We start from the raw sequence: 144179 nt of genomic DNA on the forward strand, positions 1-144179 counted from the left end.
ATTCTCCTTTTGCAGTACACTGTCTCCATCTAAATCCAATCTTATTTAAATGTCCATGCAGACTTTCCCAGAAGCAGGTCAATCTTTCTCCCTTCTTATTCTAACAGCGTAAGTGCATTATTCCAGTGAATCTTCTTAAGCATGCAACATTTTTCCCTCAAAATCTCTGCATTTGTCTTAAAGGGGCTTTTCCTCTGATGCTTCAAGGCTATTCATTGCTTAAAACTGTGGAAGATCTCATGTCCTCTGTCATGAAAACTTTCTGCTGTACCAGCTCTTAATTTCCCCTGAAGACCCTTTTCTGGTTCACCTACACCTTCTAAAGCAAAAGCTTATAACTCTGTATGATTCTCATCTACCTATTTCCTGGAAATTGCATGATTGCCCTCCCAAGTATTTAAACTCATTTCATCTACACATTGTGCTACTAAATGTATTCAAAATGTCTGACACATAGAGGAACAGGTTCTTTTTGGAGTTATCAAATTGTTCCTATTTTTATCTTCAATCAGTCAGATCCAGAATATACTAGAAGGACCAGAATTAAATGTCTTTTGTCACAGGTTACCCAGAAGATGACAGATGATGGATCTCAATTTTATATTTCAGAAACAACCACTGTACATGTATTCAATAAACATACTAGCAATCACAAATTAGGAAAGAAGGAAACCCTTCGGGGACAGGAGAACTGCAGAGACAGGAGCAAGCACCCAGACAGTCCCAGAACACCTGCCATCATGGAGTTTTTAGGATGACTTTAAAGGGAAGCCTTTATCACTGAGGTGCATTTTTCCCAATAATGAGCTTGTTAAAATCTTTCCCTCCTAAATCCATGAGGAAGAGGGAGAGAAAGAGAGAGAGAGAGAGAGAGAGAGGAAAAGGAGGAAAGGAGAAAGTAAGAAGAAGGTGTTTTTCAGAGCGGGTGCAGAAGCAGAGCCTTATCCTGGAGAGTGCTACAGTCGTGTGGATCCCAATAGCAGCCTGTGTTTATGTTAAATTAACACTGGGGTGTAATAATCATCACAAATGCTGCTAAGTTAGCCCCATCAATGGCCAAGACCTGTTTATAAAAAGTCTATAAGAATTTGTGTTCTTTGTCAATCCTTGAAAATCTCATCCATCATCACTACTCTTCTCCATATTCTCTCTGTGCTTTATTTTCTATGCTAGTTTACCCTGTGTCTTGGGCTCTCCTTCTTCTCCTTTTTCTCTCCCTCCTGATTGTTATTATCAACATTATCACCTGATCTTCTTTTTCTGGTCGTCTTCTTCTTACCTCATACTTTTTGTTTTTTTTCTTTAATGCTTTTAAATTTTTTAAATGCTGTTTCCTAATCTTTTTCCTGATACATTGGAATGTATCAAGACTATCATTTTGCTGATTCCTGCTGCTGATGACTTGTCTCTTCCTATATCTTATAATTTGGGATTGTAAAATAATGAACGGTAGGACTTTATCTAGGGGATGACTCTCAAGAGGGATAATTTTGCCCCCTCCTCCTAACTGGGGCATTTGGCATTGTCTAGACACTTCTTGCTTATTGAAACTAGGTGCTAATAGCATCTAGTAGGGGTAAAGGCCAAGAATGCTGCTAAATATACTATTTACCAAGTGATGGAAGAGGTGGGAAGACAAACAGTGGAAACAATCCAGAGATTTTCAACAGCAGGAAGTTGCTGGCACACAAAGGCCTGGACAGCCCCTGGAGGAGGTGGTGGTACCACAACCCAGAAGCTAGAGTCATTAGGTAAAAGCCAGAACCATGGCCGGGACTACTCTGGGGAACAGAGACAATGGAGAGAGGGCTTTGCAGCCAGAAGATGGAATCATGGAAAATATGAAAACGATGGTCTGAACACACCTCCATGAGCAGGAGACGAAGAGAATCACATTGGCTTCTTTCTACCCTCCAGTTTTCTACAGATGCCTCTCATTGGTCAGACCAGCCAGAAACCAGCCTGAACAGAGGATATCTACATAGTCACCAAAGCAACAGAGCCAGTGAACATCTCTGTCCTGAACACATCTCTAGTTTTCAGATCCCTCTTTAGGGATTTCCTTTTTTTTTTTTTTTCTAGTTCAGTCCAACATTAATACATTAATAAGATGTTTGTTGCAGTATATTTATCTACTCTTTCAAGTTGACTCATAATGGGAAATTCTTTTAAAATATTTTTCTGCATTATTGTTAGAAACTGAAATAATTTTTTTTACCTTTTGTGGTGAAAAGGCTTGTTAACATCTTAGGAAAAGACAGTTAGTTGATAGTTTATGACAAATCATATTTATTATATATATATGTGTATATATATATCCACAGATACATATTTTTGATACATGTATTTTAATTGAATCAGTGTGCATTATCTCCTTACTAAGGTACGATGAGGCATACAATATTCGTTAACATATACCCTAGTTGTTAGAGGTTGAAATGAATGTGTGAATTTGTATGTATCTACGTATGTGTATGTGCAATTATATGAGCAGCTTGGTAGTAAATGAAATAGAGCACACTGCTTACAACAACACATCCTTTATTTCTTCTCAAAACATTTCTTATCCTTTTATAAAATCCAAAGATGAACAAAAATTAGACATTATTAAGGAGAAATAGCTAAATATCAGAACCTAGAATTAATTTCTCAAACATCAGTTCTTACAAGACAAAAGCAAGGTTACATTTGCACAAAAGTTAAAAAGCAGCAAAAGCCACATCAACAAACAGCAAGACTAGGTTCTCTAGAGTTTGCCATGCTTTCTGCCTGTTGGCTGCCTTCCTGCCTTTCTTTTTTTTTTTTTTTTTTTTTTTTTCTTCCTGCCTTTCTAGAATGTGTAAACTTTCAGGTTTCAAGCCACAAAACACCAAAGTGATTGCTCAGGCCCTACAGAGTTTTACATGAAAAAAAGAGAAAAGTCTAGGTAATTCACATTTGTATCTGTTGTTTTGGTTTTGGTCTATTTTTAATCTCTTAACCAATCTCTAGAGAAAGGGGAAATGTTCAGAGATGAGGCTTCAAGGAGCAGGAAAAGCAAAGTGAAAAACACCACAGTAATTATCAATGGTGATTATCCAAATCCAAGCTCAGATTCTTATTTCAAGTCATTTTTATCTTTAGGCATTACAGTAAGTGTATTGTTGACATCCAAATAGCCTTGGAACCTCCAGCTATGAGGTCCTAGAAGTAAGAACTCATCTCAAAGGAAATTCGTTGGTTCTCTCTTCACTGAAAGAGGAGGGGCACTTCAGGGTTCAGGCTTTAATCAAGACCCATTTTATATATATATAATATATATATATATAATATATATATTATATATATATATATATATCAAAGTCAATTTATTTCCTAACTAAGATCTGTATGTACAAATAAGCTCCCACCATTCTCATTGTTAGGAACTTGGATTGTGTGAAAATTCTGCCAATGGGAGTATGACCCACTTTGAAATTCAATTATACACTTTTTATTCTCTCCTAAGGTTGGTAGTTTTTTTGGCCCAACTCATGTGAAATGCATTTTCAACTGTAAAACCCAGGTAAAAACACACACAAAGCATTTTTAGATATCATTATAGATATTATACAAAGTAACACAAGTAGAATTATTTTATGGTGGTATTTGGATGAAGCCTTGACAAGTATTCAAGAGTCCAGATGTAAATCATATCTTCTGAAGATCTTCTTTACACACTAAACAAATATGAAATCTTTGGTTGTTTAATAGCTCACCATGGGATATTTTTTTTTCTTCTGTTATTTACCAGGACTGGCGGAGAGAGACAATACTGGCTGAGATTTTGTTTTCATCTTAAACATTATCCATAAAACAACTGACTGACAAGTTCTCTGAATAAAATATGGAATTTCACACTGGCCCTGTATTTTAATAGGAAATGAACTGACATTTGCTCCTGTCAGCTAATGAAACAATTGGGGACTTTTGGAGAATGAAAAATGAGTGTCCCCAGATTTGCTCATTCTCTTAATGACGAGTTGGCAATTCCTTATTCGGGAAATTTGTTTTGAATGCTCTGAGAGGAATGTGGAGAACTGTTAAGTTTTTGTGTCAGGGTATTATTATTGCTATTATTAATTTTATTTCTACAGATGGAAAGACGAATGCCAGAGGCATGGAGAGAAATCTCTTTCATAAGAGTATTTCTATCAAATTCTTGGTGAAAAAGAAAATTTAGAAAGTTTCCAGTGTGGCCACTGTGAGATGAAGCAGAGGCACTGGACTCAAAGGAGTAGACCAGTCATCTTTCCGGATGGTTTCCTGTCTCCAGTCAGGTTATTGAGTGCGATAAAGATTTTACCAGCCATGCTAAATAAATCATGAGACATAACACAATGAATTGGAAATCAGTCATTAAAAATCATCATGTAAATAGTAAAATATAGTGTTTAAGGTCACAGACAATGGTATCAGATAAACCAGGGTTCGAGTCCCTATCCTATCATTTATTAGCTATACTATCTGGAACAATTTATTTCACCTCTCCCAAAGCAATCATCTCAGAAAGTTGTTAGAGAAATTAAATGAGATAATGGACTTAAAAAGCTTATAATAAGCCTGATAGTTGCTCAAGAATATTTATTATATGAATGAATGAATACTTAACCGATGTTTGTTCTTTTTATAGTATTTTTGAGTTAGAAATATATTAATGATATTGCTGGATTTTGTTTAAAAATTCAGTTTGCAGAACCATATATAAAACTATCATCTCATTTACATAAGTCCCCTGCCTGTTTCTCTACAATGTCTCTGCACACATGAACTATATGGAAGGATGTTCTAAAAATTAAAACAATTGTTATTCCCATGCAATGATATTTCCAGTGCTCATCACTCATTGTTCTGTATTTTTCTCTATATGGCCTCTTACAGAAACTATTAAGTTGCATGTATAAAAAATCAATATTCACCAGACAGGTTTCAACATTTATCTAAATATTCAGTAGATGAGGATAAAGTCTTACTGGAGAAAGAGATTAGGGAGAAAAGAACATCAGGAGCAATTTATCTTTAGAGACCTCTTCCAAAGATAAAAGATACACAGGAATGATCTTCCCACTCATTGGGGCACAAAGGAAATTGTCTCGCTATTACTGTGCTGCCATACAACTGTCCTTTGAAAGTGTCTCTGAGACTCCCATGTAATAAAGAGACATTTATTACCCATTTCAAGTGACCTCTTAGAAAAAATCCCCGCTACTAGATAGCTGGAAACATTTAAACAAGAAAAACAAAGAGAAATCAGCTTCTCTTTGGATTCTTACCAAACTGCACTCTCTCACTCACCAGCTTCTTCACAAAGGGTAACCTGCAGTACAATTTTGTGACATGGAAAAATCCATCGTCTGGATTGATAGCAGAGTGAAACAGCCTGATGTCATACTCATGCACATGAAGTAATGGTGGTGATCAACCATCCCTGGAGAGTCTCTTTCTGCTTTGAATTTTGCTAAATAAATTTCTTAGGCTAGATCCAGGAAGGCTTCAGGGAGAAGACTGTTCAGAAAGCTGGCATTTCCGGGTTTGGGACAGTGAGGGAGTGGGCCACCATCCAGGACTTCATGTCCCTTTACTCTATGTCAAAGATTTTCCACAGGCAAAGCCTCACTTTATGGGCTCAGAGAGGCAGGATCATTCCTGGTTGACCCATATTGACTTAGCTTCCAAGCATCAAGATCACTCATGGGGGAAAAAAGAAAAACAAGCAAATTTCATAAAAATAAGCATACATGTATATAAATGCGTAGAGTACTCATGGAAAAATATATAAAACCTGAAAACAGAAGTAGCTTGGCAAAAGACAGTGTTAACAGGAAGAACTATGTTGTCCAATATTACAGCTACATGAAGTATTAAAATTAAAACAAATTAAAAATAAAAATTCAGTTCTTTAGTTGTACTAGCCACATTCCAAGTGTTCAGTCATCCCACTGAGGTGAGTGGTTATTGTATTAAACAGCACAAAAATAGAACATTTCCATCATCCTAGAAAGTCCTACTGAACAGCACTGGGCAAGAGGCTGCCCTATGCTCTTTGATCTTTTAAATTGTGTACTTTGTGCATGTATTACTTATTCAAAAATTAGAAACATTATGTATTTTATAAAGTTTAAGTAATAATGTTTTAATTGTTTCACATAATTCGTATGAAAAAGTCAGAAGGACTTCTCCATTTTTCATTAGGAGCTCCTAGGATTGCAAACTCATAACACCCTTAAATGGCCACATTGAAAAATCCCATTATAGGCTGTTCTCCCTAGAGCAAATATAACAATTAAAAAATAATTTAAGGCAAGCATTAATTAAAATCATGAAGTACAAAGCCCTAGTTTTGTTTCAAAGGCTAATAATAAGTTGCTCTTTTAAAATTGATTTTCACTCCCAGGTACAGGAATCATATCACAGATGGAAGGTATAATGAGACAAGTGTCAGATGGCCTATGTTGAAGCTCCAGGTCCAACTGTGCACAGCAGGGCTGCAGCAGTGACACTCACAGATATGTGATGCCCAGCTCTCTTCCTCCCTGTTGTCTATATTAAGCAGAAAAGCAAGCATTAGGTGAGTAATGGCATTTGAAGTTTGGGTCTTGGTCAGCATTTACAGAAGCCCAAAATAGAAATCTTGTGAAATTGTCATTGATGCTGTTTATATTTGGGAGGAATGACAGACTAATGAATAAAATTATTCAAAAAATATATTCAAATAAATATATTGAATGATCACTGTGTGTGAAATTCTGTTCCAGGCCCTGGGGATCCAGCAGATAAGATCCCAGGCCTCAAGTTGCTTATCTTCTAAGCAACTTGACAATCAACAAACAAATAAGTAAAATAATAATAATAAACAAATAAGTAAAAGCATGACAGATGGAGGGGATTGAGTGTGTTCTCAGAAGCAAGCTAATTTACATACGGAAGCTGTAGTGGGCAGAATAATGGTCTCCCAGAAATGCTCACATCCTTATCCCAGATCTGTGAATATGTTACCTGATAACAGGGAAAGAAACTTTGTAGGTGTGATTAAATTAAGGATCTTGTGATGTGGAGATTATCTTCAAAATAGAAGACTATTTTGATCATCCAGATGAGAGATGATGATGCCTAGGACAGGGGCAGTGCAGAGTGGTGGGTCTCTAGGTGTGTTTTACAAAGATCATTCTGTTTATAAGGTTGAGAAGAGATTACAGAAGGGGCAAGTGAAGGGATCACGAGCCCATTGGGAAATTATTGCAATAATTTAGGCGAAACATTAAGGTCACTTGGACTTCCATCCTAGAGTTGACAGTTGATACTGGACTCTGTTTTCAAAGTAGGGTGGACAGAGTTTTCTGACCTGGTAAGAATGAAAATTATCCAGAGAGAACTCCCACTCATAGCTCTGCCTTTTCCTTTATCACTTTCTGTAATCCTCCACCTCAGGCAGCCTAAATATCCTCCCTGGGAGACTCACTTTCAGGATCCATTTGAACAATCTACGAGATTATTGATAACAAGGAAAGAAAAGGTTTGGATTATTAAAATCAAGTCAGGTCCTCAAATGATTTCTACAACCTCCTTTGCCTGTCAACTTTCATCAGAACAGTGAAATAACAGAGTTAAAAGAGGCTGATGAGTCAGCGGCTATAACAGAAAGTCTCCAAAGTCTCCAAATTATCTAGACCAGGAAAGTCAAGTGTGGGTTCTGGGCACCAAAGAGATCATTGGGCTATGTAAACTGCCTTCAATATTTCAAAAATCCTCTCAGGAACTTTACATGGAAGTGGCATCTTGCATTGGCTGTCTTGTTTTGGTTATCTTATAGCCACTCTGTGTGATCCAAATTATATTCAGTCAGTAAGCAATTAATAAAAATAGGAAAATCAACTATTACTTAAGAAATTCAATGTTTTAAAAATTATCTTTAAAATCATTAGGATTATAGGGAAAATAATATAGAGAGCGCCCAGAGGGAATCTTTGGGACATACGGAGCTAGTTCTTTTACCTAGGTGCTTATCCTGACCTCCTTCATAGCTTTTCTCAGATGGTAAATTCATACACCTCATCTCCCACACACTCACCCAGCATAGTGGGCAATTGTGATTTGCCTTACCAGCACTCACACTCTCTCATTTTTTGAGGGGCCTTGATATTGTTTTCCACAGTGGCTTACACATATACAATGGAATATTATGCAGCCATAAAAAGATGAGATCTTGTCATTTGCAACAATGTGGATGAACCAAGAGGGTATTATGCTAAGTGAGATAGTAGACTGAGAAAGACAAATACCATATGATTTCACTCATGAAAGTCTAAAAATCAAAACAAATGAATTAATAAACAATAAAAGGCAGGATCAGATCAATAAATACAGAGAACAAATTGATGGTTGCCCAAGGAAAGGGGGTCAGGGATGGGCAAAATAGATGAAGGGGAGTGGGAGATATAGGCTTCCAGGTATGAGATGAATAAATCACAGGAATAAAAGGCACAGCATAGGGAACACAGTCAATGATATTGTAATAGAATTATTGTATGGTGACAGATGGTAGGGACCCTTGCAGTGAGCATAGGATTAAGTATAGTGCAGTTGAATCACTCAAACTAATATAACATTGTGTCGTATCAACTATACTCAAATAAAAAAAATTTTTTAAAGAAAGAGAACTGACTAGTACTAAGAATTAAATGACCAGTTTGGGATCCTATTTCTTTAACTTACTTGCTATGGAGTAAGCCACTTAGTCTTGGCAATTACATAAGAACTAATTTATTATCAAGGCTGTTAAGATAAATAATTACAAAAAGCCTCTGAGAATAATTTGAAATGTATAATCACACTACACAAAAACAAAAGAGCAACTTGAAATTATTATTGTCGGCTATTTTCCCTGTCCACTCTCTAATGAAAGCAAGTAGTGAAATTATTGAGTGGAAGAGTCAGCAAGGCAAGGTCCGTAAATACTTGAGAATCATCGACTGTAAATAATTATTTTGTTATTAAACCTTAGTCTATGTTTGGTGCATGTACTCTAAGAGATGTATGTCATCCACCAACACCTTTTACCTCTGTGTATTGTAATTAGCCCCAAAGAAACTCTGTGTGTGTGTGTGTGTGTGTGTGTGTGTGTGTGTGTGTTTCTCTTCCATTAAAGTTGAATAGGACACAAGTCATTATGGACTTTCCTCATCCATTATAGGAGTATGCGAGCCTTTTGACATTTGCATATGAATAACTAAAAGAGATTTATGACTTTATCTTTGAACATAAAAAAGGTTTGTTGCATAAATTACACTATTTCTAAGGCCATTTGGCTTTCTCTACTGCCTATCCATCCAGTATGCATGTGTTCCACTGGGAAAGTATTAAGTGAGATACATACATTTTCAGTGTTTGAATTATACTGTTTTCCTCGAGTGGAGTTTGCTGACACAATGTAAATAGGTAGAGCTCCCAAAGACAGCAAAAGGAAACTTACCAAGTTCAATGTCACTTGGTTCCTTAAATGCTGTAACCCAGGCCAATGATCTCCAACTGTGCAGTTAGGGTTCAAACTAAACACAAACCACAAATATGCTTCCTGAACAACATGAGAGATAATGTAACTCAAGAGGGCTACAGCAAGGTAATATACAAATATAAGGAGTTATGATTATTACCTCCGTTGTAAAAGCCACACCAAGTCCAAAATTCCAGCCTCGTTGCTTGTGCCTCCAAAGCCTACATATTGTACTTTGCAAACTGCCCAAACTCTGAGACCTAACATCTGAAATAATTCTATCCGCAAGTACCCATCTTTATCCATATCTCATTCACTCATGTCTATTGGCATCATTCTTTAAACGTATTTTGATATCTAGAGCCTTGGAATTTGCCAAGTGTTCTGGTCCCTTACCTGGATCTGACTTATCTGCTTTCCCCGCCAAGCCTGGATCCAATGGTCCTGGTGAACTGCTTCCAATGCTAACACCATCACTCTACAGCTCTTTCAGAACTTGAACTCTTGCCAATAGTCCTGAGCCCAGCCCCTGCCATAGGTAACCCTGTCATCTACTTGCTTGCATTCCATCTCTAAGCTAGCAAATACAGCCAAAGAATTTGATAAAATTGAGCTGAATTAGGTCCCCTAAAAATTTTTGTTCTTGACAAGAGCCACAGAGGACCACAGAGTGGTAAAGTGGCTTTAACCTTATTATAAACAATCCAGATAACAACTAGAGTGACCAATCATTGTCCAAACAAAATGATTTTATCTGAGACAAATGATAAATGTCATTGGATTATCCTAGGCAAACAAGGTATATGTTTACTGTAGTTCTAACACATTTAGCCATAATTATCAAAGGTTGAACATAACGATTCTAGTCCCTGATTCCAGATTAGATCCCAGCAATAGCCATAGAATAAGTATGTGACCTTGACCATCTTGCTTAACCATAGACTCAATTTCCTTAACCCTAAACTATGAATAAAACAATACCTAGTCCTAGTATTGCAGTAAGGATTTTAAAAATTAAAGAACATTTTATGATCCTATCTTATTTAACTGCTCTCCCTAACACTGTTCGGGATAGTAACAAGTAAATCTGTGAGCTGCTTCTTACCCTCGACCTTCACAGAGTACAACATGGTCTTAGGTAAAGTTGCTCTGTTATAAACCAATCCTTGGATTGCTCTGAAGAAAAACTGCCCTTGTCCTGGTCTTATCTCCCAGAGTCCTGTGAAAGTGATCCCACACCCCATGACACATAGCCTATAAAGAAGTACAACCATCCCTAAGACACTTCCAAATTTCTCTTTTTTGTTGAAGTATAATTAATATACACTATTATATTAGTTTCAGGTTTACAATATAATTATAAATTGCTTATGCCAATTTGTAAATTGCTTTCAACAATCCTATATATTACTCAGGGCTCATTAGAGTAAGTATACTCTCAATGCCCTTTATCTATTTCACTCATCCCCCCACCAACCTCCCCTCTGGCAACTACCAGTTTGCCCTCTGCATTTAAGAGTGAGGTTTTTTTGTCTCTTTTTTCCTTTGCTTGTTTGAATTCTTAAATTCCACATGAGTGAAATCATATGGTATTTGTCTTCTTCTGACTGACTTATCTCACTTAGCATTATACCCTCTAGATCCATCCATGTTGTTCCAAATGGCAAGATCTCATTCTTTCTTAAGGCTGAGTAATGTTCTAATATGTGTGTGTGTGTGTGTGTGTGTGTGTGTGTGTACACTACATAATCTTTATCCATTCATCTATCAATGAACACTTGGATTGCTTTCATATCTTGGCTATTGTAAATAATTCTACAATAAACATAGGGATCCATATTATATATCTTTTTGAACTAGTGTTAGTTTTCTTTTGCTAAATACCCAGTAGTAGTATTACTGGGTCATATAATAATTGTAGTTTTAATTTTTTTGAGGAACCCCCATTCTATTTTCCACAGTTATGGCACCAATTCACACTCTCACCAACAGTGTACAGGATTCCTTCTTTTTCTCCACATCCTTGCCAACACTTGTCATTTCTTGTCTTTTTTTTTTTTTCATTTCTTGTCTTTTTGATACTAGTCATTCTGACTTCCACATTTTATGTGAATTAATCCAGTCATTGTTACATAACAGAGTAACAGATACAGAGACAAGAAACTTTATATTAATGGAATAACATAGAGAGAAGCTGATGTGACTCTCAGTATACTATAAATGCTTAATAAATGGTCATTTATCCAAGTATCACTCTGGTCAGCTAACTTACAGAATGCACAAAGTATGGAATGTCCCAACCTAAGAGCTCCCGCTAAATATATCTCTAGGATTTGGAAATATTGGTCCAACTAAAAAGACAAAGTTTATTAGAAATAAAAGTAAATTTCTTGAATAGTTCAAAAATCTTCTACAGCAGCTTAAGATCCAGAGATCCAGTTTAGCAATGATTCATGGGAAGAAAACTTAGGCATCCCTGTAGACCAATGCAGGAAGCAGGGGACATGGCTGCATTCCTGTACATCTATAGATTTTAACAGAACAAAAATAGTGGGCCATGAGCCATCAAAGTATACAGAATTTTATTCACTATGTACAATATTTCTTTACTATAATCGAAGTTTCATTCATGCAACTACAAAGAACTCTATGATATAGAAACAAATTTGGTGGAGGGTAGGGTATAGTTTGTAGAAAATAGAGAAGTAAGAGAGACACTATCTTAATGTCATGTGCAGATAAAAAATAAAAGATCACATGTAAATACAAAAAGCTCCCTCCTTCTTAATTATGTAAGAGTATGTTCAGGGCAGCAACAATTTCTCTTCAATTTGAGAAAGAAAAGAGAATAGGTCCCCTACAAATCACTCCATGTGCAAGGCTCACTTAGGGTCACAGAAATGGACTTACCCCATTCAGTTGTATCAGAAACAACTCGAGTGTAGGTAACTGGAGTGACCATATAATTTATCATCCAAACAGGATGCTTTTGTCTGAGACAAATGATAAATGTCAATGGACACCAGGAGTGCAATCAAGTCATGTAATCATAGTAGATATATTTGATTCCCTTTGGATGTGTCACAATCACTTTGAGTTTTCAAAAATGTATGGCTTAGAAATGCCCCCTTTGGCAAATACCAGAGTAAAAATTGGTAGGTAATAATTACCAGTGGATGCCAATGGTAATAGGTAATAGGATGGACAAACCCATAGAGACAGAAAGGAAATAAATAGTTTCCAGAGCCTGTGAGGAGGGAACAATAGGGCACCTAGGTGGCTCAGTAGTTGAGCATCTACCTTTGGCTCAGGTTGTGATCCTGGGGTCCTGGGATCGAGACCCGCATCAGGCTCCCTGCAGGGAGCCTGCTTTTCCCTCTGCCTAGGTCTTTGCCTCTTTCTGTGTCTTTAATGAATAAATAAAATCTTAAAAAAGAAGAAGAAGAAAACATTAGAGAGTGAGTGTTAATGGGCAATAGGCTTCTTTTTGGGATGATCAAAATGTTCTGGGATCAGATAATGATGATGACTGCACAACCTTATAAATATCATAAAAACCACTGAGCCATTCATGTTAAAGAGTGAATTTCATGGCATGTGGATTATATATCAATAAAAAACAATAATAAAAATTAGTGGAGAAAAGAATGATGAGGAGCAGGATATTTACATAGTCTCAAAGGATCTCACCACAAGATTATTATTTGCAAAAGAAAATTAGTAACTAGAGTGGAGATACCTGCAGGAAACCATCTTAACTAAGTAATCAAAGTGAATATCACCAGTAATGGAACAAATTGATGCCATGTGTCACCTGATTCAAAGCACTGGAGCCACAAGAGGACTTATATGTTATTTTTGCAAAAATGTGTAACCTGAGTCTCATCATGAGGAAATGTCAGAATGTCCCACGTTGAGGAATATTCTACAAATAGCTGATTAGTACATTTTAAAAGTATCAAGGTCATTGTAGTGAATTGAATTGTGGTCCCAAAAGATATGTCCACCTAAAACCTCAGACTGTGACGATGTGGGGACAAAAGTCTTTGCAGATATGATTAAGGGAAAGATCTCAAGATGAGATCATTCTGGATTATGGTGGGCTAAATACAGTGATAACTGTCTTTATAAGAGACAAAAAGAAGACATAGGAACACAGAGAGAAGAGGCCTATCCCAAACAGAGGCAGATATTAAAATTAGGGAGCCCTAACTCGAAGATTGCTGGCAGCCCCCAGAAGCTAAAGGAAAGACATGGAACAGATTCTCCCCAAGAGCCTCCCCAGGGGACAGATCATGACAACACATGGATTTTGGACCTTAGCTCTTCAGATCAGTGAGAGAAAAAAATTCTGCTGTTTCATGTTACCAAATGTGTGGCAATTTGTTATAGCAGCCCGAGGAAACTGATACAGCCATGAAAAAGAAAGAAATGTTGAGGATTAGTTCTAGGTGGAAAGGGACTAAGGAGGCGATGCAGCACTCAGATGTAACATGTTATCCTGAATTGGATCTTGGACCAAGAGAAAGGACTTTAGTGAGACAATGTGTAATGCCGAATAAGATTTGTAGATTAAATAATAGTGTTGTTTAAATGTTAATTACATGTCTTCTTCATCATTCCTCTGAGGCCATACAAGAGGTAAACATTTGGGGAACTGGGTGGAAGGGGTATGGTCATTCTTCCGCTATTTTTGCGACTCTTTTTGAAATCTGAAATTATCTCAAAGTAAATAATTTTTTAAAATAATTTAAATTGTACAGTCAACCCCAAATATAAGAATTACTGGGAGAGTCCTAGACATGCTACATTTTTTTTAAAAGCAAATTCTGGACAATTAAATTTTGTTGTAAAGACTTAAAATGTGAGGATTTGGGATCGTAGAAGTGAGCCCCCTAATTGCTTACATATGGGGTCTGGAACACACCTCTTAATCTCTGTCGGCCTCAGCGTCCTCTTGTGTGAATTGGGAAGGAGCAGAATACCTACATCATAGAGTTGTTTTGAGGATGATTTAGGTAAAATATATAAAATATATAAATGTTTTGAGGATGATTTAGGTAAAATATCAGCACAGCCCCTGGCAGGTAGTAAGTAATAGCTTGTAACCATTAACAGCTTTCACTATATTGATCAGTGAATACACCCAGCCTTATGCTAGTCACACAGAATTAAGAAAAAAAATGTAACTTTCTCTTTTAAAAGAGCATTCATGTATTGAGGCAATCATGAAACCAAGTAGAGGTGATACATAGTGCCAGATACTATAAGGGAAGATCTCATCAGCCTGCAGTTTCTTCTCCAGATTACAGTCCTAACTGTAAGTCGGGGAAATGCCTACATGGGCAAAGAATATTTGCAAAGAGGAGAAGCTTCATGAAAGCTGCTGAACACAACAGTTGACTAGTTCACAACTGGACATGACGTGGCAAAGACTAAGCCGGCCGTAACCAGAAGTACTCAAGCAAGGGGTAATGTGCTCTCAGGATTATAAAACAGGAATTCCTTTGGTAAGCAGGAGGTTATAAAAAGGGACTGTTGAAGATCTGTGTCTTGGTCCAATCAGGCTGCTCTAACAGAATATCACAGACTGGGTAGGCTTATAAACAGCAGAAATGTATCTCTTACTATTCTGAAGGCTGGAGTCCCAGACCAGGGTACCAGCCAGGGTCCCTCAAGGGTCCTTTTCTTGGTTCACAGCTGGTGGAAGGGGCCAGGGAGCCCTAATCCTACGCATGAGGGCTCCAGCTCCAAATGCCCTCGCACTGGCGGTTAGGATCTCAACATCAGAACTGGTGGGCACAGACATTCAGCCCATAGCAGCCTGGAAGGGTTCATCTGCTGCAATTCTTGCCCTCCCCAGATCTTTTCACATCTTCCTCCATGTGGATTGGAAAGACATTCTCATCTCTGAGATTGAAAGCTGATTAAGTGTTTACTGGAATATCAGCTAAAACCCAACAATATGGCCAAGACCAAGGCCCTATGTCCTCTTGCCATTCTCGCCAACTTCATCTAGAGCCCGTCATTGTCTCTTTCAAGTGACTTTGGGCCCTGCAGGGGCTGAGTACATTACCCTATTCCCTGCCAGCTCTGCAGAGGGCCGGCGCTGTGCCTCCCTTCCGCCAACCACGCAGGTTGCCAGCAAATCTCTGAGCTGGGAAAATGCACACACATCAAAAGATCCGTGAGGAGGTTTAGGAGCCAGACACAGAACAGAGGCACAATTGTAATTCAAGTCAAGACCACCAGCTCGATGAGAAGCCTTTGTGAGTGGCAACTGGCACACTCCTCGGGAGCATTTTGCGGTCTCTCCAAATAACACAGCCGCCAAGAGGCACCAAAGGCACTTTTGTGACTTTCCCCTCATAGCAACCAGGAGGAGGGAACATAATTCACTTACCCCAAACCCAGACAGGTTTTCCCCTCATTCTACACTTCCCTTAGGGTTTCCTCTACACAGAGAAGTAGCAGGAGAATCCTGTCTGCTGGCTTCTCCCGGAGGAGGGCACACACAATTAACAATCTTGAAAAAACATGCACATCAAAGGCCTCATCCTCAAAAGGATCAGAGATGGAATTGCTTATTAGCAGATGCTGGAATTGGGTGCCAGGGGCATTTGTTCCCACAAATGGTTCCTTCTCCTGCAAGCATGCCACCTGACTCAAAGAAGCCCACTGAGAGGACAGGCTGAAAAGAAAATTAACTCCCCAATCCCTGCTCCCCACCTCATTCCCCCAACAAACAGAGAGGATTCAGGAGACAAAGAGGAAACCAATTTAATCCCATTTAGCTGCTTTAACGGTTTTGTTTGCTTCCTTGTTTTTTAATCAAGGCACTGGTTGGCCTACAATTCGTGGAGATTTTTCATTTGCCATTTTGGCATGCAATCTCTCAATCAATACTCCTCTTTCGCACATCCAAAAGGCAGGAACTGGCTTGACCATTCTGGGTTATTCAACTACAAGAAGAAATTGCTTCACTGAGACATGGATGACCTGCCAGCAATGACACTGGGGCACTCATAGTTTATTTTAGGACAGGGTCAATTTAGTATGTATTCATGTAAGCCAGGTAGCCTCCCTTAATGTGTAAGAGAGAAATCCTGGATGAAGTATAAAGCTATCTCTAAGCAGTTGGGAGGACAGGAAAATCCACATGTCATAAATCAACATTACCTCATTAAATGAGTCATCATCTCATTTAAACTGTAGAAACTCTGTGAGGTGTCTATCATTATTCCCAAATGGCAGGTAAAGAAACGGGTTCAGAGACGATAAGTGACCTGCCCAAGATGACACCAAGAAGATACAGAGAAACAGGTCACTTAACGCCAAAGAGAAAATGCTTCCCAGATTAACTCAGGTGACCCTTGAACAACATGCATTTGAACTCCCCAGATCCACACATATATGTGTTTTTTTTTTAATAAATACAGTACAGGACTATAATGTATTTTCTCCTCCCTATGATTTTCTTCATAACATTTTCTTTTCTCTAGCTTACCTTATTGTAAGAAAGCAGCATATGACACATATAGCATACAAAATGAGTATGAACCATCATACTCATTGAGAGTATGAATGAGTGAGAACCATCAAGAATAGAACCCAAAAGACTTGAGTTTTCTACAGCTAGAAAAGACCATTCTAGCCACAGGAACGTGAGAGATGTTCAATGTCATCTCCATCCTCTCCATGCTCATTCTGAGTGTCCTAAACTTCACAGAACCTGGTGTCAATTCACATTTTCTTTTCAAACACCCAAACTCTTATTTTCCCCCTTTAGACTGTGAACTTCAGCCAAAAAAGTTATTCCTCCCTGTAGGGGATCCTCAAAGTCCACATCAAGGAATGTGACAATGATTGTGCCAGTTCTGTTATCTCTTTCAATGTACTTCCTAGCTCTCCTAAAAATAAGTAGTTGTGCAAATGCTTAGGAAATATATGTATATATACACACACACACACACACACACACATATATATACATTTATATAAGAAATACATACGTATATATTTGGAAAAATGTACATGTATATATTTGGAAATATATATATGCGTATATATTTGGAAAATACATATCTGTATATATTTGGCCACAGTGCTTCTTTCTAAAACAGTGCAATTTGGGGAAAAGAGGGGCACAGGATGGTGAAGAGCAGGGAGGTAAAGAGAAATGTTGACATTTTACTCTTTTTTTGGCCCTTCTTTTTAATAAAAAAAATCCCTATGTTTTAAAGTCATTTTTAATATAGTCGAATAATGAGTGATAATCAGTTGTATAGAGAATAACAATCTCTTGGGAGGGATTTGATTGAATATGCTCCAAATTTTGTTGCAGGGGAAACTGTCTTCAGGAGGATGGTAAATCTAAGTAGTTCAGTTGTTAGAGAGTTTCTTTCTTTCTTTCTTTCTTTCTTTCTTTCTTTCTTTCTTTCTTTCTTCTTCTTCTTTCTTTCTTTCTTTCTTTTACCAATTGACTGAGATTTATTAATTTGTTTTACATGGCAAATAAAGGAATAACCTTAAGGATTTTTGGGATTTAGATTTAAATGAATATATCTACCTCTTTTACTTTGAGGTATACGGTGACAGAACAATGGAAACCGAGGTAGACATCAATGACTTCCTAGCTCCTGAACTGGTTAAACCTAACAATGGGGTGGTGGTTGGCAAAAAGGAAGAGGGAGACACAAAGGCAAGAAATCTAACACAAGCTTTGAAGAAAAAGCCACAGGACCACCAATGGAACGAAAGAGCAGATTCCTGGGAATCTGCCTCAGGGTCAGCAGTCTCTCAACAGGAGCAATGAGTCTAGACAAACCAAGGGCTGCAAGTATGAACACATTTGTTAGGTCTCAACTGGATGCCTCCTTCTTGCTCTCCAGTCTCATTTCCTCCTGGCAGCCTTCTGAGTACCTAAATTGGAAACCTGACCACATCACTCCCTGTTAAATAACACCCTTCAGTGCCTCTGTACTGCCTAACATGTAAGACCCCAGCTCCTTCATCTAGCTTATCAGGATCCCACAATCAGATTCACCTCTCTGGGTCTCCCTCCTCCAGAGACAATGCTCCAGCCACACCGTTCCAGGCTGTTTCTTCCTTCCTTCTCTTTGCTCATGTCAGTCCTCTGCCGGGAAAGTCCTCCTCTGATCTTTACACAGCTAACCTAGTTCTCAAGATCTGGTTTGTGGGTTTTCCCTGAACCTTCCTTCAGATGACCAGGGGCATCTCTCTTTTACTGGAAACATTCCATTACAATGACTGGTTTGTGTGACTGGTTCCCTTTCAACACTGTGAGTTATTGAGGGCAGTTGCTATGTTTTACTCATTTTTAGAATCCCTGGCACCTACCATAGTCACCCAGTGAAAGTTTGTTGAGGGAAATAAAATTCCTTAAAGCGGGAAGGGGGGACCTCTGGGTGGCTTGGTGGTTAAGTGTCTGCCTTCAGCTCAGGGCCTGATCCTGGAGTCCTGGGATCGAGTCCCACATCGGGCTCCCTGCATGGAGCCTGCTTCTCCCTCTGCCTGTGTCTCTGCCTTTCTCTCTCTCTCATGAATAAATAAATAAAATCTTTTTTAAAAAATAGGGAGGCTTCTATGTACTATTTTGCAGTGGTTCAGTACATGAGCAGAGTTTAAAGGCTGGTTCGCTTTTTAATATTTAGGTGACTTCAAACAAGATTTTCCAACGTATTAATGAAAACCAACCCGGTAAAGTAAACTAACCCCATCTGATAGGGTTATTGGGAAGAGTAAATGAAATCAGGAATATGAAGTATTTAGCTCAATTCACCCAAGGTCAGATCTTTCCTCGTGCCTATGCCATGTGCCCCCGAATCCCAAATATCATTCCCAACACAGTTTGGGACAGTAAACAAAGTCTGTTTACCTAAGATATGTTTAATTGTAAGAATAAAGGTCAACTCTTCATAAAAAGGAAACTATGGTCCCATCTTAGAAGTGCTGCATGCAACCTTCTCTTACTTCTTTGAGTAGCAATATTTCTGGATTTCTTCTGCGAGCCATAGGCAGTGCAGGATGCGCTTCTTTTCGGCAGCCAGCTCCTTTTCAGAAAACTGACCCAAAAGTTTCTGAACAAATATATTTTGATCTTTCAGGAAAATATTCTTATTGACTCCTACATTTGGCATGTTCTCCAGGGAACCAGATTTAAAATGGAAGCTTAAATGTCGGTTTCGTTTTAGACCAGGCCTTTTCTCTTCAATTCATGTGAGTGGACGTTTGTTCTCTGTCTCCAAGCACACAGTCATTTTCATATATTGATCTTGCTTTCTTTCTTCCAATGTGGCGGATAGAAGAGAAAGCTTCCCAAAGAGGGAGACCAGCCAGGTCAGGTGAGAAATGCCACTAAACGCAGGGAAACCAAACCACTCTTCTTCCAATGGACCAGCTGTGAAGAGAAGAGACCCTTTCAGCAGATCTTTCCCCACCACATTTTCAGGAATGCAAACTCTTCCATCAAGAGTTCAACATGCTCCTCATGCAAGACCTTCCCTTTCTGCTCAGCCAGCTTCCACAAGTCCTGAGCTTCTGCCCAAGAGAGTGTCATGAGATATTCCACAAGGATATGCTTGCCAGCATTAAGGAACTGCCTGATATTGTCCGCACGGCTGGAACTTTCACTGCAGATATAAGCAACCTCAACCTCCTGGCTGGAAAGAGCATCTTCCAAAGAAATCTGCTGGACTTCATCAATGTTCCCAAGCTCTCGTCTCTGCATTCATATTGATCTCTTCCTTCAGTGGCTGTCGCGGGGCACAAATCTCCGGCCTCCGTGCACCCGCCCTGCCACCGCTACCTGCCTGGCCACGGAGGCGGGCCTGTTAGAGAGTTTCTTACCCCTGCAGTGGGGGTGCCACTGGCACTCCAGCAGAGCCTTTGCCCTGGGCGAGGACACCCATCCTTCAGAGGCTGAGAGTGTTGGCTGCTAATAGCTCACTGTTACTTCTTTCTCCAGAGAATTGTTCTCTGCCTTGTGGGAGCCTCCTACCTTTCCAGGGAGGTTATTTTTCTACCCATGTCCCATTCCCTGGAGGAGTAGGAGCTGCTGAAAGAAGTTGTGAGCAGCCAATGTCTGAGTGACATGGTGGTTTGAATGCTCGGCCTCCTAGGCTCAAGAAGAGCTGGGATCAGGCTGAGGCTCAAACTCCAGCTGTGACCGCACCTTTGCTGAAATCCTCCCCTTTGCCCCATCCTGCTTCCTTGTTTCCTTTCTTCTGCGAGCACTCCCTCAAAAAGTCTTTCACAAGAATCCTTGTCTCAGGCCCTGCTGCTAAGGAGTACAACCCAAGATGTCCCCATTGCTCCCCACCAAAAGGGGCCACATAGTGCCTGAGCCTCTCACAAATGTATTCAGTAAACCTTCAATGAGCAGACAACTACAAACCTATTTAAATTATTCCAGGGCACACAGAAAGAAAAAAAAAAAACACACATCCAAATTCATTTTGTGAGGCCTTGACATCATGGATACCTAACTTCTGTGCTTGTGCTTCTGACAAAGCACAAGAAAACAATCAATTGATCTGACATATAGGTATTAATGCAAATATTTTTAAGTAAAATATAAACATCAACAACAAAATTAGCTATTGAAAGAATGACTTACCATGCCCAGATGAGTTTCATAACCTATTGACATAATTTGCCCCATAAGGTGGTCAGGGACCATAAAACCTATGATCTTCTAAACATTAGAAAAAGATACTTGATTAAGTTCCATATTTATTTATTATTTTTAGGAATAGTGGATACTTTAATAGAGATATATAATATATAAAATAGATATAATAAAGACATCTGGAAAGTATTTTTTTTTTAATTTTTTTATTTATTTATGATAGTCACAGAGAGAGAGAGAGAGAGGCAGAGACACAGGCAGAGGGAGAAGCAGGCTCCATGCACCGGGAGCCTGACGTGGGATTCGATCCCGGGTCTCCAGGATCGCGCCCTGGGCCGAAGGCAGGCGCCAAACCGCTGTGCCACCCAGGGATCCTGACATCTGGAAAGTATAAAGGAAGAATAGATTTTATTTCAAAAGCAGAAAAAAAAGGTTTTTAAATTCAATCAAATAAATGTAATAAGAAACATAGGATCTTTAAAAACATGTAAAATATAACTATTAGAATATAGACGGTATTAATAAAAGGAAAAATATTTGCTACTCTTTTCTAAAATAGCTCAATCTTATTAAAAAAAAATTAAATCTCCCTAAATTAAAGTATGAAGGTAATTCATGTGATCTCTATTAGAATCCCAAGAAGTCGATTTCATTGACTGGTTGAGTTTTTTTAGGAAAGAAACAAGATCTCAGGGGAAAATAATGATACAAAAATAACCAGAAAGACCCTGAAAAGCAGAGTAAGTAGGTGGCAGGAATAGGCTCAAAAGACAAAACATTATAAAGTTAGAGTAATTTAATGAGATAATGAATGTAAATTGCTTAACACATGCCTGACACAAGAATGGAGAGAAAGATTAATGGAACAAAATTGAATAAAAAAAACAGAAACAAATACAGATGGAGATTTAATTTATGATAAAGTTTGCATTTTAAATCACTGGGGAAAGATGGATTATTCAATGAGTGGATTCTGGACTCCTGCAAAGTTTTCTAAATATAAAATAAAGTAAAACTGAATCTCTACATCATTTCTTTTATCAAAAGTCATCTCCGTGATATGAACAGTAAGAAATGAAATCTTACAAGAGCTAGAAGAAAACATAGGAATTTAAGAAATTAATCTCAATTTCTAAGCAAGATCTTTCTAGTCTTGAAATAGGGAGTCTCTCTACTCAGTGGGTTATAGACATAACTATTTAATTTTTGCCTTTACTATCAAAAAACAAATAACCAACAGAGTAAAAGTATTTAAAATCCATATGACAAAATATTAATTCTCCTACTGTCAAAAGAACATTTAATTTAAAAGATTATCATCCCAATTTATAAAAGTGAGACAAAGCTTTATAATATTGTTTATATAGGGGCGTATATTGTTAAATTGTATTTAACAATTTATATGTTTCACACAGTGTTTTATAAAGTCAATATGACTTTTGAACATATATAAAGATACCCACACTTGTCATTTAAAAATAGTAGCAAAGATCAATACATAGTGCTTGGGGAGCATGTGAATAAACATCTTTTTTCAAATCCTATTGTGCGAGTGAAGATGAATGCAAACCCTGGGGGGAGGGTGAGGAGCATTTGGCAAGATTTATACAAATGTAAAATGCACTGAATGAGGGTTCCTTCAATCCTTCTGCTCAGTACTTATTCTATGGACAAAGCTCCCTTTTCGCCAAAAAAAACTTTAGTACAAAGAGGTTCATTGCAGCACTAATTGAAAGACTGTAAACAATCCAAATGCCCCCCAGTAAGAAAACAGTTAAAGCAAAAACAATCCATATCAGGTTTACTTATTTAATACATGTGGACAAAGTTTAAATAATTAAATCAATAAACTATACACCACACAGGGGTTGTCAAATTTTTGCTGGAAAAGGTCAAGTAGTAAATATTTTAGGCTTTTCACACAACACAGTCTCTGTCACAACTACTCAACTCTGCCATTACATAAATAAATGTGTCTGTGTTTGAATAAAACTTTATTCATAATAGCAGGTAGGAGACTGAATTTAGCCCTGGGGCCATAATTTTCCTATCCCTAAGTGGATTTATTTATAGATTAATAAGTTATCTGGATTTATTTATAGATAAAGAAGTTACCTATATTTATTGATGGATGTATGGATACAGATATGTAGATAATGTGTGCATTTGTTTATGAAAAGAGACTCTGGAATGGTTTAAGTATATAATATATATTAAGTTGTATAAATATATTATAAATATGTGTCACATCATATTTTCATATTTGTTAAATATTCATATTTGTTAAATAAGTAAACATTCCCTGAGCAATAACACTGCATAGCTGTGAAAAAATGAGGAAATCTATGTATTATACTATAGAAAACCTCAGACAAAATGAGCAGAAAATGCAAGTGGCAGGCCCATGGGAATAGTAGACTCCCATTTGTATTTAACAATTTATATGTTTTACAGAGTGTTTTGTAAATGATACAGAAGAAGCTGTTATTGTCTCTAGGGAGGGGACTGAGGAACTGGCTTTCTGGGGAAATAGAGAAAAATTCACTTCCCTGTTATCTTCTTTTTCACTGTTGTTTTTTTCACCATATGTATATGTAATTTTTTGAATGCAGAAAAGTATTTTAAAAAAATTAATACAATTTACGGAATGGAGCAGCAGAGTTTAGTAACCTAACAGAGCTTGAAAGTGAGGCATTTGGGCAGCTGGTATCCCAGCTAGGATGGCCATGGCAGTTATTAAAGTATTGAAATGTACCTAGACCAGTTGATAAATAACCATTGCCCTAACACCTGAAGTGTCCTCTGTCAGCCAGGCCACCCTGGCCTTTCCTCAGGAGCTGCCACTCCTTCCTCAACTCCCATGATTCAGCAACTGTGAGTTCTAAGCAAAACTCACAATTTCCCTGAGTTTCTTTTTATGCATCAGTGAAACATTGCCAGTAATAGTTGGCCTACCCGGCCCTGGAGTATGAAAGGAGGTAACATATCTAAAAGCACTCTCTGCAAAATATAAAATTCCAGGCTAACATAAGATAATTAACATCATTTTTTTGCACTTAGAGCCTGTCGGCAAAGATAATGTAAAGTATTTGTTCTAGGAACACAATCATTTTCTACCATCCTGGCTCAAAACATCACCTTTCATTCATACCTCCTTTATAGCGAGAATAATAGTATTGTCTAGTTTTTTGAATATGTGTCAATTTCCTTTGCTATCTAGAATTCCTTGAGGACAGAAAATGTGGCTTATTTATTTGCACATACTCAGGACCTGGTATAATGGCTGATGTAGACTCAATATGTCTGATGAATAAATACATAGCAAGGGAGCAAAGGAGCAAAAGGAGAGAGACCTACAAAAAGAAATTTGGTTTATGTGTTAAGACTCTACTTCCCAATAGCTTCCTGAGTAACTCAGTGACTTAGTTCATAGCAGTAGTCTTGGGGTAAGAACACGATCGATGAAGTATTGCTTGAATACACAGATAGGATTCTAACTCCTTATGATTTATTTGACAAATATTTGAGCGCCTACAGGAATCATGGTAGGTACTTGGAATTCAATATGAGCAAAGCAGACACATCTCCATCTGTCTTGGAACTTGTGGTCTAATGGGTGAGTCAGACATTAATGAAAACTATCACATAGATGTGGGGAGAGGCAGAGGTTTTGCGGGGAGGGACAGAGAATCTCAAGCAGACTCCACACAGAGCTCAGAGCCCAGTGCTAGGCTCAATCTCACAGCCCTGAGATCATGACCTGAGCCAAAATCAAGAGTCAGACACTTAACTGACTGAACCACCCAGGTGCCCCGAAGGCATTTTTTTTTTTAATGGAGTTAAGTGGTATGAAGGAAATGAACACAGTTCTGTGAATGCATATAACAAAGGAGAGTCTTGCCGATGGCAGGGGTGGGGGGTATTTATCAGGGAGGTCTTCCCTGGGGAAATCACACACAGGCTGAGGGCTGAAGAAGCAGTAACTAGATCAGGTCTCTCTGTCCAGAGGAAGTATATGCAAAGGCCCTGTGGAAAGCAGTAAGTGTCTTTAAAGACCAGGTGAGACGGCATGGTTATAGCACATGGAGAAAAGAGAAAGTAATGATAGGCTGATTTAGAAAGACACCCTCTGGGCAGCCGGGATGGCTCAGCGGTTTAGCGCCACCTTTGGCCCAGGGTGTGATCCTGGGGACCCGGGATTGAGTCCCCTGTCAGGCTCCCTGCATGGAGCCTGCTTCTTCCTCTGCCTGTGTCTCTGTCTCTGTCTCTCTCTCTCTCTCTGTCTCTCATGAATCAATAAATAAAATCTTTAAAAAAAAAAATAGAAAGACACCCCCAAACTCTTATCTTCCTGTTCTGGAGGTACACAGCCAGACTGCATGCTCCAGCTTCCCTTGCAGTTGGGCATGACCAGTGGAATGTGAAGAAAAGGAGGTGCCCCCAACCTTAAAAGAGCAGCTGTCCTTCCTCCACATTTCTTTCTCAATTGACCTGTGGGATAAAGATGATAATGAGGCCCCACAGAAAGGAGGAGCTCAAGGATGGAAGGACCCTGGGTGTCCCAGGAAAGCTATGAGCTACCCTATGCCTGTTTGGGATTTTGTGTGAGTGAGAAAAGTGAGAAAACACTTTTGTGTTTGAATCATTATATATTTTTTAATCTATTTATTTCTGCAGCCCAGCCTACTCTGTGAGAGTGAAAGGTGTGGACAAGGTCATGCAGGGCTTTGTGGGTCACATTCAAGATATTGGATCCCTTAAGAAATGGGGAGTCATGAAGAGATGGTGAGCCATGATCAGATGTATATCTGAAAAACATCGTTCTGGTTGCTTCTTGAAAAGTGATACATTTCTCCAGTTTCCCGTTTTACTTTGCCTGTCAGCCCCGTGGTGTATTAATTAAGGAGGTGGCAAAATGATCAGATACTTCAGAGATTTGCAGCAGGTTAGAAATAATGGAATAAAAATCATGAATATGAGCAGATAGGCAAGTCAAGAAAGGTCAGAGCTGGCAAAACAGGGCATTTTCCATGACAAAAAAAAACACTGACACACGTATGGTCACAGTGGGCAAAGAAGAAGGCATGAAGCACTGTTAGCTGGATCTGGGGTTTGGAGTTAGGATGCATCTTGAATGTTCACTGGCTTTATGATCTTAGGCATATTACCTCTACTGGGCCTTTGAGTTCCCCTATAAATGAAATGGAATGACAGAGTTTGTATTGCAAAATTGCCACAAGGACACAATGAGACAATGACATTGGCCATTCTGTCCAGCTCCTGGCGTGGGGCTAGTGTACATCTATGCCGGCTGTCCTGAGCATCCAGAGCCAGGTAGGGAGGGAAAGGGTTAAAGGCCCCAATAAACACTCAGGAGCCAAACATTCAGATGGATTCTAAAGATTGAGATTTCAGGCAGATGATTAAATATTTTAGAAAAACATCAAGAAGTTGGCATCTGTGGAAACCAGAAGAGTCATGATGAGGAAGTAGAAGCAAAGTCCATCCCAATTAGAAATAAAGATCTGCTAATTTAGGAGCTCTCAACCTCAGTGCAATTTGCACTGTGTGTTGGGGGAAGGAGGGTGTCCTGCGCCCTGTAGGCTGTTTAGCAGCATCCCTAGCCTCTACCTACTAGACTCCAGGAGTACCTCCCTCAGTCGTGACAACCAAAAGTATCTCCAGACATTGACGCATGTCTCCCGCTCTTCTGTTCATTCATCCGGTGAATGCTTTTCACAAGGGAACATATGAAGAATTACATGGACACATCCCCCCCGTATGGAACTTGTATTCAAGAATTCACATTTTCTTTTCCCCACTACTCAGCTCTTGATCTCATGGATATAGTGACACTAAAATATTTAGAGATTTTAATGAGACAGATAGGCTACTTGAACAGAGTACTATTAAGTTTTGATTTTTCTTTCATCTCCTCATTGAAAAAAATACATTTTAAAAACAGTTGCTGAACAGGTACTGAGACCTATGTGATCTCAGTTGCATTCTGGTTTCCTGTACTTTTTAAGACTCATTTTGGGATGCCTGGGTGACTCAGCAGTTGAGCATCTGCCTTCGACTCCAAGTGTGATCCCGGGGTCTGGGATCTAGTCCCTAATCAGACTCCTTGCAGGGAGACTGCTTCTCCCTCTGCCTGTGTCTCTGCCTCTGTGTGTCTCTCATGAATAAATAAATAAATTCTTTAAAAAAAATAATAAAAAGACTGATCTTGATGTCAAAGATCTGTATCAGCGTCTTAGGGTCCAATGACTTCTATGTGACCTAACATGTCTCTTTTAAATTCCTGAATTAGTTTTCTACCCTGTATAACAAATCACCACAAGTTTAGCTGATTAAAACAATATCCAATTATTATTATAGAGTAATAATACTTATTATCTTGCAGTTTTGTAGGTGTGGAAGCAAGAAATCTGGGCAGGTTCTACTGGGTTCTCTGCTTAGGGTCTCACCAGGCTGAAGTCCAAGTGTTGGCCAGGTCCTGCTGTCATCTGGAGGCTCTGGGGGAAATGCACTTTCAGGTTCATTCAGGTGGTTGGCAGCACTCAGGTCCTTGTGGTTTAAGGACCTACGACGCTCCCATTAAACAGTTAGTAAGGGCTCACTGTTGGCCAGGAGCTATTCTCAGCTTCCAGCTGGTGTTTCTGGTCCTGACATGTGGCCCCTCCATCTCCAAAACAGGATTGTCGTGGTGCCTTGACTCCCCTTGAGGTGTCTTGAATATCTCTGACTTCTCCTGTCATCAGCCAGTGAAAACTCTAATTTCAGAGTTAGCCAGTTAATTAGCCAGATCCACCCAAATTATCTCACTATCTGCAGGGCTGCTGACTCAGGACCTTAATTCCATCTGCAAAATCTCTTCCCAGCAGCACCTAGATTCATGTTCGACTGGATAACCGGACACGGGACTCTGGAGGCATCTTCAGATTCTATCTACCACAGCCCTCCAGAAAGTGGACAGTGGAACTCACCAGGGGACCCAGGATCTCAAAGTTTTCTTTCATGCCCATCTTTGCCTGAGGCTGGGGACCTGCCCCTTTCATGTCCATAGGGACTTGTAAGCCACAAGAAGGTAGTAAGTGTGGTGCTTGGTAAAGATAATTTAATCCTGACGCCCATTTGTCCTGGAACCCTGAAAAGACTAAAGGTGTTGAATGGTTAGAGGAATTCACATACAATCAAATTTCCTCTTTTTTGTTACATGATTTTAATATTTACTTTGTTTCCTCTTACTGGGGTTTTAATTTGGTTGCAACAGAGAGTGAAGCCTCTATGCTCTGCATTCTATTGTGACATCCCAGTTGTCACCAGGAGCTGGATTATAGGCTTCACAAAAGTGAGGGGGCAGAAATATTCTAATTGCATTTTTAATTATACAATAACAAAAGCTATTACGAACCAGAAAGAATACCTTAAAATTAATTATCAGCCAAAATAAGATCCTCAAAAAGGCCTTTCAAAGCTTAATCAAGATAAAATGAAATGAACATAAAATTAAATTTTAAAAAATCCACTAAAAGACGAAGGAATTCAGAGAAGAACATGAAAAAAATAATTTATGGGAGAATAAGGGCTCTAAATTAGATACATCTCTTGAATCATTGTCAAGGACATATCTTACTTGAATTATGATCAAAAACCCATATCAATCTCCCTTCACTAGAAAAATAGGAAAGAATGACTCAAATTGTCGTCTGCCTTCCAGGTATGACTCAATTCCCAATTCTATGACAATTTTCATGCTGTTTTTATAAAACACCAGCACAAATGAATGTCAGTTTAGGAACAGAGAGCATACCTCTCTTGACCCCAGTCTTCAGAAGAGTCAAACATTTGAAGATTTTCTAGCTTCCGGGAAACACCACCAATCTCAAAGATAAAATACAGATGTGCTTGTTCCATACAGAAGAGAGTCCCCTTGTGTCTTTAAAATGACACTAGCATATGTCCCATAGTGTTATCCCAACTCATTCCTTTTTGAGTCAAGAGGGAATCTCTTAAAAGTGAAGGCACTCCTCCCAAGCCCACCACATTACTCATTTTAGCCTGCTGTGATATAGTAGACATCTGTATGATTTGTTTGTTTGCTAATTCACCTTCCAGGTGTACATTACATCTTCTTCTCATAATAGCATTCTACTTTCCAATGGAGAAACTTTCCTCCCTTCTCTTAATCCATTTGGCTTGGGGGAAGGGACAATGGCCCATCCCCAGTCCCATCTATATATTGGATCATATACACATATGATCCAAGATCAGAACATTAGATGTCCTGGCCTCAGTGATTGGTTCCAGGATGGGTATGTGACATCAGTTAGGCCAATAAGACAAGTATCTCCTCCAATCTTTGCTAAAACTGTTGATTTTACCACTTTGGGTGGTCTTAACTGGTAGGTAAGTCTTAGGTCAGCTGGCATCATCTTTCCTCCAAAAGAAGCATTCCCGGGAATGGAACTAATCCAAAAAAGGAAAACCAGACTTAAGAGAGGGAGAGAGAAAAAGTCTTGGCACTATTATTTGAGTACCTGGATCCAGCTTTACCTGAAGCCATATACAGCTGTAATTTTCATTTACATCAGCAAATAGATTTACTTCTCACATTGAACCAGTTTGAGCTGATTTTCTGCCATGAAATTAAGAGTCATGACTAATCACTTTGTCTGGAAAGACTGTCACAGCTGCTGTGTACTCTCAGCAATTTTTTTTCTTTTGCCTCCTCTGCTTCCTCTATACTATGCAAATTTCCTTCTCTACGGCTTTGTTTACTTGCTCCCGCCAATCTGAAATGCCCTCTGTGTGTCTCCTTCACAGCCCATATTAAATCCCAACCTCAAGAAGCCACTGCGATCTGCATCTTACTCCCGTTTCAAAAGTCTACTACACTGCTGTCATTACATCCTCTATGGTTTATGTCCCAGTTCGTCTGCTTACAAGTTCTGTCCCCAGCTATCTTATAGGATTCTAGAATAAGACAGTTCTCTGTCAATCTTCAGAGTTTTGACCCAATGTTCACCTCAAGCCTGCAGCATCTCTCATTTGAGCTGCTGCTAAAGCCTCCGGTCTGAACTCTCCATGCCCACATTTCCCCGCAGCTGATGGGTACCCCTGCTGATAACCCTTTGGTGCATTTGGAATGCTCTAAGAATCATAAGAATCATATCCAAAGTCCTTAAAGCGACCTACAGAGCTCCACAGGGTCTGGTCTCTGACTTGTTCTCCACCTGCCTTTCCCACCCTCCTCCTGCCTACTCTCTGCTCCAGTTGTACTCAAAGTGTTTGGTCCCTCCTCCCCACCATGGCTCCCCCATCAGAGAGGAGTACCTGCTGTCCCATTTTCCCTTAACACGCACCCCCCCCTTCTTTCCTAATTAGCTCTTATTCATTCTTTAGGCTTCAGTGCAAGCTCCACTCCCTTGGGAAGAATGTGTATGACCCCACTGATTCAATTACCTTTCACCACCCCTATTATAAGCTTTTGTGACTCCATGGCCTCTCTTTCACTGCATTTATTAAATTTGCCATTATTATGTTAATGTGTATATTCACATATTTGACCATTTTGTTAGCATCTCTCTCCTGTCTGAACATGAGCCCTATGAGATGCAGAACAATGACTGTCTTTCCTCACTATCATATCTCCAGCACTTAGCAAATACAACATCCCAGTAGGCACTTAGCACACATTGGCTGAATCAATGGAAGAATCACCTGGCTGGGGCCCAACAAATATTGCTGGCTGGCTGGAAGGTCAGATAGAAGGAAGGACGGCTAGCGAAGGATGGATGCATGAAATTAGCAGTGAATGCACTTCTTTCCTCCAGCTGTGACTGCTGCCTGTATTTGGAAAGCTTAGTAAAAATAAATAAGGCTCTTAAGAAATGATTGCAGACTTGTCTGGAAAGATGAGTTCTCAGATGAGACACAGCAGTCACAGAGACCTAAACTGAGAGCAGGACAACCTCTAAGACAATAGAAACCATAAGAACCATGGAGAAGCTTTGAACAGTTGATAATTTTGCCCTGTGAGTGGCAGGCACCAAACATGTAATTTTGATGCCTAGTACCCCAATTCTGTAATTGAGCGCCATGTTTGCTTTGGGCCAAAAGAACAGCTAGGCGGAGACTATTTATATAATCACAGAGCCTTTTTTTGATGTAGATTTCTAAGGCACTAGAGTCATATTTTATTAATACAGGTTTTCTTTGTGTGAAAACTAGCAGAGTTTCGCAGACCCAAGGTATTTAAAAACTTTTTTTTATCATGCCTGTCTCTATCCAGGTAAGTCAAGCTATTGAAAAAAATAAAAGAAAGAAAGGAAAAATAAAACAAATTTCATTCTTACAAGTCCTATCACCTGCTGATGGTTTTATGTGTATTAAAACGTGCATGGATGATAAAGATTTTGATGTTTTCAAATGAGTTTTTAGTTTCCCAGACAAAATGGAATGTAAGAAGGAATGATAAGGAAAATAATTTAGTGGTTAAGAACTGTAGCAGGCACTTTCTGAGAGCTTTCTATGTATGCTTATAGCATGGAATCTGCAAAATAGCCCCAGAAGCCAAGCATTATTTTCTCCCCTTAAGAGATAAAAAAAGGAAGAGTCAGAGAGGTTTAGACACCTGTTCAAGGGCATTCAGTAAGCAAGACACAGAACCAGGATTTGAACCCATATCTGCTTGGTTGAATAAACCTCAGAGCATTTGCCCAACTACATTGCCTCTTTGTCAGGAGAACTCCACCTGCCCAATCTAGGAGTCAAGAGTTTTATGGCTTCTATAGAAATACTCACCAAACTAAAGGCAACTATGAATTGCTCTTTGATGATGATCATCATCCCTATGCTAACCACTGGGGATAAATGAATAGGATATATCTTTGCCTTTGAGAAGCTCATAATCTAGGTGGTTCTGCTCCAGTGCAAGAGGAAGAATAACTTTGGGTTCACTGGATTGGGGAGGGTGGAGATGAAGAGTAATCCAGAAAGTCATACAGGGTAGGCAGTATTGGGAAGTCTTGGGAACCCTTCAGGGAAAGGTGGTTCCTACACAAAACACTCTGAAAGCCACAGGGCAAAAAGTGTGCCCTCCAAGTGAAAATTCAAAGTCTAAATGTGCAGCCACTTATCAAATGAGGTTACCGTACCCAATGACAGATATAAAAACCAAATTCTAGGTCACTGCAAGCTTCCCCTACCCACAAACATAACCACCAAGGCTCCCACCTGTGGAGCACATCATCATCAACTGGACACAGTGTAAAAAATACAGATTCCTCAGGATGGCTGGGTGGCTCAGTGGTTGAGTGTATGCCTTGGGCTCAGGTCATGATCCCGGGGTCCTGGGATTGAGTCCTGCATTGGACTCCCTACAGAGAGCCTACTTCTCCCACTGCCTATGTCTCTGTCTCTCTGTCTCTCATGAATAAATAAAATCTTAAAAAGAAATACAGGTTCCTGAGACTCCTCTCCCATGGGATTTTATTCATTAGGTCTGAAGTAAAACGCTTGAACCTGTACTTTTAATAAGTGTTCCCAAAAGATAGCCATACTAATGGAGTGAATTTGGAATAAATGCTATATTGGTAGAAGCTGACCATTATAAAACATTCTAATATTCTGATTTATTTTTAAAATCTTTCATTCTGGCTTTCCTAGCTTTCATCTTTTATTTACATGTTTATTTGTCCATTGATTTGCTCCATCGATGTAGTATTGTTGTGAGTGTTATATGGCTTCATGGAAGATTCTGGTCTCAAACGAGCTGGACTGTCCCACTATCATACAACTTAGGGCAAGATATTTATCTTCTGGGTCTTTGTTTCACAGAAAGTGAAGGTGATAATGCCAGTCACAAAGTGTTACTTTTGAGTATGTAGTAAGTTTATAAAATGCCTAGCACCCAGAAAATGTTCAATGAATTTTAGTTCCCTGAAAGCTGGCCAGGTTTCAGACACTGTGCTTGGCATTGGGAAGACAGAAACAAATAAGATTGACCTTTGTCTTAAAATATGCTCACAAGTCTATGGTGTGGAATTCTTGGGGTGTTATCCACATAAATCCACACTGGGTGACAAGCAAGAGAAAGATTCTATTAGGAGGATAAAGCATGAGCTAAACTAATATAAAAGCCAAACAACCAGGCCTCAGACAGGAGGGAAACCAAAGAAGCCCCGGAAATCTGGGAGCAGGAACCAATGGCCAGTCATTTGGGAGATGCCATGGTCGCGAGCTGTGATGATAATGATCAAACTCAACTACTGCCCCAGGCCCTGCCTTCACTTGCTTAAGATTCAAATTCAAGAGAGAGATTGATTGGCTGAGTTTGGGTAACGTGCATGTCACACCTTAATGACAGTGCCACGATGGCTGCATAGATGCCCGGCAGACAGAACCATTGGTCCACCACAAACAGAGAGGGGAAGCATGCTCCAGCTATTTTGGAATGATTATTTTTTTTTTCCAAGCCCAGGAACATTTTTTCTTTTAGATGTTTGCATGCAAAACCTGTACTATTCACCTCATCAAAGAAGATATACAGATGGCAAATAAACATGAAAAGACGCTCAACATCAGTCATTAGGGAAGTGCAAATTAAAGCAACAATGAGATACCACCACACACCTAGTGGAATGGCCAAAATCCAAAGCCCTGACAGCACTACAGGCCGGTGCGATGTGGAGCTACAAGAACTCTCATTCGGGCTAATGGGATTGCACATCGGTGCAGCCACTATGGAAGACAGTTTGGCAGTTTATTACAGAGCTAAACGTAGTCTTATCGCACGATCCAGCAGTTGTGTTCCTTGGTGTTCACCCAGATGAGCCAAACACCTATCTCCATACAGAATTCTGCACATGAATGTTTATTGCAGCTTTATTCGTAATTGTCAAAACTTGGAAGCAACCAAGATGTCCTTCAGTAGGTGAATGGATAAACAAACTGTAATATATTCACACAACGCAGTATTATCCAGAGGAATAAAAGAAACAAGGTAAAGCCATGGAAAGACATGGAGGATACCTCAATGCATATTCTTAAGAAGTCAGTCTGAGAAGGCTGTGTGCTGTAGGATTCCAACTATATGACATTTTGGAAAAGCAAAACTGTAGAGAGTAAAAAGATCAGTGGTTGTCAGTGGTTAGGGGAGAAGGGGAGGTAGAAAGGGATAATAGGCAGAGTTCAGAGGACGGTAAGGGCAGTGCAACTATTCTATGATACAGTAATGGTGGATATATGTCAAGACACATTTGTCAAAAAAGAATGGGCAACAATAAAAGTGAAATCTAGCAAAAGCTATGGACTTAAGTTAATAGTGATGTATTGAAATTGGTTCGTCGATTTTAACAAATGCACCACATCAATGCAAGCGGTTAACCATAAGAGGGAAACTGAGGAAGGAAGGGGAATTATATGGAACTCACTTTCTGCTCATTATTTTTGTAATCTGAAAACTGCCTTTAAAAATCTACTAATGGATGGGCAGCCCTGGTGGCTCAGCAGTTTAGTGCCACTTTTAGCCCAGGGCGTGATCCTGGAGATCTGGGATCGAGTCCCATGTCGGGCTCCCTGTGTGGAGCCTGCTTCTGCCTCTGCCTGTGTCTCTGCCTCTCTCTGCCTCTCATGAATAAATAAATAAAATCTTTTTTTAAATAATAAATAAATAAATATCTACTAATGGGGACGTTGGGTGGGTGGCTCAGTGTTTGAGCATCTATCTACCTTTGGCTCAAGAGCATGATCCTGGGGTCATTGAATCAAGTCCCACATCAGGCTTCCCAAAGGGAGCCTGATTCTCCCTCTGCCTATATCTGTGTGTGTGTGTGTGTGTGTGTGTGTGTGACTTATGAATAAATAAATAAAATATTTTTTAAAAATCTACTAATTTTTTTAAAAGAGTAATACTTAAAACTCTGGTCCATCAGACTACATGCTACATAAAATATGCACCACTATTGTAGCGCTATGGCCTAGAATACTACCTGGCTCACAGTAGGTGTTCAATAATGAAACAAATGGCATATAATTAAATAAATGAGTCGAGGAACCCACCCATTCATTTGGCATTTCTGATAAGATCATTCTCAAAACTGTAGATTCTCAACCCATTAATATCCAGCAACAGGTTATAAAACTGCATGAGAGAAATATGGAAATTCAGCAAAACATGAAAAAGTGAGCTTAAAACAAAACATGTCAAGCAAATATAGTGATGAGTTTTAACTACATTTGAGAATGCATGCACAAATAAATATCTATGACCTAATTCTATTAAATTGTAATTCTAGAGGTTGTATAGGAAATTGGAAATATGTGCAAATTACTTTCTGAAATTCCTTTCCTCATTGGCATACTTCATAGCAACACATTTAATATAAGATTATTAGATTATTAAATAAGACACTACAAAAAGACTTTTGTCTCTATAGCAGGTTAATATTATGTTAGGAACAGTTAATATAATATTAACTTGAAGAGGTAAACATCTTTATTTTTGATGAGCACTTAGTATGCACCATCATGGAGATACAAAACTGGCAAAGACCAAGTCCTTTGTAGTGGGCAAGACTGGCCAGTGACAGGGATGGCTCAGACCCTGGGAGAAGAGAGACCCCGGGATAGGGTCTAGAAAATTCTGGAAGTGATAACCATGGGCCATGCTGATGGTCTGGCTGACAGCAGTAAGGGAAAGTGTTTTAGTTCCCTACTTGGACAGAACTCTTTTTGAATAGAGTTCACCCAGGAACCTATGTACCAAGGATCACAGAAAATTATCATTACACAACTTTCACCTATTATATTTTCAGATCTTGAAGACTAGTGTCCCCTAAATATGGGATGTGAGAAAGGGATCCACATCTATGGAGCACCTACTATGTGCCCAGCATTCAGCTGGACATATTAGATGTGAAACCAAATAAAGGGCCTCTGAAATGGCTCCCAACTTGACAATGTTCAGAAAACTAGAACATTTTTAAAGTCAAATCAGTCCAGTTCAAGTGTGAACTGTCCATGCAATGGTACACCACAGAGTCACTTTGAAAATAATGTGAAAGCTGAGTGTACGTTGATGTGGACAGAAGCAGCAACAGTGGCTAAATGAAAATATAATACATCATGATTTCATTCTTGTTAGATGTTTTACACAATATAAATATATATGCACATACACACTGCTTATGTGTGTGGAAAAGCACTAGGAAGGGAGCTGTGGTAAAGGTATTAACAGTGGCTACCTCTAGAGAGGCTTTTTACTTTTAATTTTTTGCTTGACAGTTGGTTTCTGACTTTTAGATAATGAATGTGATTGGGTTATAATAAGAGGGTAAGTAAATGTGAAAACTCCCTTAGGGGAAAAATCCGTCCATCCAATCAAACTGTTGGCCAACTCATCGCAGAGGAAAATTAGAGCAGCCAAATCAATGGGCCTCACTTAGAGATAATAGCCTGTTTGCAGATTTGACCAAATATTTGAAAGGTATTCCTCTGACATTTCATTCCAATTGTGATGGATTGTTTTCATCACATTTTAACAAGCACATATTTATTGATTCACCCTTTGTGCCAAGCACCATGCTAGGCCCAGGCGGTACAGCAGAAAACAGCAGGTATTGTCCCCAAAATTCATTTTCCTTGTGGGGACATGTGTGTGTACACATCTCCTCCTATTCACATAGATACACAAATAAACCCTTATCTCATAGATAACAATTGAATCACATAAAATAAACGAATGACCTATTTAATTTGCCTACATTTTTGTTAATGTGTCAACAGGTTCTTTTTTAATGCAAATATTATTTAATAAAATGCAAATAATATCTTTAAAAATCCTAATGAAATCCATAACAAAGAAAGTTAAGTTGACTTGAAATCTTCCATCCCCAAGACAACTCATGTTGACTTTTTGGTGACATCCTGTTAGCTGGCTTTCTATAGATTTGTCAACAAGCAACCAACTGTACTCACTTGGGACTGAGGTGTTTCCCTGGACACTGGACTTTCAGTACAGAAACTGGGACTATCTCAGGCAAAGTGGGACAGTCACACATCCTAGACAAGTGCGTGGATTTATAACACCATCTCCATGTTGGCATAGCGAAAGTGTTATCATATGGATTTGCCATAATTCATCTAAACAGTTCATCGCTAATGGAGATTTAGGTTGTTTCTAATTACAAGCCATTGTTTCTATTATAAGCCACCTGTGATGAACATCCTTGCATATATATATATATATATATATATATATATATATATATATATCTTCGCACACTTGACAATGATCTGTTTGGGATAAATTCCTGGAAATTAAGTTGGTGAGTCAAAGAGTATGTACCTTTATGTATTGATCCATACTGCTAAATTGTCCTATTTAAGCATTTTATTAATTCATGCTTTTGACCAGTTGAACATGAGACTATTACCCTGTATCAAATCTGAGTTTTGCCCATCTTAAATCTTTTCCAATTTGATGGGCAATTCAGATCAAATTCTTAATGCATGCATTCATTTTGTGGACAAAGTATTATTTTTCTATCAAAGAATCAAATGCTTTATTATAAAATATAATTTCACAATCAGTTTTAAATAGGTTTATGGAGATATAATTTGCATATCACAAAATTCAAGAGTAAGGAGAGTTACTTAAGAGTAGGAGTTGGTGAATTTTAGTACACCTAGCATTGTCAGCCATCACCACCATCTACTTTTAGAGCATTCCCATCACCCTAAAAAGAAACCTCGTGCTCAATTACAGTCACTCCCTGTTCTCCATGTAACCACACATCAGTTTCCAACTGCTACTATCAGAATTAAAATTGCTTAGTACAGCATAGGGTGACAACCACCCTGGTTTACCACCCAGGACTGATGGATTTCCAGGGTCATAGGAAATGGAGCTAAAACCAGGATAGTACCAGGGAAACCAGAAGTTGGGTCACTCAACCGTTGTGTTTTTCATAAACCAAACTCTCTGGTCTCCCTCGCCCTTCTCACATTTGACCTGAAGTTCTGCCTACTAGTGTCACGTGATTTGGGGAGTCAGGGTAAAGGTATCTGACAAAGGGCGAACCCCCGGAAATCAAGGTTGGTAGAAAGTTCTGATTTGAAGAGAACACAGCACTGATGTACCCTGCAAAGAGCTCCTTCTGACTCAGAAACAGCTGGCCATCCCAGTCAGATCATAGGACACAATGGTGACACTCATTATTTGATGCCCCTCACACACAACCCATACCATCCAGCCTTAACATTGAGAAAGTATCAGTATCTCAACCATACCAAGAACCGTGAAAAGGCGAGGTGGATATTGCAGTACTCTGGGAGAAGTAACTGGTGCATGAGCTGTGCCACAGGACTGGCCTGTATCCTCTTCTCTGCTCCTTACCATCCCCAAGGGGTGGGTACCATTAATCTCATATTACAAACGAGGAAACGCAGAGCCAGACAGATGGAGTCACCTGCCCGTGGCATGTGGCTAGATGTCAGAGGCAGGACTCCACCTGAGTCTCAACCCAGCACCAAAGCCTGGCTTCCCAGTTACCCCCATGGCCTCCTGGAAGCAGGGAGAATGAAAAAACCTAATTTAGGGCAGCCCAGGTGGCTCAGCAGTTTAGCAACACCTTCAGTCCAGGGCGTGATCCTAGAGACCAGGGATCAAGTCCCACGTCGGGCTCCCTGAGTGGAGCCTGCTTCTTGCTCTGCCTGTGTCTGTGCCTCTCTCTTTCTCTCTATGTGTCTCTCATGAATAAATAAACTCTTAAAAAAAAAAAAAGAAAAAACCTAATTCAGAATGTAGGTAGAAATACAATCTCTAAATTTACATCCCTTTCCCAACAAACACAGAAACATAAAACCAGTGTGATTTTTTTTTTCCCCAAAATGTCTTCTCTCCATGAAGGGGAACGAAGTTGAAGTGGAGGATGAATGGGAAGGAAGCTGAGGGATTTGCAAGTAATAGGGAAGCCAGTATATTTCAAAGTGAAACTGATTTAAAAGTTTGCTAAAGTTTTTATGTTTGCGTATTTCACACTTACAGCATACCTTTAGTCTTATTTACAGTTTTGATTAAATCTATACTTCGGTACTTTGCATGGTATATAAAAATATAGTTTTATGTAAATATTTCTCAAGGAGATCTGTAAAAGTGTCTCCTATAATTGATATGACATTTCAAAATACAGTCAGTGTTTCAGAATCAGATACATTTCCTGGGCTTAATGGTAGAAGGCACCTCACATTTATATTTACTAGTTTTTAATTACCTCATTATCTATAGTTGTGAGTATCTCTGATTTACCCAGACAGGAGATCTGGGGAGTAATATATTTGAAGTTGCTGGATAATTTCCATTTATCTTTGCCTAAAACTTTTCTGCTTCTTAGAATAATGGGAGTGGAAAGAGAAAAATCTCAGCCTTGTTCTTGTACCCCCAATGGATATTGATTCCTGTATATACCAGTCTGCTGCAAAACTCTGCTTGGTCATAAAGCTGGAAAATGTAGCTAATATCAGGACTTGTACATTTAAACCCACAGCATTGAAAATAAATACAAAGACATCTGATATGTCATTTCATATCTAGATGAGTAGATTTCACCGGTACCTGTCACCATCAATACAGTGGTGTGGGGAGAGCCACTTGAACGTGGCTTATGCCTACTTTATCCATATCTGAGAATGAGCCATAAACAATTTGCATTTCCTGACATGTATGTTGTTGTCTTTCTCATGCTCTGTAATGTGGGTGGATAACTAGCAAATCATACATTTCCATTCTTTAAAGCCACCAAGTTTCTAGTAAGTGGTTACAGCAACAATAGCAAGTGATCAGTCCTTGTGAAAACAGAGAGACTGCTGGGGGACCACAGAAATGGCTTACCTGGAGATGATAGTAGTTTGGACCAAGAGGTTGGTAGAGGGTTTAAAGCAGGATTCCTCCACTTCAGTGGATTGACATTTTGAACCAGAATGCTGTTGATGTGAGGAACCATCCTGTACATGGCAGGGTGGGTTACCAGCTTTCCTGGTCTCCACCTTCTAGATGCCAGCGGTACCTCCCTGCAAGGGTGAAAACCTAATACATTTCCAGATATTGCCAAATATTCTCTGGTGGGCAAAACTGCCTGGGTCGGGGTCTTCTGAGCTAAACAAAATTGGACAGAATGCAGAGAGGTGGAAGGAACAGGACTCATTTAGCTTAACACTATGTTTTCAAAAATAAACAAATATCAACTTTGTGATCAAGTTCTATTTTTTTTAAGTGCTAGAATCATTATCCAAGAGGTAATTAAGAGCTGTCTCCCTGTAATCCACCCCCTTCTTGACCTGCCCTTTCCCTTGGCGATTGCAAGTCCTCTTGCTGTCTTTCCTTCAGCTGCAGGGCAGTGCATGTCACAGGGCATGCGTGCTTTTGCAGACAGCCATGTGGGTCTCTCTAAGACCTAGAATGTAGAGGCCTAGAACGTGGCTCCCAGGAAAAAGAATTTCACAGGCTCAGATCAAGCATGATCTTCCCTTAAGTTCTTCTTCTATTTTTTTTCTAAATAATAGCTTTATTGAGATGTAATTCACATATCATAAAATTCATCCTTTTAAAAATATACAGCTCAGCAGTTTTTAGTATATCCACAAGGCTGTGCATCCATCACCCTTCTCTAACTCCAGAACATTTTTATCACCCCACAAAGAAACCTCATACCCATTAGCAGTCACTCCCCATACTCCTCTCCCTCTAGTCCTTGGCAACCACTAATCTATGCTCTATCTCTATAGATTTGACAATTCTGGACATTTCATACAAACGGAAACATACAATAAGCCTCTTTCATTTAGAGTCAGGTGTTAGAGATCCACCCACGTGGTAGCAGGTGTCAGAACCTCATTCCCTTTTATAGCTGAATACTACTCTGTCCTATGGACAGACCACATTTGCTCATCCACTTATCAACTGATAGACATTTGGGTTGTATCCACTTCCCTTTGGTTCTTATTGGTGAATTTGTCCCTGATGCAATTGTGTGGACTGAACACCTTCATGGTATAAACGAATTAAAACTTTCTAGCCTGATGCATGTCTGAAGTAAAGGAATAAGTGAATCTTTTGTTGTTGGTGTTATGATCCCCTCTTCCTTTTCTGAGGGTCTTGGGACCTTTTTTTATTATTTAAGATTTTATTTATTTGAGAGAGAGAGAGAGAGAGAGAGAATGTGCGCATGAGCAGAGGGGAGGAGCAGAGGGAGAGGGAGAAACAGATTCCCCACTGAGCAGTGAGCCAGATATGGGGCTCAGTCCCAAGACCTCGGGATCATGACCTGAGCAGAAGGCAAGTGCTTAACTGACTGAGCCACTCAGGCACCAAGATAAATGATTCTTTTATTCAATGTGTATTATTAAGCACCTAATGCATGTCAGTTCTAAGGCTCTGTGTTAGGTCTTAGAAATACAATGATTAAAAAAAAAAAAAAAACAACCCACAAGCCCCAACTCTCTATATTTCATCTAGCAGGAGAAACAAGAACTGAACAAAGAAGGTGGGATGAGAATTAGCTGATTTGACCCTCTGTTGAACATCTACCACACACAGGCACCAGGGCTGCATAGACATGAATGGAGAAGAAGCAGAACTTATCTTTCTTTCACTCAAGTCTCCCCAGAGAAGGCTCAGACACGTGATTATTTTAGTGAAGGGGCTCAGGGGAGGCCACCCCAAAATATGTCAGAGGAGCATATTGATTATTTTAAATTACGGTTACTTGAGAAACAGCTGGTGGAGGAAAGACACTCTGATCCTCCTCTGTGCCCTTAAAAGCAGGAAATGAACCCCCCCTACAAGCAGTATCCCCCCCTGCACCAGGGGGTAGAGAGGCACCCTCACTGCCAGAGCTAGAGGACCCAGGGCCAAGAAGACTCTCTAACCAACTCTTCCCACTTTCTCCACTAATTAGTACCCAGGCCCAAATTTCTTTGTTTAGTCAGCTCTTCACAAATGTATTGTTTCTTTGTCTAAAAGACATAGAAAGAGCTTGTTATGGTCATTTCTTAGGCTCCATATCTATGAGACCTCCATATGTGCAAAATTAGATTTGTGGGTTTTTTCCTCCTGTGAATCTGTCTTTGTGTGAATTTAATGATGAGACCAGCCCAAAGAACCAAGAGAGCAGGGAAAACTTTCCCCTCCCAGACAGCAGGTTGTGCTGAGAGCTGTAACAAGTGTCTGAGCAGCAATCTTTGGGAAAAGGCAGTGGGAGAATAAAGAAAGGCAGGAAAACCTTCAGAGAGGAGGGACACTTTTAACTGGTCCCTGAAGAACACCCACATCTGTGGGCAACCTAGTGGTAGGGAAGGTGGGCAGGGCACCCTCAGGTTGCAGAGCATATTCATCACCCCATTTTCACCCCTTCACCCCATCCTACTCTTAGTCTAGATCTGGGACTCCTTCCACCTGGCTCTTAGTCCTGCTTTCATCCCGTCTCCCCTTTGGTGTCCGTCCCCTCCTACCCATCACCCCAAGGTCTTATTTCCTTTTTGATCTATCTGGACTTGGAAGGCTATCACCACTCCCCAGACAGGAGCACTTCTCTTAGTAAGTCTCCCAGAAATGAACAGCCTGAGGGTCCCTTTGTTCAGTCTCAGCCTTACCTGGGTCTTCTGTGGACAAGAAGGGGAGCAGAGAGGAGGGGACCCTCACACCCTAATCCAGCCCTTGCATCCGAAGAGATACCCACCCCATCCTTCTCCAGTCCCAATTAGGAAGCATGCTTGGGAGGCAGACTTCCTGGCCTGAATCCCAGCCCCAGCAAGGAGATACACAAGTTAGTTCAGGCTCAGTGTTCTCACCTGAAAAATGGAAATAAAATTTGATTCTCAGATGTCTGCTCTAAATGAGATCATATTAGGTAAACACCCCCCAGGTGGCCAGCATGCTGCAGGCGCTTGATAAAGATTAGTGCTTATTTCCTACTTCTGTTTCCATGGCCTTTAAACCTAGCACCCAGGAGCCACAGAAACCACATGGGCCTGAACATAATTGATAATGGTATCCCTGCCTTTTAGAACTCAAGACACAATCACTATTTCCAGGATAATGTTTAGATGTTATGGCAGCATTTAATTTTAATGATCTACAGACATGAATAAATGAAGCTTAACAACAAAAGCAGGTTGAACTCAAATGGATGTTCTAGACCTGGGCATACTCTCAATTCAGACAAGTGGCACATACAAACACAGGCAGAGGCGACACCACTGACCCCATGTTTTCTCCGGCAGCACTTAACGGTTTGCAAAACACATCCCAACTCCTGCCTGGTTTCCCAGGGGAGCAGATGATCTGGGACCATGTCTGCGCAGTCTCTCACAGTCTGCTCCTCTATCTGACCACAATCCCTTTTGGAATATAGGTTCTAAAAAGCCTTTCACAGGCCAAGGTGGAGTTCTTCTCCTTCTCCTCTCTGGGGTACTGAGTGACTTCCATGTCCCCTACAGTGGCCCCTGTGGTGACCCCCTCAGCCTGATGCACTACAGCTGGCAGGTGTGCAGTCTCTGAAGTCACATCACTTAGGTTTAGATCCTGGTTTGGCATCCCCCAGCCATGCAACCTCGTGCAAGCTACCAACCTATCGGTGCTTCGATTTTTCTTACCTGCAAAATGGGGCAGGATCAGATTATGCTTTGGTATTACATTTCTTCAGTGTTGACAGGTGGTTTGAATTAGAGAAAATATGTAAGGACAGCGCTCAAAGGCTAGCAATTTCTCTTTGCCTGCCCAAATTCCATCAGAGAGCCCCGAACAAGCCGTGCAGGGCCATAGTCAAGTCTCAGTCAAATATTCACTGGCTCTCCTCCACGACAATGAGGGACCCAGGGAGGTGTCTGATGCAGGATTTCCATGCATTCTCTAGAATGTCTCAAGAGGAGCAATGAAGAAAGAACTAAATTCTTAGGAAGTAAAAAAAAAAAAAAAAAAAAAAAAGAGGGAGGGAGGGTAATCTTCCGGGTTTCTGGAAATGATCTTCACCAATAAGAGCAAAACAAGTTCACCCACACTCTATTCTTTAAGATGGTCAGGTGCCAAGCAGCTAAGCAGTATTGGAGGGCCATGAAACACCATGCCAATGATTTGTCTTATTTTATTTCAAGTCAACCCAAAGTGAAAAATATTTTTACACAAAGCACAGTAATTTATGCAGCAACCACCATATAATGATCAGGTTCAAAAACAGATAATTATATGGAAAGTACTTAAATGCTAACTATGTACTTTTAAAATGTTGCAAAAGTAGGTTCATAATTAAATTATAATTACAAGTAAAAATCAAGACAATGATTATTCCCTGGGAAATTTGCACATTTTTATTTCCAGGATTGTGTGCGGCTTCTCTCACACTCTGATTCATTTCTTTTGTTGGTGGCTCCTCTCTGATCCAACTCGTTTTGCATGATGGATTTTAAATTTAAAATTAACTAAAATTATCTTGCAGATTACTAATTACCATATACAGTGATTTCAATAGAATAGCTGGGTTGCCATTAAAAAGCAGTTTGTGAACATATAAGTTTGAAATTGTGTGAGATTTATAGTGAGAAGGAGAACACTGGCTGAGCATCTAACAGAAATTTAGCTATTGGCAGAAACTGAGAAAGCTGTAACAAGTTATGAACGACTTATGAGGGAGGGGACATGTAGCTGTGAAAGTGGCAAAGCTGCAAAACTTTCTAGGAGTTTGTATTAATGAGAACTCATCCATCTGTAAGTGAAAGAAACCTACCCAGTTGGCCAAAGGAGAGAGTGAGAGAGACAGAAAAATAGAGAGACAGAGAAGCAGCAGCAGAAGCAGAAGGAGGAAGAGGAGGAGAAGGAAGAGGAGGAGGAAGGAGGAGGAGGAAGGGGAGGAGGGGAGAGATGGGATTTGTTGATTCATGAATTCAGAAAGTTTAAGTGCGAAAAAAAAAAAATTAAAAAAAAAAAAAAGAAAGTTTAAGTGTAACTGCACTTCAGGCCTGCCTATATCCAGAGTTTGAAATAATATCATTAGAGTTTGCCCTCTTGCTCTGACAGCCCCCAGCCCTGCTTTCCTCTGTGGTCACGTCTCTCTCAGCCAGGCACTCTCCACATGGTGGGAAATGGCTGTGGCTGCAGACTCACAGCTGCAGAAGCCCAGGGGAAGATGAGGGCTCCTCTCCCAAGAGCTTCAGCAAAAGTCCTGGGTCTTAATCTCATTGGTTCCAAGCAAGTAGGTCACCTTCCCTGAGCCAATCTCCGCAGGCATCAGGCAATGCTGTACTCTGACTGGCCACGCTTGGAGCTAAGGTGCAGTCATTCACTATATACAGGGGGTGAGATTCCTGATGGAAAACTGAGAGCTGTTGCTTCTAGATGCAACAGGAAGAGATGACCAGATGCTTAAGCTCTCTGGATGAACAACCTACCACCCTGACTTGGTCCCCATTCTCTCCCATCGTCCTAATTAAATAAAGGAGTTTCCGTCTCTGCTCAGTTATCCCCTACCCTAGAATGAGCCCTCTTGTCATTCAGCCAAGTCTAGGCATTTCAACCAACCTATGCTTTACAAACTGGGCCAGAGAAATTGTTTACAGGCAGATCTGGTCATGGTAGCATCTCTCCCCCTCTAACCCTAACTTTTGACTATGCAAGCATATGAAAAGTAGCAGAAATAATATAATGAATTTCCATAAATCATTCAACTTCAGAAATTATAGCCATTTGCCAACTTTGTCTATAACCTCCATCCTCTGTATTTTTTTTTTAACCAAGAATTATTTTTTTATTTTTTTATTTTTTTTTTTTACCAAGAATTTTAAAGCAAAATCCCACTGTTTCCCTTCTAGGTTCTCTGGCTGGCCTAATAGTTAAATTGTCGTAAGATAGGTTAATAGGGGAAAAAAAATTAATTTCGTATTGAGGGAAGCCCCACAAAGACATGAGAGGCTCCCCTGGAGGTCAGGTAATTGAGGCTTATCTACTCTCCTGAGCTGAGAAGGGGGCAGGGGACTCCAGACCCAGAGTCTCAATGGGAAGGAAGATAGTTCACAAGAAGATAAGAAGATCCAATGTTTGGTAAACATGCCGTGCCATGCAGATAAGTCTTTCTGAAATAAAAAGTTGTTTTTAGTGGTAGGTCTGTTCCCAGACAGGTCCCCTGTGCAAATTCTTTTAGGCCATGACGGGGGAGGTAGAAAGCTTTTCCTGAGTCTGCCTGACTTTGATTGTCTTGAGTCCCAAGTAATCCATACACCAAAGTGGGACATTCTGGGATCTCCTGGATTGAACTCCCCCTAAAACTTGAGCTATTGACCACCCCGATTAGGCATTGAATCTTTCGTTCTAGAGAAGAACTACAATGAGAGAATTTTCCGAAGTTTTCACCTTGGAATTAAAAAGATTTTGATATTTCTCTTCAACAGAGGATTATATCTTTTCATGTGATTCTAAGACCCCCTTCTTCGGAGCCAAGGGTATGACATTCATTCTGCTGTGATTAGTCACAATAAATTATCATACTCGAACATAATTAGACATATGCGGGGTACCCAGGCACCCTCACCTGCTTCCCCACGTCTTGATGTGGTAGAAAATGACTCTAGAGCAAGTTTTCTTGTAACAATTAACTAATCTGTTCATTTGTTTCTAGTTTATCCTAATTACAAAGCAACATTACATGCCTTAGCCCAAACAGCAAACAACAGTATTAATGAGAGGATAATTCTTACAATTTGGGGAAGATTGTGCAAACAAGTCAGAATGCCTGCTAAATCTCCACTCATGTTCAAACACACTTCATCAGACTTATCAAAACAGCAAATCAAGCGACTACTTAAAAAGAGTTCAGTTCAAGCAGCCATACTCATCAGAATATTCATTCGCTTTAAAGAATAACACTCAGTGAAATAGCTTTTAATCAGTTCTAGGACACTCTAACCTCGGGGGTTCTGGACAAGCAATGTCTTTATTATGCTTCCATGAGATCACTGAGCTTCCCAATTGAATTTGAAATCCATTTGCCTTACGAGGATATGTAAAGATCAAATGCCAGGTAATGTCCTCAGCCAAGAACAATTAGCAAACTCAGTTCTTTCCCACTCTTTTATCAAGGAGAATCATTGGGTTCTGCTTTAAGGGATATGTTCGGGTTCTATTACAATCACTTGAGCACTTCTGGGGAGAAATTCTAAGTGCTCCAAATTCCATAAGAATGAGCAACCTACACAGAGTTCATGACAAGGAACCAGACTCAACCAGCATTTCCAAGAACAGATATATTAAATAGGTTCTCACATGAGCACAGATACACACATACACACAAGTGGGCTCATAAAGAATAATTTCAATGATCATAATAAAATTGATTTACGTATTATTAACATCGAAATTAAGAAAATAGAAGAAAACAAAGCCATATGCCACGCCCGTGGTCTGAATCTGGCCTACCACCTTTTTTTTTTATTTTAAATAAAGCTTTATTGCAATACAGCCATGCTCATTCACTTACATATTGCCCAAGACTGCTTTCCCTGTCTGATGGCAGTGCTGAATAGTTGAGATGGAGCCTGTCTGGCTCACAAAGCCTAAAGTATTTATTATCTGGCTCTTTACAGAAAATCCTGCCAGACCCTACACTAGACATATAAGGCTCAGAAGATAAGATATAAATTATAAATTGGCTTCAGGTCTAGAGGAGATAAAAAGATACAGGATGAGAAATTAAGAGAGCAGTAATATGGTTTGCTAAATGCAGAGATCTGTGTTTTTAAGGCCAGCGAGGGCATCCCCTAGTAGGGGGACTTTAGATTTTCAAAAGATATTTCGAAATCTGTCCTCACTGCCCTCCTCTCCTCACTGCATCAGGAGCCTCAAGCACAGGAATTTGTCCGAAGCCCCTGGCACCTTTCCTAACTTCTTGCCAGGTTTTCTCCTCAAACTCTGGGGCTGGCGCTTTGGTATTTGCTCTCCGACTCTTCTTTCCTCACTTGGCTTCTCCAATCTGGCATCTTTTCTGCTATTGCTTCAGTCTCCCCTCCCAGCAGGGCCCTGACTCCTTTCAGTCTATGTACCAGGTTTCCATCACCAGCCTAAGAACGCTCCCATTCCTGACCTTGGCCTGCCCTTGGCCTGCCCTTGGCATCTTTGCACTGATAGCTCGGGTGGTCACCACCACACCATGAGAGTCCACATTGAACACCAATTACAAAGACATGTTTTCTGGTGGTTTTTTTTTTTTTTTAAAGAAGCTTAAATTTCCTAAGTGGCTTCTTTAGCTAACCATGTCCTGATGGCAATCACAGCAATTTTATCACATCTAGATGCTTGCACACCATGCCCTTCTATGTGTTATGCAACAACCACATAATATTCAAAAGAAAATGGGAGTTGGGGGCGCCTGGATGGTTCAGTCCATGAAGTGTCGGCCTTCAGCTCAGCTCATAATCTCAGGGTCCTGGTATTGAGCCCCACATTGGACTCCCTGCTCAATAGGAAGTCAGCTTCTCCCTCCCCTTCTGCTCCCCTAACTCCCGCTCATGTGGCTTGCTCTCTCTCTTTCTCTAATAAAATCTTAAAAAAAAAAAAAAAAAAAAGAGAGAGAGTTGGCTAAGGGACAGAGTCTATCCATGTGTAGTAACCTTGAAACTCAGTGCCCAAACGTGATTCAGTGACAAATCATTCTGTTTGAGATGTGCTATAGCTTTACAGACATTCTGCTATTGTTCAAACTTCTTCCTTCAGTCTTCCACTGACAACGCTCAAAACCTCGTGTTCAGGGATTATACACTCCTCTCTTGTCCTAACATTTCCCTATTTTGGTTTTCTCTTGAAGTGTAAAATATTGACCCCATAAATCACTCACTTACAGAAGCCCTAACTTCTTCACTATACATCTTGAGAGAGCAAGTCTTTTCAGCCACTGATACATTAGGGAGGGAGGAAATCCTAGGCTCAAATCCTTCTGCAACTCCTCTCTTTCTCCTTTATTATAGAGGACTGCATATGAAAACTGGGAACACTTCACCTTACAAACAATTCAAGAAATTTTCAAGGGTGATTCTGATACTACATGATTTCTTGCCATTTATGATTACTGGCTTCACAACCTACCCAACATAAGGGGAGACACTATTTCTGTCCTGTGAACACACTTGCTCCCTGAATCAGTTGCCTATGAGACTGTAGGGTTGGTGATAGCAGGGTGCTAACAGCCCGCAACAGCTATCATAGTGCCTGGCACAGAATAGGTGTGCAAAAATGCATATGCAACCAATGAATAAACGTAGTAGGAACCAAAGTGGATGATTTGGCTTCAGAGCTAAGATACAGAAAGAACACGGATCAACCCTAATGCCCATTTGTAAAGCAATGGCTGAAGAAACTGGACATTGCTTACAGTACAGAATGTGTAGCTATTTAGAGAAATGGGAGATATATAATAGGTTTGCATAATAATAGACTATAGAAAAGAAATAATTCACATATATACCTATAATATTATTTCTCCTAGGTCTATTATTGAGTGGGGGGAGAAAGTAAGTTCCAGGACAACATGAATGGCAGATCATGTGTACAAACAAACAAAAATTAATTCTGTATAATTTCTATGGATATGGATATGTATGCAGATAATGTCTAGAAGTGTATTCTTAGTAATAGTTATCTCTAAGGAGGGGGAGAGTGGGTCAAAGGAGACTTTAGCCTTATATGTAATGTTTTATTTGTTATGTAGAGAAGTTATGTCTCTCTTAGGCAATTAAAAATCACTTTTTTTTAAAATAGACTCCATGCCCAGCATGGAGCTCAACATGGGGCTTGAACGCACAACCCTGAGATCAAGACCTGAGCTGAGATCAAGAGTTGGATGCTTAACTGACTAAGCTATCCAGATGCCCTGAAAATCACTTTTTATAAAACAGTGAATGGGAGATGATCACACAGGCTTACCTGGTTCAGCTCCATTATAAGCAGCCTTGCTATCAATAGGCAGAGACAGAGCTGCCCCATAGAAAGCCCATCTCTGTGCTCAGCCTTCAATCTTTTCCTCCTGCTCACTCATTTTTCCCAAGCTTCTTGCTCTATCAGGTGTCCCTCATTCCCCTCCCACTGACTCATGCCAGCTCTGACTCCCTTCCTCTCTGCCTACCCCTATCGCTCTGCACCCACTCCCAGGATCCCAGCACCCAACCCTGCAAAGTTCCTGGAAGCCACTAACCTGGTGTGTGGGGGGGTACAGGGCAGAGGGTGGGGAATGGTAGATCTGGTAACAACATGATACACATGGTGAGACCAAACTGTGAGCAACAGTGATTTGCTAAAATATAAAAAGCACTGAGTGATTTCCTAGGTATTTATTTTCATGCATTATCCCACTTAATCTTCATGGCCGCCTCCTGAGGTCATTTCTGTTAGCATTCCCATTTCATAGGTGAGGAAACTGATCACAAGGTGACCAAATCAGTAATTGGGAAAGCAGGCTTTCAAATCTATGCAGGCTCACCCCAGAGTCTCCGCCCTTGCCCATCACCATTTCACATTGTCCCTGCCCCAAGAAGAAGCACAAACTAAGGCCGGGAAGAAGTCAGATGATCAAACGTTGAGCTATCATAGAAGAGATGATTTGAAAGCTAGATTGAGGAAGAATAAAAAATTTACGCTAGGTGTTTGGATGCTGTTTATTAGCAAGGTGGAGCCACGAAAGGCTTATGAATCAGGTGGTGTTATAAACCCTGTGCTTCAGGAAGATTAACCTGGTACAACAGATTGGAGAAGAGAGACAGTAAGAGACCATTTGGAAGTCTTCTATTAAACTAGCCCAAGCATGACGTGATAAGGGCTTAAACTTGCTGGTGGAAAGAAAGAAAGCATGAGTTTGAGATTACTTAAAAAGAGCACCTCTCCATCTTTTGTCAATTCGCTCTTTATGTTGCAAGTCTGTATTTTTCCTTCAATAGCACACGAAGCTCTTCCCCTCCCACTTTCGGAATTTGCTCCATCCTAAATGCCTCTCACTATATTCCAACTTTGTTGTTCTTAACACTAAGCTGTGGTGCAATCATATGTTATGATGCCCGAGAAATATTCTCAAGGGCTCCAGAGCAAAAGTTAAGTTGGTGATTCAGAGCAGGGAGCATTAAGGTTAATTACCTAATAATTTACTGGAGTGAGTGCATCTGTAGACATTTTGATTTTCACTAATTCTGGTGTTAAACAAAGTAAACAACACTTTGTTCATATTCCAGCTGTGGAAATGTGTCCAGGAGAACCTTTCCTGTGATTTATAACCCCTTGCTTTACCCTTGAGCACAGGCTACTTGATGGGAAGTTGGAAAGACCAATGGTTTTGCAGACTCCATGGATTGGTTTAGTAAAGATTTCCCTTAATATGACGGTGAGCTGACCAGCCTTTGCTCCACTGCTGAGTGTGACATTCAGAGAAACCAGGCACGAGCAATGCTAATGTGATTTGACGAGTCTTGGAGCAGCTGTTGTTAGTACAGATCACCCTCTGTGCTTGGGGGAAGGGTGAAGAAGGAGGGTAGGATGGGAACCCTAGAACAGGGGCAATTAGAATGAAATAGTTAAGAATATACTCAAATCCAGACTCAATACCCAGTTTTTCCAATTACTAACTGGGTGGCCTTGAGCAAGTGAGTTAACCACTCCAAGCATCCTCCTCTTCATCTAACCAGAGACTATCAGTACTACTCCAGGAATTATTGTGTGACCAAAATATGATACTTCATTTCTATGAGGCATCCAAGAGTTTTGCAAACCCAACACCCTTCCCACTTCCTTGATTTTTGTCTCACAAAATTGGCTTTTCTTCTCTCAGTCCAAGGGATTTGAATAGGGACAGACTCCCCATCTCTGGTTTCAAAGGTAGACATGTGACCTCAGCTTGGCCACTGTTAATCAGTTTAAGGGTGAACACATCACTCAACCCAGACCAATCAAGCCAAATAAGGCCCAACTCAAGTTACTTCATTTTACTTCTAAGTGAAAAAGCAATGTTCAGTTCAAATTATTAAAAGAATTGGACATCAGTTCAGAACAGACAGCAGCCATATCACCACCACAAGAGGAAAACCCGATTAAGGAGGCCAACCAAAGGAACACAGACCAAAACCCTGAAGGGAGGAAGATTGGGTTCCTATGACATGGAGTTCCTGGATTCAGTCATGCCTGAAGCTAGAATATACTGAAACTATATGTTTCATAAACCGGTAAATTACCTTTTGTGCTCATGAAAGTTGAGATAAGGCTTTTGGAACTTGCAACCTGAAGAGTTCTAGTACTTTAAGTTTTTTGTTTTTGTTTTTGTTTTAAAGAGAGAGAGAACACGAGTGAGCAGGGGTGGGGGGCAGGAGGAAAGAGAATCTTAAGCAGGCTGCACACCCATTATAGAACCCAACACTGGACTCCATCTCACAACCCTGAGATCATGACCTGAGCTGAAATCAAGAGTTAGAGGCTTAACCAACTAAGCCACCCAGGAACCCATTTTGTTTGTTTGTTTGTTTTTTGTTTTTCTTAAATAAAGCTTTAACATAGTTGGTAACACACAGAAGCCACATAAAACTACTTCTTATTATTAAAGACTCCAATATTCAGCCCAATACAAAAGCCATATTTATTTTCCAAATTACCAGAGGTCCATGGAAAGGGGATCCATTTCCTAGTTTCTGATGTGGTTCAAAATAAAGCTAGTGTTCCTAATTTAGACCATTTCTTTGATCACCTAATAGAAAGGCTCAAAGATGTAAAGTAGTAGTAATTTGGGGGAGAAGAAGGTAGATAAAAAGAAACAAAGGATCTCGGTTTTTGGCCTAATGCCTGGTAATCTGGAGGCCATCCTGTCCTGGCAGTGTGCCTGACCATTACCAGTCCAGAACTGAAGCCCCCTGAGGGAGGTACCTTGTTCATTCACACCATCACAGTATAAAGTTTTGTACATTTCACTTCTTACCTTGCAAAGCTCATTAATGTTGTCAGATCTGTGCAATAACCCACAGTACATACACCCTCTGACCAAGGTGGTATTTGGAGTTCCACTTTCCAGATGAGGAAGCCAAAGCTGTAAGAGATTCAGTGACATGACAATGTCTTATGACATGCCTCAATCATTTGCCCAACTGTTTGCTCGCCATTTCCCCCTGAGACAAATATTAGCCCTTTGGAATCTCTTGTCCCCCATAACCTAACATTACCATGATTGACAGGCCCCACACCTCACTAGTTAGTGAAGGTTTATTTATTTTTTTTTTTTAATTTTTATTTATTTATGATAGTCACAGAGAGAGAGAGAGAGAGGCAGAGACACAGGCAGAGGGAGAAGCAGGCTCCATGCACCGGGAGCCTGATGTGGGATTCGATCCTGGGTCTCCAGGATCGCGCCCTGGGCCAAAGGCAGGCGCCAAACCGCTGCGCCACCCAGGGATCCCGTTAGTGAAGGTTTAAATGTGATGATGGATACAAGCACATCTAAGACCAAGCCCGGGACAAAGGAAGAGTCTGGCAAATGTTTGTTAAACTGGAATCTGTGGGCACAAATCAAACTCCTCAGAGGAAAAAATATTGATGGCGAAGTTCCCAGAAGACTCATGAGGTTTACTAGAAGCATGTCAAGAATATTCCAGGCGGGGGCACCTGGCTGGCTCAGTGGTTGAGCATCTGCCTTTGACTCAGGTCGTGATCCTGTGGTCCTGGGATTGCTTCGCACATCAAGCTCCCCAAGGGGAGCCTGCTTCTCCCTCTGCCTATGTCTCTGCCTCTCTCCCTGCATTTCTCATGAATAAATAAATAAAATCCTAAAAAAAAAAAAAAAAAAAAAGAACAGGCGGCATGTTTGCATTAGCAAAAAATCAAAAGTGATCTGGAGACTGGCCCATAGACAGATGTGGCAAAGTAAAGCAAGCCTCCAAATATAGAATTGTACCTAGCAATTAAACAAAAAGGTATGCAATACAATATGCCCTGACACAGCAAGATCTATAAGACGTATTTTTGAGCAGGAAAAAAAAAAGAAGACAATTATATGTATAAAAGAATAAAACAATACATATTTACGAAGGATACACATGTCTCCTTCCAAAGAATATACAAGGAAATGTGCGTAAAGCAAGGTTTGCAAGGACATACACAAAACCTATGGTACAAGTACTGAATTGAGTGCAGAGTCAAAAAAGAAACTAGTCATATCTACTGTGTTTTAATTTTTAACAATGAAAATGTGATCATGAATTACTGATGCAATTAAAAATTAACAACAAGGAAACTTGAGGCAGTCGAAAGTAACCTCGGGTTGCTTCTAGCTAAAAGTAACCTGCCTGATTGACATAATGCTAAAATAAACAAGAATAAATAGGGAAAAGACACATCCAACCACTTACTGAAATAGAAAACAAAAGGGTGAGAAACAAGCTGATTGCATTCTTTCTACTTTAAAATTTTTATATTATTATTATTACTATTATTATTATTATTATTATTGCTTCTACCTGGCTGTGTCCCATATACACAGTACAATTATCTTTCCTCAAAATATCATCACTCAGTTGAATGATCTCGCCACTTGAAAACAGGTTTGGTACAATCGTTGGATATTGTTGGGAAATTATCATCAACTTTCTTTTCTCTCCAAAAAAAAAATTCACAATGACACTGATGAGTTCTGTTGTTTTTCATATAATACCTTAACCCAGTATAAATCCGTAATTTGCATGGAGTCCTTGAATTGTGACATTAACGGAGAATATATCCTTATAAGACAGAGCGCTGTGTCCAAATTACAATTCCTCTGGACTCACTCCCTGTGGACAAATTCACGTTCCCTAAGCTCCCCCCAAGCAACATGCTCTTAGCTGCACTACCATACATCCCTCATGTAGAGCAAGCATATGAGTTTCTACTCCCATAAACCCTGCTTCCAGAGCCCTGAAGCACACGAGCCAGGTTGTAGAAGTGGCTTCAAATCCATATGACAGTCTTGGCTGACTTGGCCCATTCTACTGGCTTTAGAGACTATGTTTTGGCTACATAGATTGACTTCTTTACTCCAGATCCCCTTTGCTCAGTCTTAGGTTCATATGCCCACAGCTTCTCTCACATCTTTACCTTGATAACTCATGTGCATCTCAAACTTAACACATCCCAAATGAAAACTGATTTTTCTCTCCTAAATCTCTCCTTGTCTCCCCCATTTTAGTTGGATGACCCCAACATCCAAAAGGGAGCAATGTGAGAGTCATCTCCAGCTCCACATTGTCCCCTAATCTGTTGGCCATATTCACCAGCCCTGCTGGTTTGACCTCCAAGTGTCCCTCAGATCCATCTGCTTCCATTCTTCCATACTATCTCACCAGCCTGAGATGAGCCACCATTGCCTCTTACCTGGTCTCTGGTCGCACTTCTACTTGCTAGATGGGATGCTTCCTGCTTCCGAAATCATTTAATAAAGCCAATTCTAATCTTCTCATCCAAAACAAAACAAAACAGTATCGCTCCTCTGCTTTTAATCCTGTCAAAGGCTTTCTGTTGCACCCAGATTAAAACCCACTGAGGCCCATAGGCTCTAGTCCTCACTGGAGCCAGGAGGACTAGAGCCTATGTAAATCCCAGACCTTAACATACATCCTATTCCCTGACGTCAGCACACTTTAATCTATTTTGTTGTAGAAAATAATCTCTTTCCTGCGACATTTCCTTTCCCCTGGATTTTTACAACCCTGGCTCCTTCTCACCCTTCAATATCACCTCCACGGAGACCCTTCCACAACCACCCACTCTACACTCGGCCCTGCTTTATTTCCTTTGTAGCACCAGTCACCAACTTTACTTACACAATCCCTGTGCTCTTTCACAAGAGCAGGGATCTTCTCGAGTGTATGTATGGCTATAGACCTACTTCCAACCTCAAGGCTTGATACACAGTTGAGATGCCAATAACCATTTGTAGAATAAATGACTCAAATATTTATGGAGTCCAGTGCTGTGTGTTCAACACTTTGATGGGGGGGAGGGGATACATTCTAAAAGGTATAGAACTGAATGCCTAATCTCGGCCCTCAAGCATGGTGTATTCTATTGAAGAGACAAAATCTGGGATCCCTGGGTGGGGCAGCGGTTTAGTGCCTGCCTTTGGCCCAGGGCACGATCCTGGAGACCCAGGATCGAATCCCACGTCGGGCTCCCGGTGCATGGAGCCTGCTTCTCCCTCTGCCTGTGTCTCTGCCTCTCTCTCTCTCTCTGTGACTATCATAAATAAATAAATAAATAAAAATTAAAAAAAAAAAGAGACAAAATCTATACAGCAAAAAGGGGAAACTAATATCAGAAGCCAACAGGTGCTTGAATATTCAAATCCGGTATTAGATTGGATGCCTTTAGTCATGTGGAGTCAGCCAGAGAACTTCCAGTAGAGAAGGCTAAACAAGTGATACATTTACAAATTGAAGGGGTGAAGTCATGAAAGTTGGAGAAGTGAGAAATAATGAGCTCTGGGGTGTTCAGGAACAGTTTTATGGAGGAGGCTGAATTCATACCAACCTAAGACGGTTCAGAATTAGTTGAAACTACTCAAAATCACATGGAGCTATAGGATGATGCTAAAAAAACAAGAAAAAAAAAAAAAACATTCGCCTGCCAAATAGCAAGATGTTTTATTCTGTCTCTAATATGTCCCATACCAAGGAGTTCTGGCAATTTCCCAAGTTAACTCAGAACTGGAACAAGACACTGCCCAAGATCTCTTTTTTTTCCCAAATCCCAAGTCCATGCCTGCATGTTCCCCCACTTCCCAACCCAGTTCCTACTCGCTTATTGTATATTCTTGAGGCTGAAGAGACAGAAGGAAATTCTTTCCTGAAAAACAGTCTGCCACCCTCTATGCCCTTTGTCTGAAGGGTTCTCTTCCTCGCTCTTGTCCTTGTTAGCCCTAGCCATTTTTGGAACATTAGTATCTCTCCAAATGGAGACTTTGCAAGAGAGCTAGTGCCCTACACTAAGCCTCGGGAATCTTACCAGCTAGAGGCAAATGCATGTTTTCACCTTCCCCACCTTATTTATCTAGGGTTGTGAGTGGTCCAAGGTCCAAGGTCCAAGGTCTTGCCTAACAGATGTATCTTTATGCAAAATAACTTGAAGGAATGGGGAAAAAATAAAGAAGAAATGCAAATGTTTAGCCACTCCAATTTTTCTATCTTAAAAATAACTCCAGAAACAAGTGAGGAAGAAGCAAAGTTCAAATATTCTCTATCTATTCTAAGTCCATGGCAAATGTTCTTTTCATACTAGAACTTCAAGTGATTAATAAGAATATAGATTAAAGGAAACAGTCAACAAAACAAAAAAGGCTACCTATGGAATGGGAAAAGATATTTGCAAATGGCATATCAGACAAAGGGCTGGTATCCAAGATCTATATAGAATTTATCAAACTCCACACTCAAAAAACAAATAATCCAGTCAAAAAATGGGCAGAAGTCATGAACAGACATTTCTCCAAAGACATACAAATGGCCAACAGACACATTAAAAAAATGCTCCATATCACTTGCCATCAGGGAAATAGAAATCAAAGCCAAGATGAGATACCACCTCACACAGTTGGAATGGCTAAAATTAACAAGACAGGAAACAATAAATGTTGGTGAAGATGCAGAGAAAGGGAAACACTATTGGTGGGAGTGCAAGCTGATGTAGCCACTCTGGAAAACAGTGTGAAGTTTCCTCAATAAGTTAAAAATAGAGTTACTGTATGACCCAGCAATTACACTGCTGGGTATTTACCCCAAAGATACAAATGTAGTGATCTGAGGGTGTACCTGCACCCCAATGTTTATAGCAGCAATGTCCACAATACCAAACTATGGAAGGAGCCACAATATCCATCAACAGATGAATGGATAAAGAAAATGTGAGATACACACACACACACACACACACACACAATGGAATATTACTCAGCCATCAGAAAAGATGAATACTTATCATTTACATCAAGTGGGTGTAACTGGAGGGTATTATGCTGTCATAGTAAGTCAATATTATGTCAAATAAGTCAATCAGAGAAAGACAATTATCATATGGTTTCACTTATCTGTGGAATATAAGAAACAGTGCAGAGAATCATAGGGGAAAGGAGGGAAAACTGAATGAGAAGTCATCAGAGAGGGAGAAAAACCATGAGGGACTCTTAATTCTAGGAAACACACTGAGGGTTGTTGGAGGGGAGGTAGGTGGAGGGATGGGGTAATTGAGTTATAGGCATTAAGGAGAGCACAGGATGTGCTGAGCACTAGGTGTTATACACAACTGATAAATTATTAAACACTACATCTGAAACTAATGATGTACTACATGTTGGCTAATTGAATTTAAATAATAATTTTTTAAAAAGGAATATAGATCAAGCAACTGAGGGGCATTCCAAATTTCTTCTGAGAGGAAGAAAATTTGAATTGAGGGAGGAAGCTCTGTTTGGAGTGCTCGAAAGACAATAAGGGGCAAGGCTGGCTTCAAAAATTCCATACAGGAAAAATGGGAGGATGGCAATTTGTTTGAAAGGGTGTAGAAGAGGAATGGATATAAGCCGTGTGTGCGTGGCAAGCACGCTGCCGTAACTCAGACCATTTGCTTAGTTGGGCTGGCAGGACTGCGTAATTACAGAAAGGGCTGAATTTCCCTCCAGCCACCTCTTGGCACTACCGATGATGAAGAGACAAGAGACAGGTGTAACCAAACTGAAGATGCCCACTGGAGTAGTGTGAAGGGAGGGTTAGAGACCCCAGCTAGAGGACAAGACAAGAACAGGAAGAACCGGTGAAAGCCTGGAATATGATGGCAACAGTGGGAAGGAGAAGGGAGACACAGGATGCCTTCCAGGGGGGAATTCGACAAGATGGGGTGACTGGATACATTTTGGAAATGATGGAGATGAGCGAGGCAGAAATTCTCCAAGGTTGCGGGCTTGGCAGGCTGAGCGTATGTCAGGGAAGTCAGGAGGAGATACGGGTTTGGGGAGCATGATGATGAATTTGTTTCTCCACCTGCTAAATTTGAGGTAACAGCAGGATATACAGGTGAAAATGTCCAGTATGTTATCGGAAATATAGGAGCCAGGTCCAAATAGAGCGCCTGGTATTTGTTAAAACAGCACAGGCTGAAAGACTCACCTAAAACACACACAGACACTGCAGTGCTTTGCTGAAGCCTCTGAAGCTTGCAAATTCTCTGTTCTCAGTTCTTTATGATCCCCTGATTTACAGATATATAAATCCCCAAAGCTAAGGACACCCAGGTCTTTCATAACAGATAACTATGAGGGCAGCCCGGGTGGCTCAGCAATTTAGTGCCGCCTTCGGCCTAGGGTGTGATTCTGGAGACCCAGGATCGAGTCCCACGTCGGGCTCCCTGCATGGAGCCTGCTTCTCCCTCTGCCTGTGTCTCTGCCTCTCTCCGTCTCTGTGTCTCTCATGAATAAATAAAATCTTTAATAAAAACAATAAACAGATAACTATGAAAGCAAAGATTCAAAGAGTCGGGAAATATATAGGAAATTCTCCAATTCCGTGTGGCTTTGGGACATTTGCCTCCTACCTGTTGATTCTTATTTACCTGGCTTATGTACATATGTATGTATATATCTTACCTTATGTACCTGCATATTCTTTATGATTCTTACTGTATCTCACTACCACTACATATCCACCCATGGCAACATGGCACCTGTATACTATTATTACTCATCTTTTTATAAATCAGTAGGCATTTTTTTTTAGCATTAGCCACATGGCCCCTATATATTGTTATTCATTTCTCACCTTTTTGTAAATCAGTATTTTTTTTTACCTAAATAAATTTAATTTACAAAGCAGTACTACTATAAATGAAAAAACAAGATCATTTGTTATAAATAGAATACTATGGTAAAAAAATAGAGCTAATGTGGAGAAAAACATTGAATTTAGCTGCTCAGTAGCATTTGTGGTAGACGTTTGTATTTATTTATTTATACATATACATCCTCTAAAAGTTCTTCCTTTATGAGGAAGTCCAAACTACAGGGTCTTGACTTCCACAATGGGTTCTGAAGAAGCTTACAGAGAGTGCTCTTCCCATCTCCTGGCAAGTGACTTAGACCTGGCCAGTCAGATGCTCTGGCTCATGACTTTGAAATGTAAAAGGAAAGAATCAAGGACAAAGGGATAGTTATAATGAATTCACACTGAGGCACCCAAACAAGGGCATATGGTACATTGCAAATATCAGCCACATGCCCGTGCAGCCTGTTTCCATGACATTTTCTTACTTAATTTCTCAGATTTCCTAGACTTCCTTTGGTTGAAGATAGAGTGAGTTGAAAAGTGGTTCCTCCCACCCTAAAAAAAAAAAATCATGTCCACTCAGAACCTCAGAATGTTTTGTTATTTGGGAATATGACCTCGCAGATGTAATTAATTAAGGATCTTGAGATGAAATCCTGGATTTGGGGTGGGCTCTAAACCCAAGGATTGGCATCCTATGAGAAAAGAGAAGAAACAGCCTTGTAGAGAAGACAATGTGAAGGTGCAGGTAGAGGCTGGAGTGATGTGTTGACAAGCTAAGGAATGTCAGAAGCCACTAGAAGCTGGATAAGGCAAGAAAGGTTCTCCTTTGGATGCTCTGGAGGGAGTGTGACCCTGTCGGCACCTTGATTTCAGGCTTCTAGCATCCACAACTATAACAGAACACATTTCTGTTGTTTTAAGCCACCAAATTTAGAGCAGGCCTAGCAAACTGATACACAGGGTTTGGGGATGTCTCTTCTGATTACATGGACTTTCTTATATCTGAGCTATGCCCCGGATGAACACGTCTATCCATCCTGCAGGTAATTAGCATTTTCTGGCCTTGGGCTCTCATCTTCCAGGAGCTACCCAATTTATTTTCTTAAGTGGCTTCCGTTGTTTGCAACCAAGAAACAGGTTGAAATACCTATCAAAGTTTATAAGCCTGAGACCCATTTTTTCCTGAAATGAAGGAAGCAAGAGTTAGAGTGGTTGCGGTATAACGGCACCAAATTGAGACTTTCTTCTTGGGGCCATTGGGAAGGCTGAAAGCATTTGAAAAGTAAATCTGTGATTTAATGTTATTTGATGCCACATCTCTTTACTGCCTGAAGTCACCTACTATAACACTGGTGATATGTCTCACATCTTGGGAAATACCAATTTAGTAAAATGTCCCAACTTCACAAATAGAGAGACTGAATCTTGGTAAGGCAAAATTAAAGGACTTGCCCACAATCCTACAGAGAAGCCAGCAGAAGAGCCAAGTCCATGACCCTGTTCTAGATTTTCTCATTCGACACCCCACTCCATACTTTCACTACACCATACATCTCTTCTTAGGGCTTGTATTCACCATATTTCCAGCTTCGGTAAATGTTATGGTTTACCATCTGCCCTTCATGCAAATAGAACAAGGGCAGCACCTTGCTCTGGACAGCTTCATGATGTGCCCCAGAGACCTTGCCCTGGCCTCCTGCTTCCTCATTACCACCACCCACTGGGGCACTTTTCAAAAGCAAACCAACCAACCTAGAGTCTCTAACCCCCTTGCTCATCAGGTTCTCAGACAACCAGGGAGCCTCCACCCTGGTTGGAGATCCCAGAGCCCACCTAGATCACTCAAACCAGCCATTCCTAATCCATTTATCCTACCTGGCCTCAGAAACCACAAGAAAAGCTGTTGCCATGCTTCCCCTCTTTTCCTTCTGCCTCTGACTAGCCTCTGTGCTTCCCAGTGTGACTCCTTCCTCTTAGGGACTATGAGGAACCAATTATCTTTTCAATATAGTTGTTTCCTGATCTGTTGGCCTTAACTATGCCTCACATTTTCAAAATATATACCATATTTTAAGACCTGCCTCTCAGGACACCGGGGTGGCTCAGTGGTTGAGCATCTGCCTTCAGCTTAGGGCGTGATCCTGGGGTCCTAGGATCAAGTCCCACATCAGGGTCCCTGCAGGGAGCCTGCTTCCCCTCTATGTCTCTACCTCTCTCTGTGTGTGTCTCTCATAAATAAATAAATAAAATCTTTAAAAAAAAATTTTTTTAAAGACCAGCCTCTCAAGAAGGAAGTGTATGCCGTTAGCCACCATAATTGGGACAATTCCAATAAACTTGAACAGCACTGGGATCTAGTATGATGACATCTACTTCCTTTACTATTGTTCCATTTTCATAGGAGATAAAGAGTATCTCAGGGCACCTGTGCTACCTGGGTGGCTCAGTTGGTAAAGTGTCTTCCTTCAGCTCAGGTCATGATCTCAGGGTCCTGGGATCAAGCCCTGCATCAGGCTCCCTGCTTGGCAAAGAGTCTGCTTCTCCCTCTGCCTCAACTCCTGCTCATGGTCTTCTCTCTCTCTTTCTAATAAATAAAATCAAATCCTAAAAAAAAAAAAAAAAAAAAAAAAAGAATATCTGGTGCTTTTTTCACACACCATGCTTTAGTACTAAAGGAAAAGCAGGGATGGCTTGTGTGGTTTAAATACAACCTTCAGGATTAACTGGTTGTGACAACTTGGTCAGCTATTAACCCCTCTAGCTCTGTTTTTCCCATCTGTAAAACATTTCTATCACCCTCATAGGGTTTTTATGAGGATTGCAGGACCCCATGTAATGAAAGCACACAGTACATGCCAGGGAGAGAGTAAAGAAGGGCTCATTAGATTTAAACTCCTAACTAGATCGATCAATAGTTTCAAATAATGCACATCAGAAAAGATGTCCCCAAGTCCCACGCTTCTAATGGCTTGTACTTGGTGGGAACTTAATGCATATTTGTTGATTGCCAAATAAGAACTTATCTACTACGTCAACCATTTATTGAGCATCTTCAGTATGCCTTTGAATATACCTATGGCTGGCATAGACAATGAACATATAAAAATAATTAAGTTCATTCTGTGCTTTAAGTATTCCAAACCTAGCTTATCTCCAACACAGGAATCTGTTAAAATTTCAAGAGAAAATTCCCTTGACTTGAAGAGAATCTCATTTTTCCAAAAGGAAAAAAAAAAAAAAACTTATTTGAGTTTTCTTTTACACTCATCCAGAAATCATGATTTGTTAATGGCTCATGAGAAAGTACTATAGCCCATGTCACTGCAACTACAGAAATCATGGTGACCAAGCAATAGCACAACTACCTTATGCCCAGTCAAAGGTTCCAATAACTCATGATAACTCTGTAATGGCTTAACACTCAGGTCTGAAAAGAAAGGCTATTTTCCTGGAACATTTTACAGAAGCATTCTTCAAAAGTGATTCATTCTTGGTTGGAACTCTTTGGCATGTTTGGGGATCATTTATCAAGTGTGTTTACAACAAAGGTCTCTCTCCAAACTTAGGAAGTGTGGAAAGAGCCCTTAACACAATAAAAATAATTCTAACCACCAAAGCAAGCAGACAGAGACTCTGGACAGTCAGCTATAGGTCAAAGCAGACAAAGTGAACATGAAGTGGGGGCTTATGCCAGAGCTCCGGGGATGATCTTGTTCTTCAAAGAACTACTACTTGCTCACTGCTGCTGAAAATTCCACCATTACAGCACCATGACAGGTCTTTTAGTTTTCTGTTTTGATCTTAATTGAAATGCAAACTACGAAGCCTGCTGTTGAGAGACAATGCCCCATGAGTCTCTTGCACGTCTTCAAGTCTTGTGACTGCTGTTGTAATAGGCTATTCTTTCAAGAGTTGTGTATAGCAAACAGCCTTGGAAGAGAGAGATGGCATCTCCTTATAGAGCAATAGGCAAGTTTTCTTTTCAAAATAAGAAAGCTAATGTCTCTCTCTAGAGCAAAGGGCAGAAACTGCCCATTATAAAAGATTTGGGTTTCCTAAATTTAAGGTTTCCCTCTTGTAACCCAATCTATAAGCCACTGCACATCACCTGGCCCTTTCTGTGGTACCCTGTGGAAATTTGCACTTAGCAAGCACAAATGCTGAAACTCCGGCCTTCTACCATTGCCATAGGTAGTAAACTGTCCTTTGCCTCTGATCCAGGACTCTCATGACCTCCTAACATCTGTAAACTTTAAAGTCCTTACCAACTGCTGTCTATTAATGTTCCTTTATCAGTTGGAAGTTGGCTTTCAGGTGCTTCTCCATCAGCCCCCTTCACTTTTATAATATAAATAAAATAGGTTTGCTACATGGATAAGGTTTCAAGACAGGTCACCTCAAGTCCTTTTTTGGGCAAGTTTCCTCCTGAGTCTCTCCCATATAGAAACTCACAGGGCCACCCCAAACTGGGAGAAATTTGAGAATGCTGAAGACCTCGCAATCAGGAGAGAAGGAGCAGAGAGTGAAAAGAAACAGAAATGTATTCCAATTCTTGGAATTTTGTCAAAAGCCAACCTTGCCAGATATGACTACTTCAAAGTTGTGATGGATTCTAAAACTCAGTTTATGAATGTATGAAGAGTAAAGAGCAACTCAAAATCTTTTGTATCCTATTTTTGTGTATTTCAGACCAACCTAATTAATTAATGACCCCACTTAAATATTCTGTTGGAATACCAGGGCTGCCCAACTACAGTGCACTGATGAAATCTAGCCCCCTGCCTATTTTTATAAATAAAGTTTTATTAGAACACAGCATACCCATTCATTTATCGTTGGCTGTGGCTGCTTTTGCGCTACAATGGCAGGAGTGCGTAGTGGAAGCAGAAACCAGAGGGTCTCTGGTCCGAAAGTATTTGTTCTTTGCTGACCCCTGGTAAACTCTTTCTTTCAGTCACTCTTGCTGCCTGAGTTACCTTCCCAAATAACAAAGCTGACTTTCCTTACTGAAGTCTTACAGAGACTTATGGGATGAAAGCAGACCTCCCCAGCTCTGCGCACAGCTCACACTGCCCGAGCCCGACCTTCCTCTCTGACTTCATCTACCCTCACACACTCCTCACTTCTGCATCCCCAACACCCCCAATCATTCCCCCTCTCCTAGGGCCTTTCAAGTTCCTCCCCTGAGCTCTATGCTTACAAGACAATATCCCCTTGCTTAGAATTTTCTTTTTCAGAGCAAACTTCGCACCCTACTCCCCTCTCACTTTTTACAGAAGCCCATCCTCCTTAGGTCTCAAGCGGAGTGTGCTGGTCTCTCCTGTGTCCCACCAGCATCTCTGCTGAGCAGGAGCCCTGGGGTGGTGTACGGGCTAGGCACGAGCCTCTTCCCTGCTGCTGTGCTGTCGTGCCAGAGGTCACCCCCCACACCACCACCTCCTCATGCCCAGCCTCCAGTCACTCTGGTTCTCCGGCTGCCCCTCGGGTCCTGCCTCGTGGCCACTGCACCTGTTCCTCCGGCTTCCCTGCTTCCACCCATCACTCCTCCAGAAAGGCCTTTCCTCACTGCCTTGGCTGATGTCCCCCTCTCCCCATCTACATTCCAGCAAAATATTTCCTGCTTAGGAATTATCATAAGGCCTAATTAACTTGTTCATCTTTTCATCTAGTTGATTTTTCTGTCTCTTTTCGCTAAAATATAAGATCTGCGAAGGCAAGAGAACTCTCTTGTGCGTGGACATTTCCCCAGCGCCTACCATTGTCTGGATTCAATATCCATCTGTCACTGGAGTGGGGGCATGTCTCTCGGTGCCTAAATCCAAGCTTAAAGGGAGGGCAGAGCTGCCGGTCAGGGAAGCAGGACCAATTCCATGAAGCTGACAAGACTCGCTTTCACACCTCGACGATGTCCAGGCGGCATGATGCAGCGCTCCTCAGCCTTGGCTGCACACTCTAATCAAATGAGCAAGTGATAAACAAACAAACAAGCACCGGCACTCCACCCCCCTCCAGGGATTCGAATAAAATTGACATTGAAGTCTAGAACGCGTTCCAGGTGATTATAACGTGCGGCAGAGGCTAAGTGCCACTTTACCTTGCTTGGTATGCAGGAGAGAGAAGAGACCTCGGCGCTGGGATTAGAGAGGCTCCTGTTACACAAATGAGAGAGAGAGAACAAGGCAGGAGGCGGGAGGGAAACAAGGCCATGTGTGGCCCTGCGATGGGAGGATGAGAACGAATCGCGAGTCAGAGGCCGTGACTAGCCTCTCTGTCTGGGCTCCTGTGGGTGACGACAGACCGAAAGATGGACAGCACAGAGATTGGACTTGAAAGTAATACCGGGGAACCCTGGGTGGCGCAGCGGTTTGGCGCCTGCCTTTGGCCCAGGGCGCGATCCTGGAGACCCGGGATCAAATCCCACATCGGGCTCCCAGTGCATGGAGCCTGCTTCTCCCTCTGCCTGAGTCTCTGCCTCTCTCTCTCTCTGTGACTATCATAAATAAATAAAAATTAAAAAAAAAAAAAGTAATACCGATGGCACACAGAAGTATACTCGACATCATAGCTGTCGCAGAGTCAAGCAAGCAGATGCCTTCTTTTTTTCTATCAGGTTGGAAATTTAAAAAACAAATTTTTTTTTTAAAGTTTGGAAAACTGCTGCAGAAATGGCAATACCCAGCGCTGGTGGAGATGTGAAGAAATAGAGAAATGTCCACAATCAGTGATCTTCCTGGATCAGGTCTGGAGGGCGACCACTGAGACCCCATATGATAGTAACGTGGTGTGACCCCAGGATCCCTCGGTGGTGCCAATTCCCTGGCTCCAGGGACAGTGGCCTTGTGTCCTCAGTTCTGGCCACACTGACTTCTGTGCCAGTTCTTGAAGAATCAAGATCCCTTTTCCAGTAGTCGTTTCCTCCACCTAGAACCTCCCACAAAGAATCACACAACAATTCTGCTAACGTGCCCTTCCTTTAGGGAGGCCTCCCCTGACCAGGCCATCTAAGAGGAGCCACCCCATCCAGGGCCCCTGACAGGTCCTTATTTCACTCTGTCCCACTTATCACTACTGCTAGTAAATCCTACTTATTTTCCACCCACGTAATGTCCGCAGCCTCACAGATGCAGGCTCTGAGCGGGCCTTAACCTGCTGTGCTGACGGCTGGATTGCCAGTGCCCAGAACGGACCGGGAACTGCATAGGTAGTACGATAGTCAAATGAATGAGTGTTTTGTTCAGAGCTTCATCCTTAATATGGAGAAAACTGCATGGCACAAAATAGAAACTGCCTAACTGAATTTGGAAGGAAGGAGGAGAGGAAATAGATTCTGGATGCTTCTCTCAATATGAGACTCAGTAGGAGAGAAAATGGAATGGCATAGGTGCAAAATGAAACAGGGGAAGAAAGCACCAGGAGAGAAATGCATGACACAGAGCAGGGCTGCAGGGTGCCTATCAAGTTCAAGGCCACGATTCCATCAGGGTCCCTCACCTCTGGGACGAGCCTTTGACCACCAGCCACGTACAGCCCACCCTACACAGATCAGTGAGTAAACAACATCCACGTAAGGACCTCGAAAGGGCCCCATGGCTCAAGGTCTCCCTTATGAGCAAAATACACAGCACTGAGGGAGCAAGGCCTTGCAGCCCCAGGCACCACACCTCACACCTGGCAGTGGCCACCCCCCGACACCACCTGCCCCAGCAAGGCATCTCACAGCAGAGTATTAAGAAGCATGGATGCTGAGGTGACCTGGCTCTCCTTCACAGCAGGCATGACAGCTTGGGCAGGTCACCACTATCACAGCCTCAGTTCCCATATCTGTAAAATGGGCCAATAATGGGGCACCTGGGTGGTGCAGTCAGGTAAGCGTCAGGCTCTTGATTTCTGACAGGGTCATGACCTCAGGGTCAGTGGTTCGAGCCCCACATCAAGTTCCACACTCGGTCTGGAGTCTGCTTGGGAGTCTCTCTCTCCTCTGCACCTCCTGCTTGTGCTCTCTTCTCACTCAAATAAATTCAAAAAAAAAATAGAAATAAAAAAATAAAATGGGCTAGTAATAATTATTGTACCTCTCTTGTGGGATGCCATGAGGGTTAAATGAATGCTTATTTGTGAAATAGCAGAACTGTGCCTGACATGTAGGAACCCCCAAGCATGGCTACTTGGGGATGGAAGCTCCCGAGGTCACCTGTCCCCTGTCCCGCGACACTGTGTAATCATCTCTATTACGTCCTCCGCATTAGCCAGACATCACCCTAGGCCCTTTACACACACTATTTTAGTTACCCCCAGTAAAGCCCCGGCAGGCAGGTATCATAAGTGAGGAACACAGAGGGAAAGCTTGCCTAAGATCACACGGTAGCAAGTCTCAAAGCCAGTATCTAAATTCACTGGGTTCTGGCTTTAGATCAACGTGCCAGTAAGTCAGTAAATGAGGAGACCCGAAGACCGCCCCGCATTGAGAATCAGCGAGAAGACCCTGCGTGGGGAGGCCAAGGCCAACGGGCCCGGCGCACCCCTCCCTAAAGACAGCTGGTTTTATGTAACCACTTCTAACCTGGTTACGTCCTTTTAAAAAATTAAAATTACTCCCCAGGGCACTTCAGCCTAACCTTCTCTTCAACTGCTTTATTAAGACATAATAAAACACCTAACCCAGATATTAAAGCCTTGCAGAAACGCCTGCCTTAGCCAGCCGCTTGCGTACACTTTGTCCCTGGCAGGCTCAGACTTCTGTGCCCCACGTTAAGGGGGAAAGGCTAACAAAGGGTAGGCCCAACCCGGCCAATGTTCATCAGTAAGAGGTGATTTATTAGGAGAAAAAGAGAACAGCCTGCTTCTAAGAGATGGCCCCTGCAACCAGCTCCGCAATTAAAGCTGAACTGTGCAATCTTTGCATTTAAAAGGAAATCGGTGGTATCGATCGAGTCCAATAAGGCAGCCACCTATGAACACATTACGGATCCGACTACTGCAAAACATGGTTTTGAAATAAAATATATCAAAATCGCTGTGAGCGTTCTACGGCCAAACATAACTGGGTTACCCGATGGGGAAGCTAAAGAGTGCTCATTTTATCAAGGGAATGGGGTGCAAACACTTTGAATGAGCTCTTTGCTGGTGTTCCTTGCTCTGTAGTCCCTGCTGCTGCCAGTAATTTGCTGGAGGGTTGATTTAACAGGGAGGATTTGAATGGATTCTTACTCCCTTTCCTGGGGTTGCACACAGCAGTCGATTAAGTTAGTGCCAAAACCTTAAAAGACTCCAACCAAGGTAATCAGTTTAGGGGGATTTAGGCCACATGGGCTCCAGATCTGGTTTTGCAAGGCAATTGTAAATCTCCAGTCAGCTGGGTTTGAGAATTCCGCCTCTTTGCACCAGGAGGAAATTCAGTAGTGATAGGAAGGCTGGCAGACTGGGGAGTTACCTTCCCAAGTTAGCAGCATCTTTCCAGACCCGCACTGAATTTCAGTGTTAATAGTTTTATCAGTCTTAGGGAGGTTGAATCGCAGTAATTAAAGGGTCATCCCAGCTCCCCAATCCTAGTGTACACAGGGATATTTAAACATGTGAGTTTCTATAAATTATGCAGAAACAAAAATGTTAATGCCACGTTGAAACTGTTGCATGAAGATCTGCTCAAAGAATTTGTTTTTTTCAAGAGTAATGCAGATTTGGAAAAGTCAATCAAGCCAGGCACCAAAAGCTGCTTGGAAAAAATACTTAGTCTCAAGCCATGATATTCCTGGCAAAAGATGGTTTCTTGTTTTTGGTTTTTTTGTGGTTTTTTGTTTGTTCGTTCATTTGTTTTTAGGAGGGAGCCCCTGGGAAGCCTCAGAGAAGAAATGATTTTCCATGTGAAGCGCTGAAATGGAATTTGAGGTTTGACTTCATTATGTGGGGGGCGTGGGGCTTTTATGTGGCTTATGGCTTCATAATATGACCTCGCAGTATTTTCATCCCATGACTAGGGTTTCCATTAAATCTGGTGCAGGGAAAAAAGAGAGGCCTCAGAAGAAGAACTGAAGAAAAGCACAGGCAGTTTTCATATCTCTGAACGAAAGTGAAGGGGATGAAAACCGTAATGCGGCCAATCACTCCCAGGAGCCTGGTGAATTGACCTCAAGGGTTGAGTAGCTAAATTACAAATAAAGGCAAAACTAAATAAGGAGAAAGACGACTGTACACTCAAGTGCCTTGTTTTGCTTTTGTCACTTTTCAAAATATGTAAATCCATGCATTCATCCAATAAGTAATTTTGGAGCATCTGCTATGTGTTAGATATAATACTGAGGACAGAGCAGTGAACACAATAGATGAAAATCTCTGCCATCCTTAAGCTTACACATTGCAGGGAACGATGATACGCAGGTAACAAGAGGGGCACCTGGGTGGCTCAGTTGGTTAAGCATCTGACTCTTGGTTTCCACTAGAGGGAGAGAGAATCTCAAGGGGACTCCCTGCTGAGCATGGAGCTCTACTTGGGGCTTGATCTCATGATCCATATGATCATAACCTGAGCTGAAACCAAGAGTGACTTAAAACAGGCTGCAGCCAGCACAGTGAATCTTTGAATTACATGAAGGTGCCTCATTCCGGATGGATTAATTAGAAAAAGTGGTCTGTCCCTCCCACTCCAGATACCAGGAGTGCTTGAAAGGCAGAGTGTAGGCTGGATTCCAACCTCCCTCAGCCTCCCTCTTTTGTGAAGAACACAGCTAGTACTTGGCATCACAGAGGCTTATAGGTGGTCAGGAAAACCTTCTGGGATAAGATCTGACATGGATAAGGAAGCAAGAAATTTTGGTATCTGAAGGAAGAGTGTTACAGGCAGAAGGAAGAAGCAGGTGCAAAGGTCCTAAGGCATCATGCCCCATGTATTCATGGTAGAACAAAGAGGCAGCGGGGGCTAGAGTGAAGGAGTTATATTTCCTTCATCTGGAATTCTAATTCTAAATAAGACCTAGGTACTTTTAGTACGTGTGAGACCTAGGTGGCTGCTGCAGACCTGCTTTGAAGAGAGATCTTCTTCTTTAATGATCAGATATTAAGTAAAAAAGAAAAAAAGAAAAATTTCAAACTTGTGTGGTCTTGTTTCTACACAACAGACTGACAATCCTGACATGATCCTGGACATTCATCAGCAAACGCATACTGAAAATTTACTATGAACAAAGTCCCATGCCTGGCAAACAAGTAAAAAAATGAGCACTGCTCTCGTGATGCCTACAGTACACTGTGTGAAGGGGGGAAAACAAACAAGCAGAAAATTTAAATAACAAACATTGTTGAGAGCTATAAGATAAACAGCATGTGTGGGTTGCAGAAAGCAGTGAGGCATGGAGGAGGTTATCCACTTTAGACAGGAAAGGCTAGACTGATTTCTGGAGGACTAGCAGGCATTCTCGAGAAGGTGGGGTGAGTCCTGGACATAGAGAGGAGCAAAGATGCTTAACCAGGAAAAATTTTGATCTGTTGGAAGAGCAAGAAGCCCAGGATAGCCAGAAATGTGCATGACGAGGAGAGATAATGGAGAGATACCGGAGCAGTCTGCAGAACCAGAACTTGGTGGGTCTTGCAGCTTCTGGGAAAGAGCTTGCAGGGCTTTTCTATGTGCAGTGGGACATAGGCAGCCACGGAAGAGTGGTAAGCAAGGGAGTAAGGCAATCTGATCTTTTCATGTTGCTACACTTGACTATCCCTAGGGAAGTAGTCCCCAACTACCTTGGTCTGTTCGGACTGCTCTAACAAAAAAAAAACAAAAACAAAAAAAAACAGACGAAGTGACAGAGTTCTCATCATTCTGAAAGAAATCCAAGAGAAGTCCCAAGAGCAACGTGCCAGAAGATTGGGTTCTTAGAGAGGACCCTCTTCCAGGTTAGGAGATGGTCATCTTCTCATTGTGTCCTCACATGGCAGGGGGCAAAGAGAGAAGCCCCAGCCCCGTCTGGGACGGTCCAACTTTATGCCTTTTGTTCTGCCTATAATTATGAAAAGTATCCTCTTTCATTGCCAAAAGTGTTTTGGTTTGGACAAAAATAAATAAATAACATGATCCCCCACACAGGAAGGACCTCTCTCACTGAGTCCAATGCAGAGTTTCCTTCCAGTGTTGGGATAAGTTACTGTTTCTTTAGTTGAGCCCCAGATAAAGTAGCAGCTCACATTTAGTGGCCATGCTGTGTGAAATACATAAATCATTAAGTTCTACAATGATTGTATGAGATACCTGAAGATGATAACGCGGACTGGGGGTAAAGATGAACCTCTTCCATTACGTGCTTATTCCAGGCAGAAATGCATTCATTAGAATTTCTGGCAGCATCAGCTGAACAATTTAAATTGTTTCTCTCTCTCTTGCTCTATCTCTCTCTCCTCCCCACCCCACCTGCCCTATGGAGGGGTCACAGATGAATTGTGGTAGGCAAACTGTAAATACAATGAGACCAAACCATAGCTGTCTCATGAGGCTGTGAGATTATCCATGAAAAACACTTGCTATAGTTCCTGACATACAGGAAGCATTGGGGGGGGAGGGGTTCTTGTTTTTGTCATCATTGTAAATCTGAACTATTTTCTTGGCTTAAATAGAAACCAATTGTTAGGGCAGCTGGGGTGGCTCAGTGGTTTAGCGCCACCTTCAGCCCAGGGCCTGATACTGGGGACCCAGGATCAAGTCCCACATCGGGCTCCCTATGTGAAGCCTGCTTCTCCTTCTACCTGTGTCTCTGCCTCTCCCTCTCTGTGTGTGTGTGTGTGTGTGTGTGTGTGTGTGTGTGTGTGTGTCTCATGAATAAATAGATAAAATCTTTAAAAAAAAACCCAAATGCTAAAAAAAAAACAAGAAAGAAAGAAACCAATTGCTCATCATAATTGGTATCTCTCCTTCTATTTAGATATTGGTATATGTAATTTTTTATGTAATTTTCTCGAACAGGATTCAGGCAAAGTAAAGATGGCATAGCTGAGACTAATCTCAGAAAAATTTGTAATTTACAAGGATAGGAGTTTGTTGTTTGTTTTTTTGTCGGGCTTTTTTTTTTTTTTTTTTTTTTTTTTTTTTTGGTTGGAAATGGCATTCCCGGCGAAGAAATAGCAAAAGCAAAGAAATGGAAAAACGAAAGTTTGTGCACTTCAGGAAATGGCTAGTAGTTCTAGCACGATGAGGGCATGTGAGTCACAAAGAAGGATGGTTACAGAAAGGATTAGAAAGAGTGACAGGGGCCATTTTGCAAAGATTGTTGAATGCCAGGCTATGAAGTTTGAATTTCACCCAATGGGTGTGGGGAAACCGAACATATATAATGCAATGGAACAACATAATTACAATGCTTGATAAATAAAGCTATAATATAAAGTTAAGAGATATAAATAGAGGGTAAAATTGGAAGCAGAGAGACTGGTTAGGTGGCCACTGGGAGAGAGGTAACCAACTAAACCATAAAGGAAGAGAATGGGAAAAGAAGAGATTAATTCACTCAAATAATGTTCACTGTGGCTTCCCTTCTCCCCAAGCCTCACTCTGACCCACTTTCCCATCTCATCTTGCATCTGATTAGAAGAGATGATCAAATCTGATCAAAAGTGAAAGATGGAAAAGTCTCAACGTGTTTCCTCTTTTCACATGTATTGATATAATAATGGCTACCATGCCTAGAGTACTCTACATGTCAAACACTATCATAAGTGCTTTATTTTTATTAACTGGCTTAATCTTCATGAGGATTTGATGACATTGTTATTATTCCTATTTTGCAGATGAGAAAACTGACCCACAAAAGATTAAGGAGCTGGCCACGATTGTGCATTGAGTAAGAGGGAGAGCTGGATTCAACTCTGAATCCAGAGCCTTCCCTCTTAATGTACCCTTTCCTGCCTCCTGATGTAAACAGCTCAATCCGGATGGCTTATTGATGAGGAATACACATGATATTGTGTAGGAATATGCATGATACGACATTCCACATCTTCAAGCAAGGGGGAAAAAACTGTCTTTAAGACCAATATTATTTTGAAGAGCATAGTCAGTCGCTATGATTTCTTTTACGGAATTATTTCTAGTAAATCCATTAAAAAACGGTTTCTGTTCTGCCCTAATATTGGTTTAATTCTATCAAGAAAGCTACAAGGAGCAAAGATAGGGAGATGGTATCGATGCTTCGTTGTCATTTTTTACTTAGGGGATGGTGTGTCCTGGTACCCTGATGGAGACCTCTCTCTCCCACCATCCCCTGGACAAGAACTCAGATTTTTACAAACCAAAATCTCTCCAACGCCAAGAGCAGACTCTTCCTCCAAATCCCAATCCCTCTCAGCACCTTCCCTTCTCCATGTTCTGAAAGCCATCAGATCTCTAGGATTCCAATGACAGCCCAGCTATTGTACTGTTGACAATGGCTGCCCATTCTTCTTAAAACATATAGTATTGGCACATCACAATGAAGCTAATAAACAAGAGCAGGCTGAAAGGAATAGATGAAAAATGAACTCAGTTATCTTCCCCCAGATGGTTCTACAAAAGCCTCCATTCCACTTGTGCCTTTCTGTGCATCGGGGTGTGTCTATGCATAGATACACAAATCCCAGTGGTCTCAGGACATTCATTTTTGTGTGTCTTGAAAGCTGTAATACCAAGATGAAGAGGGAGGTATGGGGGCTGGGGGTGGGAAGGGCTTTGTGTTGCTGCTGTACTTTTTGCCAAAGCTAAGAGATTCTTAAGTGGCCATATATAAACCTCATCCTAGTATGGTGCTATAATAAGCATAATAATTATAAACATAATTTTCTGCCTTTCTTGCCATTCAAAACATGAGTTAACTTACTGAATTCAACTATGTTTCACCTTAATTTTCTCCCAACAGACTATAAGCTTCCTTTATTCATTCAAGAAATAGTTATTGATTTCCTAGTATGTACCAGCCTCTATATGACTCTAGAAATCTAGAGGTTAGCAAACTGAATGCACATCCTGCCCTTCATGGAGCCTACAGTCTAGTGGGAGGGCCGACTCTAATAAAGGGAAATACGTAAGTTGTTACAGAATGAATCTGCAGTAGGTTCTACTTTAATGGACTTCCGTTGTTTTTGCATCTCTGGGGGCCATTCTCTCTTTACTAAAGCAGCACCTTGCTTTTCTGCTCCCCTCCACCCCAGGTGTGGTAGGTTGACCCCACCCTGCATAGGCCCTCGGCTACATACATTCTAGGCAGTGCCTTCAGCCTCTGTGGCTTGTTCCAAAATGAGCAGGTGGTACGTGTCTACCCAGTGACAAGACTATTGTGGGAACCAGTGACAAGACTATTGATGCTCTGCCGAAGGCCTCCCTGGAATCTGGGCCAGGCAGAAACTGATGAACAACTAGAAGAAAGCAGCCTGGGCATTGGACATAGATCAAGTCTTTGTGACACCTGAATCCAGCTGTGCCTGTCATCCTCCCCTCATCTGCTGTTACATGAGTCAATGAGTCCTCTTTTTTTTTTTTTCTTTCGTTCTTTTTGCTGAAGTCAGTTTGACTGGGTTTCTTTCATTGCAATAAAAAACACCCTGATTAGGGGCACCTGAGTGTCTGCCTTCCACTCAGGTCATGATCCCCCGGTCCTGGGATCGAGCCCCGCATCAGGCTCCCTGCTCAGTGTGGAGTCTTCCTCTCCTTCTGCCCCTCCCCAACTTGTGTGCGCTCGCTCTCTCTCTCAAATAAATAAATAAAATCTTAAAAAAAATCACCCTGATTAAACAGAGCCACAAAGAAAAAGTACAGGATAACATGAGATCAAATAACACAAGACTGGGTTGTATCCAGGGTTGTGTGAAGCTCTGAAGTATGAGTGACAACGAGCCAGCTGAGGACGCGATGGACTTGAGGTTGGGGACCAGGTCTTGGCTACTTCATGACTCTCTCCCTAGTGCCTTCCACAGAGCACAGAACGAATAGAAGATTAAAGTATGAAATACCAGTTAGTCTCTCATCCCCATTTAGACCAGCTTACTACGGCCACAGCAATCCTGCATAACAAACCACTGTTTATTCTCACAGCTCTGTGGGTCAGGGCTCCGTGAGGTGACTGTGCCGACCTCAGCTGAGCTCACTCACACATGTGCAGTCAGCAGAACGGAACTGGAATCGATGAGCAGCCTGACTCTGTTCCAATGTCCTTCATCCTCCACCTGGACCAGCAGGCCAGCCCAGGGACGTCATTCTGGTGGCGATGGCTGCGCTGCAAGAGGGCCAGTCAAATCACAGATGCATTTCTTAGGACTTCGATTAGACCATGCCTCTGATATTTCATTAGCCAAAGCAGATGACACAGACAGACCCTAGGCCCAGGGACAGACAAATGTATTCTGTCCCTTTAGAGAAAAGGACATCAAAGTTGCTGCAAGATGTATGAACGTGGGGTGAAATGAAGTGTTGGAGCCATTCGTGCAATGACCGAGCCAGAAATGATTTCAAGCTCAGAAAAGCTAAGTGTGAAAAAAAAAAAAAGAAAGAAAAGCTAAGTGTGTAGTCCAGATATTAAAAATTTATAGTTTACTGTCAAGAAAATAGGTGGTTCATAAAAACAATCAGAGAGGCTTATAGGTGAGAGATTGCTCCACAGAAATCTTCCCATAAGAAAAACTAGATGTGAGACCGAGTAGGCAGTAGTTTCCAGCCAGTTTTCTTTAGTATAATCATTTTCTACTAGTTCCACACAAATTTAGAGCAAACCACATGCCTGAAATCCAACCACAGAAAACACAGTGTTTGTATCATTCTGTTGTTGCCATGAAGCAACAAGTTGGAGTTATCAGGATTCTAGCAGAGAGCAGCCCATTCAAAGGAGTCGCAGAAGACAGATCAATGAGGCCACTATTTGCAAAACCTTGGGTAGAGTTTCCAGAAATGACCAAGGATAGTGATGCACCCAGGCACTGGCACAGGAGGTAGGGCTGTGCACCCTTACAATGAAAATAAAGGGACCTATTAGCAGAACCCACCAAAAGCTTTACTTATTGGGGAGAGGCCGTCCGACGTGAGCTGAGAACAGATGGAGGAGAAAGAGAAAGAAAACAAAGAAAATTAACTACCCCAATTCTTTTTTCTTTTTCACCCTTCAATCTCCTCCAAGCACATCTTTCAGCTGTACCCAACCAGAAGCCAGAGGTTAAAGGGAGTCCAGGTGATGTACCCCACGGAGGTCATCATCCTGGGGCACAGGGCCAAAAGAGAGGGTGGAAGATGAAGCTGGAATGTCAGAGACTATTCAGGCCATTTATGTATAGTTCTAATAGAACCTCTGTCATTTGATTTATCTGCACATTATTCATCTGAAGTGGTCAATAGTGTTAGTTACCAAACATCCCTGGCTCTCTGCCTCTTAACAGCATGACAGGACTGCACTGCTTTGTCTCCTAGTATGAGTGGGCCCAGGGGAATATTTCTAGCCAATCCGCAGGGATGAAAGTAATGTGAGGCCCTTTGGGACCAATTACTTATTTACTAGGTTAAGACCTTCAAAACTCTCCTTTTCCTTTTCCATAGTTACCAACAGCATTCCAGATAACCCACCAGAAGGGGATCCCCACATAAGACAATAAGTAGATCCATCCTCCACCCAGCCACACATCAATGGATGTGTAGAGTAAATAAGAAATAAACCAGGGGGCGCCTGGGTGGCTCCATCGGTTAAGCATCTGCCTTCAGCTCAGGTCATGATCTTGGGGTCTTGGGATTGAGCCCCACCTCCGGCTCCCTGCTTAGTGGGGAGTCTGCTTCTCCTTCTCCCTCTGCCACTCCCCTTACTTGGGCTTTCTCTCTCTCTCTCTCTCATTCTCTCTCTCTGTCAAATAAATAAATAAAATCTGAAAGAAAGAAAGAAAGAAAAAGAAAGAAAGAAAGAAAGGAAAGAAAGAAAGAAAGAAAGAAAGAAAGAAAGAAAGAAAGAAAGAAAGAAAGAAAGAAAGAAAGAAAGAAAGAAACCAGTGTTAAAGGCACTGAGAATTGTAGGTTGTTTTGTTACTATAGCATACCAAGTCTATACTGACTGGTATGACCTCATCTGGAACTACACAAGCCTAGTATTGGGGGCAGGCAAAGCATCCTGGGAAATCTACATTTGACATTTATCCAGATGGTAGTTAATGAGAACTCACTACATGCAAGATGCCTGGGTGGCTTAGCGGTTGAGCGCCTGCCTTTGGCCCAGGGCATGATCCTGGAGTGTGGGGATCGAGTCTCACATCGGGCTCCCTGCATGCAGCCTGTTTCTCCCTCTGCCTGTGTCTCTGCCTCTCTCTGTGTCTCTCAAGAATAAATAAATAAAATCTTAAAAAAAAAAAAAGAACTCACTATATGCAAAGCACTGTGCTTTGGGGTACAAAGATAAAATGAGTTAACTCCTGTCTTTCAGATGCTTTTTCCTTGCCAAATTAATTTCTCAAAGTAGGAATGTACTAGGTATTTACTATGTGTTTGGTGTCAAGACTCTATGGCAGCTGCCATAACCCAGAGTTTCTGATGTTTACGCCTTTTTTTTTTTTTTTTATGTTTCCGTCTTTGTGTAATCCCTGTCTTACCATGCAGGCAAAATCTGGGAATTGCTATTAACCAACAGACTATGACAAGTGACAGGATGATGTGAGGACATGTATGCAATTACCTTATAGAAGATTGCAACGCCCACTTTGGATAAGAGACCATCTCCCTTGCTGACTTCAATGAAGCGTGTAGTCATTTCTAGGGGTGTCCATGTGTCAAGGCTCTAAAGGCGGTCTCCAGTCAGTAACTAGCTAGGAGCCAAAGTTAGTGTCCAGCTGACAGTCAGCAAGAAACTGAACTCTGCCAACAATGATAAAGTCTGTAGGTGTATCCTTCCCCAGTCAAGCCTTCAGATGAAACCCAGCCCTGCCTGGCACCTTGACTGCAGGCTTGCCGTTGATCTAGCTAGGCAACACCTACAGAATCTGGAAGATGACAACCGTGAGTTGTTTTAAGCTGCAACATTTGTGGTAACTTGTTGCACGGCCGTAGATCGCTAACAGACTCACGGGGGACCATGTAGGTCCTCTGCGTGCACCGTTTCATTAATCCTCACAGCCAGACTGTGAAGTGGGTGCCATTATTATTGTATTCATTGTGTAGATAAGGAAGGGACCTGAGGCCTCAAGAGTTTGCTCTTCTCATCCAAGGTCTCAAGGCCAGTGAGTGGAAGTCACTGGATTCAAACAGGCAGATTCCAGGACCCGCACTCTTAATCTCTTCTGTGCTGCTTGCGTGTTCTGCACTTTTGACCTTGCCAGTGTCCTGCACAAAATCTGTCAGCTGAGAGCAATGGCTTCCACCTCCCATGAGGTGGCAGGAACTTACAGAATGTAACAGCTAATACTTTCATAGCACTTACTGTATGCCAAGCATGTCATGTGCCGTACTTAATTTAACCCTCCCAGCAACCTCATGATGAAGGTAATGTTTTTTTTCCCATTTGGCAGATATGGACATAGAGGTAGAGAAGAATTAGGTAACAGATCCAACATAATCCAGGTAGTAAACAGAGGAGTCAGAAACAAACCCAAGAAATCTGGCCCCTAAGACCATCTTCTCAACCACTATATAATCTACAGCCTCTAAATTGTAACTAGAATCCCAAAGTTAGGGAATGATTTTGTTCAAAATGCATCAGGTAGGATCCATCCCTTTGAAATTCATTCTTGCTCACTTGCCTTCCAATATGCTCCCCTGAATGGAAGGAGAAGGTATGGAATTATATCAGATCATGCAAAACCCTGGCTCTTCCCCTAGGAAAGAGTTACGTATATGAATATCATCCATCAAGTATGTCAAGACAAAAGAAGTTTATGAACCACTGACCCAGAAATCCTATATCTCTCAGCCTTGCATTCAACCCTGTGATTCAGCCTTGGTCAGTAATTCCCACTTTTGATTCTTACCATTCCTTTTCCATGGAATCCACACTCCAGCTAAGCCGAACTTTTTTTTTTTTTTTAAGCCAAACTTCTTACATACTCCGCAGGAAACCCCTGCCCACACTGGGTTCCTCTACATGCCCCCATCATCGTATGTCCATTTCCCATCATTCAAGGGCCATTTGAAATTCCACTTCATCTCAGAATCATTTTTAATTTCCTTGCTTCAAGACCCTTGCCGTCTATGTTCAAATTGAAAGTAAATGCTTCTCCAAATTCTCATCCTGTCTTGTTTGTATTTTCTTCATATGCTTATTGTCCCTCGTGTCATAGTTATCTATGCACAAGTCATGCTGACAATCACAACAACTAATTTTTTCTGCATGACTGCTCTGTATCACACACAGTGCTAAGTGCTTTCACACATCTTTCTACTTAAAGACGTGCCTCTGATGGGTAATGTTATTAACCCCCAATTGACAAGAAACCCCCATGCTTGGATATAAGAGGGACGATGTTTGAAGAATGACTAAATGAGGGATCCCTGGGTGGCGCAGCGGTTTGGCGCCTGCCTTTGGCCCAGGGCGCGATCCTGGAGACCCGGGATCGAATCCCACGTCGGGCTTCCAGTGCATGGAGCCTGCTTCTCCCTCTGCCTGTGTCTCTGCCTCTCTCTCTCTCTCTCTCTCTGTGACTATCATAAATAAAAAAAAATAAAAAAAATTTTTTAAAAAAGAATGACTAAATGAAACTTTTCCCTGAAGTTTATTGTTCAAGAGAATTCTAGAAGTTTCAGCCCTGAGAGCATCATCACTCCATCCTTTGCACAACAAAGTCACAGAACAAGGCCCTTCCATTTACTGCCCGAGCTAACCCTTCCTCCTGAAGGGAAAGGGGAGACAGTTAGGATGCTGTGGGAGTCGGACTGACCCTCTCCTCTTTCATATCACTATGAGTTCAAGCATAGATTCCAGTCAAGAGTGAATGTGTGTCCCTATTTTTCAATCTGACAGTACTATTTGTGGGAACTGAACCTCAACATCTCTGGGGAACTTTATGCACTTCCATCCTGAACTAGGGGGCATCTATGCTTTTTAGATACAAAACTGTTATATATTAAGTATATAGTAATAATTATAGCTACCAGATTTTGAGTTGAACACATGATATATGTACCTTTTAAACCCTTAAAAAATTACCCAACTAGTGGATAGAGATATGGGATCAAAAGGCCAAACCTGCAACCAGAATGTTACAGGACCAGTTAGAAAATAAAGCAGGTAAGCCTTTATTGAGCGTGTATTATGTCTCACCGGCAAGATAAAGACTACTATCCTTCCTTGCAAAATTCATTTAATTCACACCATGTGCTAACACTCATTGTGCTCCCTTGACAGGAAGAAAGTACAAAGCAAAGAGGTTAAAGATTTTGTCCAAGGTCAGATAAACAACAAATGGGAGAGGTACCGGAACCTAGCGCTATCTGACACTAAGTCCTGTGTTCTTAACCACAGTATCGAGGGCAGTGGGATATATCCACGTGGGCAGCTGGTCACTGCACTTGGTCTCTTAGTATTTTGCTTTTGGAAAAAAGAACCAAAGAAACAAAAAGGACCCCATCTCCCTTTTGAAACAATTAAATATATATATTTTTTAATTTTTCTAATTCCAGTATAGTGAGCATACGCTGTTATTTTAGTTTTAGGTGTACAATATAATGACTCAACAATTCCATACATTACTCGGTGCTCATCACAATAAAAAGAAATTTTTTAATCAAATAGCAAAATGGCAAAAATATATACATGACAAAAAGTGAAATTATTAACTGCACTATTATCACGTTTAAAATACTACATTTAAAAAACAAATCCTTACCCCATAGAAAGACATATGAGCATATGTATAAACAAAATGGAATTTGTTTCAAAAGGTTATGGGAGAGGGCACCTGGGTCTGCCTTTTGCTCAGGTCTTGATCCTGGGGTCCTGGGATCGAGTCCCACATCAGGCCCCCTGCATGGAGCCTGCTTCTCCCTCTGCCTATGTCTCTGCCTCTCTCTCTCTGTGTGTCTCATGAATAAATAAATAAAATATTAAAAAAAGATTATGGGGAAGGGGGGTTTAGTGGGAACATAGATGGAACAGGATTGGTAATGAATGAATATTGCTGAAGCAGAGCCATTTCTACATCAGGATTTGTTATGTGTTATTTCTGAGTGTGTTTAATATTTTTTTCACATTGCACAATTCTCTTGAAATAAAATAAATAAAGAGAGCTATAGGAAAAGAAGGTAAACTCTCTTCCTCTGACCCCAGATCAGATTCCTAGTTCTCAGTCCCTAAAGAACCACAGGTGTTTCTGGTCTATTCATTCAGAAATCTCCACGTGTATACAAATAAATATATTCACTGACAAATGGAAACAATCAACCATTGGTCCTTGCCTTTGCTTTTCTCACTGACAAAGTATCCTAGGAGCCTTCCCAGCCCCCACCCTCCTGTGCAGCAGGCTGCCACCTTCCTCATCCCTTTTGTCACATTGTCTTCTTTGTCTCCTTCATAGCAAACAACATCTCTATTCATGGGCACCAGGATTTAGATTTTTTTTTTTTTGTAATTGAGGCAAAATTCACATAACATAAAATTAGCCATTTTAAAACATCCAGTTCAGTGACATTTAGTACATTCACAAGGCTGTGTAACCAGCACCTCTGTCTAGTTCCAAAACATTTTCATCCCCCCAAAAGGGGACCGTGTACCCATGAAGTGGTTGCTCCCCATTCTCCCCTCTATCCTCCTGCCAACCCCTGGCTACCCCCAATCTGCTTTATGTCTCTGTGTATTTACCTATTCCAGATATAAATGGGGTTGTACAACATGTGGCCTTTCGTGTCTGGCTTCTTTCACTTAGCACCACATTTTCAATGGTCACCCATGAGGTAGCATCGTATCCCATCCTAGGGATAGACCACATCTTATAAATAATGGTCAAAGCCATTCTTCAGCTGATGGACAACTGGGTTGCTTCCACCCCTTGGTTACCGTGAATAGTGCTTCTATGAACATTCATGTATCAGTTCTTGTATGAATATCTGTTTTCAATTATTTGGGGCATTTACCAAGTCGTGGAATCATTTCATTTGTTTTTATAGCCTCCTTTTCTTCCCTATGGTTCCTCTACCAGACTGTAAGCCCCATGAGGCCAGGGCTCCCATGTACCACTTTGTCCTCCGCCAGTGGCACAAGCCCTCATTCATAGGGGTCACACGAATATTTGTTCAAGAAACGAATGAATCTATCAAGTAAGCAAACCAGAGCACGACACATAAATCCACCATATTCACTCCAAAGCTGCATAGTGAGCTCCCCTGCATAGACTCACCGTAATTCCTCCCAGTGCGGACTTGATCACATATTGCCTGGGCCCTAAATCCCCCGGTGGCTCCCACCATACTCAGAGTAGGAGCCACAGTCCTAAGCAAGGCCTGCCCAGTGTTACGGGGTAAGGCCCCTCCGCACCCCCCCAGGACTGCTCGGCATCTCCTGCCTTCTTCACTCTGGCCACGCTGCTCTCGTTCCTGTTCCTCAATCCTTCTCAGGGTACCCCCACCTCACGGACTTCCCTCGGTCTGGGGAGCTCTTCCACCAAGTACCATGTGGCTCCCTCTGTGATCTCCTTCACATCTTGTTTATGTTTATCTTCCCAAACTCAGACTCCTTCCTTGATCACACTCATTAAAGCTGTCCACACACACACACACACACACACACACACACTCAATGAGCACAGCCTGCCCCCCTCCCCACCACACTGTTTCCATAGCACTTAGCCTCAGAAAAGCATTGTATCTATTTAATATCCAAATCAGCCCATCTGAAAAAGAAGCTTGGTGAGGGCACACACTTGTGTCCATTGGATCATCTCAGTCCTGCGCCCAGTAGGCCCTCAGCACATGTCTGTTGCATGCACTAACTGCCTTCCTACAGTGCTCCGTGTCCTAAGCCTGCTTCTGTGTGGAGGCCTCCGCTCGTCTCCATGAACCAAACTCACGGACCATTTGCTTTCTGAATTCTAGGCCAGGCCATCATCTAGCATGCAGCCCCACAAAGACTAACTTCCCTGGCTCTGGGACGCTGAAATGAACCTTGGACCTTCGGTGGCCCTCTGGCTTGCCTGCACCAGTCCATGTAGCCTTAACCACCAGCAGTGGGGACAATTTCCAAAATGCTCCTCCCGACGGGAAGAAGAAAAAAGAAAGATTGCTCCTCACTGACAAACCTACAAGAAAGCCAGGGAGTGACTGTGGCTGGAGTATTCTGTGCTCACACACGCACGCACACACACATGCATGCACACATGCACACACACATTCCGTGCATGGAGAGGACAGCATCATAAAATGCACAGATAATGCCATTCCCCCACAGCCATCTGGGCTGTCAGACAACTTCAATGACAACAGTAACCACGCAGCTTTTTGTGAAGTGTTCTTTGAGCTCTGGAGTCAGAGGTGCATGCTTAAATCCAGGTTGGGTGGCCCCAGATACATCACTGACCTTGCTGAGCCTCACTTTCCACATCTATGAAACAGAGACGATAACATAGGGATAAAATGGGGTTAACATGACATAATTCACATAAGATACATAGCTCACATCTGGGGCTCATTTACTGCACATGCACGTATTGAGCACCAAGCATGTACCAAGCGCTGTGCAGTTACATTCACTCAGTGTCATGACACATGTAGACTACCCCAATCCTCCTGCAGCCAAAGAAGACAACCTTAATTTTGCAAGTATTTGTGTGACCATGAAACACTCAAATGAGCACTTTGGAGAAAAGCAATAGCGTTTTGGCAGACTGCTATTCCAGTTGAGCCAAGTGGTTAGAAAAGGCTTCTTGGAGGAGGTGACACCTGAGCTGGCAGCCAGAGAGCACTAGTTAACTGAGTGAAGACAGATGGGAAAGCAGGGGAAACATTCTCTGTGCAGGCAGCGTGGTCTACTTGTCCTGCTTTGCCCAGAGCCTTCCTGGTTTCAGCACTGGGGGTCCCCAGCCTGGGAAACCCCTCAGTCCCAGAAAAACGAGACAGCTGGTCCGTCCCTCCACGTCAGGGGACCTGCAGGTGGAGTCTGAGGCAGGAGGGAGTGTGTCTCATTTTAGGAACTAAATGAGAGTGAGTGTGGCTAGAACACAGGGATTAGTGAAGATGATGCAGGGGAGTCTTGTCAGATGCTCTTGTGCCATATTAAGAAATTTATTCTTGATCCAGCAGGCACTAGGGCAACCTTGAAGAGTTTTAAGCAATCAGTAGAGGTGAGCCAAGGTGGGATTTTGTTAACTTTACCCAGCTACGGACTGGAAAGTTCTAGAAGCAAGAGAGCAAGTTAGCAGCTCAGTAAATGCTAGTTCTTGTTCATTCCAGCATGGTTATTTGGAAGTGGGGAGAACCACCCATTACAAAAGCAGTATTCCAGTTGGGGTCTCAGGTGATCGGAGGCTGGTAGGCCTATCTGTGGTGTACCCCCAGCAACCTCAGAAGCCGGCTCCGCATGTCCGTCACATAAACTTCCAGAGAACAAGGAGCAAAGACTGAATTATGTTTTGACTCGGGTCAGCAATAATAGAGTTCCCCGTTGTGAAGGACTGAATTCAGTCGAAAATTTAATTTTTTAAATAAATAGAACAGAAAGGTCAAAATACTGCTAGCAGAAATGGGGATCTGAAATTGGAAATGGCTCAGAAATGTCTTTTACTTCCTCTCTGTTCCATTAATGACTTTTCCAAACTCTCTCCCAAAGGAATTTCTCTTAGATATGCTAATGTCACTCCATTTCTCTGAACCATCAGGTCAAATAGTGCTATTGAAAAGGTACTGATAGAAGATACACTTGGAAATCACCTGTGATTAGTAGTTTTATTTAAAGTGAAACGAAAATGAACCATCACTATGGGTTCAAATGGCAAAAAAAAAAAAAAAAAAAAAAAACAGTAAGGTTTGCCACCCAGATTCTGATCTATTGTCTCCCCCCTACTTGGGCCATCCCCCTTCCTCTACCTCTTGTGCACAGTCCCGGCTCCTGGCTGGCTGCCCTATGCTTATTTTAGAAACCAGATTAAACACCGCTTCCTCCAGGAAGCTGTCCCCAGCTCCCCAGGCCAGATTAGAGACCCTTCCTCTATCCCCTGGACACCCATAGTCCCCTTATGAATCCAGCTCTATTCTTGCTAGCATAATCCTCTCTCTTTCCCCAGCAGACAGGAGGCTGCTCGAGGCCAGTGACCATCCGTACACTTGCAGCACGTGCGACTCGAGCACGTACAACAGAGCCCGCCGTGCAAGGATGCGCCGTGAATGTGTGCTGCGTGTTGAATGACTGTTGGGTGGCACTTAGTGCTACGGTGCTGTATTATCTGACACGCTCCACGAACACCAAATTCTATCTGATCCCCTCGACAGCTCCATAAAGTGGATATAAAGTTAACAGACTGAGAAACCGATAGTTAGGAGTTCGATAAATTTATCGAAGTCATGTCGCTAATAAATGGCCAGGCTGCAACTCCAATCAAGCGTGGGACTCCCAGTGCCACGGGATCAACCGTTTCACCAGCGACTCGCAACACAGGAACACGCACCACATGTTTTGAAATAAGGCAAACTTTTTTTTTTCTTTTTTTTTTTTTCTGTTTTGAACCACATGGAGTTTTTCAGCCCACGGTGCTTTCCTTCCCCAGCACAGACCAAAAACTGAAAGGGAAGCCAGATACCAAGCCATGGTGTTTTCTAAGACTGAACTCCACCTGCCCTGGCAGAGAAGGCCGTTCGTAGTTACTGATGGGAAATCCAGGCTTCGTGGGTCCTGGGAGGCCTCCCAATTAGCTCTGCAGAACAACGATGAGGGAAGGGAGGACCTGGGTCCGAGCGAGGTGCAGGGAGTCAGGTGCCTGGGTGCCTCGCCCTCAGGGAGCCAGAGCTCCTCCTGTGCACCCCAGGCACCTGGCCTTGAGCTGTGGCTCCACGCAGGCCTCACAGAGACGTGGGGTCCTTGATGTGCATCATAAAGGGGGTGGCACCAGCCAGAGAGGCTGAAAGAAGATGCAGGGGAAACCAGCACGCCTCCTCCCAGGGTCCAGACGCCACCAGAAAATGCCAAAGAGGCTGATGGACAGAAGCCAGCTGGCCCACAAAAGGCAGCTTCTTGCCACCACGCCACCAGAGGGTCCCCGCTGACCATCCAGTCTGCAACCAGGAGCCACCTTGCTTCTACCGCCAAAAGCGTTCTGAGCAGCTGCCTTCCAGCAGGGCACTCCCAGCACACGTCAGGGCACGCCACCCCCTTGGGTCCCACAGGGCCACATCCCAGCAACCTCTCAGGTCAGCCAGAAGACCAAATCCTGGACTGCTAGCAGGATGGGGGGAGTTGTGCATGGGGTGGGGCAGGTTTAAGTGGCACCCTTACTGTCTGATGTGGGGCCACCAACAGACATTGGTCCATCTGTGGGACCCTAGTCCCACAGGAGGCTGAAGAGGTGGAGTGGGGCCTACGGCTGAAAGGTTTAGGAGATGCACAGGGCACCTGGGTGGCTCCATTGGTCAAGCATCTGCCCTTGGCTCAGGTCGTGATCCTGAGGTTCTGGGATGGAGCCCCAAGTCCAGCTCCCTCCTGAGTGGGGAGTCTGCTTTTCTCTCTCTCGCCCCTCCCCTGCTCATGCTCTTCCTCACACTCTCACTTTCTCTCTTGAATAAATAAAATCTTTTAAAAGATTAAGTTAAAAAATAAATGTTTAGAAGATGCAAAGTTGGGGCAGCCCAGGTGGCTCAGCGGTTTAGCTCTGCCTTCAGCCCAGGGCGTGATCCTGGAGACCCAGGATCGAATCCCACATTGGGCTCCCTGCATGGAGCCTGCTTCTCCCTCCGCCTGGGTCTCTGCCTCTCTCTCTCTCTCTCTCTCTGTGTCTCATGAATAAATAAAATCTTAAAAAAAAAAAAGATGCAAGGTTACATCAAACGGTGTGTTTATTCCAGGTCATTTCATATGCGAGCAAAATTTATCAATCTATAAGCGTCAGGGAGGAAGGTACTATATCCCTAATTTACAGGGCTACAGGATGGCTTAGAAGTTTCTGGTCCAGAAATCTCATAATGGCTGCCCCACAGACGTGTTCAATCTGTCCACAGGAGTTTTGAAAATTTTTTAATCCGATACTGATATTTACAAATCCAGAGGTTTCATAAAAATAAATAAATCCAGAAGTCTAATATGTCTTAAAAAAACATCAGAGGCTCAGACAACAGAAATTCCACACTCATACAAGACAGCCACCCAGTTTGCCCGTGCACAGGGGTCCGGATGCTCCCCATCACTAACCAGGGTCAAAGGTCCATTTCCATCTGTCCCTGTGCTTGTTCTGGTGTCTTCATTACAGGGAGGGACTTTTCTCTGTAGCTACACTTCTAGCAAGAGACAGAAAATGAAAGGCAAAGTGACCCCTATTTTTATGTCCAGCCTTTTCCTTCCATGTATGTGTTACCTGGCTGCCCCTAAGACCCCCAGGTTGGTCTGGGTCTGCTCTGCTGGGAGTGGCACCCCTGGGCCACACTTTGGAAGGGATGCATTGCTCACTGCTGTAACATCAAGGCCACATAATGTGACCCCCGATATTTGACTGCCACCAGTCAAGGGGTATCCACCAATCGTGCCAACTGTTATGGACTGAATTCAGTCCCTCCCCCAAAATTCCTATCCCCAGTGGGCCTGTCTTTGGATAAATGGCCTTTACAGTGGTAACTGAGATCAAATGAGGTCATGGGATGGGGCTGTAACCCAAAAAGACTGGCGTCCCTATAAGAACAAGAAGATGCAGGGAGGCACATGCCCAGAGAAAAGGTGGCCATCTGCGAGGTAAGGAGAGAGGCCTCAGGAGAAAGCAACCCTGAGGGCACCCACATCCCCTAGCACAGCGTCCTTCCTCAGGAGCACACCATGTCATGAGGAAATCCATCAGAGGACCTCGGGCTTCTTGGTGACCCCCTCCTTTACCCTCTCCTGCCAGGATATGACCCCAGCAGCCTCTCTTATTCCCAGAAGTCACACTGTTTGGGGTGCTCCTTCTGCCTGTGCCCTGCAGCCCCCAGAGTCGGGCTCCAGGGAGCCAGAGCCATTGTAAACCATTTGCAGAGCCCAGTGCTGGGGAAAAACAGTTCCCTAAGACGAATCTCTGAAGAACAACCTTGTTTTCCTGACTTACCTGCAGGCCCAATGTTTCACAAACACCTGTCACTCACTTCCCTGTGCCATCTCTCCCCAGGGCAGGCCTCGGGTTCCCCCCCACCCCGACCCCGCTCTTGCACTCGCCTGCCCTGCTCCGTGGACCCTGAGGGGCTGGTTCTGCACTTACACACAAGCAGTGGCCAATAAGTGGACAAGATCACACCCATCCTTTTCACCTTTGCGTTCCTACACCCAGCATGGATTTTGGTCTCTAGCACAACTTCATAAATGTACTCTGAATTAATAAATGTCGCTCACCCAAAAAGAATTACTGATGCAGAACGCCTAAAAGCTCCTTGTAAGATAGTAGCGTGGCAGTTAGGAGTAGCTGGATCCCAGGGGAAATGTGGGCAAGTCACTTACACCCTCTGAGCCTCAGCCTCCTCATCTGAGAAACGGGCATAGTACAGCGGCCGCTCCACGGGGTGCGTGATGATTAAAGACCGTACACACAAGCATCTAGCACAGGTCTGATTTATAGAAAACACATGTGTGGTATTTATAATTTGATCATTACTTTCTTCTCGGGGGGGGGGGGGGCGGGGGGCAAGACTGAGTTATTGGTTCCCCCTCCCTCCCTTCCTCCTGGGCCTCATCCTCTGCTCAACCTGAAAGGCAAACACTGGATATGTGGGTGCACCATCTATACTCATTCATTAATGTGTATTTTTTTTAAGATTTTATTTATTTATTCATGAGAGAAACACAGAAAGAGAGAGGCAGAGACATAGGCAAGTGGAGAAGCAGGCTCTCTGTGGGGGAGCCTGTTGCGGGACTCAATCCCAGGACCCCGGGATCATGACCTGAGCTAAAGGCAGACGCTCAGCCACTGAGCCATCCAGGCATCCCCATTAATGTATATTTAGTTATCAAATAAATAATTTAAGGAGTAAAAGCATCAGTTTCAAAATTCCCAGAGTTTATTTCAGCCACTGAAATTGACATCCATTGCTATTGCCCCTGTTTTGGGGGTAATCACACCCCTTTTCCCTGAAGAGCCACCCCCGCTCCATGCTCAGGCCCTGGGGGCCAGACAGAGCTGATCCAATGGGTATAATCCCATCCCACTGGCCATAATGATTTGCTCAGGCTGTATTCCTGAGCTCAGCTGACCCAACTGAAGTGAATCCTAAAGCTCAAAGATCTTTGAAAGAGAAACTCTCTTTCCCTGCTGGAGATGAGCCACAGACAGCAGAAAGCTGGAGAAGAGAGCTTGAAATTGGGGCCACTGCAAGAGAGAGTCTTACTAGGTGAAAACCAATACTATGCAACTGGATCCAAGAGGTGGAGAAAGAATCCTACTGCTATGATTTAAGAGCCCGGATCCAGCCATACCTGAGGCCATCCCTCCATAAGCTTTTGAGTTTCGTGAGCCAGCTTTTTTTTTTTTTTTAATTAAACCAGTTTGATTTGGATATCTATCATGAGCAATTGAAATGATCCTAAGTCTTAAATGACCTTTGGTTCAAGGCAGGACACAAAAGAAAAGTCGAAACCATAGATGCAAAACCTTAATTTCACACAACAGCAACCATTTTGAACACCTACTATGTGACAGCCTCCAGGCCAGGCCCTTCACACACATTGGCATCATTTCTTGAAATAACTCTACAATATCCATATCATAAAATCTTCTAGCTATCTGATAAACCCTATGATCCTTCTTTTTCTTTTTTTTTAGTAAGATAAATAAAACACCCAAATTCCCAATACCCAACTCCTTCTCTTGGTCTCTTAAAATGAATCTTGTGTCTCAGTTACCATTCTTTGTGTCAGGGGGAAGAAAAACACACATACAAGTGAACCTCCACATAAATCAATCTTTATTCCATTTCAAAGCCTGCAAGATTTTCCAGATATTCCAAAGGTCTCCTTCTCTGAGTGAAATATTACATTTATTTAATAAAGCAGGTAGAATTTACTATCTGGGCACGGGTAAGCACTTTTTACTTTTCACAAGATAGATGACAGCTGCTGGCAGGCTTTTTTCTCCCTCCTTTTTGCTTTTTTTTTCCCCCCTCCTCCTTGCTTTTGCTATGGCTGCACTACTTTACCTATCACAACTGAATTACCAAACTGAGCCAAAGAAAGATTGTCCCTATGGGGGTGCTGTGTAGGTTGCAGGCTTTATTTTTCCTTCAAAAAAGACTTTGAAGAATTAGAAATAAATGTTAGCAACGGTGGTTTTCAAGGACTCTGACTTATTGCTTTGGGGGAGGCTTAACACCCCCCCCCAACACACACACACACACACACACACCACCACCACCATCATCACCACCACCACCACACCTATAAGCTGAATTTGCCATGGGCAAGAGGTGGAAATGGGACGGGGACAGGAGGAGGGGACCGTAAATACGACAAGCATTGGCAGCCTAAATTCACCAGAGAAAGACAAAGGCTAAGCCAGTAGATTTCTATCCCTTGGCTTAAAACTGGGAAAGAGTTGGTGCTTTAAATAGAGTCTTGCCTGTGGAGGAGAGAAAGCAGCTGGAAAAGAGAGAAAAGTGGTTTGTTTTCATTTGCTTCCAGCAGGACAGAAGGTGAGGGTTTCTCTCTCGACATCTTCACCCATAAGTTGGGCAGCAAGCCAGTTTGCTCTTTGGCTGAAAAACTCCAATTAAAAATGCATGACTTTGGTCTTCTGGAGAGGAGGGGCCAAAAGTCAATGCTGGGTTGTACAAACACTCGAGGCAGCAGAAGTGAACTGAGGAAACTCATTACCTTACTTACCAACCATGTTTTGGGAAAGAACACCCGCTGATCCTGGCAGAGAAAGAGGCAGATCCAGAGTCAACTTCCACAGCCTTTACAACTCATGTGATTTCATCTTGGGGCCGCCAAAAGGTGATTTCAAAAAAAGGCCACTTTGGGTGCTTGGTCAGCCACTTTCTGGCCCAGATAACCCTACTTATTTGCACACACACACATACATGCACACTTGCACACGCACATATGCACACACATAGCATCTTGGCCCTGGTCGTGACTTAGAGTATCTGGAAGCATTTGTTCACCTCAGACCCAGTCACACGTTTATCAACTCTGGGCAGCAGCTGTATTGGTCTCTGTTCATCTCTGGATCCCTAGCACTCCGTGGTTTGGTGAATGATATTATATTGTTGGGTTCAAGGGTAGATGAATAAAGAGGAGGCAAAACACTCAATTTCCTCTGCTTTCCATCTAATGAATATCTGACGTTCCTCAGAGGCAACCCCCTTGTCTTCTCTTTATGCCCTCCATAAGATTCCTTCCACAAAGCGGTAGGGATCACTGGAGACTTCCTAATGATTTTATGAAAGGGAATGGATATTTGCAATGAATCTCCTTCCTGAGCCTCCCTCTTGAGATGGCTGTCCCTCCCAGCAAGCAACCACACAGACTTCCCTCTATGGTCTTATCCTGAACAATTCCACTCTGCACCCAAACTTGCATTTCTGTTTTCATCCAAGCAAAATCATCTTGACCCAGAGGCAATTTATGAAACCATTGGCTACTCTGGGTCTAGTCTCTCATGCCCATGGCTTATCGAAGTAACTCTTCTCAGTCTAGAGTTCTGTCCCTGAGTGATGATCTTGTAAATAAAATTTTATCACTTGGTAACTTGTAAGTTTTAATGTTCAAACTCAACACCCCCAAAGTGTAAGGATGCTCTTGATTACCTTTATTGCCCTGGAGTCTCAATTGCAGTTAACCCTGAGGACCAGCTTTATTATGTCAGTTACCACCACTGTTGAGTCCATCAGAATTCCCTTTTGATGATGTACCTTGGATGTAGAGTTTCCTAAAATCTCTGCTTATCTTTATCAGTTTGTTTTCCTTCTGAATCAATTATTTTTTTTATGAGTATCTCCCAAGAATCCACACCCACTGGTATTCTCTCATATAATCCCATCTTTTGAGGGAGGGCTGGATCAATCATGTGCTTTTATTACATTCACCTTGAATCGAATGTGGCAGAAATGATGGGATGTCACTTCTGAGATCAGATTGTAAAACATGTGACTCTCATCTTCTGGACAGTCTCTCTACTACATCTCAGATTGTACACTTTGATGAAGCTGTCAGATGCAAGGCCCCCGTGGCAAAGAAGGGAAGGCAGCTTTCAACCAACAACCAGTAAGGAATGGAGTCTTTTAATCCACTAGCCCTGAAGGAAAGGAATCCTTCCAACAATCATATGGGTTCAGACACGGGTTCTTCCACAGTGAAGCCTCTAGATATGACTATGGACTCAGGTGACATCTGTATGCAGCCTTCTGAGATACTCAGAGCCAGAGGCACCTAGCGAAGCTGTGCTCAGACTCCTGACCTGCAGAAAGTGTCACATAAAATGTGTGTTGTTTTAAGCCACTATTGGTGATTCTGAACCACAGACACATGGAAGTTGAGCCCCATGAAATGAGTCATTTGAAACTATATACCAGGCCTATACCACCTTCCTGAAATTCTAAGAAACCCTAAACAAACAAGATGGATCATCTCTGGGTTATCATTCTATAAATGCCTTACGCACAACCTTATTTTTCTGGATTTTATTTAAGCTGATAGTCCTTATTAAGCTGCACAACCTTATTTTTCTGGATTTTATTTAAGCTGCTAGTCCTTATTAAGCTGCACAACCTTATTTTTCTGGATTTTATTTAAGCTGCTAGCTTCACACTGCATCCGTGACAATGGCCACTGCCCCCGCCACCAGATTGACCACCATAGGTGAGCCCTCACCTCCAAATGTCCCACCAGCCTGGGTCACTCCTCTGCTTCCTACAAATAAGTGGAGGCCTTCATCCTTCAATAGATCTGCATGACTAAGGTTTTGAGCAGCCATGTCTTGTGGGAAAACCCTGCTCTGGAAATTCATTTATCAATCACCACAGTGATCAGCTCCAAAACAGTCATACAAAGCCAGTCCCTAAATATTTCAATTTCTAATAATAAGAGAGAAGCTCTGCCCAAGCTCTTCAGAAGCCACCATGTGGATACAGAAATGCAGCATTCAGACCCTTCCTTCCAGGAAGGATTTGCTTCAGGGGACACAGAGGCAACAGACTTCCATTGTCAACCCCTTGGGTCCTGCCTTGGCTGCAGAAAGAGGCCTGGCCATACGGCCCAGTGCAGGACTCTGATGGGCAGTATTTGCTCCAATGCTCCTCCCTGTATACCCGAAGCTTTGTTGGCCTGCTCTTAAGTTTGACTTCTCCTTCTGCTCATCCCTGCTTCCTCTCCCTTCTTTTCCATGTGTTGATCTCTCCTGAGGATCTTCTGCACCCTACTCTGTTCTCAGCCTCCACTTCCTGAGAACCCCAGCTGTGGCATCACCGTTACAGACCCAGCTGAAAACCTGACTCCTCAGGATAGTGTATAAACATGCCCAGTGTCGTGTCTCCTTCCATGTCTGTTTCCACATGTATGGTTCTGTCTCTATTTTCTGGCCTTCCTTTGTCTTCCTCAAGATGGCGAACTCCACCAGAGCAGAAACTATCTCCTCTCATTCCTTGTACTCAAAATGTGGTCTGAGGGCATCAGAGTCAGTTAGCAGATTTTATCGTAACATGGAGTCTCAGCCTCTCCTCTAGACTGACAGGGTAGGAGATGAACTGCTGAGAAGACCACAACGAAGGTGAGAAGCACTGTTTTATTCATGGCCACGTGTCCACAGCTACTTGAGCATATGGGAAGTGTGAAGACCTAGCCCTGCTGTCTGAGTTTACCTTAGTGTGGGATGAGAAAGCTTGAGGAAGGGAAGAGAGCCTTGGGTTCTGACCCTATTGGTTAGGAAGTGGGACTCTATTGGTTAGGAAGTGGGAATCTTTCATTTTGGAGAAAAGGCACAACACTCAAAGGATGAAAATGACAGAATCACCCAGTTTCCAGAGGAGTAGTCCTGGAGCAGTTTCTCATTCAACTGCAACTTTCTTGCCCCCACACCTAAGCGGAGCATTTCTACCATCAGACGGGCCTATCCACATTCCCCTGTCCCCCTCTCCAGGCCCTTTAAACATCAGTTATGTAAATAAGTGAATAAATAAACTTAAGAAGATTCAAACTAGAGTTGGCCAAATGGGCAATTGTGTGAGGCATGACCATGTGGTCTCTGAGCCAGGTCACATGAAGGATAATTTAGGCATTATCCCTTAAATACATCATAGAAACAGAGATGCGTAGGGAGCCTCAGGTCAGCCTTCAAAAAGGGATTTTAATGAACTGGCTGTACTTCATCATTTTGATAATCACAGAAATTAGAGGAGGAAATGAGAGGCTTGGCAGGTCATCCAGCCCATCACCTGCCTGTACTGAACGCATCTCTAGTGTATATTTTGTACAGTTTTATGGCACCACTAGTTGAAATGTTTTTCATGTCTAGAGAAAACTGAGGGTCAGTTCACACTTGCTCCTTTGCTTTTCTCTCCTGCAAAGGTCATAGTCCGAATTCTGTTCTGCTCATTTGCAAACTGTTTCTTGCAAGCAGAAAGTGTTATTATGAAGTAAAATGTCATTTTTTATTTTATTTAAACAATGCTTCATTGAGATAGTCGAGGGCATGCAACAGCAACAACAAAATATGAATCTCGAACAATTACACATCAGGTGTTTATTTGTGGCTCACACTACATGCCCAACACATATCAGCAGAGGGAGTGTGTTTATTATGACTGAGGTCCTGGACTCATAAAGATGGTTCAACATGTTCCTCCATAGTCACCAGAAGAAAGAGATGGAGACAAAGCAAACTATACACAGGTTTTGAAAGCGTCATCATGAGGATACACATCACTTCTCCTCTCATTTCATTGGCATATCACTTAGCCATATGCTTATCATATGACCGATTCGTGTGCCAGGAAGGGAGAAGAACCAGAAATATTTTGTGGGCAGCAAGAATGATCACCACAAGGAAGAAATCTACTGCAAAGACTAAATGGCCAACAATCTTAAAAGCTACCTGATGATTAGAACAGGACCCCAGGAAAGTAGACAGATACCTTTAGCATGTTGTCAATCGGTGGATAACTACTGACTACCAACTATGTCAAGATGTGCAATGGCAAAAGCAACAGTCACTCAATGATGGTAGTTACATTCAAAAGAGGGATACAGGCAAAAGAGAAAAGTCCGCAAATAAACCATATAACAAAAGTGTTACAAAGCATATATACAAGATAAGTTGTAGGTGAATGTATGCAATGCATCACTGATGCCCAAGCAGGGTGCAAAATGCATCCACATGAATGGGTGACCTGCCTGGAGATGTTGAAAGCCCAAGTGGATGAGGAGAGAATTCACACAGGGGAAGCGACCCTGTGCTAGGTGTGGAGTGCAGGTGAGGTGAGGAAGGATTCCTCATGGGTGTGAGGAGGTGAGGCAGATGTTGGATCCTAAATGAGGTAAGGAGAGCATCCATGCAGGACAGGGAATGGTAGAACACAGAGATTGGTTACATATGAGGGATGGATCTGCAAGTACATAAAGAACCATCTAAGCCTGGTTTTTCACTTTCAGAGAAGTGAGGTTTAACTGTGGAAACTCAAACTTCAAAATGAAAATGAAACCTGTGCTGTTAGACTGGAATTGGAGATTATCAGGAAAAACTCAGCTTTGACAGATAAATGAATGGATGGTTGATGAATATAGAGACAGATTTATGTTTGTGTGTGTTTATATAATTATTCCCTAGCATGTCCACTGTGAATATGTAGGAGCAGAAGCACCAGCAGTGAGCACACCTCATTTCCAGATCTTGGCTTCTAAGTACCAATACCCACTAAAAGGAGCCAGAGCCTTGGAGGAAGGGCTGTTTCCTTTGCTTTGGAAGAGAAAGTACAAGAATCTGGAACATCTTTTTGTGCAAGAATGTGCTCAAAGAATGATAGACACAGATTTTTTTTTTAATCTGAAACCAAATTGAAGGAGCTCCCTCTGACCAAACTGAGGACAATTTGAGCATTTAAGCAAATAATGAAAGTAATGGATTACAACTCAATGAATAAAGTAGGAAGCCAGGAGTTCATATAAGTATAGACTGAGAGTTCGGTGATAAATGGGATGTTTACAAGGTCTCAAGGCTCCTCTCCATCAAATCTCTCTTAATTCCAAAGGGGAAAAGAGTGACTACAATGGACAAGCCTGGTAGATGCCACCATAATCTGACTATCAGAAGGAACTTTATCAATAATGAGACAAAGTTAAATTGCATGCTACCTGCTAGCATGCAGGGTGGTGTCACTTCTGCAATAACCCTGGTGAAGATGTGTAACCTGAATCCAGTCATGAGGAGGCATCAGACAAACCCCAAATATAGGACATGCAACAAAACTATGCATTGGCCCATTGACCTCAAAAGTGGGCAGGTTGTAGGGGCAACTGGTAACTCGGGTGGTTAAGCATCCATAAGCTCAGCTCAGGTCTTGATCTCAGGATCCTGAGTTCAAGCCCTGGGTGGGGTGTGGAGCCTACCTTAAAAAAAAAAAAGTGGTGGATCCCTGGGTGGCCCAGTGGTTTAGCGCCGCCTTCAGCCTGGGGCATGATCCTGGGGTCCCAGGATCGAGTCCTGCATTAGGCTCCCTGAAGGGAGCCTGCTTCTCCGCCTCTATCTCATGAATAAATAAATAGAATATTAAAAAAAAAAGAAAGTGGGCAGGTCACAAGAGTCAGCTACATCCAGATATCCTGGAGTAACAGCATCTGAAGAGACACGGCAGCAGAGTGCAATACAGGGTTTTGGCCTGGAAACTTCTGCTATAAAGGACATCATTGAGACAACTGGTGAAACTTGGACAGAATCTGAGGATGGTAGTAACGCATCATTATTAATGCCCTGATTTTTATGGTTATATAGTAGCCAAATTGAAGAATTTCCTTATTTGTAAGAAATACATACTGAAGTATTTAGAAGTGAGGGAGACACAACCTCGAATGACCCAGGAGGAAAAAAAAAAGAATTCCGCACTGTATGTCCAGCTTTTGTAAGTCTTTATTGCTTCAATATAACAAAAAAAATTTCAACATTATACTAAAAAGAAATTAATGACATATTAAGAGAATAAGAAAGTTACAGAGCTGAAATGGTAGGGCCCCAATTTTGGGGTCTGATCTTCATCAGCCCTGGGTGGTAAGACTGGGTCTAGAAATATTGTTTCTTGGAATCACCTGCAATTCCCTGCCATGAGCAGGGGCTCCCTTTGTGACGAGCAAGTGCTGCAGGAGTTGCTGGGCTTGGTTGTCCTCAGTGCTTGTCTGGGTTCTCCCAGCCCCTGGATTCCTCAGCCACGGCCTCGCACAGCACACGGCGGCACACAGGCAGCAGTAGTAGGACAGTCACCCCAGGAGGGAGCAGGACTCTGCTCATCCAGAGGTTTGCCTGGTGCCCGCAAGGTGTCTCCAGAACCCCCCAGGAGGAGCCCCCAAACACTGAGCTCACCATGAGGAGAAGTCTGCTGAACCACCAGCACCCATCACTGGCAGCCCAGGGTGACCATCCTGGCTCTCGGCCCAGCAATTTAAGGCTCATACTTACTCAACAAGAGTTCCCAGTGCATAGGAAGCCAAGAGGTTGGGGCACTCTCGGGGCCTCCCTTCAGCCTGTTCCCCGGGGCTGGAGGTGGGGAACCACTAACAAGCTACCCCTCTCTTGCACCTGTTCGCCCCCAGGGGCTCGGGGAGAAGGACGCCTTGCTGCGGTCCCCAGGCTGCAGCACCACCCCGGCACCCTGTCGCCCACATTTCACAACTCCATCGGCACCGAGGCAAGTTTGTGATGAGTCCGGCCTATAGTTTGGAGACCTTTTTATGATTTTTAAGTAAAGAGATGGGTTCAAGTCTCCTTTGGGGCCACAGGATGGCAATGTTTGAAATTCACTCTGGAGCATCTCCGAAATCTAACTGGAGGACCTGGAAAACAGGACGGATCTGTAGGCTCCAACCCCACCCCGACCCACGGACCCCAGTAAGTCGGAGAGGCCCGTGGAGTCAGCAGAGAGACCTACCTAGAATGAGCTTTCTGATTTTATCCCACACGTGCAGCATCATCGCCTGCAGCTTTTTAAGCAAATGTGCATCAATCGGATCATGCAGAAAACATGAGGGAAAAATAAACAGCCATAAAAACCATTGAGAGCCGACTCTTTAGGTCGGGAATTTCAAAAGCAGCTTCACACTCTGAGACTCCTCCGGGTGGTGTAAACTTGGCTGCATCGAAAAGACTGAGTAAGGATTTGTTGGACTTGTTGGACGTTCCACATCACAGTATCAAGAACAACTTTCACATTAGCGTGGCACTTCATGGTTTGTAAAATCCCAGGATGTATTTTCATTTAACTACTCAAAAGGTAGTACAGAAACGACTGGCATCAGAATCCCCTATGGTGTTGGTTTAAAAAAAAAAAATGCAGATTTCCAGGGCGCCACCCCAGGCTTACTGAATCAGACCTTTAGAGGATGAGGGAAGACCCTACAAGATTTTTTTTTAAGTAAATCATTAAATGTATTTAATGTGTAAAAGTGTTTAATGATTTTTTCCCCTCTGGATCCGTATCTATTTTTTTATTTTTTATTTTATTTATTTATTTATTTATTTTACTGAAGTTCCATTTGCCAACATATAGTATAACACCCAGTGCTTATCCATCAAGCCTTCCAGGGGGGTCTTATGGCTCAGCTCAAAAACAACTGAAAGGCATTCTAACCCTCTTATGTAAGCAAGGCAGATAGGACTGGTCGCTTGCCCAAGGTTACTGCACCCCCCTTTCCAAGGACCTGCAAAGCCACAGGAAGAAGAATTCCCTGTGAACATGCTGGAGGCAGGTCCCAGAGAACGTCCCTAGCACTCGCCAGTTTTATCAGCAACAGAAGAAACAGAAGACCAACCACTTATCAAGGGAGGTAAAGAAGCAGATTCCCTCTAACCCAGCATGAGCCAGATTCTTCTAGAAGTTATGTTCCCCTGGAATCACGAGTGAAAGCCCTTTTTCTTTTTTTTAAGATTTATTTATTTATTTGAGAGAGAGAGAGAGAGAGAACACACAAGCAGGGGGGAGGAAAAAAGGGAGAGGGAGATGCAGGCTCCCTGTGGGGAGCCCAACATGGGGCTCCATCCCAGGACCCCAGGATCATGACCTGAGCCAAAGACAGATGCCCAACCACGGAGCCGCCCAGGGGCCCCGAGGGAAAGCCTTTTAGTTGCACCGCAGGAACAGTGTGTGAGAGGAGAGCTCTCCACAGTGACTAACATTTCATCATTTCTGGTCTGTGAGCTCAGACTCCAGCAGTTAAGAAGCGATGCTTCCAAGAACGAAGCACAGTGGCGAGTCCCAAAGCCCAGAAGGGGGTCAGAAGTCAGAGAGATGGGTGCACAGACGTGCACCCACCCGTACTCCCAACCTAGCTCCCCGGGCTGGGCACGTGCCAGTGCTGGGAGAGTATTTGAACAAGGTGAACACACTTCTCTTTCCCTCCTACACCGTTCAAGAAGGTAGCTCGCTGTTTACTCAGCTTCTCAAGAGAAATAGGTGGCAGGAAACCGATGTAAAGGCATTGGTCCATAATCTACCTGCCCCTCTGACCAAGAAGGTCTCTCCCCACCCACAATCCATAGGGCTCCAAACTATTGCCCAAATCCATGGTCAATGCAAGAAAAACAGAAACTTTTTGGCCAATTAGTCTAAATCTGGAGGCAGGTCTTAAAGGCAGAAAGAAAACTGAGTTATAGAAGATTTTTGAAGATTTTTGTTTCCCTTGCAAACCTAAATTTATGGGTTCATATTTAACCTGCTACACTTTCAAGGAAGCGGTGTTTATTGGCTCATAAGAGGGAGGCTGGCTCTCATGGAGAGAGCCCCCTTCATCTTCCAGCTCTAAGTGTCACGAGGGACTTGCCGTGGACTGCGTCGGACCAGAGACCTTAGCTCCTAACTGACTAGGTAAGCCTGGATGGGTACCGCGTCATCCAACGCAGACGCAGTGGTCTACAGGCCTGACGTCCTGACTTCTCATAACCACCGACATTCTGCAGAAATAAGGTCTAATGGGCAGGATTTAGGAAAGCAAGCCGCTTCTCTCCAGGCTACCACTAGCCTCTGAGGTACTTCCGTGCAAATTCAGAAAAGGGCCTTCTCCCTAAAGATACTTTCATCGGTCAGAAGACCGTGGCCATATGCTTATTTTGTTAGAACAGGACAGTCTACTACCTTGAAAACCATAGTAATGCAAAAGCAGTTCTATGATGTCTAGAAGTGGCACACACCTGAGATAGTGCAGGGTACAACCCCTACACCCCTGTATCATTCTCCATTTTAAGCAAGGCTTAAATGGCTCTGAAAAGAAATTATGGTGAAAGCAGTGAAAAGGCCCCAGATCAGGCTGTTGTTTCAAAACACACATCATTAGCATTTATGGAAACTAACATCGCACTCTGCTTTCCAGATTGCAGAATTTCCACCCGTGAAAGTGCAGAAGCATTTGCAAAGAGGTCTGGAACTTGTAGGAAAGATCAAAGAGCAGATTCTGAGTTCACAGTACTTGGGGCGCCCAGTAGGTCACAATAAGTGTGCAATTAATCGTTTAGTCAGGAAAAAAAAAAATGGGAGCATCCACACTCCAAGAGAAGGTTCTTGCCTTATTTCCTTCCTAACGGACTGGGTCTCAAACGCTCAGAAAGTCACCGATGACTTTGTGATTCTTGCCAACTTCAACTCCTGACATTGCGCCAATCTCTGGCAGTAAAGGAGGACTGGATGTTTTTTTCCTTTAATCTTTAACTACCAAGCCAAGTCAAAGAAAAGAAAATCTTGCAAAATAGGACTTTTTTTTTAAGTGGCTTTTGGGCTCCATCGTTCCCTTTACAGATACTTATAAAATATTGTCTTATCTTTTTGTGAGAGGGGACAAGGGGTGACGTCTTCTCTCCCTGGGGACCAGCCCCAGGTGCCTCTGGTGCTGCTCTTAAATCTCGAAGCCTCCGTTCCGAGCAGCTGTCCTCGGGCAGAGAGCTGGACGTGGCTTCCTTCCAAGCTCAGAAACAGCTTCCTTGAATTACTGAAATGTGGGGCGTTCCTCTCCCTGGAGAGAAGTTACCAGACTCCTTCGGCAGCATTTCTCCTTCCAATCAGGCTAGCCAAGAGACGGAAGGGCAAAATCTAGCAGAGCCTCTGAGCCCCGGTTCACAGTGTCGCCCTAATGAAGAGCCGCAGAAATCCGCGCTGGCGAGCCAGCATCCTTTTACCTGCCCAGGTACCTGACCTCAGCACTCGGAGAGAAAAGGAGGAAGAAAACAAAACTTGAACACAAAGCAGAATCAGTTTTATTCCCTCTCATTCAGCTCTCCTTCGTGTCCGTATCAATGAAATTTTACCATTTTTCCTACTTTTTTGGCTGAATTTGTGTTTAACCTTGTGCATCGGGTGCTTCTAATGCTAGTAGTTGCTCTATTTTTGACACGGGTGGGGGGAGGAGGGCATGACGCTTTTCCCACTGCGGTGTTAAAAATGCTAACACTCCAAGTAAAAGCCAAGCTATTTTAGAAGGAACACTCATGACTGCTTATTTCTAAGTAGCTAAGGAACTTGGAAGGAAAGCAGCCCCACGCGACTCGCAAAGGCGGTTGGATCCACTTGTGTAAACGCAGGAAGGGATCGAGGCCCTGAGCGCATCCCAAGCGCAGGCTCGTGCAGACTGGCCGGCGGCCTCGGTCCAGCAGGATCACGGGTCAGAACAGTGGGCTTCGGGTGGCCCTTGCTGTGTTTCTCGGGGCCTAGAGAGGTTTTCTGACCTAAGCATCTGGGGAGGGAGCATTTGGCACGTTCCCTGTCCCAGGTGCAGGGCATCAGCGCAAATTCCCGTGCACTGATGCCCTAACCACTGGGTACAGTCCTGTCCCCTGTCCTGGGCCAGCCATCTCCAGACCCACCAGAACTCGCTTCCAGTTTAGTGACCTTCGGCCGTGCTGCATGCACAGAGCCCCGGGTTCCCCGAAATGGGCCCGGCCCTGCTCCCACTTTTCCACGTCCCTTCCCTCTGGAACGCTCTGAAAGCCACTGGGTGGAAAGGTCCTTTTAAGCCACATCATAACGTGAAAATAGCCTCTCGGCCTGCATTAACGTCCCTACGTTTGCTTCCTCCTACGGTTTGTATCTTGACATCGAAGCTGACACATGACTGGCGACATAAATGAATAATAACCAACAGCAGCTTCTCTCCACCCCCACACTGTGAGCACAGAGCAGTTCTTGGCGAGTCCCTCAACTTCTCCAGGAACAGCCAGACCGAAGGCCTCTAGGGTTTCCTGGAAAGTCAGAGGGTCAACATTTATGTTCTCAAGGTAACCAGGGGGAAATAAAGGCTTCTTAGCTCCGCACAATGTGTTTCTCATTGTACATATCACCTATTGGTCCTAAAAATGGTTAAGAAAGACTTCTGCCCTTGGATGAATCTTAAATGTACCAAATGACCTACTAGAAGCTGCTGTCGTCATTGGTTCTTCTAAGCACATGCTCTCTTTCTCTGTCTCTCTCTCTCTCTCTCTCTCTCTCACACACACACACACACACACACACACACACACACCCTTTACTCAATGGGGCAGTATCTTCTGAAGCCAAACACCACCTGTGCTTAGAGGCACTGCAATCCCTGGAGAAGGATCACCTCAATTACAAAGAAAAAACTCGATGTACCTACACCTTTATTTCAGAACAAAGGCTGGTAAAATGAGGAATGTCGCCAAGGGTTTTCTCTCTTCACCAGACAGCCACTTTCTGTGGGGGACTTACCTTCATTTTCATGCAAGTGTCTCCCACCTCTTGCTCCAGGTAAAGTCTTCCTGGAGTCCTTCCTCTGCACAAACTGACAGCGTTCCTTGGAGCCTTTTTTCCGGCACAAAATAAAAGTCCCATATTCACCGGCCTGAGAGCTTTGGGCGAATTGCCTTCAGCCAGCTGCCTTATAAATAGGGAGGCTAACAGGAGCATTTGTACTTGTGGGTCACTGCAAAGAAATGCCCTGCACCTGGATGGATTGAGCTTAAAAGAATCACTGGGGACTTTGTTAAATTGCAGCCGCCTGAAGCCCAGTGCACGGGAGTCTGATGCTGTTAGTCTTGGGTTTTACTTAAAGACAGGGCTTCTTAAACTCTCCTGTGCCTAAAATCCATGGGGCAGGGCAAAAAGACCTTTTTAAAAATGCAGATTAACCATGCAGTAGGTCGAGGGTGGGTCTAAACCCTACCTGGGGTTTCTAACAAGCCCCCAGGTGATGTGGACGCTACTGGTCAGCCCACACTTTGAGTAACAAGCCTTTAACAAACAGCACAGACTGTCTCATCATTCAGCGTGTGGTACCCAGGCCAGGACCATCAGCATCCTCTGGGAGCATTTTGGAAAGGTGAGTTTCAGATCCCACCCCAGACCTACTATATTGGAATCCACATTTTTGTCAAGATTCTTATGCACATTAGTTTGAGGAGCGGACATAAAAGAACTTCGGGATCAAATTCACAAAAGTGTTGTTTTCTGTAGAAAGGTCAGCAGGGCGGGGTGGGGGAGGGTGGGGATGGTGGAGGGGGGCACCCTTTTATGCAATGCACAAAATAATTGCATTTTTTTTTATTCTAAAGCATTTGAAACCCATATTAAAGGCAAATCTGCAAAAGAGGGGACAGAGTAACCTATTTGGAAACCAACTTCTCAAGTCCCACCCTCTCGCTACCAAAGGGAACCACCTAACAAGAATTCCATTGTAGCTCCACTGCTCTGAACGTGAACCACTATCATAAGCTGTCACCTTCCTCTGCTCATCGCTTCTCTGTGGTCATTAGGTCAGTCAGCCTGGGGACCTTACTATAACCAGTGGATTACCATTGTTCTGGGGGTAGGTGGTTTAAATAGTAAAGGGGGACTGATAAAAACCTAGTACCCTCAGCCAGAAGGTGAGCTGGAACCACACATGTAGAGCTCTGTGGCTCCTGGCAGAGATTCTAACTGTGTCTGATGTTTAGGCAGGTCTGGAAAGGTCAGATGTCACTACTAGTATAAACTCGGCACTTTAATAAAGCGTGTGACACGTTAGGAGAATTTCACCAATGTTAGCCGAAGATATTTATTTCAGGATTTAAAGCAGGCATTTGCTAAAAAGTAGAGGCCAAAAGAAGACATGCAGCTATAGATCTCCAGAAACCAAAAAGAAAGGGACTTAATTTTAAAAACAGACTTAATTTTTAAAAAAATTTTTTTTAATTGGATAATATTCTAAAAGAATCTGGGGTCACGGGAAGCACCTCAAAAGCAGTTGGAAGCTGGGAGATCCTACGCACAAGCTCTTCATTTCCTTCAGTTTTGTTTTTCTGGGGATTCTGTGAGGGGAAAATGCTTGCTACGGACAATTGCTTGCATTTGTCGATCAATAGATCAAGGAACAGTCAAAGGAGATAGAGAACATCTAGGAAGGGATGGTTCTGGCATTGATGAATGTGGACAGGGCCAATGCAGATACTCTGTGGAATTAGCATTTTTGTGGATCGAGCAATTTCTGAACACTATTTCCAAGTCATAGAATACACAGGGAGCATCTGGCTCCATTTCTGGAAGCACTTCTGATACCACAGCCTCCTGCTCTTCAACCTGTCCCACTCAAATTCCATTTTTGACCCTTTGTCATGCCAGTCTTAACATCCTCCTTCTGCCCTACTTGCTTCCTTGCTGTGTTAGGGCTTCAGGTGTTGGCAATAACAGTCAACCCTTAGCCAAGCTTCCTTACAGAGTACCGGGCACGTCACGCGTCTTACTGACTTCTCACGACAATTTCTTGTTTACAGATGAAATAACTAAAGCTCAGAGAGGTGAGGAAACCTGCCCGAGGTCACGGAGGGTAAGTGAAGGTTCCATCCTAGGTCTGTCCCAAATCCACACTCCCCTGACTAAATCATTCTGTCCCTTCTGTTCCCTCACTGCGACCTTACCTTTCCAGCCACTGTGTCTGTGTAGCTCCTCCTTCCTAGACCCAGTTCGAGATAAGAACCTGAGGCTTTCATCTGACCTCATTAATGAGATGTCTCACCTCTCCCCTGGCATTCCTCCCTGTTGCAGGTCCCACATTTCATAACCACAGCTTAAGTGCCTTTTCATATTGAATTTTTCTGCGAGGTTTTGAATAAATTTTGCCTTCCAAAATACATACACTGGAGCTCAGGAAAGACAGTAGAGCCCTTGGCCAGCATTCTTTTATATTCAGAAAGATTAAGAAAAATAAGGGCAAGCCCCAAAGGATGGCCACAAGCATGTTTATATAAAACACTTCTACACTGGTCTGTTTTGTTAAGCACCCCACTTTCTCCGTCCCATCATAGGTGCCTAGTAATGATTCCAATACCTTTGAGCCATTTTTTTTTTGCCAAAACAATGACTAATAGTATGTTTGTTCACGTATAATCCGGTCTGCAGCAAGGTGTAGACACAAACCCTGAATACAGAGAGCCAGCGGGAAGGTATATTTGCAGAGGATGCCACTCATATTTAGATGAAAGTCCCCTGTGCAATACTGTTTCCTCACATTACACAATCACAAAGGAGGAAAGTTTCTGACTGAAAGACAGCTGGAGGATAACTTGCCAAGCAAAACATTGAGGATCCAATGCCAACCTCTCCAGATAATTCTTCTCAGGGCAGGAGGAGAGTCTTCCCGTGATGAATGAATATTTTGACTTGGTGATTAATCACAATCACGCTGGAAGACCTGCCTACATGTCTCCTCCTACAGGGTCATCTAACACCTTCCTTGCTGCCACCAGCTACAGAAGGGGCTCCCAAAAATGGCAACAGACCAGAAATTGACAACAGACCAGAAAACTGAGCCAAAGCTCCAGATGAGACATTTATAATAATAGTTCCTCCCCAAAAGAAAACTGTGATCTTCTATTTGTCTTTTAGTGTTGTGAAGGTGACAGAACATCCCCCCCACCCACCCACCCAAGTCTTCACATTGAAAATAGTGGTCTCCACACTCCTCACTCATTCACTGAGCACCCCCATGAGATCTTAGCAATTTTTTTCAACTGAACTACCCAAGAGTAAGTCCCTTCTGGAAGAAGAGTCTACAAAGTCCATCGGTTCTCTTTTGGCAGGCTGACAGCTCCTGGATTTGAACATATTAGACACAGAGAAAACTTCCTACGCCAATTCTGAGGACTTTCCCCCCAGATTCAGAAAGCTTTTCTTAAACTCCAGGAAACAGAAATGAGAAGGGGGAAGGAAGGAAGGTTTGGTGAAAAAAAAGAGGAAATAAACCGCATAGAATACATATTTCCCGAACCGAAAGGACAAAAGAATTCAGCTAACATATATTAACCTTTATTCTATGACAGAGACATAAATAATTTTATGAATTCATATGACCTGTACAAAAGACAAAATAAGATATTGCACTAAGTTTAGATATGGGATATTTGGATTTAATATTAGCTAAACAGATAAATATATACACTTTAAAGAATTAAGGCAAAACCAGATGATACTTTAAAACACAACAGAGGGCTTGAAAAATAGGTATAATTAAAAACAAGGGCATCCCATCTCCTGTTAATAAAGTGGTCATGTCTAAGGGAAAAAAATCCCTTAGGTTTTTAATAAAGTGGTTATTCTCAATCATGTTAATTCAAGCTGAGCAAGAAAGTATAGGATTTCCCACGAAGGAGGGTGGTTTAGTGGAGGTTTGGGGGCTGAGCACTTAGAACTCAGGTTAGCAACCCTTTCCTTGTCAGATTTATGATCTATTCTTCCTATTAGAAAATATAATTTGGAAAATATGACTCTTTCACATATATAATTAAAATACAACTATGAAGCATTCTTGTTTGTTAAGGGAAGTCATGTTGGTGATCTCGTAGGGTAAATTTGCGGGTGAGCCATTCATTACCCTATTTGCAGAGAAGACACAAAGCCAGTCACTGAAAAACAATCCCCAGTTACCGTAAGAGAACAAAACAAACTTATTCCAAAGGAATAAAAACGAGTAGAATCAATATATCAACACAGCACACAGTTCTTTGGCAGTATCGCACTAACCGTTGATTGAAGTCAGAACTTGAGAGTTTTCTAATTCTTAGACCCGGTTGCCAGTCTTTTAAAAAACAAATAAATAAAATTCCACATCTGCAATGAATTCAGTGATTCCAGGAAATTAAATTCAGAATAAACTTTGCGGACAGCTTTTAACTGTTACACTTGAGCACAGGTACATGGTATGTCTGCCGTGAGTCCCCGTCCACGTATACTGAAACGCACACACACACAAAAATAATCTGTGAGACTGTGTATTGGTTCGGACAGGCTAGAATCCTTAAAGAGAATCCATATTCACCATGAGGAACCGATAAGAGACATCAATCCGATGATGAGAAAATGATCTTCCAATAGCTCAGGGGTAGGCCACCCCTCCCCTGGATCAACATCATGGAGGAATCGAATCCTATAGAGGAAACACCAGAAAGCCAGAGAACGTGGAATATTGCCAGCCTCCAACCAAGTTACCTTTCTCCAGTTTTAGGTAAACTTTATCCTCCTTATCCAGGTAGAGTAGCACGCCATTAGTGGCAGCTTCACGAGTAACATCTTTGTCCCCGGCAAAGGCAGATATTACTGGCTTCCCATTTAACATCAGGTTAACCTATGAGGGAAAAAAAAATCACTGAAAACATCTACCAAGGCTAAAGGATCATGTCCAAGATGACAGACCTGGTAAGATATCTCACGCTCGGCAAATTCATCCCAATTGTGGTAGCTGCACTTAGTAGGTCCACTGACCACTGCAGTGGCTACACTTGGTAGGTCCAATGGATTGATTTCTTTTTTTTTTTTATTAGAATAAGGTTGTTTAGTTTGGTTTCTTTTTTAATTTCTCCCATAGAAATGTCCTGAAATGCCTACAAAAGAATGCCCATGGAGGACAACCTAGCCTTGCGAAAATTGGCCTCCTTTCAACACATAAATAAAGTTTGCTGTTTTATTTACTTCTCACATTCGATAGCAATCTTTTGGTAATGAAGCAAGCCGAGGTTCCCCATATATTAGTAAAAAGCAGCCCAGTGCCCTGAGGAACCTGGATACAGCAAGACTCTACCAATATCTTTTTCAGGTTACCAGTCAGCTGCAGCAAGCATAGTGCTGAACATCACTGGAAATTATGGAATGTGTGTGGAGGCGGGGAGGGGTGTTGTGATTTCTTTTTTTGTTTTCCCTGTTAACGTATATTAAAAATAATAATCACCACTACTAGTGAAGACTTTGATGACGGGTAATTAGCAAAGAACCAATCATTAATACATTCAAAATTATTAACAAAAACTCAAAATGTATCCACTTTTCTCCTGACCACAATGTTGACTATACTGTGTTAAACATTACACAAATTTCTAAATACTGGGGCCTGGGAAAAGCTGGGACAGCTTTTGCATGCTAGTAAATTTCTTTACTAGATATTCATTCCTTTTATGTTAAAAAAAAAGAACTGGATAAATTAAATCTGAGGATGATCAATTTATCCATTTGCTAGGAGCTGTAAAAGTGGCAGGATGGTTTGTAATCCCCCATTCACGTGGCCATAATATACGACACGGACACTGAGCATAAGATAAAAAGAATGCTAGAGTTCCATACACATGCTTCAGTGTAAATGGGTGTTAGCATATTTGAATATTATAGGAACTTGCCTTTGAGTGGAAGGTCAAGCCTATTACCTGAGAAAGCACAACACAAAATACGTTGCTAACAGTGTGACTGAAATCTCTAAGAATTCACCAGCATCAGAGTAACTGAGGATAAACTAAAGCATACGCAGAGAAACACCCTTTCATAAAAAGTGTATTTCTTTCACAGATTTGTTTTTAACGGTTAACTGATGCTCATAATTTTTAACTATGATAGCAAATTTGTTTTATTTAACACGTACTTGCAAAGTTCTGCTAGTCTGGTAAGTTTCTTCCTTACAAGTTCAAATAATTTTTGCAAGTGCATTAAATGAGATCAAGATCTTATGAAGAGATTTGTGCCACTGAGTATTTACTTAGCCGTGTTTTTTAAATGGTTGGTTGTTATTAAGGTAATACATACAGCTGTTTATTTTTCTATATGTTTCTTGTCATAGGCTTTAATGGATGTAATAAAGAAGAAAATTGGAAATTAAGTGTTTTAAAACTAAACTGTAAAGATGGCTGTTTATTTTTATAATGAAAACACATCTTTGGATAAACACTTAAATACATAACCCACTGCCAATAAACACTGCCGTTTGGGGGTAGAGAGGAAGCAGGTCAAAACACATACCTGGATTGTTTGGCTCTGGTAGACTTTAATTACATGAAAGCTGAAACTGTAAATGCCTTTTCTTGGTGCTACAAAGACAGACTCCAGGGTGAAAAAATTACCCACGTTTACTAGGATCTACAAATAAAAATAATAAATAACAGTAAGTGATTACAATATTCTCTTCTGTAAGTAAAAGAAGTTTCCTTCCTTCCTCCTCTCCCTCCATCTGTCTCTTTCTCTCTCTCTCTTTCTTTCTTTCTCTCTCTTTATTTCTTTCACAAGTAGCTTAAGAAACCATAGAGAGTAAAACATTGAGTTCTACTCTTTTCCTCTTTAGGGACTTGGAAACTGGATTTGTGGAATGGAAGGTTTTTCTATCTTTTAAGTGGTATAGGAAAAAAAATAAAGTAACTACTTTGTATTCATGCTTCAATTTCCAGCAAGGCCTGATGGCTCTGGAAACATCTAGGTAACATGGGAGGGCTTATAAATATTAGCTTTTTTCTGGAGAGTCAGATAAAAGGCATCTGCCCTGTATTTATATTCCCATCCTCTACGAGCCTTTGCAATGTCCAGAGATGACGTTTCCAAGACAGCCAATCGGCATCCGTGGGCTCTCTGCAGTCATTCCTGGACACATCACACAGAGGCCTGGGCACCCCCTCCACCCTGTGACATAATCCATGACACTGAATAGTGCACAGAGTGATCTGAATACCTGGCCCTCCCCTGAGCCTCCGCCAAGCTTCTCCTAAGATCCATGGCCACTTTTTTCATTCCTCGGCCGTCTAGGCCTTAATTATAATATTTTGGCCGTGACTCAGCCTTTGCAGGTTGCCAAAAAGTGAAGCACAAAATAAGGACAGACTATGGAATCAGTTGCCTTCTTGTGTTCCTGCCAATGTTATCCATTATCCTCTTATCAATCACCCGCTCTTTATTTAAACTTCAAGGGTCAACAATGAAAAGTAGAAGAAGGCGCTGTTTCCTAAGAAAGCAACAATGCATTCTGTATTCCAAGATGTGCAGCCTGTTTCTACTGGTTATGAAATTAACTCTGAATTTCAATAAGGGACCTCTTAAACCCAATTTGCAAATGTCACGTAAGTCCCTCCCTAGGAGAAGGAGAGTGGGAATGTTTGGGGGTGGGAAGTTGTAAGATAACTGGGGTTTATTTCATGTCTCTCCAAGAAATAAATCTGTAACTGGCATTCAAAAAAAATCGGATGTCTCTATAAGGATACATTTCCACTGTATCGATGGCAATCTGCCACTCTCTCTTCTAAATGCTACATTCGTGCCAGTACTAAGCCTTTTGCATAATTCCCTAAAAACATACTATCACCTCTGAGCAATGCACCAGAATATAGTAACGGGTCGAGTAGATGTATCAGGTTCAACCCTCGACTTAAAATAGACGTATGTGTATGATTTTATTCTGAGATTTCACTTTCTTCCAAATAATCCTCAGATTTCTTTCTCTGACCTGATGATCAATGATCCTTCAACAACCAATCACTAACTATGCAATAATCCCCAGCAGAGATGTTACAAAGATCTTTTTCAAGCACATTGAAAATAATTTCAGGTACTTAGCGGGGGCTTCCCGAATCAGATACAAGTAGCACAATTCATTAGCAATAATGGAAATGTCTGATTAGTGTTGACTACACACAAGGCTGGATGTTGACTCTACATTGTAATTAGAGCATCCAGGCACAGAGAGATTTATAAAACTAAATGTGTCATCTGGTCTCTAAGATGCGTGGCTCCCCAAAGAGAAGAACAAATCCTCTCCTCTTCTAATTGACGGAAAGGTCATGGAAAAGAATGCATTGTACACTGCAATGTCCAAAAGGGTCCAACATTTAATTAATGCATTAAAACACAAACCAGGGGTGGTGCTAGACTTTATTTCCATCAAGACGGAAAATACTGCACCAAAACCCCAAAAGGGGCTGCTTAATTCTTTAAAAATTATAGCTTTCAGATAGTAAGCCCCAGAGAAGCATTCTCTGTCTGGCCAGCCGGGGAGCGCATTACTTAGGAACAATTAAGTAAGGAATGGAAATGTCACCTCATCCCTTCGCTGCCACACGCTGCAGTACCACTTAACCTGTGTTCCTACACATGTGGCTTCACATACAACGGTGAACTACACAAGTGACTTTGGAATTTAAAAGACTCTGGGTGCTGTGAGGGCTGAAATTACAACCCCGGAGTCGGGTTTCCAGGTTTGAAGACTCCTTGCTAAAGCTAAGCGGATACCCCTGGGGCTTCACATCAACCAAACCCCAGAGCTCCAGGTGGCTATAAAGAAGCCACAGATTGCATCAGGTCCTCCCCACCCCCTACCCGCAGCCCCAAAATCAGTCTTTCCCCAGTAATTTGCAATTCTCTGAAAGGACCCGAGCAGGGGGCCAGGAGCCACTGGCTCCCCAGCGCTTCCCAACGGGAGCTCCTCGCAGCTGCCCGTCCTCTCCCTCCACAACTTTTGTGCAAGTACCACAGAAAGGCTTTCGGCTGCACCGTGTGTGGGGATCCTGGCGGCAGACAGGTGGGCGAGACCTGACCCAGCCTCCGCTGCCCACCCTCTGCGGCCACCTGCCACAGCTCTGCACGGAACGGGGACCCCCAAAGCTCTCTGTCTGGGGAGAAGCTCCTCAACCTGGAGGAAACAGATCATTTATCCCGAGACCGCGAGGGTACCGTGGGAAGTGCCTCGGCGGCACCTTCAGAGGGGCCTCGGGTGGGGTTGGGGGGTTTGGGGGGGCAACTCTGGCCAACAGGCCGGCGAGGTCCAGGGACCAGACTCCCGACAGCTCCTGTGGACCTGTTGCTGTGAAACTCGTCCCGAGCTCTTGTGGCCGGCTCTGCGCTCCCAGCGCCCCAGCAGCCTCCTCCGGAGGCCAGGAGGGAATGCAAGGGGGGCGGGAGGGGGGGGACAGAAGTTTCTGACCCAGATGCATTTGGGAAGGCGAGTGCCCAAATGATACCCCCGCTTAGCCTGACCAACTTAGCCTGGGCGGGCAGCCTGGGTCTGGGCGGCCGGGAGGTCATCCCCCTACCCGCGCGCGCACACACCACCACCACCACCACCACCACCACCACCACCATCCATGCACACACCCGGTGCCCTGCATCCCTCAGGGGCTGACCTGGTCGAAGTAAATGATGCGCGTCTTGTTGCTCATCTCGGACGGCTCGTGGTTGGTGCTCCGCACCGCCGAGAAGGCGACCTTGGAGTTGGCCGCCCGGACCGAGATGCCCAGAGGGGAGGAAGACGAGCCCTTGGAGTCCGTGGCCGGGTTCGAGTCGCACACCACCAGACACTTGCCCTCCAGCACGATGGGCTCCGTGTCGTTCTGCGCCCAGACGGGCAGCGCGGGCAGGGTGAGGGCCAGCAGCACGGCCGGCACCACGGACAGCGCCCGGGCCCCGGAGCCCATGGTGAGCCGCGTGGGCAGCCGCCGCGGGGCTGGCGCTTCTGCTCGGCCGCCCGCCTCCTCCCCCCCCGGGGCCCGGCGCTCGGCAGCGGCCCGCGGCCAGAAGGACGGCGCTGCGGGAGCGGCGGCGCGCGCGCTTCCCCCGATGCTGTGGTCTGAAGTCAGTCTCGCTCGCGCTCCCTCGCTGGCTCTGTTACCTTTGTCCTTTACTTAGGGAGCTCATGCAGAACCCCCTACCCCACCTCGTCCGCCCCAGAATCAGCCCTGCCCGGGGCCCCTGCAGCCACCCCTGTTCCTGGACATCTAAGAGTCCCCAACCCCTCGCGTTCACACCTCCAAGAGGAAGGTGGGGACCGATTCTCACCCCCAAACCCAAGCACCCGCAGGTGGACGGCGGAGCAGGGAAAACAAAGGAGACTCCAAAGGAAAGCCTCGGGAGTGGCGGGCGGGTGGGTGCCGAGCGGTGCGGATGTCGGTCCCGCGCGCGTCGCGTCGGGCTTGCGGCAGGGACGGATCCGGGAGGCAGAAGGGGGCTCCCGGGCTGAGGAGGACGCGGCGCTGTGCTCTAGCGACTCCCGCTTTCAGAGATGCGCCTCCCGGGCGTGGGCAGGGGGCAGCGGCCAGCCGGGTCCCGGGCGCGGAGAGCCCCAGTCGCGGGATCCGAGCCAGCGCGCAGGGCGGCTGGGCCGCCGGGTCCTCTCCCGCCGCCGCCGCGCGCCCCGAGTCCCTGCGCACAACTTTGTCCCCGCGCAGCCGGGAGGGCGCCAGGCGGGCACACGCGCGCTATTTATAGGGGCGCGGCGTCCGGCCGCCTCGGCCTCGGCCTCGGGCTCGGGCTCGGCCCGCTGGCTCCCGGGAAAGGGGGAGAAGGAGGCGAGCGAGCGAGCCCCGCGAGCGGAGCCAGCGGGCGCCCGCGGCTGCTGTCTGCCGGGGTCCGAGCGCCCCTCCCCGGCCCGGGGAGCGCGCGGCGCGGAGAGTGTGCGCCCGGAGAGACGCGCGCACAGCCCCGCGCACAGCCCCGCGCACAGCCCCGCGCACAGCCCCGCGCCCGCCCGGCTCCGCGCCTGCTCGCCCCTCCTCGGGCTGGGCGGGCGGAGGGGCCGCGGCTCTCCTCGCCCCTCCCCGGCGCGGGACTCGGCCGCCCGGCGCCCCCCGAGCCGAGCGCGGGGCCGTGGAGCCCGGGCGGGGGTGGGGGGGCGCGCTGCCCGGGACCTGGGGGGTCCCGAGCCGGCCCCGAGGAGCCCCGGGGAGCCCCGGCGCCTGGCGAGCTGGGGAGCCTCGGGCCGGACCTGACGCCTTCCGCGCGGGGCCCCTGAGCCTCGGAGGCTGCGGGGGCGCGCGCCTTCCCAGCCCGACCGCGACTGCGCCCCGAGCCAGGCCAGAGAAAGAGTGAGGCAGAGTTAGCACGGCGAGAAGAAGTCCTCGGAAACCATAGCCCTAAAAAAAAAGAAGAAGAAAAAGCAAGCAAGCCAACTCCACTGCTGAGAACACAGCGCCTTTCTCCCCCGCGGTGCGCCACCCTCCCCTCCGGGCCCCCCCACTGCCATCCTGGCCTCTGATTGGCAAGATTTAGCTTCCTCCGGGAGGGAAGGGCTTGGCTGCGTGAACCTGGCCGAGTCCCTTATCCTATCCGTGAGGTCAGGGCTCCACTATGTAAGGTGCTGTTCTGTGATGCTTTGGGGTCAGGTCGCTCCCTTCCCAAATTCCTTTTAGACTCCCAGCTGACAAAGGACGGGCACCGCATCTTGCATCAAAACAGCTTCCCCATCAGCCATTCTTTTTTTTTTTTTTTAATTTTTATTTATTTATGATAGTCACACACACAGAGAGAGAGAGAGAGAGAGAGAGAGGCAGAGACATAGGCAGAGGGAGAAGCAGGCTCCATGCACCAGGAGCCCGACGTGGGATTCGATCCCGGGTCTCCAGGATCGCGCCATGGGCCAAAGGCAGGCGCTAAACAGCTGCGCCACCCAGGGATCCCCCCCATCAGCCATTCTTGACTAATCATTCATCAAAGGGATGTCTGGTGAACAATGTCCCCCACATAGACGGCTCCCCCTCATTCCTTCCTCCTTAACATGGATCCAAGCCTCTCCCCCCTACAGAAGCCAGACCTGCATCTCCAGCCTCTTCCCCTCAGAAGGTCCGTCAGGAGGGCTGAATGTTGAGCCATAAGCACCACACACGGCACTTCCAGTTGTTATAATTGGGAATACTTCCACTGCTTGGTATTTCCCTGGCTCCCGCTTCCCTATTATCCTGCAACTAAAAAGTCGATGCCTGGAGCCAGTGGGGCCCCCAGATGCTGCTGCCACTGGGGCCAGTATCAGTTCTGACCGGCAGGTGCTCCTGCTGTGTGCTCTTTGTCATCATGTTGAATGTCACCAATCTAAGCTACAACCCAAAAGGCCTTTTGAAGACGGCCACCATTTCCCCCAAGCACTGATGTCACACCCTGAGTAACTCTGTTGGTGACTGAATTGGTAAATACCCCATAAGCTATCTTCCCCACCAACCCCAATCTGCTCTCTGCATCTTTTCCTTCTCTGGGAATCTTCCCTCCTGCAAGAACTCAGATTTAAAGTAACCTTTTGCCCCCCCTTCCTCTTCTCCTCACCAAAGTATTTATGCCACAGCCCCCAAATCTAGCAGACAGACCAGATTAAGGACTCAATAATCGATTATGGAATGACTGGATGCTTCCAGGTAGAGCAGAATTACCCTTCATCTACCTAATAGTATTAAGCTGGTATATAAATGAATCTCTTTCAGTAAAATTCAAATTCTAAGCCTCCTAGGTAACCAGAGATGAAAATCTTGGTTTTTCTATAAAAGAGGCTCCCTATTCAGGATGCTGTGAAGAGGAGGAACACTGCATTTCCTGTTGACTCTTCCTAAGAGAAGTGATCTGGGGTTGTGAATCATAGGGTCTTGTCTCTTTTGCCACCACAGCTGATTGAACAGGGGTAGCCTGTGGGTTTCAGGGCTGTCAAGCCATGTGACACCAGAAACCCATGACTTGTACCTCCTGACTGAGCAGATGAATTGGGGCCTGACAGATTTTCTCTCTTTGGGATCTGAATGAGATATTGAGATGGCTTCCAGTAAGCACTGTGTCCTTTAGAGGAGAGGTCTGTAGTCTCCTGAATGGGCTATGGAAGGGCCACATGCTGGAAGAAACATGGTGGAAGGAACAGAAGGCCTGACCATATTTACAGATAGAAGCCAGTTCTGGATATTGCACACTTCTGAGACATGGAGGGTGTGGGGGAGTGAACAGTGAATGTCCAGTCCTGATTCCCACTCACGAGAAGCCCAGCAACCCTTCCATCTAACTTTAGGTTCCTCGAGAACCACCTGTGTCCTTGCAATAAAACCCATTTCGCTTGAGCTCATTTCATTAGCCTACTCTTGTTCCTCACTATCCCAAATCCTCACTAGAACAACATCCCAGAAATCATATCACAGCCGGCCATGCGTCTCCTGCCAAAAGACATTAACGAGCCCAATCCCCTGCCTATGGGAAATGTTGTCCTAACATTTGGGGAAAGGAAGCATCACCTGCTCCTCACCCTCGCCTCCAGTCCCACATCCCCAAGAGAAAAGAAGCAGAATCGAGTCCAAGTCCAGCAAGAGCACAGATCTTTTTCTTTCTTTTCCTTTTTTTTTTTTTTTCAGTTGGAAACAGACTATTAGAAAACCTAGTTGTGTTTCAAATATTTCCCCGTTCTGAGATTTCCAGATTGTACTTGATGCCTGGAAATTTTGTTCCTAGACTCTTAATGATTTCATTTCTCTGCAGTTGGGCTCAACTCGAGGTACATTGGTAAATTACATTAGAATCGGAACTGGTCTTGCATAGGAAAGACTACTCCTGAGGTCAGTAAATTCCATGACTGATTGTCTAATCATCCCCTAGAGAAACCAAGTTCCAAGCCAGCCCAAGACAGTAAGGACCATGAGCGATTTTCTGTTTTGGAAGAAAATGTCTCACAGAAGGCAAAAGCAGACCCAGGGTCTTCACCTGGAAGGACCTCATCTGAAAAATAACCCCATGGTTGAATGCAAGAAGACTCTGTGCATCATGTAGCACCCCCAGCACCCCCAGCTCAGTCACCCCACAGGTGGAAAATCTAGAGAAAGAGAGAGAGAGAGAGAGAGAGAGAGAGAGCAGTGGGAGAGACTCACATCATCATCATACTAAGGTCCACTGGGACATTTAGCTACCCTTGGCTCCCTACAGTGATAGGTATCAGCCCAAGCACGATTCGTCAAGGGAGACTAAGTAGCTTGAGGATAAAAAGGCTCTGTGAATAACCTATACGATGTGAATCCTGAAAGTTGCAGAGCAGTGTTGAGTCAATCCTCAGGACTCCCTCTGGAGACAGCCAGACTACTGACTTGCTTTGTATGAAGAGGGTGTTCTGGGGGAAAGTAGATGAGTGGTTTAAAATCATTTCTAATTGACTTTACAATTTGAAAATGGTTTAAGACACTTCATCTCTGCAGTCCCCTCCAATCACCACACTGGACAAGGTCTGAGGTTAACGTGGCGGCAAGCAGGCAGGCTTCTGGGTTGCAGTCACAGACAGATTCCAATGCCTCTCCTCAGCCTTCCCATAATACCCTGTGCTGGTGCCATTCATTATGTTTTTCACAATTTTCAGAGTTGTTGATTTATTTGTCCTGTTTTCCATGCATGAGCAACTCCTTGGGAGCCCAGGATTTAGCAGAGAGCCAGTAAGTGGGGATGGGGGAGGAGTTTACTGAAAAAGTAACTTATCATTGCCCTTATTTCTCAGAGAGGAAATAATCTATCATTTACTCTCTCTGCTACAGGTATGATAGGGAAAGTAAAATTCTTTCTAAAATTTTGAGGGGCTCAAAATGTTCAGTCCACCCGTAGTTACTAAGAATGGAAAGCCAATGAAGCACAAAGGGGGTTTATTGGAAGGACCCTCACAGAGTCCAAGGGCAGAACTGAGCTTTGGGAATGGAATGAAGCCTTGTAGATAGCCCAAAACATTGCCTGCCTGCCCCCCTCTCTCTCTGGTTTGTCTCTCTCCCTCCCCTCTCCTTCTCTCTCTATCCCGTCCCTCTCCATCTCTCTATTCCTATCTTTCTCTCCCTCTCCTTGACACAACTGTGTTATTCCTTTTGTTCACTGCAATCTAGCTTCCTCTGAAGCCTACATGATGGACAATGGCAACTAATAACTCCCAACTTTACACACAGCAGATCCATCCACCCAGAGGACACCCCAGAAACCCAGGGAAGACTCACTGCCCCATCTGATGTCAAACGCCCATCCCCTTGGCCAGAGAAGCAGAACTGGACAGCACACAACTGACTCCCAGCAAGCAGGTGTGCTGCAGGAGCAGGGTCACGGGGAGAGGACCAGCCTTACAGGAGTGGTGCAAGTAGTATGTAGTGGCATGGAAAAGAAAAGATACGCATTCTGTACTGTGCGATCCCACACTGATGGTCTCTAAGTCCGTACAGATACAGATATGCTTGAATAAGCAGAGGGGGGAATATGAAAAGCTGGGCAGCAAACTGTTGGCTTTCAAGAAACGGACAGGAGGAAAGAAAGTCCCTTATTAACTTGGCTCAGATGTCTACTACTGGAATGGCCACAGCAAACATATAGGATAGGGGGGTTTGCATTTAAAATATATTTTTAAATTTTTTTTAACTTAATTCAAGTTTGGAGAGAAAAGGAGCTAACATGCTTTCTCATATGCGGGATTGGCTGAACAGCAATTTTCTTTATTTTGTTATATTGATCCAACTCTAAGAAATCATTCACTCAACGTCTAGAAAAATGTTCAATAAGCCTCACAGTATACATTTAAGAAAAATAATTACATTGCAACTAATAAAGAAACCTCTGATCACATTTTAGATTCAACTTGGCTCTTTATATAACACGTAGGGGAAGCCCTAGCTCGGCACACAATATGTGCCTGGTCACTGTTAGTCTCCGCTGCACACATAAGGAGGGTCTGAATATAGAGTCCAAATCAATGGGTCCTACTTATAAGAATCTGCCGAGAGGCTTACCATCAATGCAGACTCTCTGTTGCTACTCTGAAATGATGGTTTTTGCCCATGAATTGGGAATATGTTTATGTACTAGCACCCGGGTGACCGTGAAGCAGATGGTGCTTTGACTTTGTAGAAGCTGCTGGTGGGGTGCCTCCACTAAGGGTCCATCTGCAGTCCGGCTGATTAGCCTTTTGGTTGAAAACAGGGTATTTAGAATTATCTTCATCTCCTACTAGTTTGATGTCCATGGGGAAAGTTAGAAACCTTCCTTTAGGCAGGAAAAATGCAATCATAAAAATAACATTCAGTTCCTAGCTCCCTGTGGGGGACTGAACAGGGAAATGTATGGAGGGCACCCAGCATAGTATCCGGAACACAAGAGGTGCTTAATTAAAGGAAACGATTATTACCATTAATTTATAGAATCTATTAATGATTAACTGTGAGTGGTGTATTGCGCACCCTGGACCAAGTCCCATCAACTGTTGGCGAGCATTGGCCACATGATGGGTTTGCCCAACTCTGGGCTCAAGCTTTTAAGTGACACTAAGGCACCAGGCAGGCTTGTGAGTCCCCTACAAGGGACAAAGAGCTCGATTTTCTTTTTCTTTCTTTCTTCCTCATTCTCTTAAGCATTGGGTCTCATCACTCAGAGTATCTAAAAGAAGCATTTAACACAAATAGATTCTCCAAAGTGAAAATTACGCGGAGAGTCAAGAACAGCTGGCCAGAAACAGTCATTACAGCAACAGGAGATTCAGAAAAACATTGCAGTTGTCAAATGCCCAGGTGTCCTCATAGCCGGACAGAGGTATCTTAAGGAGTTGGTGTCCCAGCTAGTTATTTGGCAACTGGAGGGTCCTAGACACTTTTAACTGTCCTGGGTTTAACAGTATGCATTGCAGGGAAGAAAGAGAGAAAGAGTTTCATTCCAAGAGGTGACTCTCCTCACCACTGACTGCATGCTGTGGGCACCTGCCAGAGTGAGGGGGGACACCCGTATCTGCGGAGGTGGCTTCCTCTCTGTCACCAGCCTCTTGTACTACTGAGCATGATTCTGGTGTTTATGGAGAAGTATTTTCCCCCACCACTGCCACTAAAAGCCAGCCAACCACTTTATCTGATGCTCAGCTGAAGGAACAGCAACCTGTTTCCACTCTGAAGGAAAAGCTGGCTGTGGTGGCTCCCTGAGAGCTAGTGCTCAGACACCATGGTGAGAATTCTCAAGAGTGTTTGAGCAGTTTCTCCTTGTGCACTAACTTTAGAATCTAATCCTCGAATGTAATGCAGCTCCATTGGTTTTTCTCTTTTGTTTAGGGGAACCTCATGTGTTGATAACGCCTCACAATTAATTGCCACGACTCATCCGAGCGAGAGATAGATCTTACAGCCCCCACTTCACAGATGGGGAAATAGCAGGTCTGAGTGGTTACTGCCAGAGGGCGCTCTGCTAGTCAGCGAAAGTTCTGGATTTGATCGCAGGACGCCTGCTGTCATGCCCAAAGCTCTTTCCCCTACAGCATACACATAGAAAGGTTGAAACAAAAATGCAAGGGGCTTCTAGTAGGTTCAGAACTATTTTTCTGCCAGTTGAATAACACCGAATTCAGAAGAGAAATTGCTTGTGTTCCTAGAATTATTATTATCAGTAGAGGGCATGTGGGAGTGAAACTTATGGCAGAAGAAGAAGATAGGTTTCAAATCACAGAATATTTAATAAAAGCTACTGACCATAAACTCACGGTGGAGAAGCTACATGTGCATGTGCACACACACACACACACACACACGCACACATGTACAGTAAATATATTAAATAAATATGTATTACATATTATAGATGTAATTAAATAAGTGGTTAGATCATTTTATGACCTTCTCAGAAGCTTCTTGTGCTTTTCATTTAGAGTGCTTACCGGAGTGGCAGTTTGAGACTCGTGGGTCTTGTTATGTGACTCAGAGTATCTACGACACTGGAAGTTCCATGAAGGCAGAGGTGGGCTGCCTTTTCCTGGTCATAATCGATGCCCCAGAACAGTGCCTGGCACATAGCACAGGGGATGTTAGATGTTCGCTGAAGTTCATGAATCAAGTGGTATGGCAAAGATTCTGACTTTGGCTACCTTCTCGGAGTGTACTTCCAATTAGAACACCAGATAGTTGCAAAAATTAACGTTTTTCCCTCTAATTCTCACTAATTATTTATGATGTGTAAGAAGCCACCTTCCGTACTTGGAATTTAATATGTTTCTGGGAAAAGAACTGTTAAGTTGCCTTTCCTTTGCTGGATGCCCATTTGCACAGCTGTTCCTTATTTTCCACTCCTCCAGCTGGTGTATGAGTATCTTACTTCTGGCCACGCTACCAGCTCAGCCTCTTTCTCATCTCTCCTGGTGGGGGGTGGGGGGAGTTGCAAATACCTCCTTTGCTAGGTTGTGGCCTCAGTGAAGCAAAATCTGCCCTGCTCTGTCCCTTGCCTGCTAATTGGGTACCTGCAGGATTCCAGGAACAACTCCAAGGTGATGGGCTACGGCTTCTGAATCCACTGGCTTCTGGCTGTTTCAGCTGGCTGCGAGCATCCCGAATGACAAACAGTACACCAACTAACTTGACTTTCTTGGCCATCTGTCTGTTGGCTAAATAACTACCTCTTGGATAGACCAACTCATCACTTAGGCAGCTGGTGTTTTGGCGATTGACTGAGCTGGATCCAATATTTCCTGACCACAAAAGAAAAAAAAAAAAAAAGAATTTCGCAGAGCTTTACATGGGCTTTGTAGAGTCTTTATAAAGCAAAAATAGATAAGAAAAGCCAAATGAGTAAGGAAATAGATGGGCTGGCTTTATAGCAAAGCTTTTGAAGGCATGAGTCACTTTAAATTTCACCCCTTTGTGGCTGTATTTTATTCTCTTTCCCTTTGCCTTTCCCCGTTTCCTCTGAATTTCTTCTTTTCTAACCATCTTCCTATCATATTTTTTCCTGAAGTTCCTAGTTTTATACTCCCTTCAACCAATATTTAATTAGGGCTTGGTGTGTACTAGGTGAGAGTGGCAAGCCTAAGCATCTTCAGGGGCTGTGGCAGGCACATGCGGTTATCCTTGGTTGCCTAGTATCAGAAACCCTTTCCCACATCTAGAGCTTCTTCCTCCTTTCTGAAACAGAGCCCGTCTCCTACCACAGAACCCGAACATGCCAGGAACTTATTTTCCAGCTTCTCTTGCAGCTAGGGTGCAAGTGTGTGACGCACATGCTACAAATCAGACACACCTGCCCCAGACATTGAATTAGAAGCTGTGAAAGGGAGCAGGGACCTCTCAGAACCCCTTCTAGGCAAAGCAACAGCAGAGGCAAAAGCTCTGGGGCAGAAACCAGCATCCTGTATCCACAGCAGGTGATAACATGAGCAGCAGGCTGTGGGGTCTATGGTCAGGAGCCCCCATCTTGTCTGGTGGTCACAGTTATGCAGCAGGAGCCAGGCCAAGGTGTCACTCCTGCCCACATCACCTCCAACCCGCCTCTCCAGTCCCTCTAACCAAGGAGCCACTGAAGATATTTTAATAAATTCAAAGTCAGCCTTGGTGGCTTGAAAATAAGAGTCCAGCTGGATCCTGGATACTGAAACTAATCAGGGGCCATAAGCAGGTGACCCAGAAGGAGATAACTGTAAAAAGCCAGGGTACCTATGCTGCATCTCCAGGAGGCAGCCTCTAGTAAACCTCATACAAGATAAACCTAGCAATGATTTTTCAACAGAAAGATGAAATCAGATATTTTGGTGAAACCCTCACTTTTAGATACTAACAGCTAGTTCAAAAATGTTTGTGAGCTACCCAAAACATGGCTATGAGCTTCATAGAGCTCCAGGATTGACAGTTTGTTACCTCCTTACTTTTAACTTTTTACTTCTAAGGAATATTTAGAAAACCTCTAACAGAAGGCTTCCTGTTTCCCCTCTGAGCTCTACATTCTACAGGAACTCAGTTAAGTCACAGATTTATGTAAAACATTGTTTAAGGACTAGGATGCACATGTGAATGGGTATAGTATATGCTAATGTCAAATGACCACAAATCTCACACTGTCCCGAACCAAGCCACCAGACATTCAAAGTGTTTGAATCGCGTAAAATTTGCAGCCTTGGATACTGCCCTCTGTCTCAGAGAGAAGCATCCAAATTATCTTCTGATGTCCCTGCTGCCGTAACTGGGTGCCTTGGTCTCAGCTTAGCCACAGGCTCTGTTCAGTGCCCCAATCCCAAAAGTCAAGGTCTTAGAGTGGTGCACCTCATTGGTGGGACTTATATCTAAGCATAGCTGCAAAGGAGGCTGGACACATATGTTCCTGGCATTTTCAGCTTCTAGAGTGGGAGGTGATCCTTCCTCTCACTAAGATTCATAAGTTGTGCAATTCCCCAAACAGAGGGGTTCCGATGCTGGTGGCCAAAACTATCTGACAAGCCTGATTCTTCACTTGCCCCATTTATCAGCATAGGAAGAATCAGACAATAGTCACCAAAACATGGACTATGGTTTCTGAAAAATTAAAGTGAAATTATATATTGCATTCTGAAAATACTCTTGGTTTAATTTGCTCTTTAAGATTTTATACTTTGTCCCCTGCTGCAGTTGTACTCACCAGCGTTCCCCAAAGTAGGATCTTTATCAGAATAACCAAGAAAGCATTAAAAATGCTATAGATTCACAGGCACCTGGCTGGCTCAGTCAATAGAGTGTGTGACTCCTGATTGTAAGTTCAAACCCCACCCCACATTGTATGTGGAGACTACTTAAAAATAAAATCTTAAAAAAAAGTTCAGATTCAGAGGGTAAATCCACATCCACCGAATCAAATACTCTAAGGATGGGGTCCTGGGAAACCATATTTTAAAACTTCCTTGGTGTTTTTAATGTGATACTTAGTGATTAATGTTTAATGATTTTAATGTTTAATGTTGTATCCACCTGGTGCAGATATCTTTCAATTTTGAAGATGGATAAAGTATCCTTGGATTAAATTGAGGTTATTAGCATGGTGGGTGGGCATCTTGTTTTTACATGAAAGCATATGTCTTTCCCCTGGAAAGCTGCTCCCCTCCAAGTCAATGCCGCGATTGACAGAGGCAATAATGATCATTGCCAGGAATGTTCCCAGGAGTGGGCTGGTGACCCTGGCCAGCCGATCATCCTGATCCATGCTCTTCGCCAGAGTGGTTGATCCAGAGATGAACACGTTACCCAAGCAAAACCTAGCAGAGTTGTCCTATGAGGATTTTATACGTGGAAGCAGAAGAGAAGGGACCCTGCCTTTGCCTTCAGATCTGGGCACCTGGGTGGCCAGGAATCGCAGCCAGCTGGTAGCAGCTGTCTTTGACAGCAATGTTAAAGAATGATGCCAAGATAAGGAAGCTTAGACAAGAAGCAGAGAGATGAAGATGAAAATGTTGTTATGATGTCTTTGCCCACTCATACATGAGCCATTGCATAACAGGATGTGGCCAAATGGATCCCACAGGGAAAGGCAGTCTCATGAATGCAGTCTTTCGACCTCTCAGCCTCACAAGGACCAGCCATGGGTCTGGAACACTTCCTTCCCAAGAGATGGAGTCCTCATAGCCAGTGCTGGGCTTATCTCCTTGAGCAGGACTATCTTTCCATTTCGGACTCAAGTGTGCTCCTTTGTTCTGCTTGTGTGCATCATACGGCACGTGGCCCACCCCCCACTATTCTATCTGGACAGGGTTCTTCTACTGAACACGAAAGGGGGCTGTTGGCCTCTGGGAGGGACCTGACCAAAGCTGATTTTTCTGTCTCTTCTCTATGTAAGGGAAGCGTGCTCCATCCAGTGCTTTCACTGCACTGTGTTTTTCTTAGCAACTCTGATCCCAATATGCAGTGGAACAGGAAGCAGATGCCATTTGCCTGACATCCCATACATCCTATTTATATTTAAAGTGGCTCAAGTTGGATGTCTGCCCCCTGGCAACTAAAATCTCTGGAGTCATAGGGTTGCATTTTGCTTTCAATAGAAAAGAGCCAAAGGATACACGGGCAAATAAATGACCATGAAATGAACATCTGCTTACTAATTTTTTAGTATTCTTAGCTCTAACCAAGAAGCTACCTTGACTGAGTTTACAAGAAAGTGTGAATAAAGAAGCCAGCATGCCTGGATATAGTGACAAGGATGGGCTGAGTGGCTCAAAGTGACCTTTTGAGGGCGATTAAGTGAGGACTTTGGTCCCAGTGAGCTGGGGAGAATTGCCTTTAAAAAAGACAAGTAATCAATAACAAGTGCCCAAGTCTTGAACTAAAGAAGCCAGTGCTTGCTGTCTGGGCCCCTGGTTGTTCCTTGGCCTGGCACTGGATGGGCACAGCAAGGGAGCAGAGCCACAGAGAGTGATGGGAAAGTCAAATGTTGTTTCCCTCACAGATGGATGTGGGACCTAAAGATGTCATTCCAAAGCTCACCCATTCTGTCTCCCCAGAGCTTCCTTTATAACAACCTGGTGCCAAAGAAGCTCAATTAATGATTTTACATGGCTTGCCAAAGCTCCATCAAAACAGCCTCTCGAAAACTCTAAGTTCACATTGCTATGGAAACACTGTCATGTCAAGAGGGAAACACACACACACACACACACACACACACACACACAAATGCATATGGGGGCTCTTCTCAAGTTCTATACAAACTCTCGAATCTGTGTGTGTGAGCATGCATGCATGTGTGCATGCACACACATATGTACACACACGTGCACGGGCAGACATGCCGCATATATCCTAGAAAAAGCCTGCGTTTGCTCAGCCTCTAGACTGCAGATTTACATGAGGTAGCTTTTTCCAAAAGGAAGTGGTTGAAAATATCCTCACAAAGAGGATCTACAGAAATCATCTGGCTTTGGTCAGGGGTGAGGGGGTCCTGTTTGATCGATAAAATGTGTAAGAGGAAAGTGTCATAAAGCTTCCGTCTCTCTTCCAAATGCCCCTCTCTGTTCCCTTCCTGGGTTTTCAGTACTTGCTTCACTCCCTTGCACACCCTTTCCTCTGAAGTGCTCGAAGCCCCCTTGCAGTCAGAAAGTTCTGAAATTGTAACTTTCTTGGGAACAAATAAGGCATGAGTATCACAGCTCTATAACACAGCATCTGACTCTTCAGTGAAACATGGCAGGAACAGAGAACATTTGTCTGGAAGTAGGAGAGGGCACTTCTCAAATGGTCTACAAGTATTTCTTCCAGAAGATGGGCCTCCACTTCCACTGCACTGTCACCACCATCACTTGGGTTAAGCCACCACCATCTCCTACCCTGAAGAGCTTTCCAACTGTTCACCCTGATTCCAGAGGGACTCTCCTCACTGATGCCAGAGGGATTTTTAAAATACCACTTTGACCCTATCATTGTCCCAGTGAAAATGTTTCATGACCTTCCCATTACCTACAGATAAAATCCAAAGTCCTCACCTGTCCTATGATGTCCGCTCACCTCCACCAGCCTTCACACAGTCTCTCCTCTGTTCTCCACCCTCCAAATACAGCTATGGAAGTTGAGAGTGATCCTTCATATCTGACTTTGACTCCTTCCTTCTTGGGCCTATGTGCACACAGATCTCTCTGCAGAGATAATTCCTCCTCCTGCCTCTGCCCATTCACTGAGTCACGCCTGCATTTTCTCAAGACTGCTTAAATTCCATTTCCTCATGGAACCCCACCCCTATTCCAGATTTGCTCACCTCCTACAACCACTAGGTTTGGTTTTCTGGGTAACTGTCATAAGTACCATTAATCAGTATATTTTATTTTCTGATAGTTTATAAACTCCACAAGACCTGTGATCACCTCTGTCTTGTTCAGAATCATAATTCCTATGCCCTACACGGTGCCTAGCACCCAGTAGAAATTCAATAATTTTTGATGGAATAAATGAGTGAATTAATAGATTCTGGAAACTGGCACCTGTGCCATAAATCCCTTAAGGGATAATGCCTTGGTTTCAGCCTGCTGTATTATACAGCATGGTGTGCAAGTATAAATCTGCATGACAGAAAGTGTCCTGAGCCAGATCTCTACTTGCCTAAAACACATCTGTTAAGTCCCAACTTAAATTTTGTCCAGACCTCTACAGTCAAGATAAAGGCAGGAAAGTGTGGCCACAGGGAATATGCAAGGAGGAAAGGTTATCTTTGCAGATAGACTTAGGAGCTGAGAGTGAAAGATTCCAGAAGCCACACCAAGACACATAAAGATGGTAGTCAAACATGCTTGAAGAATCCCACCAGAGTTAGAAAGCAGACTTGACCTTGGCAAAGGCAGTCAAGGTCACAGCAGAAGGAGCACAGGGCACAACTCCAACATAAGGTCGGGGATGATAAAGGAGAATGGATGGCACATTTAGTCCAATAGAGGATAGAGAAGAGCTAGTGACAAGTGATTCAGAACTGAATCCAGGAATGGAGAGGATACTCTCCTCTCCATTCCTGGATTGGGGCAGTGGTCACTTAACTCCCAAAACATGTTTTGGGGACTTGCGTGCTCTGAATTGCTGTATCAGGCTGGACTTCATTTGCTGTGGTTTCCTTGAATCCTTCGTCCCTCCTCCTCCAAGGACCAAGAGCAGCCTGCATGCACCTCCTTCACTGCACTCAGCACACTTTGGCTCAGGTCAGACTCATCCCTTGGGTGTTCTGGCAAGCCCGGGAGTGCTCTGAGGTCATCTTTTTCACATCTGAATCTCCTCCTGGTCACAAGGAGGAGCACAGTGTCTGACACATGGAAAGCAGAATCCAAATCTTTCCCAATTTAGGGCATTGTGGGGTTAGTTTCATGTGTCAGCTTAATTAGGCTGTGGGATGTCCAGATAGTTGGCAAAACATTATTTCTTTCAGTTCTGTTTTTTCGGAGAACCCAGACTGGTAGAGATTTTAGTATCAGGAGTTGTTCCAGAGGAATGGAATTTTCAAGATGAGTTTTCTGAGTTAGTGTCAGAGTTTCTGGAATTGGCTCTTTATTATGACTAGATCTAAAGACTATCTCCAGTAGCAAAGAGAGAATGATAGTCCATGATGTGAACTGTTCATAGAAACACACAAAATAGGGATCCCTGGGTGGCGCAGCGGTTTGGCGCCTGCCTTTGGCCCAGGGCGCGATCCTGGAGACCCGGGATCGAATCCCACATCAGGCTCCCGGTGCATGGAGCCTGCTTCTCCCTCTGCCCATGTCTCTGCCTCTCACTCTTTCTCTCTCTGTGACTATCATAAATAAAAAAAAAAAAAAAAAAAAGAAACACACAAAATATCTGCACTGGATACACTCAGTCAACCCCTTATAAAAAGCAAGGAGCTAAGTGATTCTATATATGACACTTCCTAACATTTCTGGAAAACTAAAGAATATAATGACATTGGTTGGTTGCTCCTAATGTTTCTGGACAAAGCAATGAAAGAAAAGGGTGAGTTCTAGGATTCCATCATTCAATTCAACTGATAATGCTGATAATTCTGATAATAATGACCTAATTATTAAAATTAATACTGATCATAATTAAATCTGATTGATAGTGCTGATTAAAATATGGATGTGAATGGTTTGGGTACCACATAATTCATTTTAGAACAGCCATTCATTCAATGACATCTAGTCAACATTTGCCCTAAGATTTACTTTCAACTATCAGGTACCACATGTGCTCTGCACTCTTGCTGCATCAAAACAATTCTTTTGCTGAAAAAAAAAAAAAAAAGGGTTTAAAAAGCCAAATATTCCCATGCTTAGAGTAAGGTCTAAGCAGGTCTCGACCCCACTACTGCAAGGCTTTGCAGGTTCCATCACCCACCGTCCGTCCTTGTGCTAATATACCACAGCTTTCCCTTGGGTCCCCATATGGACCCCACTCCTTCACACCTCTGGAACCTTACATGAAAGCTCACATGTCTAAATCACATTCATTTTTCCAAGCACCACTGTCCAACAGTGATATTGGGAATGTTCTAGATCTGCACAATCCATTATGGCAGCTGGTAGCAACAGGTAGCCATGAAACTCTTGAAATATGGATAATGCAACTGAGGAACCAAACTGTAAATTTTATTTCACTGTAATTAATTTAAATATGAATGGCTACATGTGGCTTCCAATTTTAGGAGGATATATATGTTAACTGTACTTTTTAATCAAATGATTTATCACACAGATTCCATATGTTATTAGTATGATTTTTTGCTTATCTTCATTTTCCCCTGCTATTCAACAATTTCCATGAAGTCAAGGAACAGGTCTGTCTTGTTCCATATTGGTCCCTAAGGCCAAGTTCAAGTGTCTGGTATAGAGCACACAACAATATTTGCGAATGAATGAATGAATGAATGAGATTCTGTGACTATACAACTTCAGAAAATCATTGCATGTTTCTAAGACTCGATTACTTCACCTATAAAGTCTGTGGGTCCCTTCAAGCTCATGCACTGTATAGAAACTACAGAAATAGGGCACTAGATAGAAAGTTCCAGATGTTACTTAATACTATTTTGCTACCGCAATGACTTTCTGAAAAGCATTTCAGAAAAGGACCAGAATTTATAGTTCAAAAACCAAATGTGCTCTGAAATTTTATCAAAGCACATTTCTGCCACTTCATTAAGTCACACGGTATCTATACAATCCATATTTGACCACTGAAACAATTCACTGGGGTGACCGTTTATATTTTGCCAGGACTTGGAAAGCTTTTCAGAGTAGAATCTGGGGCCTCAAAATGGGAAAGACACTCCTGGTAATCACTTCATCTCTGCTTTGTGCAACCTAGCAACTAATAAAATATGGATCAGAGAGATTTAATATCAATTTATAATTATCTTTTACTTCTTATTACTTTTGGTAATAACTTTCATGGCTTTAGTATCACACACTCTTCTTTCAGCACAAAATAAACCACCCCCAAAGTGCAGATGGGTTCATTTGGCCAAGTTGTTAAATAAATTGTATAAAGAATGAAAAGATGGAGGGTCTACATTGAGTGGGAAAAGTTTATAATGAATTTAAACTTGGCAAGGGTCTTGTATACAATTAAGTCAATTGCTTATTGTTGAGATTCAGAACTGGGCAGCCTGGTGGCTCAGCGGTTTAGCGCTGCCTTCAGCCTAGGATGAGATCCTGGAGTCCCGGGATCGAGTCCCGCGTCGGGCTCCCTGCATGGAGCCTGCTTCTCCCTCTGCCTGGGTCTCTGCCTCTCTCTCTCTCTCTCTCTCTCTCTCTCTTTGTGTGTCTCTCATGAATAAATAAATAAAAGATTTTTTAAAAGATTCAGAACTTAGACAAATCATAGTCCTCCTCTCAAAAGAGTTTAAAATTCATCCTCCTTTCTATACTGTCCTAGCCCTGCTAAGGCCCTCTCCTCTTTGCCTGAGGCAAATGGCTAATGAATGATAATGGGGACATCAGAGACAACATAGCACAGTGGCCAAATGCACAGGCAGGGGTGAAGACTGCTTATATGTTAACCTTGACCAGTTTCCTCATCTGTAAAATGGGGATAATTAGAATGCCTACCTCTAGAGTTGGCAAGAGGATTTAATGAGGTAATACATGTTGAAGCTTGACACAGCTTATATATGTCAAAGAATATCAACTATCATGACAGTAGTGACAGAGGAACAGGAGCAGATCGGTCTGTGAAGGTCTTACACTAAGCAACTTTGTACAAGAGTGTTAAAAAATAAATAAAATAATAGTGTTGTCAATAAGTCTAATGTGCCACCCTTTCTAGTGGCATTTATGTTTAATTTAGTAGCTACCATTTATCAAGCATGCACTGAGTACCAGATATACATAATCTTTTTAAATGGTCCCAATAACCCTGAGAATTAATAGCAGTTCTACTACTCGCAGTAGTAGTAATAATTGTTGTAGTGATAATCAGAATGAAATAATATCTAGTTTCTGTGTACTCACTGTGCCTGGTACTGTGATGAGCCCATTGAATACACGACCTCATTTAACCTTCCCTCAGCAAACCCAGAAGATTAGAATGGTGGTTACTGCCATTTTAGAGGATGTGGGCCACAGTCCAGAGGGCTAAGTGACAAGTCCAAGATTAGATGGTCTGCATGTGGGAGGGCTGAGACAGGAACCAGGTTTGGCTACTTCCTAATAGCTCAGCTCTACTGTCTTGGGAATTTGGAATTTGAAAGCAAAGTATGGAAAAACAAAAACAAAAACAAAAACAACAAAAAATGAAAGCAAAGTATGTTTTCATTGTCTACATACTGCTATTTTTTTTCATTAACAGTAAAAATATGAACCTGGTGATTCCGTGAATGAGGAAAACAAGGTGCCTAGGATACAAAATCCAATAAGGCACTCAGCCTCAGGAAGAATCCAGAGCAGCTGGGATGGAGTTAGAAATCTCCAGTGTGTGTCACTGAGAATCATGCCAAGTAGGGTCACTCATCCTTCTACTCTTTGATTTCAAAACCTGTGCTTTCTGCCTGTTGGGGACACAGCATCATACAATAGACCTGATGTAGGGTATCTGTTGAACCCTGGATGATGGCACCCCATCCTCTCAGGATGTCCTCTCAAGCATCTTCAGTTGAATCGCCAAAAGCCCATTCTTTACTCTATGAGACTGGCAGTTTGAGGGGCTGCAGAAAGCAATGTGTCCACAGCCACTCCTCCATTACTGTAAAGTGGTCCACAACCATGCTATGCGAGATCCTGTGCTTGTGGATAAAATATTATTGGGATATGGTGTTGGCAGAGACCCTGCAAGCAAGGACAGGAAAAGTCATCCTGGAATAGATACTGAAACCAATCAAGATGAAATGTCCCTTCCATATCAGAGGGGGACTGATGTAACCATTTTACCACCAAGTGGCTGGTTAGACTCCTCATGGCTTGGTACTCTACCAAGCTCAGCATGCACTGATGCTGGCGGATTAGACATCCAGCAGTAGCAATAGCTGTATCAGCCTTGTTGATCAAAAAGTCCTGCTTGTTGGACCCATGCATACTTTTCATGCCTGCCACCATAGCTACTTTATCATGCACTTGTGCCAGCATGGGGCAGCCAATGACAGATACTAGCTGACATCAACTAGCCAAATTATTCTGTCTCCTTGATTATTTAGTGCTTCCTCCCTGGTGGTTGCTCTCTGGTGGTATTAACATGCAATATAAGCATTTTCATACTTTGTACCTACTCCCATAATTCATCCACAATGCCATATCTCCAAATCATCTTGACCCCATTCTTCCAATCTTTCTCCTTCCAGGCCCCCAACAAACCATCCAAACCAATCTTCACCATCCATGAGTCCATATTCTATCCTTTCAACACAAAATGGATAATGGAATGCACTGTCCAAAGCTCTACCATTAGAAGGATTTCTCATCACTACTGTTTTCTGGAACATCACTGAGTATACAACAGCTTGCTCCTATAAAAATGGGCCAACTCATCCACGAAACAAATTTGGTCCCTTTTGTTCTTTATCGCTGGTCATAGGAGAACCTCCAAGTAGCCACAGGTGTGAACTGATGGATAATCAATAGTATAGCCCTGGTGAATGAAATGGGGGACTGGGCCACCTGCTCACAGAGTTTACTTTGCCTTCTAGCCTTGCTCCTTCCTTCCCAATCCTAGATAGTCCATACACATCTTACAATGCATTGCTGCTGAGCCTGATAGATCTCAGATCATGATGGGTAGGCTTGACCACATGGTCACATTTGATATCCCAGGATCAGGAACCTCATCTCTACCAGGGTCAGTAGCACATCAGGAGCTGGTTTTCCTCTAATGGCGTATAATTCTCTGCTGAAGATAGCCTGGCTGTCCTCCAGAAACCTAGGGCTCTGCATTATTATTTTTCTACTGGAATTTGCCATAAACTCCACTTTGCATCCTTCCCCATAGCAAATACTTTCAATGCCATATGGGCTGTCAGGTCATATGACCCAAACAGCAGGATAACTGTACTGAAGTCTGGATCTCTGCAGGGCCTATTTCTGCTCTGGGCCCTACTCACTGCTGGAAGCTCTGAAATTATGATGCCCATTCAGTTTCCCACCTTGAGAAAAAGGAGCCAAGCCTTTACACCTCCTTGACAAAGTCATTGGATACAGGCTCCAACCAGGGCAAAGAAGCTCTCTTAAGCTAAAGGAAACTCAGAGAGCAACTCATCTCAGAGCCATTGACCACCAATACTTTCAGTTGCCAAAGTAAAAAATACCTCAGTCCCAAAAGGGAGACCTAGGTGACAAACCACCTCATCCACTATAGGATCTGTTGAAATGCTTAAAGGAAGTTGTCACAGACAGAAGAATTAAGCAGAGCATAGCAAGGGTAGAAGCCCATGTACTCAAGTGGGAGAAGCAGAGACAGAGAGACACCCTGCCAGTTTTCTCAGTTCTTCCCTAACGTTGGTTTCTGTAAGTATCCCGTGACTTTAAAATAACAGTTTTCCAACTAACCCCACTGAGTTTCTATTCCTTGTCACTGAACATTCTATAAGTGTCTGTAGGATTTTCTACCTATTGGCAGTAAGTAATTTGGATGAAATAGTAAAAATTCAAACTTCCATGGTTTGGGAATGCAGTCCAAAAATGAACACAGTATATTCTTTGTCCTTTTAAAGAGTTCTTTTTCATTTTAGTTCAGTATAACATGAGACAGAAACTAAAAAAAGGCATATGAAACCAAGGGTCTGACTAAATATTAAGACAACCCTTAAAATTAACTCAAGTACGTTAAGGGCTTTATTTTATCAAAAGCATGGCTCTAATAGGATACATATCATATATTTCCTAATGACCACATAATACGAGATTTGTGCATTATAAAAAATTTTAAAGCACAGATCAGGGATATGGTCACTATAGGGCCATCTATCCATGATGATTTATGAAATTATCTTGAAAAACAAGATCTGTTTCACTTTTATTCCCAATTAATTAATACTATTATTGTTGTTAATGATATTGCTCTATCAGTTAGCTATTGCTGTATAACAAACCACTCCAAATCTTAGTGACTTAGCAGAAAAAGCATTTATTATTGCTCATGCATCTAAAGGTCAGCTCAGAAGTTTGTCTTGTCTCTACTGTGCTTATTCAAACTTCTAAAATCAACTGACCCTCAGGTGGGTGGTGATGCTTGGCTGGGCTCTCTCACACATTTCTAATCTAGGATGACCTTAACTGAAACCACTGGACTCTTTTCTATATGGATATTTATCTTCTAGAAGGCTAGCCTAGGCTTGTTCTCCTGGCAGAGGCATGAATCCAAGAGACTGAGTTGGAAGTATTTAGTGACTCCTGCAACCTAAGCTTGAACTGGCATATAGTTATGTCTATCATATTCTATTAGCCAAAGCAAATCACAGAGCAAACCCTGATTCAGAGTGGAAAAATAAACTCCTCTCCATGATGGGAGGAGTTTCAAAGTCACAATGCAAGGGGCATGGATACAGAAAGGAGAATGTTTATGGAGTCATTCTTATAATCTATCACAGCTATAAAGACTCATATCCTATTTAACCACTTGCTAACTGTGTGACCATAAATAATTTAATTACCTTGCCTGGTCCTTATTTTCTCAATGTATAAAATAGATAACAATATAAACCCTATCTCAATGTTGTTGTAAGTACTAAATGAGGCAACACATAAGGTGCATATCACAATGTCTGGGACATTCTTAACAAATACTAGCTATTATTTCTTATTGATATTATTTATAAAACTCCTCACACATGTATTAAAATTTTCTTTATAGATCCATGAGTGGGGGATGGGCATGAATGAAGAAGAGATGACAGTGTGCTTGGAAGTGAGGAGTAAATGCCTTGACATTATATTCCACCAAGCCAAATTCTCTCTGGCTTAAGCTATTTCCTGATGAGTACATAATTTCATAAGTTATTTTATGCCAAAATAAAAACTTCACAAATGGTTATCCAAGATGGGGAAGACAGAGTTCAAAGTGCAGCTACAAAAATGTCAAAAACAAAAGCTGTGGGGATTTGAAAATAAATGTAGTGCTTTTGCATTTGGGCTTTATTTGCATTTTTCATTGGTATTCTGTATTAGTACCGAACAGTAGCTAACCTAATCTAAATTTACAGCTTGTAGAACAACTGGGTTACTAACAGGGCACAGGCACTTCCAAAAATATTCTATCCTAATTGAGAACAAAGCCAAAGAAGATGATGGGCAAAAACAAACTGATTTCCAAATATAGTTTTATGCCAATAGAGTCCCTTTTGCAAGCTCATATCACTTTGGACTTTGACTTCTTTGTTGAGTAGTTCCTGTGGCCTCTACTATTGTATCAATGTTTATTCAAGTTCTCTTCTTTTTCACAATGACTTATTGAAGTAAAAATTTAAAAACAAAAGCTTTGCCAGTATATCAGAAAGTGTTTGAACAGCAACCTAAAATTAAATATAGTAAAAATATGATTTCCTATTATGAGCAACTAGTTGCCCATGAATTTGATAACTTAGATGAAATGGACCAAATCTTTGAAAGGTGGAAACTGCCAAAACTCACACAAGGAGACACTCATAAACTAGACAGGTCTACATCTATTAATTGAATCAAAAACTAATAGGCTTCTAAGAAAGAAAACATCAAGCCCAGAGGGTTTCACTGGTGAATTCTACCAAAGATGGAAGAAAAAAATGACACCAAGCTTCCACAATCTATTCAAGAAAAGAGAAGTAGAAAGAATACACTCTAACTCATTCTATGAAAACAGAATTACTCTAATATAAAAACTAGGTGAAAAATTATAAGAAAGGAAAACTACAGGCCAATATCTCTCATGCACATAGATGCAAAAATCCTCAACAAATATTAGCAAATCAAATTCAATGTATAAAAAGAATCCTACAGGGCACCTGGATGGCTCAGTTGATTACATGTCTGACTCTTGATTTTTGGCTCAGGTCATGCCTCAGTTGTGAGTTCAAGCCCTGCATTGGGCTCTGCATTGGGCTTGGAGCCTACTTAAAAGAAGAAGAAGAAGAAAGAAGAAGAAGAAAGAAGAAGAAGAAGAAGAAGAAGAAGAAGAAGAAGAAGAAGAAGAAGAAGAAGAAGAATCCCACTATTAAGTGAGATTTATTCAAGATACAGAAGGGTAGTTTAACATTTAAAAATCAATCAGTGTGGGCAGCCCGGGTGGCTCAGTGGTTTAGTGCCACCTTTAGCCCAGGGTGTGATTCTGGAGACCCGGGATCGAGTCCCACGTCAGGCTCCCTGCATGGAGCCTACTTCTCCCTCTGCCTGTGTCTCTGTCTCTCTCTGTGCATGTGTGTGTGTGTCTCTCATGAATAAATAAATATTTTTTAAAAAATCAATCAGTGTAATTGACCATATCAACAAGCTAAAGAAGAAAACTCATATAATCATATCAATTGATAAAGATAAAGCACTTGGGGGCACCTGGGTGGCTCATTCAGTTAAACATCTGCCTTTGGCTCAGGTCACGATCCCAGCATCCTGGGATGGAGCCCAGTATCAGGATCCCTGCTCAGAGGGGAACCTGCTTCTCCCTCTCCTTCTACTCTTCCCTTCCATCTGATCTCTCTCAAACAATAAAGTCTTAAAAAAAGAAAAAGATAAAGCACTTGACAAAAGCCAGCACCCACTCATGATAAAAACTCTCAGCAAACTAGAGGTAGAGAGGAAATTTCTTAATATCTCAATCAAATTAAAAATATTCACAAAAAAATCTACTGCTAACATCATACTTAATGATGAAAAAGTAGATATTCCCCCTAAGACTGAGAACACAGCAATACTGTCCTCTCTTGCCACTCCTATTCAATACCATATTACAATCCTAGCTACTGCAATAAGACAAGAAAAGGAAATAAAAGGGAAATAAACAATATAGATTGGAAAGAAAAAAGAATATTGTCTTTATTTGTAAATGACAGGACTAGCTATGTAGAAAATCTGAAAGGATTGACAAAATGAACAAAAATCTATCCTGGAACTAATAAGCAAGTATAGAAATAGATCTTAAGATACAAGGTTAATATACAAAGGCCAATTTCATCCTTATATATCAGCAATTAGGATTTAAAATTACAAAACAATACCAATTACAAAAGTACTCAAAATAAATGAAATATTTGAGGATAAATGTGACCAAATATGAATAAGATCCATATATAAAGGACAAAATCTCTGATGAAAGAAATCAAGGAAAAAGTAAAGATGGCAACGTATTCCATATTCATGGATTGGAAGATTAAATATTGTTAAGATGTTAATTCTCTACAATCTGATCTATAGATTCAATGTAATTCAATCAATATCCCCAGCAAGCTATTCTATTAAAAAATGACAAACTGATTATAAAGTTTATATGGAAAGACAGAAGTCTAGCAAACACAATACTGAAGATGAAGAACAAATTTGGAAGAATCACTCTACTCAATTTCAAGACTTACTATAAAGGTACAGTAATCAAGACAGTGTGGTACTGGTGAAACAGACACATACATCAATGAAACAGAATAGACTACCCAGAAAAAGACCCACATATATTGAGTCAACCAACATTTATTAAAGGAGCAAAAGCAATTCTTAGCAAGACTAAAAAGTTACCAATCAAAGGTAGGTTGGATGGTCAGCCTTACTGCAGAAGTCATGGTATATACTTAGACAACAACCCATGACCTGAAACACAATCTTTATCCACTGCCCTCAGCAAATCAAACACAGAAACAAAACTCAAGAGAATCTCTGAGGTGCTATTTGGCCAAATACACCTTTTCTATAACCAGACTACTAGACTGAGGCTTCCTTGATTGAGACCTGTTCCACTTAAACAAAAATAATGTATTCACTCTTTCTTTTGATAAGGGAACTGGGAACTCTGGCAATGGAATTTCAGAATCAAAAGAGATCTTTTGTTTGTTCCCTTTTTTCCTTGTGGCCATTTGAGTTTTTAAATTCGAATAGCCAAATGAGAAATCAAGCTATTTCCAGATCACAATGCTACCAGGTATATAAAAGAATACTGAAAAAAATGCTTCAGAACCCAGGGATCCTTTGGACCAATGGCATGAACACAGATGTGGTCACTCGGAGAATCTTAAAATGACCCCTGTTCTCTGATAAAGTTAATAGGGCCAATTTGTAACTGAATATATCTGATTTAGTTTTAGCCTTTCTTTGTCCTTTTTTGGAAGCAGTGACACAATCTGCTTATGCCGTCATTACCTCAGCATCAATGATGTGTCATTCCAAGAGCAGAAGAAAGAAAGTTTGAAAGAGAGAGAAAAATCAAAGGATGTTTATAATGAGAAAATTATATGTTAAAGAGGAAGGCAGCAATTCTTGACAATATTATAAGAAAATTCTTAAAATAGCAGTAATTTTTTCTTGTTAACAGCATTGGAAAAAAGAGAGCAGCAGTATTTTGGTGAGCATGGTATTTTTATGTTAGTAATAAGTTGCCAAGAAGGTAACTGGGAAATTGCAGACTTTAGGAATTAGGTTCATTGGTCACATGTACCATCCTTCGCAGGAAGAAAGATTTGTCTGAACTTTTCAAAAAAGTGAAAGGAGCTGAGATAATCCATGCTTATTATTCATTCAGATTCTGAAACTTCATTGATGTAAATGTCTTTATAGGAAGTGAAGTCTCCATGGAGACTTCCAGTCTCACTCTGGCTCTACCCCTTATAAGCTCTGGGACCTTAGAGGCTCCTGTGTGGCTCAGTTGGTTAAGTGCCCAACTCACGATTCCAGCTCAGGTCATGATCTCATGGGTCTTGAGATGGAGCCCTTTGTCAGGCTCTGAGCTCAGGGGGCAGTCGGTTTGGGATTCTCTCTCTCCCTCTCCCTCTGCTCCCTCCCCTCATGTTCTCTCTCTTTCTCTCTGGAATAAGTAAATAAATCTTTTTAAAAAATAATAAGTTCTGGGACTTTAGACAAAGTCTTTAAGCTCTCCGAACCTCAGCATCCTCATCTATAAAATGGAGAAAATACTACTCATGATTTCCTAGGGGTGGCGGAAAGATTAGATACACTTTAGGAATACAGATACACAGCCACCATTCAAAAACCTGCATGTTATTCTGACTGCAGCAGCAACTCACCATGCCTCATAGACCCTCTCCTATTCCACCACATGTGTCCCATCTCAGGTTTCCTGCTTTACATCCCTTTGAAAATGACGAATGTTGGAACTACGAAGATGCGGAAATGAATTTTTAACACACACCAAAACCTAACTACCCATTAGCATGTCTGCTGAATTACTTTTTTTCTTTCATGCAGTCACATGAGAAGGCTGTGCACTTCCTCCAAACGTGGGACCATTTGTCAAATCATTCTTAGAACGTTACTCTGGGGATTGCCTTCAGTTCAGCTCAAGTTTTCACCCAAGCAAACCTCTCATTGTATTAAAGGAACCTCTTGTTTTTAACCAATATGGCCACATGCAGTTTGTTAAGTCCCTTCTGCACTCAAATAATATTTAATTGAACACTTACTAAGTGGGAAGAGATAAGCTCAACTGAGTATGTATTCAAAGAAAACAGATATGGTCCCTGACATCTTGGCACTTACAACATAGTAGAGAGCCAAACAAGTACCAAGTGAATAAAACAAATATATATAATAATCTTCCTCTTATCCATGGGGGATATGTTCCAAGCTCCCCCCACTGGATGCCTAAAACTGCAGATACTACCCAAACCTTATATATACTATGTTTTTTCTTATACATACACATCTGTGATAAAGTTTAATTTATAAATTAGGCACAGTGAGAGATTAATAATGACGAATAATAAACTAGAGCAATTATTACAATATATTATAGCACAAGTCATGTGAATGTGATCTCTTTCTCTCAAAATATCTTATTGTACTGTACTCATCCTTCTTGTGATGATGTGAAATGATGAAATGCCCACATGATGAGATGAAGTGAGGTGCATGACATAGACATGGTGACACAGCATGAGGCTACTACTGATCCAGAAATAGGATCATCTGCTCTGTGGGTGACCACAGGTGACTAAAACCATGAACAGCAAAACCAAAGATGGGGAGGGGAGGCTACTGTACTTCTACGTTGTGACAAATGCTACAAAGAAAATGCAGATGACACAGTAGTAGAGAGTCATTGTAGAGGATGCTCCCATTTAGATCATTGTAAATGATAATCTCTTAAGTGTATATGGAAACGACTACAGTGTCTTAAGGTGAGGAGTGACAGACTTGGATTCACATTTTCCAATAGGCACTCAGGCTTCTCTCTAGAAAAATGAGTGAAGTGACAAAGTGTGTGTGAGGAAACCAGGAAGGAGCCTATTACAGATTCCTGGGCAAGCAATGATCATAGCTTGAAGAAGAACCCCACTAGGAGCTATAGACAGATGATACGCATCTGAAAGATATTTTTGAAATAGAAAGGGAAGAATTGGATGTTGAATGTGGGGAGTGAAAAGGAGAGAATCCAGGATAACTGCCAGGCAGAGGTGGACTTGTCATAAGGGAGCTTAAGCTTCAAGTTCCTTTTCATAGAAAGATCCCTATCCAAGGCTTTGGTGAGGGTCCCAGCAGTAAGTTCTTGTGGTCATATAGTTGCTAATATTTGCAAAAATAATATATCTGTGCATACTTTTTTAAATGAAGTGTTTTCAGATTACATAAGCTTTAAAACTTCTATCCAGGGCATCCCTGGGTGGCTCAGCGGTTTGGCACCTGCCTTTGGCCCAGGGCATGATCCTGGAATGCCGGGATCGAGTTCCACATCGGGCTTTCTGCCTGGAGCCTGCTTCTCCCTCTGCCTGTGTCTCTGCCTCTCTCTGTGCATCTCTCATGAATAAATAAAATAAAATAAAATAAAATAAAATAAAATAAATAAAAAACCCTCTATCCTCCAGTTTCCAACTTTGAGCTTTAACCAAGTGGATGGGGCTCCCCCTTTATGGAGATAAGACACAAGGTGGTTGGGAGGACTAGAGTTCCACGTGCATGTGGGAGTGGAGATGCCTACCACGCACTTAGCTCATCAGACATTGGGATGGACGCCATCCTAAATGGCTTCCAGATCTTCCCAAACAACAAACCCATTTTCAAAGGAAAAAAAATTCTACCATTGACAATATTTAGCTTCTAAATTAGTGGTTCTTTAATACTTTAAAAGTATCCTTGGGGTGCCTGGGTGGCTCAGTTGGTGAAGTGCCCTAGTCTTGATTTCAGCTCAGGCCATGATCTCAGAGTGGTGAGATCGAGCCCCGCAATGGTCTCTGTGCTGGGTGTGGAGCCTGACTGGGATTCTTTCTCTCCCTCTCCCTCTGCCCCTTCCCCAGTGCTTGCACAAGTGCATGTGTGTGTGCGCGCTCTTTCTCTCTCTAAAAAAATAGAAATAAAAAATAATTTTGGAATGTTTGCTGACAGCCACATTGCCTCACCATCCCATCTTATTCCCACGAAGGCAGTACATTTGAGGACGTTGGCCATGACACCATTTCAGTGCTTCAACCTTCTGAGAATGTTTATTTTCAAAGCACATTTCTCATCTTTTACGTGTTCCCAGGCAATGCTATTTTAAAGAATTTGATGTATTTCCTACACTCAATAGCATGTGCCATTTTTTAAGAGCATCAGCTGGTCACTAGAGAAATCCATGAATACTAACTATTGCTCTGAAGAATGCCTTTTGCAGGCTCCCTCCTCTGGTGTCACTCACTGGTCCTTCGGTTTATTATTCACTGGGTAGACCTCTGCCTTTCCTACAGAATTCTGGGATAAACCTGGGAATGGGAAGTACTGGTAGATGCTCCCTGCTCCTCACTTTGCTGATAGGAAAATGAGAGTGCTCTTTATCAAGTCATCAAACCATCAATACAAATTCTGTGAGGACCTAAATTCAGCTTCCTTTGATGATAGCAGATTCTGCAAGATTTGCCTGTGGAACTCCATCCTGTTTTCCTAGGCAAGCTTCCCGTCCATCACCTCCACTAGACAGAGAGCTCCTCGAGGAAAAAAGGCATCCTTGAGCCTATCTTTGTGACATGCACTTTGCATGTGGTAAACATGGAAACGGACACAAAGGAACCAAAAATGGTTGAAATTGGTTTGGCTATTTGACCTCACGAATTGCTAAATCTGTGGTTTTTTCAACTTTGTTTTGTTTCTCAGCTACAATTTTTTAGGCACCTGCTACCCTGCAGGAACTTTACCGGGCATGTTTCATTGATTGATTGTTCATGAGAAAAGTGTTGGTGATATCGTCCCCCTTTTGCTGATGAAAAAAATAGAGGTTTTTGAGGAATTCTGTAACTTGCCCAGTGGACTCAGCATCCAAGAAGGCTTGTCCGACTGCCAAGCTCATCCTCTTTCCACTCTCCATCGCTCTCTCTGCTGCTGCTAACCTGGCATCTTGAATGTCTTCCAGACACTCTAAGCTTCATCCTACCTCAGAGCCTTTGCACTTGTTCTTCTTGTGCCTAGAAGGCTGTTCTCCTCTAGCAGTCTATACACTTACATCTTCATCCACTTCTCAATATTATTTCTTCATAGAGACCATTCCTGACCCCTCTATTCAAAATTGCTTATTTCCCCCTGGCCACTTTCTATTCTTCTGCCCTGTTTTATGTTTGGTTATAGCATTTACCTCTACCTGTCACTATGTTACATCATGCAATACGTCTGGAGTTCAACTATTTCCCAAAATTTTGAATTCAAGACATTTGTTGACTGGCTTCAGATGACTTAATTTTGTAGCAATTGGCTTTTTTTCTCCCATTCGTTTTGTGTTTGTAAGTGACATTTTCCCATTTACCAGTTGATATGGTTTAAGTAGATAATAGAAGATGCCAGTACAAAGGCATGTGAGCAGCATCGCCACCCTTGTGGAACACTTTATTGCTTTCTTTTTGATTGGTGGGCATTTATTATTTTCTGTTTCTTCTTTTATTGCTATCGGCACCATTTTCCACCCCAATGTTAACTAAAAATTAATCCACAAAAATATTAAAATGTGATATGTTCCCTAAGCCTTGTTTTCATTTATCATCTTTATGTCCTTGCCAGTAAATTTTTTTGGCACTTGTTTTAACTTTGCATTCAATGAGAATTGATGGAGTGTAGGAGCATGAATCTGGCTGCAATCAAAATTTCACAAAGGGACGTAATTAATACCAAAAACAGCAATAAGGACGCTAGCTGGCATTTAATG

The 144179-nt window shown here is 42.7% G+C and overlaps 1 protein-coding gene and 1 pseudogene across 2 annotated transcripts; both read right to left on the bottom strand.

Annotated features, from left to right (window-relative positions):
* Positions 1-19469: 19469 nt before the first annotated feature.
* On the bottom strand, positions 19470-20258 carry LOC144298749 (biliverdin reductase A pseudogene; annotated as a pseudogene).
* Positions 20259-53146: 32888 nt separating this feature from the next.
* Positions 53147-114896, bottom strand: CBLN4 (cerebellin 4 precursor). 2 transcript variants are annotated; one of them, XM_077873632.1, is made up of 4 exons: positions 113634-114896; positions 110494-110610; positions 108703-108838; positions 53147-53254 (listed from the first exon to the last, which is right to left on the bottom strand). In XM_077873632.1, the coding sequence occupies exons 1-4, from the start codon at positions 113922-113924 to the stop codon at positions 53169-53171; spliced, it is 630 nt and encodes a 209-aa protein (XP_077729758.1). In that variant the 5' UTR covers positions 113925-114896; the 3' UTR covers positions 53147-53168. The 2 variants fall into 2 exon arrangements, with proteins under 2 accessions (XP_077729758.1, XP_077729760.1); XM_077873634.1 differs by lacking the exon at positions 53147-53254 and having other exon boundaries at positions 107508-108838; positions 113634-114889.
* Between the last annotated feature and the right edge of the window lie 29283 nt (positions 114897-144179).

The sequence above is a fragment of the Canis aureus genome, chromosome 26 (assembly GCF_053574225.1).
Source record: "Canis aureus isolate CA01 chromosome 26, VMU_Caureus_v.1.0, whole genome shotgun sequence".
In the NCBI taxonomy this organism is placed as follows: Eukaryota; Metazoa; Chordata; class Mammalia; order Carnivora; family Canidae; genus Canis; species Canis aureus.

Bases quoted from the DNA above. Each gene is read 5' to 3' on its own strand.
- CBLN4 (XM_077873632.1), bottom strand. From the start codon at position 113,924: ATGGGCTCCGGGGCCCGGGCGCTGTCCGTGGTGCCGGCCGTGCTGCTG. The intron at 110,611-113,633 runs GTCAGCCCCTGA...TTTTATTTGTAG, and splicing joins GCATCATTTACTTCGACCAG to ATCCTAGTAAACGTGGGTAA. The intron at 53,255-108,702 runs GTAACTTGGTTG...AATCTCTTACAG, and splicing joins TTACCTAAAACTGGAGAAAG to CTTTGGCTTCCTCATCTGGA.